Raw genomic sequence first — 141,688 nt, forward strand, 5'->3', positions numbered from 1 at the left:
TTATTTTACTCAGTCAGTACGTGCATTCTTAGTCTCATCAGATTGTAGAGAAAAGGAAGAGACGGGCGTGTTCAATAAAAAGGTGTTATTTATTGATCAGTCTCTTTTCTCATACAAGAGAAATGGATCGATATTATTGCAATACTTATAGTTAAGTAAAGTGCATACATTAAAAGCAATAGTATAAAATAATACTGTAAAAACATTGATATGGTTTCTAAGCCATAAGATGTTTAAAATGAATAAAATATATTACATACACATATACATTTGACTAAACGTACTCAACTGGTGTTTCTAAATACGCCTACCCCGTGTACCTGCCCTAAGTCTAATACGTGGGCGGGAATAGAAAGTTACAGTTTAAGTTAAGTTTGTTTTTGCCAAGTGAATAACTAAAGAATTCTCTGTGAGGGGTTATTCAGTTCTGTACCTGGAATCTAGGTTGAATGAGGGATGGTATCTCTCTCTCTGGTCTCGATATTCCAGGCTGCCTGCGAGGGCTACCCGGAAACGCCGGTGCTGGATTTCTCGGCAGGAGAAAGCAGCTTCTCTCAGCGCGTCAGGAAGGCGAGGCTGCGCCAGCGGGGTCTGCTCTGCTCTTCGCTTCGGCAAGTATGGCTGCTCCGTCTCGTCACCACCGCGTGTGTTTGCATAGGGCAATATCGGTAATATTTATACCTTTAAGGTGCCGAGATTGACGTAAGGATGGACATAGATACGTTAATAAGGATGTCATACGACTTGCTCGTTAGCACATTCTTTTACTGAAGTTCTCGGTGAAATCAAAACAATGGCCGCAGGGTTTTGCCCAGGTTGTCATAGGTTTGATTTGTTATGAGAACTCCGTATGCCTTATCAGGGGCTGGAGGAATATCGCTTGTCTAATTAGATCGCAAGCGTTATGACCTAATCAGATAACACGTTCCTGTGCCGTAGTGTGACTGCGTCAGATAACGGTATCTGCATCATGGGGGTTTTCTGCCTCATGGGCTGACTGTTAGTTAACTTGTTGGTTTGTTTAACCAGAATAGGGTCAGGAATAGGGGGATCGATTCAGAACCTATAGGAATACATCACAGTACATCTTTTCTAAATCTATTAGAGAATTTAAGATCCCTTGATGTCTCAGTCCCTCTCCCATATGTGATGGAATTACTCTTTCCCCCACTCCAGGGATTCGAGCAAAAGGAACGGAGTTTGCATCAATTATGTATGTATTACCGAGTGGATAATGTAGAGGTAACGCTGCATAGCTGCCTTCCATTAAGGCTTTTACTGCTAGTATTGTTTCACCGTCTATTACTCTTTTAGAGTGATTGATTGTAGCTACGGAAGCCGTTTGCACAGCTGCCTTCGCGGCTTCATCAGCCAATGAATTCCCTGCAACATGAACGCCATCACGCTGATGACTCAGTGTGTGAATCACTTGAGTCTTTTGTAGTTCTTTTTGCAAAAGAACTACTTGTTCCCAAGGCATTTTGTGCTTGATTGTGCCACCTTTTGAATTTTTTAAACCATTTCGAACCCAGTTCTGCAAGTTTTTGTTGTAAGATTCAACGCAGAAATACGAATCGCACACTATTAGTGCTGGGAATTTGCAATCAGTATTTTCAAGCGCCATCTTGAAAGCCTGTAGTTCAGCTCGCTCAGCTGTACAGTCTCCGAGTGTTTGAGTTTTAGTGATCATAGGTCTGAATTTACCATAGCACCAGCGACCTTTAACAATCACGCACAAAGCACTATAAGCTTCTTTACCCCCAATTGAGGGCTGTGCTGATCTGTCTGTATATATTATACATCCCTAATGTTCTAGAGGCAGAATCTCTGTCGGCAGAGGACATTCGTACTCGTATTGTAGGAATTCTTGTGTTTTTAAGTAGGGGTCAAACACGTATTCAACGTCTGTTGCTGCAAGAGAGTTAACCCATTGTATCCATCTCGGATGTAAAGCTTTTGCATTAGGAATGATTGCTTTTGTCACTGCCTCTAAGGTAGGCACAGGTGTGACGATCATTATGCGTTTACCCTGCACTAGAGCTCTCTCCTTTGCTACTGCAGTTTGAACCGCCGTCAGAATTTTCTCTGTAGAAGTGAATTTTATTTCCGCTTGTGTGTACAAGTGTGATTTGTATGCTATTGGTACCTTTTGGTACCTTTTCACCTTCATTAAAAGTCAGGTACGTGAATCCGCATCTCCGTGGGATGATTCGGATCACAAGGTCGCGTGTCTCTTACTTTGTTTTTGCTAACATGTCTGTTTGCACTGAACTCAAAATTTCTGTGTGTGTTTGAGTCCAATTAGTTGGTTTGAAATCAGGTTTGATTAGTTCGTAGAGAGGTTTAACCCTTTCTGCGTAATTCAGAACATATGTTCTTCCGAAATTTAGGAAACCTAGAATTGACTGTACGTTCTTCAGCGTTTTTGGAGGTTGGAGCAGCGCACATTTCTCTAGAAATTTTGCTGACAGGCTTTTGCCCTCACTTGATAACTCGTAGCCTAGAAATAGGACTTTGAGGTGGGCAATTTGTGCTTTCTTAAAATTGAATTTGTAGCCCTCAGAGGCAAACCCAAGTATTATGGTGTCCACCCTTTTCAAGTGCCTGTCCAAATCGTCATCTGTAAGATAGATGTCATCGACATATGATAATGCCTCATCATCGTACGTTTGTAGTAACTCTGTTACTCGGGCTGAAAATAACCCTGGACTATTCTTGAATCCCTGGGGGAGACGGCAAAATTGTCGCTGTGTCCCCATAATTTGAGAAATCGGTCAAATGCCTGCTTTCAGGTGCAATGTTTTGATAGAAAAACCCATTTGAAATGTCTAATGTGGTTTTATATTTTTCTGCACAATGTTATTCATCAGTGCTGCACTATGTGCATTTTGTACTGCAAATGTTTTGCAACAGGAGTTTAAATGTCTGTAATCCAAAACTAGACAATATGAATTGTCTGGTTTGGAAACAGGAAACAAAGGATTGTTCATTGACGAGGTGCATGTTTCAATCACCCCTTGGTTTTCAAGTTGATTTAAAATCTCCCTGACTTCTTTTTTAGCTTCTTGCTTGACTGGATACTGCCTCTGTGCAGTAGGTTGATTTTTTAACTGGATTTTATGGTGAGGAGAGTCCTCATCCCATCCTGCATGATTTTTATATAATGCTGGAGCTTGGGCCACAGCCCATTTTCTGGTATAGGTTTATTTTTTATGAATAGGAATGTGATTTGAGATGGTTGGCATAATTACTTCCTGCCCGTTTTTTGTTTCTACCACCCTGCTAATTTGCGCATGCACATAATATCTGGCGTCTTCCGGGTTCGCCCGATCATGGAGAAGCGGTACACCTTATACTCGTTTTTGAGTTTTTCCTGAACATATGGGTAAGCGCCAGTTTTTTTATGTAACTGCCTAAGTGTACTTACGACCTTGTGGCCGCATGCATGACATATCCTGAATTCGCACTGTTTGTTAATTTTCACGCACTGCCTAGTCCGCATGTATTTATAATATCGGTTACCTTCACTAGATCGGTTGAGCACGTTACTTTCTCACCCCGGAGTCTATAAGCGCCTCTCCGGCACAGTTATCAATACCCTTCATCGCTCACATCCCTTACCTGGAACGTATAGCCTACACTGGTTTACACCCTTCCGGACATTATGCTTGATAAGTAGCCAGTTACCGTTTTCTTTTGTCACAATTCCCACTTTATTACCACGTGGCCCATCATTTTTAATTTCCAGGGTGCAGTTCCCGGTTTTCAAGCAATCAGCACTGGGTGCAACATTCTATTTCTGCGCAATCCTGTGTCAGCCTGATAGACAGATCTCCTTACTTTCTGTTTACAGATTCCCCCTGAAGAAGTGCGGTTCGCACGAAATGCATAGGGGATAGTTGTACGCTTCTTATGCTTTGGAAATTTTAACCTTACTCACCATGTTGGATTGATTGGATATATGTGATCATTATTGGAACCAATTGTTAATCATATGATGAAATATGATGAACTTTGACTCATTAATTGAAGCAAAACACGAAGAATAAATACAAGCATCTTTTGAACTTGTCCTCTTATTTCTGTATTAATTTACATACACGTTAATTCGCACAAAGAGTGCTCGAAGTTAGTCCTTCCTCGCAGGAAGGCCTCCTGTTTCATTTGATAATTACTTCTTCGCCATGTGGGCACTCCCTGAAAAATTCAGGTGGCCAGTCTTGTTCAGCTAGAAGAATGTCATAGCCCTTAGAGAGCTTTACCCAAAAGAGTGCTCTTCTTTTTCTAGTTATGTCCCCCTCCATCCGGAGTGTTATTCATATAACTTGTGGGGTACACTAACCCTGGTATCGGCAGTTTCAACCTGAATGCATTCATTCAAGTCCACTGTCTCCAGATGATCCATTAGGATCCTGCGAACTATGGTGACTTCTGCTGCACTGTCTGGCATTGTCTGGGCCCACTCCCCGTTCTTGAATTGTGTCCTCAAGATCCTCGGCATGTCTGATCTTTATGCTTGCTACCTTCTTTTTGGTGAATTGAGTTATCTTATTTTTTGGAACATGCTGTTCTTCTTTGGACTTCACGCGTACCTCTTTTTGTTCTGATTGTCCTCTCCTCTCGGATTTTTGCGAGGAAGTCTGAAAGGTACGAGAGGAACGAGTATCAGTATCTTGATATCTATCAGGTTTTCTTAAAGTATCCCTATTTCTTTTCAGAGGGCTCCTGTTGGGGAGACCTACCTCCCCTTTGGGGAGATCTTCCTCTGTACTGAGAATGTTTCTCTTTAGGAAGTGTGTTTAGTATTTTCCCACTTCTTCTTAGGAGTAGTGAGATTATTTTTAATAAACACCTTTTCCGGATTTTCTGTTAATTCGGGTTTTACTGGTTTCCCACCCAAACTATCTCTTCCTAGCTCTTCATATGATTTTTCAATAATTCTTGCAAGCTCATATGGTTGGTCTGTTATATCTGTTTCTTTTAACTTCTGGCGGATTGTCACGGATGCTGCTTCACCTTTGATGTTGGCTAATAGTATAGCCGAGACCTGTTTGAAATCTTTCAGTAATTTCATACCTAGATTTAAGGCCGGTTCTGGACCGTAATTATTTTGAATCTGTCTCAGAACGTCTGGTATCACCGCCATAGACGGTACACCATGTGTTTTTGTGTAGATTAAAGCAAAGACTGTTCCCCAAGTGTCGCAGTCCTCCACATGTGGTGCTATCCCCATTGGTAAACAGATTGTCAGAATTCTGTGTTTCTCATGAGGTGTACTATCAGGAAACACTGCCTCAATTTGAGTAATTTTTTGTGCTAACCAAAACGGAATTTGTTCCCGTTTGGCAGGCAATTTACCAATGACTGATGTATAGTCTGTGGTGTAATTTTGTTTGTGTTCCCCTGGTGAGGGGTGTGCTGTGAAATCCTTACAGTAGGTAGTACTGTTAAGGTCCGCATAACATATTGAACCAATTGTCTATGTATTTTGATTAACTGTTTCAGCTGAGCTAACAGTTATCGACCTGTCATATTTTCTATGTCAGGATGTGGTGTATAGCTGGCTAGTACCGGCCATGTTGCTCCTGGTCTACCTAGTGGACCGAGCCTGGTAGTGTGATTTTGATATTGTACGGCGCCTTTAAACCAGAGCTGATGCTCTTGGTAAGTTAATGGAACTTCAATGTCCTCGTAAGGAACGTATTCCTCTGGAGGTTCCTCTACTTTGTAGTGGTGAAACTTGTGTGTTCCTCCATCTGCTGGAGGAAAGTGAATCCATGAATAGAATACCTCTGTCTGCCGATATTCATGTGCCTCTATAACAAAGATTACTTTACCACCTCTTGATGATACTCCATTATTTATGAGTTTGTAAATTATAGTTTTCCTTACGTTTACCGGGATGATTATAGCATCCGGGTCATTCTGTAGCCTATTTCTGTCATCTAGAACTGCTTGTGCTGCTGCTGCAGTTAATTCTTCGTCAGAAATCATTATTTTATTGATTGAAGAGTTTGCAGAACAAGTTTCAAGGAAACAAAGATTAGGTGCACTATATTTTGGAACACTGAATCTCTCAACGTTGAAAAAAATCAAAAACTAATACATCGGATTTTCGTCCTACTCAGTTTTAGCTGATATTATCCTTTCACCCACTCCAGACGTCTTTTGGAGTTTTTATGGGAAAAAGGGGTCTGCGTGAAAAGCACGACTGAGTTACTCTAGTGTCTAGCGTTAAATATCGCCTTACCAAACGTTGGGCGCCATGTAGTGTAGTTCCTATGTTCCCAATTGGCTCTACGCATTGGAATAACATATACTATAGTTTAGACGTAGGACTGAGGTCGACTAGGTCTCTACCGTATATATATTAGACTTAATTGTGAGTACCAGCTAGCTCAGAGGTCACTAGAAACTTTCTCGAATTCACAAGAAGGGATTAGTTTCTGACAACCGCATTAACATGACAACTTTGTTTCCCAAGAATAAGAAATCAATCTCTAGAGTCGCGGAAACAATAGATAGCTATTTTACTCAGTCAATCGTGCATGCTTCGTTTCACCAGAGGTGCTGAGAAAATAGAGAGACGGGTGTTTTCAATAAAAAGTATTTATTGAACAGTCTTCTTTCTCAAGCATAAGAAATGTACTGCTACAATCGTAATACTGGTAATAAAGTACAGGGTATATAATATGAACAGTATTATAAAGTAGTACTGTAAAGGCATGATATGGTTTCTAAGCCATAAATTTCTTAAAACGTATAAAATACATACAGTGATAAAATGATGGCTAAAAGTACTCAACTGGTGCTTCTAAAATACGCCTATCCCGGTGTACCTGACCTAAGCCTAGCACAAGGGAAGAAGTAAGTGAGGAGTAGTTTAAGTTTAGTATTTTCTGCCAAGAATCTAATCAAGAATTCTCTAAGGGTCTAATCAGCTCCGTACCTTGGTTTAGAATGAAGGAGGTCTTGTATCTCTATCTCAGTACTCGATTTCCCAGCAACCCGCAAGGGTTCCCTGGAAACACTGGAGCTGGATTTCTCGGCAGGAGAAAAGACAGCGTCTCTCAGTGCGTCAGCTGGAGGGTCGGCTTCCTTCCTTCCTGCTGCAGGGCATCGGGCAAGTAGTAAGTCGATATGCTCCAAACCACCGTGTGTTTGTCTGGGCAAATCTAGGCATATTTATACTTTGAAGGTGCCGAGTTTGACGTGTGATTGGACTTAATAACGTCATCAAAGACTCAGTTCTTCGAAAACTCCATGATTTCCTAGATAAATTAGTATTCAGGCAAGGGGATGTCCCTAGCTGCTAAAGGCGGGTTTTTGAAAGAAATCGTTGTTGATTCTTGGAACGTAGTGGAAGTAGCCATGCCGTATTTGGGCTGCATAGGCTCAGTCTAAATATGGAAATGATTTCTATGCATATATAAGGATTGGATAATGTATACCTATATAAGGGCATGAATCTGGAAAATTTACACTAGGGTCCTAGATTCATTTACAACATCTTATGTTTCTTAGTGTGGGGCTTGAACCCGCCCCTCTTCTCCATTGGCTGGCTTCCTAAACGGAGGCCAGCCATTGGAGAAGAGGGGCATCTGTCCATTTAAGCCCCATCTTTTTGGGATTCGGGTTTTTTTTTTTTAGTTTCTTTCTGTCCTCATCCCATTGGCTGGAGTTTTACATTCCGGCCAATGGGAAGAAGTGAGAAAGAAAAACACGCCCCCCAGTCGGAAAATGACTGGACTTTTCGGAGAGCCATTTCTGCTGGACCTCGCTACTACTGAGATGCGTTCTCTCACATGCCGGTCAAGTTCTGGGGTCCTGGGCTGCACTGGTGTTCCACTGCATAACGGCAAGCTGCTGGGGTAAGGAGGGGGGGTAGCAGCGAGCGTCTCTTTCAAGTTGCCCTGCGGCAGAGTTCAGATTTATTTATTTTGTGAGGGCTAGCAAGGTCGGGCTGGCAGGTCACCAGGCCATGTGCAGAGAGAGAGAGTACAGTGCCACGGACCCCCGCCGTTACAGCCAGCTCTGGCCTTGCAGAGCCACACGCTGCTCCGTTATAGGGCACCGACTTTTCAGTTGATCCATTGGTCAACCCAAAGCCAGCAGGACCATAACTCCCAGAATGCACAGGTGTTACTATGGCCCAGAGCGATGGTACTCAAGATACAAACCCCGGAAGGATGAGGGCTGGCAGTTGGCTCCGCTGGGATCCTGAAGTGTGACCTGCGGTGACCGCAGATGTCAGCAGTGAACGCCGAAACGCTGTGCCCTCACGGTTGGCAGGTACAAGCAGCTAGGGTGGCTCGGGACTGGCTCCTTGCCTGGCCTAGGGCGCAGGGCCACTCTCTCTACACAGGAGGCATAAGGGCCGGGCACACGGGGCTCCGGGGGGAAGAGGTGCGGGTGTCTAAGCGCTGCCATGTGGACTCCACTCGTGTGCCGTGCTGGGCTCCTGCTTCACGTGCCCGGGGTTGTTTTGCCCTATGCAGGGCAGCCGCCGGCTGTGAGGGTCTATCACATCTCGGCGGGCAGTCTATTGTTTATTTGCTAGTTTCACACACTGAGGGGTGAGAGATGGATAGCAGCTGGGATAGATACTCCCCTCCCCACACACGTGCACACACACACTACCCTCCTCCCCTAAGGGGCAAAGCAATAAAGTAACTCCATGTCAGCAAGGGCGGGATTCTCCAGATCCGGGCTTTTCTTTCAGAGGATCCATTGGTCAACCCGAAGCCAGCAGGACCATAACTCCCAGAATGCACAGTACTGATAAACAAACATCTATCACTTAGCACTGCATCCTGGTGACACGTGGTCATGTGATACTTAGCAGCAGCAGGTGGCTGTAATGTTTCAACCCCCGGGCTGTCAATACCACCTTTTGGGAAAAGCACAAGTCGTCTTTTGTAGCCATGTATTTATGGTAGTGAACTGTGTTTAAAACAGAGAGCGTCTCAAAACACTTCTGCTGTTGATAGGTGCTACGAACAGGAGTTACTATGGCCCAGAGTGATGGTGCTCAAGATACCAACCCCGGAAGGATGAGGGCTGGCAGTTGGCCCCGCCGGGATCCTGAAGTGTGACCTGCGGTGACCGCAGATGTCAGCAGTGAGCGCCGAACCGCCGCGCCCACACGGTGGGCAAGTACAAGCAGCTAGGGTGGCTCGGGGATGGCTCCTTCCCAGCACTGGCCTAGGGAGCAGAGCCACTCCACAGGGCTCCGGAGAGGAAGAGTGCGGGTGTCTAAGCGCTGCCATGTGGACTCTCACCGTTTGCTGTGCAGGGCTCCTGCTGCTCCAGGCCACCGCCGCCGCCGTCCAGGAGGCCTCGTCTAATATGTAAGTCTGCCTTTCTCCCTCCCGACTACCCCACCTCCCCACTGCTCTCTGTACTGAAGTGGCCTGTGTCTGTGTAGGGGAGCTCCGTCAGTGCACATCAGCCCTGTGCTCACCACTGCACACAGCTCCGTCGGTGCACCTCAGCCCTGACCAGTGCTCACCACTGCACACAGCTCCGTCAGTGCACATCAGTCATGTGCTCACCACTGCACACAGCTCTGTCAGTGCAGATCTACCCTGACCACCAGCATCATGTGCTCACCACTGCACACAACTCCGTCAGTGCACATCTACCCTGACCACCAGAATCATGTGCTCACCACTGCACACAGCTCCATCAGTTCACCTCAGCCCTGTCCTGTGCTCACAACTGCACACAGCAGTCAATACACCTCAGCCCTGATCACCAGCATCAAGCGCTCACCACTGCACACAGCTGCGTCAGTGCACATCTACCCTGACCACCAGCATCAAGTGCTCACCACTGCACACAGCTGCGTCAGTGCACTTCTACCCTGACCACCAGCATCATGTGCTCACCACTGCACACAGCTCCGTCAGTGCACCTCAGCCCTGACCAGAGCTCACCACTGCACATAGCTGCGTCAGTGCACTTCTACCCTGACCACCAGCATCAAGCGCTCACCACTGCACACAGCTCCGTCAGTGCACATCTACCCTGACCACCAGCATCATGTGCTCACCACTGCACACAGCTCTGTCAGTTCACTTCAACCCTGCCCTGTGCTCACAACTGCACACAGCTCTCACTGCACCTCAGCCCTGATCACCAGCATCAAGCACTCACCACTGCACACAGCTCCGTCAGTGCACCTCAGCCCTGACCAGTGCTCACCACTGCACACAGCTCCATCAGTGCACCTCAGCCCTGACCAGTGCTCACCACTGCACACAGCTCCGTAAATGCACCTCAGCCCTGACCAGTGCTCACCACTGCACACAGCTGCATCAGTGCACATCTACCATGACCACCAGCATCATGTGCTCACCACTGCACACAGCTCCGTCAGTGCACCTCAGCCCTGACCAGTGCTCACCACTGCACACAGCTGCGTCAGTGCACATCTACCTTGACCACTAGCATCAAGTGTTCACCACTGCACACAGCTCCGTTAGTGCACCTCAGCCCTGATCAGTGCCCACCTCACACAGCTCCGTCAGTGCACATCAGCCCTGTGCTCACCACTGCACACAGCTCTGTCAGTGCAGATCTACCTAGACCACCAGCATCATGTGCTCACCACTGCACACATCTCCACCAGTTCACCTCAGCCCTGTACTATGCTCACCACTGCACACAGCTCCGTCAATTCACCTCAGCCCTGACCAGTGCTCACCACTGCACACAGCTGTGTCAGTGCACATCTACCCTGACCACCAGCATCATGTGCTCACCACTGCACACAGCTCTGCCAGTTCACTTCAGCCCTACCCTGTGCTCACAACTGCACACAGCTCTCAGTGCACCTCATCCCTGACCACCAGCATCAAGCGCTCACCACTGCACACAGCTCCGTCAGTGCACCTCAGCCCTGACCAGTGTTCACCACTGCACACAGCTGCATCAGTGCACATCTACCCTGACCACCAGCATCCTATGGCCCAGAGCTATGGTACTCAAGATACAAACCCCAAAAGGATGAGGTCTGGCAGTTGGCCCCGCATGGATCCTGAAGTGTGACCGGCTGACTGCAGATGTCAGCAGTGACAGGGTCGGACTGGGAACTGGAAGCAGCCCTGGCAAATTTTGCCAGACCTGCCCCCGCCCGGCGCGTAGCGAGTGAGCACAGCGAGCGAGGCCGATGGCTACTAGGGGGGTTTGGGGTGGTCTCCCCCAAGAAAATTTTGGAAAACGATAGACCAAAATGGTGAATTTTACAGCACATTTTTCATTACATATTCAAATTGTATCAACTTTCAAAGCACAGTAAATAGTAGATGATGACCATAAAGAACATCAGGTTACCCACCCAGTCATATGTACCCATAGACATTCTTTCAGAGAGCAACAAAAATAGACACAGGTAGTGAATCAGAGAGAACAAAGTAAAAGTGAGACCAGCACCCACATGGTGTGTAGCAAGCAAGCGCAGTGAGCAACCACTACTAGGGGAAGTGACCAGTCCGGCCCTGTTCACCACCAACACCACTGCGCGAGGCACGCAACACCCACCCAATGACAAGTTACTGTGCCACCCACCACTGTACAGCCGAAGAAATGAGTCAATCTATATGCCTATATGAGCATCACTGCAGACCCTGGCCTGCCCTTAAAAAAACAGCGGCGCCGCGGGGGCGGTGGTGACAGAAGGTGAGGTCAGGTGGTGACGTAGTGTGTTGAAATAATTTATTTTAAATCGGTGCGGCACCGCAGCTCACACCAGGCCTCTCAGACAACAGCCAGGCGGCTTGGTTGTGATGTGCTTAATGTACTGCTGTAAGCACTATCTGTGTTCTGTTGTTGGGGCCGATTTGGACCGACCATGACTCACCGTCGGTCCAAATCGGCCCCAACAACAGAACCGGCCCCCTGTCGCGAAAGCGGCCCCCAACCCCATCCAGCCTACCGGGGGATTGCCCGGTGTCCAGACTGACCTGTCCGGCCCTGAGCAGTGACCGCCGAACCGCCGCGCCCTCACGGTGGGCAGGTACAAGCAGCTAGGGTGGCTCTGGACTGGCTCCTTCCCAGGCCTGGCCTAGGGCGCAGGGCCACTCCCTTCACACAGGAGGCATAAGGGCCGGGCACACGGGGCTCCGGGGGGCAAGAGTGCGGGTGTCTAAGCGCTGCCATGTGGACTATCGCCGTGTGCTGTTCGGGGCTCCTGCTTCACGTGTGTGTGTGGCTCTGTGTGTGTGTGTGTGTGGCTCAGTGTGTGTGTGTGGGTGCAAATGCAATAGGTCTCACATTTGCGAAAGATTAAGCTATTGGCATTGCAAATGACAATGCCATTTATTTATCTGTTTTCAAAACCAACACATAAATAAAAATGTTGACATTTACAATGCCAATAGCTCAAACTTTTGCAAAGGAGAGACCGTTGCATTGTAAATGCTTGCTCCTTGGACTGTTAGTTTTTCCTGAAAACTTCCAATTTTTATTACCATGAGTAAACCAGCATCTGTTGCATTTATGGATCTTGATTTTGAGGAAGAGAGGTTGGAAACCTACACTGTGAAACAGCTCAAGTATCTCTGCAGGAAATTGAAAGTTGCTACACCAGCCATTTCAAAACAGGAAGACTACTGAGGGCCTGGGTAGAAGCCAGAAATGTCCCTGATCTTCTGGTGGAGCCTGTTGGGGATGTAGATGGGCAAATTCATGGGCAAGAATTTCCAGCCAGGGGAGGGGTGCCGTCCCCACCTGGCAGCAGCATCTCTTCCAAGGACCTGTCCCCCAGACAACTGGAAGATAGGGAGAGAAATAAGGCACTGAAACTGGAGTTGGCTAAGCTTAAAATGGAGAGTCAGAAGGAAACAGAGAATAATAGGTTGTCCTTGGAAAGGGAGAGAATGAGAATGGAGCATGAGAGAATGTTGAGGGAGTTAGACATCAAGGCCACGGGCTTAGAAATCAATCCCCCTGATGGCTGCGCACCATCTGTGCCTTCGGAAGGCAGGGTACATATTCCAAAGGATGTCATCAAGGATTTTCACAAAGGTGAAGATATTTGGCAGTGGTTTGCAGCCTATGAGATAGCAATGTTGGCCCACCAGGTCCTTGAGAAGGATTGGGGAGCGGGGTTGTGGGGCCGCTTTTTAACTGAAGGTAGGGATACTTTGTTAGACGTGCCCAATACTCATAGGATGTCTTATGCCCACATAAAGGAAGCACTGATGACAAGGTATGGGTTAACTCCAGAACTCTATAGACAGAGGTTCAGGAATTGTAAGAAACTGGAGGGAACCATTTGGGTAGAATATGTGTCTTTCTTTTGCAGAGCTATGGATGGTTGGGTGAGGGGTAGCAATGTTGATAATTTTCAAGCGCTCTATGATTTGATTGCTAGGGAGCACTTGTCTGCTAATTGTTTTCCAGAGCTACGCCAGCGCCTTATTGATAGCAAGTTGACTAACCCTAGAAAGCTTGCTGAAGAGGTGGACCGCTGGGTCAGTACCAGGGTCCACAAGTGTCTTGTGCGAGACTCCGCCAAAGGTGGGAAGGTCCCCAGCACAAGAGTGGGGGGGGACAAGGGTAAACAGAGGGAGTTCCAAAAAGGTCCCCAAAGTAATTCCCAAGGGAACCAGGGTAAGGGTTCCCAGCCTCCCCTGAAAAGAAGTCAGGACCCCCGACAGGTAAACCTGTTCATACGGGCCTGTTACCTGCTTTCAGTGTAAGCAGGTGGGACACCGTTGGTGTTGGTTGTCCCTTGTTTCATTAGGAGACTTTGAGATGGTCCCTAAAACTCAGCTGCCTGCTAACACTAAGAAATACCGGCAGTGGGTGACCATCAATGGCCATAGAGTAGATGCTCTCAGAGACACAGGAGCAAGTGTCACAGCTGTCAAGTGTCACTTGGTCTCTGAAGAGCAAGTAGTCCCTCATGCATTCTTCCCAGTTGTTGCCGCTGAGAACACAGAGAGCCATTGCAAGGTGGCTCAAGTTCCCTTTGAGTGGGGGGGTCTCTGGTACTCTTCAAGTAGCTGTCAGGCCGGCCATGCCTGTTGATTGTCTGTTAGGCAATGATTTAGAAAGCTGCCCTTGGGTTAAGGTGGAGAGGAAGGTGCATTTAGAGATGTTGGGTCTGCCTGAGTGGGCATGTGTGACCACGCCGTCTATGGCAGCTAAGGGTGTTCAGGAGACCCTGGAGCCTGAAACTATGACCCAGGGACCTGCCTTAAAGAGAAGAGGTAGGGGCGCGGGAAACCAGCTCCCTTTGTTCCCACGGTCCAGGAGGAGGCGGACCTTGAGGGGGATGCCCTGGAACCTACAGGGGAGCAAGTTTCTGAACTGGGGAACCTTTCTGAGCTGACCCATTGGCAGCAAGAAGGGGGTCCCTCCAGGGAGGAATTTTGTGAAGTGCAGCAGAAGTGCCCTTCTCTTGTGGGTTTGAGGCAACAGGCCACAAACCAGGCCACAGGTGATCAGTCTGGATCACATTGGATCTACTGGTAGAAAGGTCTCCTGTATAGCGAGCCTAGGGTTGCTAAGCCTGGGTCAGCCCGTGTGCTGGTGGTACCCCAGCGCTTCAGAGCCTTCCTACTGGGTTTGGGTCAGGATGCTCCTTTAGCTGGTCATCTGGGCAGACCAAGACCTTTGAAAGGCTTGTCTCCCACTTTTATTTACCCCAGGTGTGGAAGAGTTTAGATACTCATTGTAGGACATGTCAAACTTGCCAGGCAAGTGGGAAAAGTGGAAGGAGGCACAAGGCCCCTCTCCAACCTTTCCCTGTAGTCAGTACCCCCTTTGAACGGGTGGGGATTTACATTGTGGGGTCACTGGCCCCAAGACAGCCATGGGCTACAGGGTTATCCTGGTCTTGGTGGACCATGCTACCCGGTACCCGGAATTCATTCCGCTCAGGACATTGACGGCCCCCGTGGTGGGAAATGCACTGATGGGGATCTTCTTCCGTGTGGGGTTCCCCAGAGAGGTTGTGTCTGACCGAGGTACAAACTTAATTTCTAATTATATGAAGTCTCTGTGGACGGAGTGTGGTGTTACCTACAAGTTCACCACTCCTTACAACCCCCAAGGAAATGGGAAGAGGGGTGAGCAGGGGTTATTAAGGAGTGTAATCCCCTTATCCTGACTTAGAAGTAAGGGTCCCTATTTGGACAAAGGTGAATACCATTGCCAACTAGAGACCCCCAGATCTAACACAGCTATATTAGCAAAAGCAATCAGAATGTTAGAATCAAAGGCCCCATCATCAAAACAGGTGCGAAAATCCTGATAGCAGGTGGAGGGTAAGGAAGGACAGACATCCGCTTGTACCACCTTGGCCCATTTCAGCCTTCGTCCCTGCACAACAGAAAGGACCGTTTTAAAAAAAATGGCATCGACCCGGCCTCAGTCGCAAACCATCTGAACAAGGTCAACAGGGAGCTATGATTGCGCAAAGGATGAAAAACTACCTTGAAATCAATTAAAGAAGCAAAAGATAAGAAGGAACAAAAATATCATTAATAAAAGAAGAGCCTGTTCTAACTCCCTTTAATACCTTGGCTGCTTGAGATGTTCCTCTGCTGTGCTGGGCCATAATAGAAATGGGTGTGGTCATGACGAGCTCTGCTCGTCATGAGCACACGAGAGCTGTACCTCATGACGAGCTGAGCTCGTCATGAGCACCGAAGGGGTTAAAGTGGGAATCTGCAATGCATTGCAGGAAACAAGCCGATTTAAAAGATTCACTAGTAGGTGGTCCACAAACAGTGAGTTACACCTATCACCCAGGGAAGTGTGTTTCAGATGTGCCTGGTCCCTAGTCACCGGGCCATCGTCTTGCGACGAGTCCCCATTCAAAAATAAATCTGCGCAGGGGTGTACGTTAAAATCACTCAACCGAAGGAGTACGGTAAAACCCGAAGAACTGGTGATGATATTAGTAAGGAGCTGACTGAGCTCTCTTACACCATCCTGCTCCCAGCGAGGTAAATGATAGACATTGATTGGGAAAAGTCAGAAGCGTGCTTAAAATGGAGTGAATGGGTAAGTTAGCTCTCTCCATTTTCCATTTGAGGCTACCTCCAATAAAGGTGACAAGCCCTCCTTTGGCTCTACCATGTGGGGAGGGCTTGAGAGGAGAAATAAACAATACAAAACCATCTAGAACGAGGGAATCTTCGATGTGCCACGTCTCTTGTAGACATATGATGTCCTTCAGGTGTAAACGGTCGGTACACTACTTATCCCCCAATTTCCCTCTAATGACAGCAATGTTCCAACTCAGATCCTTTAGTATGTTTGACTTGGTGGAGGTAAATTAAAATAAAATAGGGGGGAAATGTGGCAAAGTCTTGGCCGGTACGACACCCAGTCTGTCCTGGGAGTCCAGTTCGGTCAAGGGCTCATAGCGATTGCTCAAGCTAAGATTGCGGACCTAGGTGGCATGGGAGTACACAGAGCCCAAGGTCCCCATAACTTCAGACTATGCAACGCTGTCCTGCAGTGTGTCGTTCCAAAGTGAGGGAAGGTGGTTTGTAAAAATAGCCCAGGGGCAGCAAGAGAAAATCTTGCAAAGTCCCTCGCCGAAATTGATCTAAGATGATATCTGCCCGCCTGCACCTGCAAAAGATTTAGGGGAGTGTCCCAGCCAACCCAATCTCCACACCATGATGATATCTCTTGTGCAAAGATGGTCAACCTTGATCTTCAAAGAGAATCAGTGTAAAACTTTGTTTTTTAACTGTGGATTACTCTTTGTGCGCATTTCCTTTAAGGGGAACAGTGGCCATAACAACAACGTGAGGAGCTGCAGCTGGGGGAAGATGGAGAGAAACTTTACGAGGGATATAAACTTTGAGTGGAGCAAAAGAGCTCGACTTGCCCTTCCCTGTAGGAGAATATGGTCACCCCACTTTTTGCTTTTTGTTTTACTGGTTTTCGACTTTAATGTGGCTGTGGGCCTGCTAATCAGACCCACAGCCCAGCTGTTCTCTCTCTAAATTCATACCATGTACTTTAGGTACGTAGACAATTGGGAAATGGGTCACTCTTATGAGTCCCTGTACAGTGTACCATAGGTACCCAGGGCATAGGTGCACCCAAGGCCTACCAGGGGCTGCAGCATATCTTATGCCACCCCTGGCTGGCCATCCAAAATGACACAACTGGCTGATCACTCAGCTGGAGCAAGGTCGTGTAATCACCCCTTGCTTAGGTATAGTATTACTATACCTACCCTTATATATAGACACATATGCACCAATAAGTCACTCCTATGGCAGGCCTTAACAATCCTGAAGGCAGAGTGCTTGGTTTTATGTGAGATGAGGCTCTAGCATGAGCTGAGCCTGTCTGCAGCTTTCGGAACCATGTCCTTATAGCTGTTCTATGATATAGCCATACCATATACTCTTAATTGCATTATAATCCTCGCGTTTGAATGCTAACTTTGGTTTGGCTTTATCAAAACATGTTGTGTAAGGTGTCATACACTTTGGAATACTATCCCCTCGCCAGTTCTGGCGACGGGGGTAGCATTCCACCCTTCTAGAGGGAGAAGACATGTTGTTCCTACTAATCCCGGTTAAAGTTTACCAGAGCCTCAGCATCACAAAATGGATGCTGCTGCCACAGACACAAGTCTGACCTCCTGCTGCTGGGAGTCCTTCCAGCGAGGGAGGCTTGGACAATAGGTTTCCTGTCTTGGGAGGTGCTAGCACCACCCCAGACAGGCCATAGTGTATTGGGGCAGGGATGGCTGAATGAAATGAGACACTGCCTGGGGCACACAAGGTGTCCCATGCATAGTCTGGTTCAAACCGGTGCTGGGACACTCCAGCCCCAGCTCTGGCGCGAAACTGGACAAAGGGAAAGGGGTGTACCCACCCGCTTCCCTGGTCCCAACCATAGGAGGGACCTAGCAGGTAATCCAGCCCACCAGATTAGTATATAGGTAGGAGCTGAGCCTAGAGACTTTAGATTTATCCTGAACTGAAACTTGAAACGAAACTCTGGACCTTCGACGATCTCCTTACAGAAGACTACTGAAGAATCTCTCTTTTGGTCAAGGAGTGACCACCCTGTGCAAACAGGCAACATCCAGCGATCAGCGGTTTACTTTGTCGACGCTCCCGCCGGAGCCCGAGCCCAGAGTCCGGCAAGAGCCAGACTTCCAGACTTCTCTGGCCCCGATCCACAGTCCGTGCAAAGCTGAGACCCGTGGAGGCGACGAGAGACGGGGGACCGGCCATCTTGAAAAGCCTGCTCCTTGCTACTTGTGCAGCTTCAGAGGCACCCTCGAAGTTGTGCATTGGGGATTGAGAAGCCCCAGCCCTGAGCATCAATTGCACCGAAGATCAGCCCTCCACACTCCACGAGTTCTGCGTGGGGCCCTTCTGCATTTTCCTGCTCGATGCATCTGTCCGGTTACTACTGGAAAGGAGAAGCCCCATAGACCTTGCTGGTCTATCCCGAAGCGAATATTCGATTCCTGCGTGGGTTGAATTTGCCAAGGCCTGTTGACTCCAATCTTGAAGCCGACGCCACCAACAGCGAGATCCTTCATGGGACAGTCCGTATCCAGCTCCTGGTCGTCGTCGACGCCTCCTGGTCCACGTGGCTGCAGAGTCAAGCTTCACGACATCACCTGATTGCTTCGCGACATCGCCTGGTTCCTTCCTGGCTACTTCCTGGTCACTGGCTAGTGACCCAGACTCTGTCCCCTCTGCTTTCAGGTTCTCTTCATCCTCGATCCGCCCTTGGATCCACCCGGACACTTCTCTCCTGGTCGCCTGCAGCATCTTTCTTCACGGCTCCATAGGATTCAGCGTCGAAACCCGACACACTTTGACACCTATGCACCCGCTTCCTGTGGGTGAGGTAACACGAGTATTTTGGTGCTCCTGTGGGTATTGACTATCCTAGTGTCTAAGTTTCAAGTAGCTTTCTCCTAGTCCATCCGGAAGTGTCCTAAAAGAACTAGTTTCCATTTCTTTCATTCCCATTCTAACTCTATGGTAACACGCATGTGTGTAAAGACACTGCACGCGCTTCCCGTGGGCCTCCTGCTCCCTAACTCTCATTAGTACAGCGTAGCCCCAGCAATTCCCTAGGCCCTAGGCCTATCCTTTGTTCATGACGTGGTTCTTATACTACTATTTTAGTATGTGGTTTTACGTGCCCCTAGGGCTCTACTGTATTTTGTGCAGCTTAATGTATGATTATTGAGTATCTTGTTATGTGCTTATGCCTCTGACCTCATAAAGAGTTCAGAGGATTGTGTTAGTAATAAATACATATATATTTTTATATATATCCTGTGTGGTGTCCTTTCACTTGGTATTAAAGGGGTTACATATGGTAAAACAGCTGGCTTTACATGCCCTCTTGAGGTTAGCCTAAGACTGCTTTGTCCATGCTATCACTAGGATAGCTGGTCTATAAGGTTGACTTTACAACCATCACCATAAGGGTTGTTTGGACTGATACAGGGTGCCCACTAGAATAGTGGACATCACATATCAGGCCAACTTCTCACATTGGTGTGCAGCGGTTGGGATAAGAGCTTGCTGTTGTTTAACCAATTGTAATCTTGAGATATCATTTGAAAGATCACATTAGGTACCTATAGGTACATATAACAAGACTTATAATACTTAAGTTCTACTGAACTTAGTTGTTGTAGACCAAAGGGCCTAGCACACCCTGACTACAACTCCTAGAGAGGTTTAGTAGGAAACACTTAGTGTAGGTAGGTGCACACACCACACCTCACTAGATCATGTCTACCACAGCAGAGCCTCCTGTGTCTCTCCCTGTGGGAAGTGACCCTCCAAGGGCACCTTCTAGATATGATGCACTCAACTTCCATGAGCTGAGACACGTGTGTACCACAAGGAGGTTGAAACAGGGTTCTAACCCTACCCTTCAGCACCTGATAGAACTCCTAGAAGGTTATGATGTTCTTAAGGCCTCTAGCACAGGCCCTACAGGTTGTGCAGAGGAGGGTATACCCTCCACAGAAGATGGCCCTGACCCTACTGTCATAGAAGATGATGAAGTGGAGGTTGAGGAGGAATCTGAGGAAGAGGTAGAAGGTCAGGCCCAAGTTAGGAGACTTAGCCAGGCTAAACTAAGCCTATTTGGGGCTGAGAATGGGACAGCCCCATTCAGGCCTTCAAGTGGGTTTAACCAGAGGTATAGGAGGGAAAGATCCCACTCAGGGGAGTCTCTCCACTCCAATGCTTCAAGGGGTTCTCAGGGGGCAATGACAGCTCGCCAGAGAAGAGAACACCAGGCTAGGATGAGGGAAGTCCAGCTCAGAATTGAGAGGAAAGAACTGCCCTAGCCAAAGAGAAACTTGCTCTTGCAATAGAGCAAAAGTTAAGTGGATTAGATTCCACTGGTGGCAGCAATATCCATAAGCATAAAGACAGGTCCTATGACAATAGACACCTGAGTAAGATTGTGCCCCCCTACAAAGTTGGGGATGATATCCACAAATGGATAACTGCTTTGGAGAGGGCCTGCAAAGTACAGCAGGTACCCCAAAGTCAGTGGGCAGCAATCTTGTGGCTCTCCTTTTCAGAAAAAGGAAGAGACAAGCTCCTCACAGTTAGTGATGATGATGCTAACAATTACCTTGTCCTGAAGAGTGCTCTGATTGATGGGTTTGGCCTAACCACTGAACAGTACAGGTTGATGTTCAGAGGTACCCAGAAGACACAGACTCAGGACTGGACTGATTTTGTTGATTGTGCCACTAAGGCTCTGGAAGGCTGGTTTCTGGGAAGTAAAGTTAAGGACTATACAGGATTGTATAATTTGATCATGAGAGAGCAAATACTTAACAATTGTCAGAACCAGTTGTTGCACCAACACCTGATTGACTCAGATCTGACCACTCCCCAAGAATTGGGAAAGAAGACAGACACATAGGTCAGAACCAGGGTTAAGCAGAAAAACCAGATCCTAGGGGGTGATCAGAAAAAGGCAGACCAAAAAGGTGGGGATCAGAAACCAAATGACCAGAAGTCTTCATCAGGCCCCCAAAAATCTAATGAAGGGGGGTCCCAAAACTCTAAGACGAAGAAAGAAGGTCCAAAGAAACCTTGGTATAATTATTGTAAGTCTGCCTCTCACTGGTTCAGTGAGTGCACCAAGAAAGGTACAGCCCCTACCACTGTTGCCCCTAAGGCACCTGCACCCCCTAGTACAGTTAACAGTGGTAGTTCCCAACCCAAGGCTGTATTGGGGTTAACCATGGGTACTGAGGTGGATTCTGGCCTAGTCAGGATTCCAACTCAGGCTGTTCTTGTCTGTAATGTGGACATGGCTATGTCCTCTACTGTGAGTCCCAGTACACTGGGCAAATACAGGCAAACACCTTTAATTAATGACAAAGTGGCTCAGGCCTACAGGGACACATGTGCCAGTGTCACTATGGTGACACCTAAGTTTGTGGACCCTGGACAGATTGTACTGGGTGATAATTACCTGGTGACCAATGCAAGCAATGTTACTACTACACATAGTGTGGCTGTTGTTAACTTCTCCTGGGGAGGGGTAACTGGCCTCACAATAGTTGTGGTAAGTGCAGATCTCCCTGTGGAGTGTTTGTTGGGCAATGATCTTGAATCCTCAGTATGGTCAGAAGTGGAATATAGGACTCATGCAGAGATGTTAGGCATATCAGCTCATGTCCTTGCTGTGAACAGGTCACGGGCCAAAACGTGCGAAACTGAACAGGTCTTGGATCCTGTAACTATGGACCAAGTACCACCCAAGAGAAAGAGCAGTAGGGTTAAGGCAGTGCCCTCCCCACCGCCCTCAAGTGAAGATCAGCCTTCTCAGGAAGCTGAATGTGAGACCCCTGAAGGAACTGTCCTAGAAGAACTTGAACCTGACCAGGTTGAGTTTCTTGGGACAGGGGGACCTTCAAGGGCAGACTTGAGGCAGGCACAGTTAGACTGCCCCTCTGTTGAACCCCTCAGACAGCAAGCTGCTTCTGAGGCTGCTGGGAATGCTTTAGGTACCCACAGAGTTTACTGGGATGAAGGACTCCTTTATTCAGAGGCTAGAGACCCCAAGCCTGGTGCTTCCAGAAGGTTGGTCATACCTCTGGCATTTTGGGGTTTCCTTCTTACCTTAGCCCATGATATTCCCTTAGCAGGACATCTAGGCCAGAACAAGACTTGGAACAGGCTTGTCCCTCACTTTCACTGGCGCCATATGTCAGAAGATGCCAAGGAGTTTTGTCGCTCCTGTGTGACCTGCCAAGCCAGTGGCAAATCAGGTGGCACAATAAAGGCCCCCCTTATACCACTACCTGTGGTGGGGGTACCCTTTGAAAGAGTAGGGATTGACATTGTTGGACCAATGGATCCCCAAACAGCCTCTGGGCACAGATTTATACTGGTGGTAGTGGATCATGCCACCAGGTATCCAGAAGCTATTCCCCTAAGGACCACAACAGCACCGGTTGTGGCAAGAGCCCTCCTGGGAGTTTTCTCAAGAGTGGGCTAACCAAAGGAGGTTGTCTCAGATAGAGTTGCAAACTTCATGTCTGGGTATCTAACTGCAATGTGGAAGGAGCGTGGTGTAAATTACAAATTCACTACACCCTACCATCCACAGTGCAATGGCCTTGTTGAAGGGTATGATCAAGGGTTTACCTGAAACGCTTAGGCGAAGATGGGACATCCTTCTACCCTGCCTTCTGTTTGCTTACAGAGAGGTCCCACAAAAGGGGGTTGGCTACAGTCCTTTTGAACTTTTGTTTGGGCATCCTGTAAGGGGACCACTATGTCTGGTAAAGGAAGGATGGGAGTTACCTCTCAAAAAGCCTAAACAAGACATAGTGGACTATGTACTTGGTCTCCGCTCCAGGATGGCTGAGTATATGAAGAAGGCTTCTAAAAACCTTGATGCTAGCCAAGAACTTCAAAAAGCTTGGCATGACCAAAAGGCTGTGCTGACTGTGTACCAGCCAGGACAGAAGGTGTGGGTGTTGGAGCCAGTGGCCCCAGCAGCACTCCAAGACAAATGGTCTGGACCCCACACAATTGTTGAGCAAAAGGGAGAGGTCACCTACCTGGTGGACCTTGGAACTCCCAGGAGCCCCCACAGGGTGCTCCATGTCAACAGACTCAAAGCATATGTTGACCGGGCAGACATGGGCTTGCTCATGGCTACAGATGAGGGGCATGAGGAAGAGAGTGACCCTCTCCCAGACCTGTTGACTCAGAACCCTGATGATGGTTCAGTTGATGGTGTGGCCTTAGCTGGCAGCCTCACTGGCCAGCAGCAACAGGACTGCAGACAAGTTCTACAGTCCTTCAGACATGTTTTCCTTGACACCTAGTCAGACTAACTGGTGCATCCATGAGGTGGACACTGGTGACAGTCTGCCTGTGAAGAGTAAGATCTACAGGCAACCGGACCATATCAGGGACTGTATAAAGACTGAGGTACAGAAAATGTTGGAGCTCGGAGTAATTGAGCCCTCAGAGAGCCCCTGGGCCAGCCCAGTAGTGCTTGTGCCAAAACCTCACTCCCAAGATAGTAAGAGAGAGATGAGGTTCTGTGTGGACTACAGAGGTCTCAATGCTGTCACTAGGACAGATGCTCACCCAATTCCAAGAGCAGATGAGCTCATTGATAGATTGGCTTCTGCCAAATTTCTGAGCGCATTTGACCTGACAGCTGGCTATTGGCAAATCAGGTTAGCTGAGGATGCCAAGGCCAAAACTGCTTTCTCAACCCCAGGAGGTCATTACCAATTTGTGATGATGCCCTTTGGCTTGAAGAATGCACCTGCCACTTCCCAAAGGTTGGTGAACCAAGTCCCCACTGGGTTGGATGACGTTTGTGCAGCTTATCTAGATGATATTGCTGTCTTCAGCTCCACCTGGGAGGATCACCTGATCCACCTGAAGAAGGTTTTAGAGGCCCTGCAGAAGGCAGGCCTAACTATCAAGGCCACAAAGTGCCAGATAGGGCAGAGTAAGGTTGTGTACCTGGGCCACCTTGTAGGTGGGGGTCAGGTTCAACCACTGGAGAGTAAGATCCAGACCATCAAGGACTGGGCTCCTCCCACCACCCAGACACAAGTCAGAGCTTTCTTGGGCCTGTCTGGTTATTACAGAAAGTGTGTTAAGAATTATGGGTCCATTGTGACACCACTTAATGACTTGACTTCAAAGAAGATGCCAAAAAAGGTTCAGTGGACAGTAAGCTGTCAAAAGGCATTTGATGACCTGAAGAAGGCCATGTGCTCTGCACCTATCCTGAAGAGTCCTGACTACTCCAAAGAGTTCAATGTCCAAACAGATGCTTCTGAGTTGGAGGTGGGAGCTGTGCTTTCACAACTGAATGTAGATGGTCAAGACCAGCCATTGCTTTTATTAGCAGAAGGCTGACCCCTAGAGAGAAACGTTGGTCAGCCATTGAGAGGGAGGCCTTTGCTGTGGTTTGGGCCCTGAAGAAGCTGAGGCCATACTTGTTTGGCACTCAATTAAAAATTCAGACCGACCATAAGCCCCTCTTGTGGCTAAATCAGATGAAGGGTGAAAATCCTAAACTACTCAGGTGGTCCATTTCCCTACAGGGGATGGACTTTACAGTGGAGCACAGACCAGGGACTGACCATGGCAATGCAGATGGTCTCTCCAGGTACTTCCACTTAGAACATGAAGACACAACTGGTCAAGGTTAGTCTAATGTCCCTGCGTTTGGGGGGGTTATGTAGGGGAATAGGGTCTGCTTTCCTACAGTCACCCCACTTTTTGCTTTTTGTTTCACTAGTTTTCGACTTTAATGTGGCTGTGGGCCTGCTAATCAGACGCACAGCCCAGCTGTTCTCTCTCTACATTCATACCATGTACTTTAGGTACATCACCAATTGGGAAATGGGTCACTCTTATGAGTCCCTGTACAGTGTACCATAGGTACCCAGGGCATAGGTGCACCCAAGGCCTACCAGGGGCTGCAGCCTATCTTATGCCACCCCTGGCTGGCCATCCAAACTGACACAACTGGCTGTTCACTCAGCTGGGGCAAGGTTTTATAATCACCCCTTGCTTAGGTATAGTATTCCTATACCTACCCTTATATATAGACACATATGCACCTATAAGTCACTCCTATTGCAGGCCTTAACAATCCTGAAGGCAGAGGGCTTGGTTTTATGTGAGATGAGGCTCTAGGATGAGCTGAGCCTGTCTGCAGCTTTCTGAACCATGTCCTTATAGCTGTTCTATGATATAGCCATACCATATACTTTTAAGTGCATTATAATCCTCGCGGTTGAATGCTAACTTTGGTTTGGCTTTATCAAAACATGTTGTGTAAGGTGTCATACACTTTGGAATACTATCCCCTCGCCAGTTGTGGCGACGGGGGTAGCATTCCACCCTTCTAGAGGGAGAAGACATGTTGTTCCTACTAATCCCGGTTAAAGTTTACCAGAGCCTCAGTATCACAAAATGGATGCTGCTGCCACAGACACAAGTCTGACCTCCTGCTGCTGGGAGTCCTTCCAGCAAGGGAGGCTTGGACAAAAGGTTTCCTGTCTTGGGCGGTGCTAGCACCACCCCAGACAGGCCATAATGTATTGGGGCAGGGAGGGCTGAATGAAATGAGACACTGCCTGGGGCACACAAGGTGTCCCATGCATAGTCCAGTTCAAACCGGTGCTGGAGCACTCCAGCCCCAGCTCTGGTGCGAAACTGGACAAAGGGAAAGGGGTGTAACCACCCCCTTCCCTGGTTCCACCCATAGGAGGGACCTAGCAGGTAATCCAGCCCACCAGATTAGTATATAGGTAGGAGCTGAGTCTAGAGACTTTAGATTTATCCTGAACTGAAACTTGAAACGAAACTCTGGACCTTCGACGATCTCCTTACAGAAGACGACTGAAGAATCTCCCTTGTGGTCAATGAGTGACCACCCTGTGCAAACAGGCACCATCCAGCGATCAGCAGTTTACTTTGTCGACGCTCCCGCCGAAGCCCGAGCACAGAGTCCGACAAGAGCCAGACTTCCAGACTTCTCTGACCCTGATCCACAGTCCGTGCAAAGCTGAGACCCGTGGAGGCGACGAGAGACGTGGGACCGGCCATCTTGAAAAGCCTGCTCCTTGCTACTTGTGCAGCTTCGGAGGCACCCTCGAAGTTGTGCATTGGGGATTGAGAAGCCCCAGCCCCGAGCATCAATTGCACCAAAGATCATCCCTCCACACTCCACGAGTTCTGCGTGGGGCCCTTCTGCATTTTCCTGCTCGACGCATCTGTCCGGTTACTTGCCCATTGGCTAGTGGCCTCTGTGACGACCAACCTTTAAATCTACACCACCTGCCTGGTTGCTCCAGGTGGGCCCCTGCTTCCCTGCTAAGGAGAAGCCCCATAGACCTTGCTGGTCTATCCCGAAGCGAATATTCGATTCCTGCGTGGGTTGAATTTGCCAAGGCCTGTTGACTCCAATCAGGAAGCCGACTCCGCCAACTCGGGATCCTTCGTGGGACAGTCCGTATCCAGCTCCTGGTCATCGTCGACGCCTCCTGGTCCACGTGGCTGCAGAGACAAGCTTCACGACATCACCTGATTGCATCGTGACATCGCCTGGTTCCTTCCTGGTTACTTCCTGGTCACTGGCTAGTGACCCAGACTCTGTCCCCTCTGCTTTCAGGTACTCTTCATCCTCGATCCGCCCTTGGATCCACCCGGACACTTCTCTCCTGGTCGCCTGCAGCATCTTTCTTCACGGCTCCATAGGATTCAGCGACGAAACCCAACACACTTTGACACCCATGCACCCGCTTCGTGTGGGTGAGGTAAAGCGAGTATTTTGGTACTCCTGTGGGTATTGACTATCCTAGTGTCTAAGTTTCAAGTAGCTTTCTCCTAGTCCATCCGGAAGTGTCCTAAAAGAACTAGTTTCCATTTCTTTCGTTCCCATTCTAACTCTATGGTAACACGTGTGTGTATAAAGACACTGCACGCGCTTCCCGTGGGCCTCCTGCTCCCTAACTCTTGTTAGTACAGCGTAGCCCCAGCGATTCCCTAGGCCCTAGGCCTATCCTTTGTTCGTGACGTGGTTCTTATAGCACTATTTTAGTATATGGTTTTACGTGCCCCTAGGGCTCTACTGTATTTTGTGCAACTTAATGTATGATACTTGAGTAACTTGTTAGGTGCTTATGCCTCTGACCTCATAAAGAGTTCAGAGGATTGTGTTAGTAATAAATACATATATCGTTTTATATATAACCTGTGTGGTCTCCTTTCACTTGGTATTAAAGGGGTTACATATGGTAAAACAGCTGGCTTTACATGCCCTCTTGAGTTTAGCCTAAGACTGCTTTGTCCATGCTACCACTAGGATAGCGGGTCTATAAGGTTGACTTTACAACCATCACCATAAGGGTTGTTTGGACTGATACAGGGTGCCCACTAGAATAGTGGACATCACATATCAGGCCAACTTCTCACATCCCCTGCTGCGAATCGCAAATTATGGTGTCAGGAAGGAGAGTTGGGCGGGGGAGAGAGGAGAGTGGTGGTAAGAGGGAGGGAATGTTAGCAGTCACAATACAGGGCTGTCCAACACTGACCAGGCAGGGAGGATCCAGCTTAGCAAGGTTCGCACCGCAAGCGAGGTCAGTCGTGCCCACCCTCTCCCCCGGAACACTGCATGGGGCGGTCTGTGTTAGTCAGGTATGAGCAGATCTCTGACATACAGTCCTCCAACTGACAAGAGAGATTTTTCACCTTTCCCATACTGGTCATCAAATCATCAAATGCCCTTGTGAATAACCCTTTCAGCTGATCAAGAAGGGGGCCTAATTCTGGTGTGGATGGGAGTCCGGCAGGATCTGTCTGTACTCCCGCCTTTGCTACAGAGATATTCTTCTTAGCTGCTCCCACTCGCCTCTTATGCTTATTTCTCGGACTAACTACAGGGCTGAGCTGTAATACATCCCCTTCAAGACCCCTAGCCAAGTCTCCCCCCTCCGCATTGAGGAATCAGTAATGGGGAATCTGCCTGGTCAGACCCCTGAACACATGCTGGTGGGAGAATGTGGGACCCCAAGCGGTATTAGGGTCCAACTAAACACTATTGATAACTGTAGGGGGGGGAACAGGGCCATACCTAAATAGGGACAGTTCTTTTTACCAGCTCAATTTCTTTAGACACCACGCTGACTGCGCGAGTCCGGAACCCCTCCATAGTCAGCCCGCGCGGGTGTCCTGGGGAGTCCTTGGAGTAGGCCAGTTGTCTTCTTTTCCCCATGTCTGCAAAGAGCAGATGGATTTGACAAGACTAGCTCCCCTGCTGCAACAAAAGATAAGCCCCCAAGAGATGAGACAAATCTAAACAACAAAGAACCTATAAGGCGTGATAGAAAAAAAGAAATATGCGCACCCCTTTTGAGTCCAATGAGTCAATGTAAGCAAGAAATAAAGAACAAATAGCCTTATGACTATGAGGCGGGTAAATAGCAATCAACAATTTGAACTCAACAGCCCTCCAAGATCCGGCACGTCCCAGCAGAAACCAGTGGACAAAGACAAAGTCACAAGTCCAAAGGTGTTCAAAAAAAGAGAAGACAAACCTCAAGCTAGGCTCACTACAATGGAGAGTCTTGGTCGTCTCATGAGGGTATCCAGGTCACATGGTAGGACTCACAACTTTCACAGGCACAACCATCCACCAAGGCATCAATGTGGACAAACGATCAACATCAGGACCAAGGGTGGTGGCCCTGCCTCTTCCTGGCTCTGACCGGTGCAGGACGGCCCGCCCTTGGCCTGAGCTTCGGGGCTTGTCACCAAGCTATATGCACGTCTCACTGGCCACAAGTGAGAGAGCTGGGAGCCTGCCTCCTGGCCCCGTTACTGGTGGGACTTATAGTCCTGCAGATGCCGCCAACACTCTCCCGTGCTGCGGGGTTTGTCACTGCGCTATATGCGCGACTCAATGGTCAAAGGTTTGGTAGGTGCGAGCCCGCAAATTGCTGGGTCCATTGCTGTCTGGACTAATAGTCCTGCAGATGGCTCCAAATGTCTCCCCCACTGTAGTATTTTGTGAATGTATGAATGGATCACCAAGTAGCCACAATACATTTGTTGGTTATCTGAACATTGTCAAAAAAACGATTGCAGTTCCTTTCTTTGTTATGAAGCGTGCTCTAGAACTTGTCTCCAGTTACACATCTGCTTTTTTGTGGCATATCTGATTTGTTTGGAGTATCCAGCATGTATTGCTGCCTTTTGTTACAGCCGACCCATTGTTTGTATTTGTGAAGGATACAAAGGATTTGCTTCCTTTCCTGACCATTGTCCTTTCTAAGTAGTACGTCACTGCCCTATGTCTATCCAGGATATGCAGAACCTTTTCTGCTTCGTTTTTAGTTGCTGGAAGTACCATGACAGCCCAATTGCCTGATTGACGTGAAACTGTGACATGAACTTTGTTAAGAAGGGGGGATGGTTTTCCTGACCACCCTCCCTTTTATATCTGTAGGTAACGCTTGTTAGAGCTTGCAGTTCACTTACCCGGTGTAGAGATATGATGAAAATTAAAAAGATGGTCTTTATTGTTAAGAAGAGTTCTATTTTGTGGAGCGGTTTAAAGGGTTCGTCATTAGCTATGTTAACTTCCACGTGGGCGTCGGTACCCATTCGGATTAACCTATTCTCTTTGCTCCCACTAAGAATCTTTTGATTCGTGCTGCATGGTAGAAGCTTCTCCCTATGTGCTCCCTCTTGTAAGCAATTACTGCTGCCAAGTGGACATTTAATGAAATGTAGGTTAAGCTATTCTCTAGTGGAAGCGTAAGGTACCTGATCACTGTGGTGTTGTGTGGTCTGCTGCAGATCAGTTCCTTCTCGCTGCACCACAGGGCATATCTCTTCCATGTAGCGTGTCCTTGTGCTTGGTCTTCTAGCCTCTTTTAGAATGCCCATTGATCTCTTGGGAAGACCTAGATGTCCAGACTCTATGTTCACAGGAGCCACGCTGCTAGACTCAGGCTGTTCGGCTCCGTATGGTGAACCCTACCTCTCTGCATGGAGACCAGGCTGTGAGTCACAGGCAGACTTGTTATGTTCCCCTGCGCTGTTTCTCCACAGAAACCAAGCTCACCACAAGAGAGAAGTATCACTTCAAGCCATTACCCAACCACATACACGCTTAGCTAGACTTTGACCAGCAATATCCTAACCTGGAATCAGCATAGCACTCATAGCCTTGTGAACAGAATAAATACCACTATTCCACTCTTAATTAGTACTCACAACTAGGATTTCAAGTAATTCAGGGAATCATAAACTCCAAAAACCTTGATGCCAGCTTTAAACTTCCAAAGACACTATACCTAACTGCAGTTCTCCAAAAACATTCAATATCTTCACATAAAATACACAGCACAGAGTCAAGACAAACAAATCATCATCAAAATGTAATAACCATCAACTGACCATAATATGTCACATACTCGTGACACAATACCCAAAACAAAATACCATAATTCAATACAGGCGCTATCACAAAAACACACAAACACCTTGTCTTAAGATAGGTGCTAGACACACCTCAAAAACTATCAACTCACCTCACAAGACATAGCACCCTTTAAAATACTCACCAAACCAAAATTCTGAGCTGCAGCGCCAGATCACAGTTAACCCCTGCTTCACTAAGTAAGATTTTGCAACTTGAGGGTCTAATTATCAACTTATTACTTTAGGATAGTGACAAAAATCTGCCTCTTCCACAAAAGCATATATTTTTCAAATTGTTCTACAAAAAGAGAACACGAAATGTTCATAGCACCACGTGTCATAAAAGCAGCAGTAAAATGTGAACTAATCTGCTACTGTTTTTTTTTTAATCCACCTTGTACATTATTTTCATTGACTAACAGTGCCCATAATTTGTCCACAAAAAAAATTGTACATTTTATCAATGCAAAAACCCAGGAGAAACAATGAACTGCTTTTGAACTAATATAACATTAACTGTTAACGGAGTCTCAGCAGATCTGCCGTGCAATGTTGCAAAATCAGAACATCCTGATCCAGGGATGCTAGTGAAACATTATTAGATAAACCCATGGTTTGCAGCTGAATTTAAAATTCAGCTTTGTTTTTCTGAAAGCAAAATAAAACATGAACGTGCACAGCTCGTTCACAGAAAAATAAACATGCACTCTTTTATAATATGGCCTAGAGCTAACTGAAGCGAACCTAAATAGGACCCATAATACAACACCACTCATCTATGTCCTTGAGGGGTCGCCGGGCCTAGCAGCTGCTACCCCTGATTTCCAATTCTTGCCTCTAGCACTAGCCTGGCTCCTGCTGGCCTCATAGGTGAAGCTCCAAGAGGAACAGAAGTAAACGAGGCTTCACCGGACCAAGTGAAACGAAACAGACGGTGCGCAGCGGAGAAACGAAACTTATTGCTGGGCGCGGTAGATTAATGAGGGAATCCTGAGTATGCTTCTGCCGTCGGTGGGTGGGGCACTGGCGAGGAGGAACCTCACATAAAAAGACATCCACCCTCTCGCAACCTCCACTGCTTTGCCCGCTGTGGCCGGATCTACTCCAGCACTCTGCCTACGACTCCTCTCCTGACTGTCCTGTCTCGAGTCAGACACGTCACGCAGCGGGTTCATTTCTGAGGTGGGTGCGGGGCAGTGTGTGCAGGCTGGGAGTGGGCGCTTGTCTGCCGGGCGCCTACCTTTCAGCGGATATTTCCACTGAAGTCCACGGGGAGGCATTTTGTTTCTTTGGTGTGTGAACATGAGTGAAACGAGGCTAGCATCGTACAAATGAGAATTGTTTGCGAGGTAAGCAGTCTTTATTCAAAGGTACCTGTGATTAAAAGAACAAAACATTACATAACTATTTTGGTGACATTTCTCCTATAGGTAACTGTATTATAAATTATAATGCACATGCCATAAATGAAAAAAAGCAAGTTACATTAATGTGTGAGAAAAATTTACACCGAGGTCCTGGAGATCAGGACAAACCCTCAGATATGGAAGGAGGTAGTTGTTATCCCTCTAAGAATAAGCTGGATGGAGACCCCCACAGACTTGAAAAATCTGTGCCCGATTTCTCTGTTGCCTTCTCCGCTGAAAATCTCGAATAAACAAATAAACCAAGAACTTGCCAAATACCTCCATGAGCATGAGCTCCTGCAGCCTTCGCAGAACGGGGTCAGGAAGAATTATAGCTCCCAATCGGCAATTATTGGTACGGCATATTCTATCCCTAGGCAAGTTGGTCAAGCCATCCAGGTTGTACATGACCTGTCAGCAGCCTTTGACACCATGGGGCATATTTACTGGAAAATGTTGGAACGCACAGCTGAGCCGAATCTGTTAGTGTCGCTGTTAGATGTGGCTTTTTCAGGCGTTTTGCTTTTTGGCTTCCTGTTTTTTACCTTGTTTTTGTTGGTATTAGGACTCTGGGCACTTTACCACTGCTATTCAGTGCTAAAGTGCACATATTCTCCATGCAAATAGTGTTTATGGATTAGTGTGTCCATGTTTGGCTTATTTGATTTACTACTAAGTCCCTAGTATAGTGAGTGCCCTGTGTGTGCCCAGGGCCTGTACATCAAATGATGCTAGTGGGCCTGCAGCTCTTATTATGCCACCCACACAGGCAGCCTTTTGAAAGTGTCTCAGACCTTCCACTGCAGTGTCTATGCACAGTTTTTACTGCCATATTGACCTGGCAAGCGCACCTCCTATAAAGCCCCAAACCTTCCCTTTTTTACATGTAAGACACCCCCCGGGTAGGCCAAAGGTACCTCCATGAGCAGGGGGCAGTCAATGTGAAAGGTAGGACATGTACTGGTGTAATATACATGTCCTGATAGCAAAATACTGTGTATTTCGTTGCATAGGTTTACATGGGAGTTGCTTTGTAAGATCTTACAAGCATAACTTTCCATTGGGACAAGATAGAGAAACGGAGTTTAGGATTCCTGAACTCAGGATTTAAAAATACATAATTTAGTAAATATAATTTTGATATTGTGTGTTTGAAAATACCTCTGTTAGAAAGTGGATATTTTCTTGTCTAACCATCTATGTGCCTCTGCCTGTTGTGTATTCACTGTCTGGAATTTAGACTGAGAGGGGCTAGTTTGTGCATTCACACTTGACAGACACCGGGGAGGGGCAGAGGGGTTTGAGGTGTGTCCTGCCTTTCCTGGGTGACTCAGAGCTAGGCTGAATAGACCTGGCTGCATTTAGAGTAGTGGGAGGAGTTGTCACTTGCACCTGAGTGGACTGTGTCTGTCCTCCACAAGGCTGTCACCACCCCCTGGAGTGGGTCTGGCCTGAGCCTGGCGGAACTGGATTATGTATGCCAGTGAAAATTTGTTTGTGCCAACTTCAAAGGGAAATGTGGTATAAATATTGGGGCCCTGATCCCAGAACTTTAGATTACTGCTGGACTAAGGAACCTGCCAGGAAGAAGGGATGAACGAGCTAAGGAGAGACTACCACTTTGCTGTGTGCTCTGCTGGGCTGGCTTGCAGTTGCTGCCTGTGTCTTGGGCAGGGAATGGACTGGACTGTTCTTTCTGCATTCTGAGTATCTTCAAGGGCATGGTGTAGAGGTTTCCTCCTGTTGGAAGTCTCATGGAAATCAAAGACTTCAACATCTTCTGGATACCGGCTTCTGGAACTGGATGTTTCAGCTGCCACAGAGGAAAAAGGTAACCCAGTGCCATCAACAACGCCGTTGCCAGCTTTGTGACCTGAAGGCACCGCAGAGGGCACTGCCACATTTCGCACCACAACCCTGGTCTACCCAATGACACTGTTCGATGCCCGCACTGAGCCACTGCTTGTACTGTGACCTGTGGGCACTGCTCGTGGAGGACACGCAGCCCCGTCCCACTTCGCATCGTAGCCCTGGTCTCAACAACGCTGCTGCTCCAAGCTGACATCAAAGCCGCTGCCTGCTCCAAGCTGACATCAAAGCCGCTGCCTGCACCCTGGTTTTGGGGCATCGCCCGTAGGTTACTCAATGCACCACCCCATCCCACACTACAGCCTTGGCCCACCAATGCCAGAGCCAGCGCCATTGACTCCAGATCGTCAATCGACGCCGCTGCCTGCACCACGACCTGTGCGCCCTGGCACACTGCATAGCCCCGTCTCACACCACAGCCTTGGGTCTATCAACGACAACGCTTCAGCAACGACGCCGTCGCTGCTTGCACTGTGACCTGTCAGCACTGCAACGAGCACAGCCCGCTTCGCACCCGACTATCACTGAACCGCTGCCCGCACTGCAACCTGAGGGCAACGCATGTCGCACCGCTCCACTTCACACCGCAGCCCCGACACCAGTGCTTCTGATTTCAAACTCACAGAGTTCGACCTGCAACGCTTATGACTTCAAGGGCCTAACGACTCCTGCACTGACTTTCAGGAACCCACGCTGCTCTGCCCGAGCTCATTGCATGGTCCGACGCCCTGCATCTCCAAAGGTACTGTTTTACGGGTCTCCCGGACACTAACGCAGGCCCGCGACTCTGCGGTTGGCCAGAACTGTTATATTTGTTGTTCACAACACCGTGGTAGCCCCGGAAGGAGCTATCGACTTCAAGGAACTGTATATAACATCTATTTTTGCTTTATTGGTATTGTGAATTGCTGTATGGTGGATTTTATCGTTTTGGTCTTGTTTTACTCAGATAAATATTTGATATTTTTCTAAAACTAGTGTGGTGTCATTTTGTAGTGTTTTTACAGTTTTTACTGTATTACTGTTTGTTATATGCAAATGCTTTACACATTGCCTCTGAGATAAGCCTGACTGCTTGTGCCAAGCTACTAAAGGGGTGAGCAGGGGTTATTTTAGACATGTAATCCCCTTATCCTGACTAGAGTGGTGGATTTTGCCTGGCCTAAGTGCATACCCCAGCCAAACAGAAAACCCATTTCTAACAGTTGCTCTCCAACATTCTCAAAACGCAAGGATTAGCTGTATTTACTACAATACGGCACGCCCCTTTGTTTACGCTGGCACTAAATTTAGATGCCTAGTGCCAATTCATACACCCTTGCAACATAGTGCACGGGGGCCTGTGTTTCAGGGATTTATTGTTCATGTGCATGAAGGTGGCCCCTCCTGCACATAAAAAATAATTTATGTTTTTTGGCTCTTTCTATGTGCGCTGAAGAATGGAATTCACATAGAAAAAGCAAAAACGAGGAGAAATAAAAGCATTTCTCATCAAGCGCTATTCTAAGGACTGCTCTTGCATAGCATTCGTTTTTAGCACAGCCACAGATTTACACTTCCTTGTAAATCTGCTGCAGTATCGAAAAGCAAAGGGTGTTCCGGTGGAACGCCCACAGCAACACCCATTGCACTCCCCTTTCATGCAGATTCCTGCTTTAACCCCTTGCGTGCGTCGGACGGCCACCGGCCGTCCGACGTCACGGTGGGCGTGTGCGGAGGACGGCTGGGCGCCGTCCGAACCACGGCCATGCCATAAATCACCCGCAATTCCCCCATAAATCACCCGGAATTTCTGCCGCGGTTAAAGGGTAGCATATTTGCAAAGTGGTGTTAAGCTTCAAAAAGTGTTGTAACACCACTTGGTAAAGATGGAGCAGGGCATTGTGCCACATGAGTGTCATTAAAAGTGACGTTCCTGTGGTGCAATGCCCTTTCAAATATTCCCCCATATCTCAGTCTTAGTTGGTGCACAGTTTGCAACAGGTCAGGCTGAACAGGTGTGGCTGTTGTGCTGCTGGACTCTTTCCTGTGCAACTATTACTGTCAGTTGTCGCGATTTTAGAGCAGACCCTTTTCAGCTTCCATGTGGTTTTCCTAAAGGGTTGTTCCTAAGCCCTACCCTGTTTAACCTGTAGGTTGGCCTTCTGGCAAAATTGATACTGTCTTTTGAATTCCGGGTATCATCCTATGCAGATGACACACAGATAATTATTTTCATTAGGGATGACTGGGAAGAGGTAGCCTATAGGTTTAGGGTATTTATACAGGAAAACAGTAGATGGATGAGGGACAACTGGTTAAAACTGAACAGGAAAAAAAATGAGATTATGGTGTTTGGAGCAGAGAGCTTCATCTGAACATATTGTTGGTGGCCCGATAACTGTGCTACCCATCACATTCCAGTGACAATGGCCAAAAGCCTTGAGGTTTGGTCCAATAACAAGTTGACCTTTGATTTCCAGGTGAATAGAATGGTGAGCTCTTGGTTTTGAATGATTAGGATCTAGAAGATCCTATCTTTGCTTCAGATGGACCTTAAGGCATCAGTGGTCATCTCACTCATCCCCTCATGTTTAGGCTACTGCAATGCCCTGCACTTAAACATTAATCAATTTTCATTTAATATGCTCCAAGTCATCCAGAATGCAGAAGCTTGCATGGTCCTGGGAGTACCGAAACATGCCTCGGTCAGAGAAGGATTAAGATTTCTGCATTGGCTGGCAATAAAGAAACAAGTAGCATTATTTTTTTAACAATTTTTTTTATTGAAACAAAGCATCAGCAAAACACACATTTACAGAGGATTATGCCATAGCAAATATAACATCTATTGGGGGTACAGGGAACAGGAATAAATATATGTCAGATATTTACGGGGATGAGGGTACATCAAAAACAGCAGTCCTGGGTGGTACACAAATCTCACCTCTGTATTTATTCCAGGGACCCCATATCGAAGCCCACTTTCGGGGGCGGCCCCTAGCAACAAAAACAGTCTTCTCATGAAACATACACCAGTCTAGGTTATTTTTCCAGATCTCAAGGGTGGGAGGCTGCGCAGATCCCCATTGTTGGGCAATATTCCTTTTCGCTATCATAAAGGTCAATGTAGCCCACTGTGTTTGTGCAGAGTTGAGGTCAGTGGGTTCCCATATGTTAAGTGCCCCGCACTCTGCCTTTTCTCTATGTAGGCTGCAGCCTACATGGAGAAAATGGCCTTCTCATAGGTGCCAGGCTGGGCGCTGTCCCCACCAATCACAACGCTTCCATTGCACAGTTGTGATTGGCTTAGGGCAGAGAGGCTGCCTGTGGCTGCTTCCTGTTGGGAAAACGCGGGACCCAGCCTGGAGCTGAGTCGGAGCGGGACCAAGTAAGGTAAGTTTCTTAAAATTTCAGGGCCCACAGCATTGGGCAAGCCACTCCGACCCACCCGCCCCCAACCAGGCATACCCTTCTGCTCACTCCTCCCTGACCTGCCCACCCGCCCCTAACCAGGCATACCTTTCTGCTTTCTCGCAGTGCGAGAGTCAGAAACATAAAATGGTATTTTATGTTTCTGCTTCACGCACTGCGAAAAGGAGTGGGGCGACGCTCCTTCGCCTTAATGGAGGAGCTGCCTCTGCATAGATTGCTTTAACCCCTCCCCAGCTGTGCTGCCTCGCCACATTGAGGCAGCACAGCAGAATTTGAAGAGGGGAGATCCGAGTCTGACGAGACCCTTAGCCAAGGCCCACAATCATCAACATGTGTTCTGGCCTCAACATAGTATGGAGAATAGGAAATGGATAATTTGCTTAAATATTGATTAATAGTAAGTTAGTCTCAGGGTTGAGGTTTGTACGATTCTAATAAGCATATTAAGTATAAAGAGGGGTCCTGGAATATTATCTTTTTGGTTTGAAATGCAGAGATTGCAGATATTTCTCATTACAGATCAATTCGCAACTCTACCACCTTCTCCTTTGCCATAAAGAAACACCTCAAAACCCATCCAGTTCTTGTCTTATCCTTCGCTTTCGGGTGTTTGTAGTTGTGGTTTTACCATTTTAAAGGCAGGACCACAAGTCCCAGAATGCAAAGAAAGCCAGAGTGAATCAGCTACTGATGTGCAGCACGAGCAGCTTGAGAGATCTGTCTTCTCTTTATTGGGCTAGTCAAAGCTTTCTGAAATATAACAAAGTGTACAACTTCTCAAGCACTGTCTTTTTTGTCTTTCTTAGATTTCATCTGTTTCATAGGTCTGGCGAATGCACCCTTGCAGTCCTCTTTCTATGATTATGGATGTTTTCATTTAAGTTCCCCAGTTCTGCATTTAGCCGTATATAGGTTGGATTTGAAAATCTCGTCATCTGTGTATGTAAAACCCCAGATCCCAAGAGGAGGGTCAGGGCAAATGTTCTAACCTGCGGAGTCACTATAAAACGCTAGAATCAGAGTGAGATTATACTGTGGGACATTTATTTAACTTTTTGGGGGAATCTAAAACTGCATAACATCTTTTAGCACCCAGATCTCTTAACACACAGCTCTCACAAAGCTGACAAGTGTGGGGGTTTGGAACAGCTGCATGAAACATATGATTATTCTACCACCTTGAGGAAGTACTGTAAATGAGGCTAGTGTTCGGAGCTTGGTGATCTGGTGGGAGGATTCGTTTGCCTGAAAGCTACTCTGTACTTTTTTGTAACCTAGAGTAAAAGGCTAAAGTTGGCTGTTCCTTAAGGATGGGGCTAAAAGCGGCAGCTTTCTGTTGCAGACGGAAGCAACTCACGAGTTACCGTTTCATTGTACAGGGGATAAATGGGGTGATAGTCTGTACTTTTGCTGTTGAAGAGAGATGGGAATAAGCAGTTCTATGACACTATTTAAAAGTTGATGTCGTTGACTAAAAAGGTATTACATCCACTACATCAACTACCGTTCTATAGTCATGGTAAGTGTGTATTTATTCTCCTTAACTCTGCATCTATTTACACTACACTTGCCTTGCTCTATGGTAGTTAGTAAATATCATGGCTTTGTCACGTGACATATTGTATGTGATACAGTGGGAGATTGCAGAATGATCAGTTCTCCTTTGAGTGCCTGGTTTCCTCTTCAAGGGCCCTAGTTACACTCGCTGCTCCTCCATCGCTTGCCTAGAGAGGAGCTACCCCCAGGGTGCGAGAGAGTGATGGACCACAGGCTTTGTGCTTCCAGGGTGCTGGAAGTCGTCCCAAGTCTATTGTTCCTTCAAGTAAAACGCTGCCTTGTTCCTTCGTAGGCCTATGTAAAGGGCACTGTGGTCAGACGGCAGATTGGAAGGCTCTGTTGGATTCATCTGGAGATAGATCCTGAGGGCTCTTTCTTTTTCTGAACAGGTTGTAGAGCACAGTCAACACTCGCCATGTGGAACCAGTGGAAGACCATTGTGATGCTGTTTCTCGTCTGTTCCAGCTCCCTCGTGGTCGGTAGGTGCCGCTCACACACTTGTAGAATTTGTCCAATGGTTAGTGGCCAAGATCAGTTATATTGAAGTTAACACTGAACATACCCTTTTCCCTAAGCATATTTTCTGGTGCATTACATGTATCTCATTTGTCATTCTGGTCTAAAGTCGAGTGGATATTTTGAAAATGGTTTGATAGATGTTTTAAAAACTATTTGACAAAGAGAAATAACAAAACAATGTCAGATAACTACACATTAACTTGTAAATATTTTGCCCTAAAATGTTCGTGAATAGATTGCAATTTTAACAGCAGGCCCTGATCATTTGGAGGAAAAATCTTGTTGCTGTGTCTATGCCACTTCTAAAGACCTTTTATATCTCTGGGATCCCCTTTCCGCTGTGTGCTGATGGTACGCTGGCCTGCCTGTAGGTCTCATCCGTTGGCAACATTACGCCTTGTCCAGCACCTTGCCAAGAATTCAAATGTGGATGCCAACTCAAAACCTTAAACTTAACCCTAAGAAAACAGAATTCATTCTTATTTCTCCCAAGGAATCCAACCTATGTGCACACGAATGGATAGAATCTCTATGGTCTCTGGAAGGCCAACCCACCATTGTGCAGAACACCAAGGGCCTCGTTTATGAACAGTAACGAATCGCTGTGAGAAAACAGTGATGCATCACTTTACATTGCGCCCCCCTGGAGACACCAACACATCATGTTGCAAGGAGTTACAGATATGTCCGTATTTCTGACAAATCTGTAGGCGAAAAATGATGCATTGCTGGAGTGTGTCACAAAAGTGACGCAACTCCAGCAATGGGTCATTACACACGGGCACGTCCCTTGTTAACCACTTGGATGCTAAGGCATGTTCATGGGGTCAATGTAATTTCCATTGAAACCAATGGAAACTCCATGACGAGCTGGGCTCGTCATGAGCGTCGAAGGGGTTAAATGGGCTTGCGTCAGTCTTATGGCACCGGTGGCGTAAAAGTGATGCAAGGCCTTATAAATAAGGTCCCAAGTGTCTTGGCTTCATCCTCAACAATCAGCTCAATCTACAGTCAAGTCACGGCCATGGCCAAGAGCACCGGGTTCCACCTAAGGCTTCTCTGAGGGATCAGGCAGTTTGTTCCGGAACATAACTTAAAATATGCTGTTCAGACATTGGTTCTCTACAGACTAGATAGTTGGAAATCACTCCTTTCATGATCACCAAAGCACACACTACTCCGCTCTGAAAAGATATACATTGTGTGGCTTGCTTTTTTCTGGTCACAAGAAAATGTAGCACATCACACCTATCCTGCTGTCCTTCCAATGGCTTCCTATTGAGGGAGAGAGCTCAAATTAAAGCTGCCCGCACCACACACAAAGACCTGAATTTCTCTTCACCATCTACTTAGCGGGAAATGTTTTAATTTCAGGCGCAAAACGCGGTGGAAGAAATGCACAATACCTGCCCTACGACCTTCCCACTTTGACCTTCCTACTTTAAAATGCAAACAATACATGAAGCAGTCATTCTTGGGAAGCACCACACGATTGTAGAACCCTTCCTCCAACCCTCTGTAGGACCACATGCTGTCCTACCTTTAAAAAGGAATTAAGACTCTTCTCTTTGAAAGACACTTGGGATAAATCAGTGACGTCCCACACTCTTGAATACCTGTTCTTTCACTTTTCCTGTGCTGTGTCTCAAAATATATTCTTGCGAAGATTGTTGATAACTGTACTCTTGAATTAGTGCTATGATGCCACTGGGCCATATCCGCACTATATAAAATTACAAACAATAATAAATAAACATGCAGCATGCGGTCTAGCTCTGGAATGTAAATTTGCATGTGCTCAGCAATGTGGGCCACGCAGAACAGCAGGCGAACATGCGCAGTGCCGTGTAGTTTTGAGGTATTGGGCCCTGTGCTGTAGAGTCAGCCAAGGCCCCCAGCTGAGATGAGACAATAGACACTACTTCCGGTCTGAGGAGACTGTACAGGAAGTGGGAGGAGCAGAAGGGCATTCTACTGAACAGTGGTGTAGAAGCATCATGGTGGGAGATTACTATACCCAGAAATAGAGGAGCAAATTACCAAAGAGAATTCTGCTTCTAATTATAAATAGTAGACTAGTGCTATACCTGTGTCCATGTCATTTGTTCGCATGTCTTTCGAACTCAGCAAAAAACTATCCATGGCGTGTGGTCGATAAGAGAAGATTATGCATTCCAATCTAGATACAAACTCAGCATAAACAAACTAGAGATTTTATTATCATTATTAATATTCAGGCATCCTAGTGCTAGTAGCATCAGGCAACGCAACAGGTCAATAGTTATCAGGCCGTATTCTGAAACAGCCAGGTCTTCAATAGCCTTCGGAAGGAGAGGTTATAAGTCGCCGAGCCCCCTCAGGAGACAAGACCGAAGACCAGATCCCCCCTAGTGGCTTTAGGTAGCAGAATCCAAGTGCATATCATCTGGGACTCAACTTGGCTTTGCCATAAAACCATTAAAAGTGTTATGTTGAAGTTAATAGGGAAGATTCAAAGTCAATAATCCTTAAGGCCCTGAACACAACAGATCTCATATTACTGTTTTGGGAACAAATGTCCATTTGCTTCCAAAAGGAGATTAAAGTGGGGGACCGCAAACTGGAGGTATTCGGCTGAGTGCTTTGCATCAGGTGAAAACTGGCGTTAACAGCAAAGGCACATTGTGCACATGCGCTGTTTTACCCACAGTGGTATGTGAAGTAGCATACAATGTTAGCATGTTATTTTCCATTACAAGTTGGGCAATGTGAAATTAGACACAAAAAGTCTGCTCTCACCTATTTGCAAACCTGGACTGTTCTCAAATTAGGAGGGGCGTGCAATTATCCACTGATTTTAGTGGGATTTTAGCAGGTCAATTGTGCTCAGGTCCTGAGTCGACTGTGATGATAAAAGTGTAGTTTTCCTTCATTATCAACTCTTTTCTGTGTTTCGTTTTTAGCGTCGGAGGAGAAAGAGGAAAGCAGTTGTTTTTACTCTACGCTTTCTTACATCGCTGTGGGTGCAGGTAGGGTATTACACCTTTCCTCTTTCTGCAAGTATCCTTACATGGCGTTCTTGTCCATTAAGGCGTGATAGAAGCACCAAAGAACAATACGTTGGTGATTTTGCAGAATTTTAAGATTAATATGGTTATACAAATTTTGAGAGGCACAGGTTCTCCTTTTACTCATAGGACCCTGGTCATGTTTCTGGGTGCAAGGCCAAGAAGGAGTAAGGTTACCGCAAAGTAAGACCAGTGGGGGTAGGGGTAAGTGCCTAAAGAGGTTTCATTTGTAAGGAAGACTCGGCTACTGAAGGACTAGATGGTAAAGCCTTCTGCAGTGGTTGGAAAAAGACAACAAGACATAGGAGCAGCGAAGGACCAGGGAGCTCCAAAGTCCACAAAGCACCATGGGCCTCATTTACAAACATTTGACGCATTGCAACGCAGCAGGCCTTCCTGCAGCACTGCTGTGCATCAAAAGAAAAGGGAAGGAATGCGCTGCATCTACAAGATACTGCGCTTTCCTATCCTTCTCATCACCACAGGCCCACAAACAGCAGCCGTGCGCCAATGCAGATAGACTTGTGTCATGTTGCAAGAGCGCGTGCATTCCAGGGATGATTGTTTTTGTGTAGGAAGGGACACCTTCCTGCACAAAAACAATAATTGATGGCATTTTCCTCTTTGATTTGTGCTTCAGAGTGCCGCACACATAGAAAGAGGATACAACAAAGAGAAATAAAAGTATTTCTCCCCGTTGTAAAACTCCTATGCCTTCCCTGGGCGGTGTAGGATTCTGACGCATTCCCAGGGTTTCGATTCTTTGTAAATCTGGGGATGCTTCAGAGTCCATAAGTGTTGCACTGGAACACCCCCAGCAACACCCATGGAATGTCCCTTTCACTCAGTGTTCTGTGTGAAAGGTGCACCTATTTGCAAGGCTATGAAAAGCCACGTAAAGTGGCTTTGAGTGGGCTGGTAAATATTCTGCGGCACATTGTGCCACTGGAGCATCAAAAAAGTGACGCTGCAACGGCACAAAAAGTGCCATTAGGGCCTCATAAATGAGGCCACATGTTTTCACTTTGCAAATAGTGATTCGAGCACCAGGGAATCACAGATGACAAGAAAAAACATTCAAATGGTGGCACTTTGAGACAAATATGACAGTGTGGGGCAACTTCTGTATAATCTGCTGAAGATTTATACTGAAAACAAAGCTAATGAAGACTTAAAACAATGGGAAAAAAGGTAATGCATAATTATTCCCTCTATATTAAAACACAAATTCCCTCTAACGTCCACCTTTCTAATGCCGGTTCTGTAGAGGAAGACTTCAGTGCATTGGCAGCTCTAAGGGCCAGATGTAGGTAGGCTTTTCCCGGTCGGTAACGGCTGAAATCGTCCGTTACCGACCGGTAAAAGCCTTTTCCTATGTAGGAGGCTATTTTACCGATTCGGTAAATAACGAATCGGTATTTACCGAATCATCATTTACCGATTCGGTATTTACCGAATCATCATTTACCGATTCTGTATTTACCGAATCGGTAAATGAGATGTGGGAAGCACTGTAAACAGTGCTTCTGGGCTTTAAGAATTCGCTATTTACCACCAACTATTAGTTGGTGGTAAATAAGGAATTCCTATGTAAATGCATAAATGTGCATTTGCATCTGTGCCATGTGACAGACATACATGCCCTTAGGGCATGTATGTATGCCACATGTGCACACCAGCACTAATCAGGGGTGCAACAGGGTGTCAAAGTGACGCCCTGCCACCCTTGAATTTTTCGGTATTTACCAAATTGGTAATTACCGATTCGGTAATTGACATTCATTCCTATGGGCCTCCAGGCCCATAGGAATGAATGTCAAATACCGAATCGGTAATTACCGATTCGGTAAATACCGAATCTTAACGATTCGGTATTTTTTACCGATTAATTACCTACATAGGATTTACCGATTCTAAAATACCGAATCAGTAAAATTCGGTATTTTAGAATCGGTAAAACCTATTTACCTACATCTAGCCCTTAGTTTGTTGGTATCATGGAATTAATGTGCAGAGGTTCTGTAGGTCAGAGGTGAGCTAGAGTGACAGCTAGTTATGTGTTTATACTGGAATAATGGGGAATTTAGGCACTTTGGCATAGTTCACTGTAAAGGGGAGTGACGTTGATTGCTTGTGTAACATTGGCCTCTGTCTCTTCTGCACAGGGCTTGCTGCTGTTGCTGCCCCTGCTGCATTGGCTGCAGCTGGTTTCACGGGAGCTGGTATTACAGCTGGGTCCTTAGCTGCTACAATGATGAAGGTGACAGCCGTGGCCAATAGTGGTGCAGTGCCGGCTGGATCGGTAGTTGCCTTCCTGCAGAGCGTGGGTAAGAGAAGAACGGTGTGAACTGGTGGAATCTCCAAGTTTATAAGGCACCCTCAGTCAGATTTGATGATTTTTAAGGCAGCCAGATTCAAGATGAAATTACTCACTCCATTGAGCCATTTGTCATTGAAGCAGGTATAGCACAGCATTTATGTTTTTAGGTCTCGGCTAGATAGCCCCTGTGCTGTCTCAAAGAGACATGTAGTTTTCAATCTGTTGGCTTCAGCTGCCCATAGGCCTACCATTTGTTTGCTCTATCGTCACTCTCATATCCTTTGTCCTCATTTGTCCATGGTATGCAAACGCCATGCCATTTCTTGTGTTTAGCCCTCCCCCAAAGCATGGACCAAGTACTTGTGTCCATCCACTCCTCTAGTTTTAGGAGCTACTTTTTTCTTTGTGTTTGAGCACTCTACACCAGTGCTCGTGTTTTCACTCGCTCTGACCTCCGTCTCTTGATGCCTCTTTCCCCCTCCTACCCAGCCATCTCAACCCCAGCCATATCACCCTAATATCCAAACACTGCTTTATCTGTGCCGGAGGACCGTGCTGGAAAACTTTAGCCGACATAATGTACATTCTCTTCTCACTTGTTTTACAACACTGAATTTATTGAATGCATCGTCAGGTGTTATCATTATATAAATTAATTTACATTATATTCATTTATAGTGCTCTTTTCCAACAATGACATATAAAATTGCAGTTCTGTGTTTCACATAATCAGAAGATATTTTCTTTGTGCTTATTCTAAAGGGAGTTGAGTCCAAAGTGCCATCTTGTGGCCAAATACCAGAAAGTGTGATACCTCAGCATAAAGAATATCATTGCTGCCTCCTCCTCGTAGGCTTCAGTTTACATGATTTTAAAAATTGCTTTATTCCTTTCCACTTGCTCAAAGTAGTGGTAAATACAAAAGCTAGCAGTTCAGCACATTCTCTAAGTAACTTAAATAAATATACGTTTTTCAGCAGCACGCTTCTCCTTAGGCAAAGACTATATTGTTTGGCGCGCTTTAGCGAAAGATCGCCTCACAAATGTTTATTCACGTTTGCCTTAACTCATTACTATCTGTAGCATTTAAGATCATAGCCCTCTGACAAAATGAGAGGGAAGCCTTTTTTCAAAGATGTTATTGAGGGCTACTTCTTGATGACCCACACGGTTGCATAATTTGATATTTATTTATCACGTTTCATAATACTCATAATGCAGAAAATATTGAAATACCCTAATATGCATGGCTTAAAAACATTAACATTGACAAAGCCCTTAGCTCTTGCATCCAGTGGCAGCTAGTGACATTTGAAAGTGGTGAGGCGAATCATCAGCATGAGGTCTCGAGACTCACGGTTAACTCACAAATGCCAATAGGCTCGATTCCGGAGGGATATTCACGAATTTTCAACCCATAAAACGGCTTTATGTTAGGAACCGAGACAATATCAGCTGCTGGGCAGTGGCATAACGAACGTTTAGGCCCCCCCCCCTGCAAAGTACATTGAGGGCCCCCTCTGAACTCACTCAGGAGCTCTCAGGCCAGGGGAGTGTGGTAAGGGGCCCCCTGGAACCCGAGGGCCCCCCGCACTGCGGGGGCCTTTGTTACGCCACTGCTGCTGGTTTACAGTAGGCCAGACAATTGTCATTGGATGGGCCCTGGTAGTAACACCTACATGCATATGCGCACTGCACTCTCTGGATGTTGTCAGTAGTCCAGAGTGGCCTTGTCTATGAAGCTGTAGGTGTGCAGAAGTTTTGCACTTTGTAGACATGCCTCTCTAACTACAAAAACAAGCATTTGCAATGCAATAGGTCTCGCAGCATTAAAGTTTGAGTTACTGGCATTGTAAATGACAATGCTTTGCATTAAAAAAATGTTATTTGCAATTGGTATATAAACATTTTGTCAAGTGTTACACTGCATTAAGGTCCCGAAAGAGGGTTTCTGCCATACGCTCTCGTTCTTCATTCAGAGTGTCCAGCTAAAGGTTATGTCAAGTACTTAAACAACAATCAGTAACTTAAGTCCTTATAAGCATGCCCTCCGTTCCTACATACAAAATATCCATGGGTAGCCAGGAAAGCCAAATGGGTGCACACTTCAGGTACAATCCTTCCTCCTGCCCTCACACAATAAAATCACAATTTACATTATTACAATTGCATTCTGTTCAGCCGATACCGACTGTACCTTGATGTTTAAAATTGTTCATATTTTGGTCGTAGGCACTGGCTATATTCAGCTCCAGAAAGCACAGTTAGTCTCTCCTTTAAATTTCCCCCACAATACTGACTGTTTATTAGTACGGGTTGATTTTGTTTATTATGCATTAGAGACGGGCTCATGTTTTCATGTTTCAATCGTTTTGCCAACACATCAACGCTCACATATTCCTATTTATTTCAATTAAAACATAAATGTTGCTTACAAAAGAAACGGGGCCTGTGGTTCACTGAGTAGCAGAGGCAAACACCATCTTTATGAATAAATACCGATGGAAAAAATATGAAGAAGACAAACATCTCCCAAGTCACATAAGATCAACAGATCACTAAAACCAATAGCGCTAGCAACAAGGGTCTTTCAACTCATCATGTGCATTCGCAATGACCGATCAACCCCTATCCATCCCATTTCAACCTGCATCATTTTTACAAACACCCACACACCTGTCTTCATTGCACATTGGAATCTGCAAACTTCCACACACCTACTGGGACCTAGTGCATACTACACATCTAGAAGTACCACTCTCCTGGAAGTCTAGCGGGATTCTATGCACATTGCACCATACTGTCAGTGCACATACTTCCTTGTTCAACATATGGACGAGCACGTGCATACACAACACTGTGGAACATCTATACTGACTCTCTCTTATTGTCATCTTACATGCTATAGAAATGAAAAATACGTGTATTTTTTAAAGGCTACATTTTGTCAAATTACACGAACACATGAATTCCTATAAACTTACAGGTTGATACTACTCCGTTGTGTAGTAGCCTTTGGTGCTTCAAATACTTTCTGTGTGAGAATGCAACACACCTCTCATATAAGCGTAGGAGTAGCTTTCTGTGCCATGTTGCTAGGCAACGCAAATACCTCTAGCTGATTTCAGTTTTCCAGTTACGAAACTCCTTTTCCAGTTAACACTGTGATGCTCCGTTCTGAACTTAAAAATTACGTTTTTTAGCAGGAACGAAAAACAACACCAAGCAACAAATAATGATTTCTGTTAGACATGCCCCTAAATCTTGCTGACGAGGAGCACAACCTATCCTTCGTTTCCTATGACCCACGTGCCTCATGATGTAACGAAACATGACCGGCCCCTTTGTAGCATGTGGTGAGAGTCCCTGAGATTCTCATATCTGACAGACACTCATGCCTTGAGCTTGACCTCGTTTTACACCAACATTCTCCAAATACATTAACTGCAGTGTGATCCAACCACTCCCATAAGACATAGTAGCCGTGGAAACCAGCGTAGTAATCTTTTATAATTTACAATTGATTCATTAAAAAGAAATGCTTGCATGTTTTCTCTCTACACTGTGCAGTCTGTCTTCATTCAAAAATGCCTGGTAGTGGTTCCGCAGATCAGCGCCCCCTGTGGTCCTAATCATTGCTGCCAGGATGTCAAATTACGAATGTATGACATTTGAATGTTTTTAGCGTGCATATGAGTGTCAGACCCTTTACAGATGCGTGACACTTTGAGTAACACTAACACGAGTAAAGCCGAGCAATGAAGTCCATTCAAAGACATCAATTAACAGAAATGACCCACTTGTAAGCAAATGAAAGCTTTTGAAACAAGCATTGGAAAGGGCATTAGATCTGCTCTCCACAAAAAACAAGTCAGGCGTCACACTATGCTAACTGCAGCCAGCCTGTTTATCAGCGCCGCGCGCCTCATGAACAGCGCCGCGCGCCCCTCAGCAGACTCCCCCTGCATTCCAAAGGAACTGTTCACGAGGCGCGCGACGCGATCCGATTCTTTCGCCCATGCATTCCAATGCAGAAGCTCACGCGCGCTACATAATCCTATGGGAAAATTCTGCGCGTGGCCAGCTCCTGTCGCCCCTCGTTTTTCCCCTGAGCCGACAGCTATAGTGCTCTCAGCGAGAGCGCGCTTTCGCGCGCTTTTCGCTGAGAGCCCTACAAAGGAGGCCCCAGCATGTGCTGTGAGTGCATAGGAGTGCCCCAGGTAGCCTTTGTTTTATGTGTAAGCAGTTGGTGTGTACGAGGTTGGCATGGCATGTTGGTATGCATGCCGGGAAACGAATTCCCCGGCCTGTGCATGATCCAAATAAGGCCTGATTATCGGCATTGGTGGATTGTGTGTCTTTGTTTCTCTCAGGAGTAGAAAACCCTGGCAGACGGGCAGTCTTCCTTGACAGAGTCTGATGCAGCCGACGTGTGACCAGGGGCGGTGGGTGACATTTGAAAGTGGTGGGGCGCAAAGTGATTTGCATACAGCACCATAGCGAGCGAGCGCAACGAGCAAGCCTGAACCCCAAAAGGGGGGTTTGGGGTGGTTACCCCCCCAAGAAAATTTTGAAAAAAAAGAAGAAAAATCGTGCATCTTCAAGCAAATTTGAGAAAGCAGGAAGGTTAATAAAGCAATTGTGAAAGTGCAGTTATTACATTAATAGATGGCATAACATAGGTAGCTGCTTATAATAGATGGCAAAACATAGGTAGCTGCTTATTCAGTATAACCACAGAGCTTCATACATTCCGTCCTATTACGCTCAGGTGCTGAATTCAGTACAGTGCAATAATATCAAATTTCAGTATAAATACAGTATACATACATATAAATACATATAAATATAAATACATATATCTTGTGCAGTATCGTAATACATCTCCAACATTCTCATTTACCAGACCTCACATCATTACCAAACCTCACATCATTCTCTTTTTCTCCCTCTCATTTTTAAAAGTTTACAACGCATCAACTCAAATCACAAGCCACATATTCACATAATATTCACTTATTCACTTATTAGGTTTAAGGATCATCTTGTATTTCTGTAGAAACTACTCTTAACTCTCCAAATTATTTAGTTGCTGTAATAAAGCTATAAACGGTAATAGGAACTGCGCCTCACTTCCGTGGACTGAAGATAAATGCATCGCCACAAGTCCAGACAATAACAGCTTACTGGCCCTATAAAGCCAGGCCCGGATTCTCAAAGTAAATCTTACACTTTTGTGTAAGTTTACTACTTTTAGGTGTTCACAAGCTACATCAGAAGTTTTACGTCTCTGCTACTAAGTATGTGGACAGAAAGATCTGCCTAAAGAGCTCATCCCGACAGAGATATAATTTCTCTTGCTCACCTGCAAAATCAAACAACCACAGACCCCAACATGGGTATTGGACATCAACTTTGAGAGCTTTCCTACCAAGCTAACACTCAATGTAAAATCACTTAGATTGATACACTCTCCAGAAAGAACTCCTTTAAAAAGCACATCACCTAGAAAATGCATGGCATCAGTTTTCACTACTGAAAAAAACATGAAACTCTACCTCGCCAGAACAGGCTTTAGGGCATCAGTGCAAGTCTTAATACTCACCTGGATGCAGGCTATGATCTACTCAACGGTTCCCCTGAATCAGGGGAACCCTTGAGTAGATCATAGCCTGCAGGGTCATTTTGCAGAACTAATAACTACTAAAATTTGCCAAGCCAGGCAAATTAAACCGCAGAAATAATTCTGGTGCTCATTTACAAGCTCCTTGTACCTCACGCGACTCCCCAGTGGCTCAAGGGACTTGTAAATAAGCCCCTCTGTGTCGCTCAAAAATTGTGCTATTTGTTGTGACATGTTAGTGTATTTTACAACTAAAGATACACAATATGAGAGTATTGCTAAAAATATTAGTTGAAAAACGTAGGATTTTGGATTACTCAAACACAATTTAAGATTTGTGCTGTGAATTGCTGCACTGAAAGAGTCAAACATTTGGGTTCAAACTAGATAAATACATTCATAAGCTCAATTAAGAAGGAAAGTCCAATGGATCAAAGCAGGGTAGACAATGTAATATAATTAATTATTGATAACAAAAACTGTGCCTTTAATTTGCCAGAGTCTCTTGTACAAACGTCTTCCATTGTTTAAACCTTGTAAAAACAACCAGCTGTCAAACCAAAGGCAGCGTGACAGGCTCATGGTTGGGTTTTCTATCGTAAATAGCTTCTTAAATGATGCAAATGCTAATATTCAAAGGACGACTCCATAATGAAAAACAATTAACTGAGCACGGCGTCACACAGCCTAGGCCTGATCCAGCCCCTAGGCTTGTCCGATCACTCCCGCCCAAATTAGGGGCCCAACACAGATTGTGGCAAGAGGGTCGCCGCCACCCCCCGGCCTGCGCGTCACATGGGCTAGGCCCAAGCCGACCTCTGGGCCCTCACAACTGCGGACGCACAGGGAAAGCTCTCCAGTCAGCGCTTTGGTTCAGGAGGTATGCGGGCGGCACTCACCCTAGAGTACTTGTCCACTCTCCAACCGCAGTGCAGCTCACCTCACACACCAGGTCCATGAGGCGACTAGAACCGGATCCTGCAGCCTGCCTGCCATCCGACGTCAGCAGCCTGAGCAGTGCCGTGCACCGCGAAATGGCCAATCACTGCATGACTACATTCAAGTCAAACACAGTGATTGGCCATTATGTAGTGCGGCTGAGCAGCAGTGCACAACCCACGCGGGGCATCCAATTATGGATTGCCCTGCCCTGCTGCCCGGTGACCGGCCAATCCTGGCGCTGCAGCACCGCCAGGATTGGCTAGGGGGGCACACTCACTGCTCACCCTCTCGCCCTTCCTAACGCTGGGGGCTGCTGCCCGGCTAAACAGCAACCCCCTGGTCACTCTCTATGGGGAGGGGGACCTAACTGCGCATGCTCGGGCTAGTTTCAGCCCCAAGCTTCACTTGCGCGCTAGGGGTACCTGTCTCTGCTGCTGCAGCCCAGCCTGTCACTCAAGCTGTGCAGGACAGCCCCCCTGCACACAACGCACTCCCGGAAAACTCGGAAGCTGCCCGGATTCCAGGTGGGGCTCGGCGGCGGCGCTTAATAAAATACTCAGGTGGCGATTATTTTTTTTAAAGAAAAGTACAACATTTCCTTTGCAGCCGCGGGTCCATGTGGGCTAGTGGGGCTACGCCCCTACGCCCCAATGGACGCACCGCGGCTGCGTGTGACACCAGCAAGTCCGTCGCTGAGCATCACAAAATCAAAGCAACTTGCATAAATACAGATAAATGTCAGCAGGGGGTGCCCTAAAATCATGACAATATGAGACAATTCAAACCCAAGAGAAATGTAGAGGCAACTGGGAAAGCAATTTTAAATAAAAAAAACTGGAGTGTGTTTAAGTCGGAGATTTCAAGATGCCAGGTGTTAGACTTTCCGTATCCTTTCCAGTCCTGCTTGTTTATATTAATTTTTGGCTATGCAGTGTTGAGTGCGAAAATGAAGATTAAAGGTCCCAGAATGCAAAGAACAAAGCCAGAAGTGGAACTTGAGAACCCTTCTGATCAGCAGCGGACCCTCCATTAGGGTCGAGGAGTGCCCCCCACCTGTCATCACTCTGAAAATAAAACAAAAATAAAACAGGTTTTATGGGTTTATTTTAACCCCTTGGATCTGCCCCCAGGACTATGACGAGTCTTGGGGGTGGGTCCAGGGGATGACACTTCTAGTGGGGGAGTGGTAATGCACTCTCTTCACTGCGCATGAGGGTTTGGCCGGCAGTCTCAGACTGGCCAAACCTTCATGCGCAGTGAAGCTCTCTCCAGTCCCAGCTGCGTTGCTGGGATGGAGAGAGCAGGCACAGGCTCCCAGTCTGCCAGGGAGCGCAATTTGCCAGTGCTCAGGCCAATCCTGACACTGCTTTCATGCAGTGTCAGGACTGAACGCAGTGCAATCTGGGAGCCTGTTCCCAGAAGCGCAAAGAACCCAATGTGGAGGAGATGGCAGCATTGTTGGCGGTGTTGAGGTAAGTTTTAAAAATTGTATTTTCTTATCCCCGAAACCCCCTCCATTCCCCACCTCCCTTACTCCTCCTGCCCGCCCTGCCACTTTGGCAGGGTACGGGCCACTACTGCTTCTGATCCTAGCTTTCCCACTTTACCACCTTGTGTCGTTGTGCATAAGGCACTTTTGTGTGTCCCCTTTCCCACAGTTTGAGAGTGTTGGCACTTAAAAACTTGCCGACACAGTAGAAAGAAAACTTTTGTATAGCGCAACATTGACATTAACCGAAACCTTATACCACGCCCCTTGCTCTAACTAGGGGTGGAGAGAGCCGGGCTGGTAGTGCACAGGTACTGATGATATCCAGTGACGATGGTGTGGAATCACTATACACAGGTGCAGATAATACTACAACTAGGCCCAACATGGGATGGGGCACCCCCGAGGAGTGAGGCGTTTTCAGGTTCAGGGAGTTTGCTATTGATCGGTTATAAAAACTGTGGAGCGAGCGAGATCTACTTTTTTTAAATGCAGCTCTGATGGAGCGCTGTATCCACATCATCTTTGACAGAATACAAGCTTCAAAACCCTTGCTCTATCTGAAGTTCTTTTTAAATATTATATGTGATAAATAGGTGCCCATTGGGCTGCAGCTTCGAGGGTGTGTATAACTGTGGACCATGCTGGTGCTTGCATCTTCAAGGCTCCCATGGCAGAGGCTCAAAACGTCCAGGACACAAACCTGCAGCGCCGGCCTTCATAGCGCTGGGCAATGGGAGCTTTAGCATTCCCTGTTTAAAATGATTCAGTTGAACTGGTTATCACTGGGATGACAGCATTTGCACTGGAAATTAATTATCTGCCCTCTACCATTGACTACGCTTTGAGAACCCTTAAGAAAAGACAAAAAAATCAGCCCTGCCAAGTACCACATATTAGGAATTAGACTAACGCATTTCAGTGTGGTGATCCGCATCACTGCACTGAAAAGTCAAAGTCACGCATTTACGGTCCTCCAATTTGGCAGATAACCCAAAAAAGGAACCAGAATGTAGTCCTTCTTTTATGCCTCTGTCCGGGGTCTTTCCCTCTCCCCTGAGAGTTTCCTGCAGTCAGCCATTCACTACAGGCCAATCGATGCACTTGTTAATTCGTGCACTGTGGGGGTCCAATGGCTGCATGTGTTGCTGAGCAGAAGTCCCTTGGTAGCCACACCCTGCAGTCTGGGTGGGTCGGTGTCCCCACACACGCGGGGGAATGTGCAGTATCAGTGGTAGTGAGCGATGCAGTATTCAAGGCTGGGATCCCCCGAAAACAGCAGGTGTTACCGAATAGGATAGCTACAGCCTGGGCCTCCACCCATGGTGAGTGCGGGTCTCACACTTACGCTGCCCTTGCTCGCTGAGCTGGGCAGTGCATGCCCAGGAACGCACGCTCCTGGTGCCATTGTTTTTGGTGTGGATGCGGAGGCAGCACCCGCTGCAGGCACTGTATGCGCCTTGTGCATGTTTACTGGATGCCCCACTGTGGAAGAGGCTTTCAGTGCAGTGTCAAACATTGGAGTGCTTTAGTCAAACTTTTTCCTTCTTGGATTTACAACGTGGGAGTGCGTTTGTCAAACCGTTTCCCCCCTTGGATTTGTTAGCACTGCCTTTTAAACTTATCTTTGTGTGCTAACCTGTCAAATGTGCCTGTCGAAAATGCACTTAATGTATGTGTGTTGGAATATCACTGCTGTCACCAAGTGAAATATGCCTTAGTTAGGCTTTCAAAGTTACCGTCTACATCTTACAGGCCTGCGTATCTAAAGTGGTTCTCTGAGACAACATCGGTGTCATAAATATTGACGTAAAAAATATCAATGAAAAAATATTGATGTATAAAATATAGATGTATAAAATATCAACTTTTATATGAATTTAAAATAAAATAATATATATTAAATATTAAATTTCATTTTAACAAAATAAAATGAATGTAATATACAGTTAAATATAATATAACAATTAAACTTAATAAAAAAGATAAACACTCAAACATAATTATGTATACATATATATTTACTTTGAAACAATTAATAAAATATTATTTTTAATTTATGTTAAAAGCTTAAAATTATATAAAAATATATATTAATGATTAAAAATATAAAAACACAAAATTCTATAATAAATTAAAACATTAAACTATTAAAACATATTTAACCATTCATTATACAATACAGTCAGTGCAACAGTAGTTAAAGAGTTTGATAGCGGAGGGGTTAAAATAACTATTCCCACTCCAGTGAGCGCAACAGTAGGGTAACTGGTGGATAGCGGAGTAATTAAATTTAGTTTTAAATCTCCAGTGAGTGCAACAATAGGGAAAGTGTTGGATAGCAGAGGGGCAAAAATTACTATTCCCACTCCAAAGAGTGCAACAGTAGGGAAAGTGTTGGATAGCGGAGGGGTAAAAATGAATATTCCCACTCTACTGAGTGCAACAGTAGGGAAAATGTTGGATAATGGTGGGGTAAAATGTACTATTCCCCCTCCAGTGAATGCAACAGTTGGGAAAGTGGTGAATAGCAGAGGGGTAAAATTACTACTCCAGTGAGTGCAACAGTAGGGAAAGTGTTGGATTACGGAGGGCTCATATTTACTATTCCCACTCCAGTGAGTGCAACAGTAGGTAATGTGTTGAATAGAGGAGAGGCAGACATTACTATTCACACTCAAAAAATACATTAAAGATATAAAAAATAATAATAAGAAAAAAAGAAAATATATAAAAAGAAAACATATAATAATATTAATTACATATAACAAATGCCTACAAATATTATATACAATAAAAGAATAAATACATTCAAAAGAAATCTTTTCAACCAGAAAATATTTACAAACTAAAACATTAATTAATACATAAATGTATTTATTTTATTTACTACCCTATAAAACCACACCAATAACAACACACTTCAATATTTTAAAATAAATGTACTTCCATAATTAACAATCAATTAAAAAATAGTATTAATAAAAAACTAATAAATATTACCTACACACACTCTAACACTATGTCAACAACACACCTAAATTAAACTATAAAATAATAAAACAATACTTTTTTTGTAAATTAAAAACTATTACTATAAGGAATTAATTATAAAGTAATAACCATGTAATTAATACCCACCCTTTACCCCTTTAAAAGTTAAAACAATTACCCAAAATTAAACACCAATTACTTCCCACCCTTTACCCCTATAAACAACCAACACAGGCCTACAATTAATTACACAATTGCCATAATAACTTTTTAATTAATATCAATGAACAAATAATTATTAATTAAAAAAATAAACTACTTAAAACCCTTTCCCCTATAAACCCCAAAACACACACCTAAAATTAATTACACAATTACCATAATTAATTACCAATTAATTAATTATAATTAACAACAAACTATTAATTTATCAATTAAAAATAAATTACGTCCCACCCTTTACACATATAAACACCAAAACACACACCTAAACTTAATTACACAAACACCTCCTATGGCTAAAGATAAGCAGCAACCTCGCCCTGAACCGAAAAAGTCGGCGCCGACAAAGGTTCCACAAGGAGAAGAACTTTTCCAACCAGATCCTCTGCAAAAGAAGATCTGCATTGACCCAAAAACAGGTGCTGTATCCACTATACCACACAAGAAGAGGAAGGCAGATACAACACCCACACCTGTAGTACCTGCCAAGAAGAAGGACCCTGCCACATCTCCTATGCACCCTTCTTCTCCTATACTTCCTTCTCCTTCATCCCCTGTTCCTCCTAACATTTCACCACAGATTTCTCCTCCACATTCTACTACTTTGTCTTCACACTCACCTCAAAACGATGATGAGTATAGCATAGGGAGAGGGATAGACCCAGATGAGCCTTTCCCATACCCTTTAGATGATCCAGACTGGGAGTACCCAAACCCACGGGATGTACCAGATATTCCTGACCCACAGTCATACCCATCAAAACCTTCTCCCCCAGAAGATAACATTGGTTTTGGGCACCTATTGAACAGAGCTGTCATTTACCATGGGGTCACTATGCATTCTGATGAGGCAGAGGAGGATTTTATATTAGACACATTTGAACAATCGCAAAGGTCTGTTCAAATTCTTCCTATGATCACAAGGGTCATCAAACATGCCCCAGAGGTATTTACAGACCCTGTACGTACTAGGATCCTAAACCCTAGAATTGAGAAAAAATATAGGCCTGCACCGGTGGATCCAGCCTACATTAAAGGACAACTACCATTAGATTCACTAGTTGTATCAAATGCTAGGAAAAGGGCAAACTCACAAACGTCAGGTGAGGCACCCCCACCTGACAAAGATTCTAAAGTTATTAAGGCTTCAGGCAAAAGAATAGCTGCGCAAGCTACTAGCATATGGCGTATAGCTAACACACAAGCCCTCCTTTCAAGATATGACAGGGCTCATTATGATCAGTTGGAGAAACTATTAGAACATCTACCTGACCAATATAAAATGCAGGCAAACAACCTTATACAAGAAAGCAAGCTAATTTCCAATGCCTCACTCAAGTGTGCACTTGATGTGGCAGACACTGCGTCTAGAGCTGTGAACACTAGTGTCCTAATTAGAAGAAATGCGTGGCTACGCATTTCAGGATTTAAACAGGAAGTGCAAACTACCATTTTAAATCAACCATTTAATCAAAATCAATTGTTTGGACCAGAGGTAGACACAGCACTTGAAGAGATGAAGGATACAGAGACTGCCAAATCTATGGGAGCTTTATAGTCCACACAAGCTAAAAGTTCCTTTCGTCGCTCCTTCTACAGAGGAGGCTCTAAACAGACTGGAGCAGACAATACAACATCCTTCAAATCTAACATACAAACATCCTCTAACAAAGGTTATTTTAGAGGAGGATATAGAGGAAACAACAACAAAGGAAGAGGTCGGGGTAACAACAATAATCGAACCTCTTCCACCACAAAAGAGTGACTTTCCTCTGCTCCCCCAACAGCATTCCACTCCTGTGGGGGGCAGATTAACACAATTCCTACCTGTGTGGAATTCCATTACAACAGACAAGTGGGTAAGTCAAATTATCCAGTATGGCAACTGCCTGGAACTAACAGCAACCCCTCCTCACATACCACCCAGGCAGCGTCCAATGTCTGCAGAACATCTTACTCTGCTCAAACAGGAAGTCCTGTCACTTCTTCAAAAGGACGCAATAGAAATAGTTCCTTTACAACACCAAGGAACAGGGGTTTACTCGCTGTATTTTCTAAAACCCAAGAAGGACGGGACACTAAGACCAATTCTCGACCTCAGGCCCCTCAATCATTACATACAATCAGATCATTTTCATATGATCACTTTACAACAAGTGCTTCCACTGCTGCAACAAGGCGATTTCCTTACAACACTAGATCTAAAAGACGCCTACTTCCACATTCCTATACATCCTGCTCACAGGAAGTATCTAAGGTTTGTACTGGAGGGACAACATTATCAATTCAAAGTCCTACTATTCGGAGTTACAACAGCACCAAGAGTATTCACAAAGTGCCTAGCAGTAGTAGCAGCACATATTCGGAGACAACAAATACATGTATTTCCTTATCGAGACAATTGGCTCATAAAAGCCAAGTCATTCAATTAGTGTGTTAAACACACACATCAAACAATTCAAACATTGCACAACTTAGGGTTCATAATAAACTACACCAAGTCGCACCTGCCACCCTCTCATACACATCAGTATCTAGGGGCTACAATAACCACGTCTACAGCTCTAGCGTATCCCAGTCCAACAAGGATACAGAGCATTCAGGCCTTAGTCACAAGCTTCTAACATCAACACTCTCTCCAAGAGTGTTCATGAGACTAATAGGCATGATGGCATCTTGCATCTTCATAGTACCATATGCAAGACTGCAGATGCGTCCGTTATAGGAGTGTCTAGCACAAACAGTGGAACCAGGATGAAGGGCAACTAACAGACCTGGTGTTGGTAGATAGCCGCACACATCGCTCTCTGCAGTGGTGGAACACCAAAAACTTGACAATGGGGCGGTCGTTCCTCGAACCTGTTCCACAAATAGTGCTCACAGCAGACACATCTCTCACAGGATGGGAAGCCCATCTCCTACATCATACAACTCAAGGACAATGGAACATTCAACAAAAAGTGTTCCATATCAACCATCTAGAGCTGCTAGCAATATTCTTAGCACTCAAAACAATCCAAGTACAAGTACAAAACAAAGCTGTATTAATCCGGACGGACAACATGACAGCTATGTATTATATACAAAAACAGGGGAGGACACACTCTCTACAACTGTCCCAGCTTGCACAGAACATTTGGAGATGGGCCATTCCACAAAATATATATCTGCTGGCAGAGCACCTTCCAGTAGTTCACAATCAGATAGCAGATCTGTTGAGTCGGCAGACACATCAAATTCATGAATGGGAACTACATCCGCAAGTTCTTCAACCATGTTTCCACAAGTGGGGTCATCCAGACATAGATCTGTTCACCACACATGAAAAGGCAAAATTCCCAACCTTCGCCGCCAGGTTTCCACACCCGATGTTCAAGGGCAATGCGATATGGATGAACTGGTCAGGCAGATTTGTGTACGCTTTTCCGCCACTACCACTAATACCATTAGTAGTACGCAAGCTCAGACAACAGTCTCTCAAATTAGTCCTGGTAGCTCCCATATGGCACGCCAACCATGGTTCACAACACTGCTAGAACTGTCTCTAGTTCCACACCAAAAGTTACGACTAACACCTTCCCTGCTAACGCAGAACCATGGAGACATCAGACATCCAGACCCAAATCAACTGAATCTGGCGATCTGGCTCCTGAAGTCTTAGAGTTTGGTTATCTTAACCTACCACCAGACTGTATGAACATCATTAAAGAAGTCAGGAGACCTACTACCAGAGCTTGTTATGCTGCTAAATGGAAGAGATTTCCCATTTATTGCAACAATAACCAAATTGATCCCCTGGATGCTTCTATCCAGAATATCATTTGCTACCTTTTACATTTACAAAGATGTAACTTGGCATATTCATCCATAAGCCTGCACCTTGCAGCAATTGCAGCATATTTACAAAACAGACAACATCTGTCTCTTTTTAGAGTACTTGCTATTAAAGCATTTACGGAAGGATTAAAAAGAATCATTCCACCCAGGTTACCACCTTCTCCAGTATGGAACCTAAACATTGTTCTTACAAGACTCATGGGTCCCCCTTTTGAACCTTTACACAAATGTGAACTGCAACTCCTCACATGGAAAACAGCTTTCCTTATTGCTATTACCTCTCTTAGAAGAGTAAGTGAGATACAAGCTTTCACAATACAAGAACCATTTTTACAACTACATCGTAACAAGTTGGTTCTAAGAACTAATCCTAAATTCCTTCCAAAAGTCATTAGTCCTTTTCATTTAAACCAATCTGTAGAGTTACCTGTGTTTTTCCAAAACCCTGACTCTGTAGCAGAAATAGCTCTACACACACTAGATGTTAAAAAAGCTCTTCTCTACTATATAGATAGGACTAAATCTTATGGAAAAACAAAACAATTGTTTGTATCTTTCTCTCCACCACATAAAGGCAACCCCATCTCTAAGGGTGGAATTGTAAGGTGGATTGTAAAATATATATAAATATGCTATCAGAAAGCAAAACGTCCATTAACAGTTCCTCCTAGAGCACATTCCACACGCAAACTAGGAGCCTCTATGGCTTTCTTAGGGAACATCCCCCTAGAAGACATATGCAATGCAGCAACATGGTCTACAACACACACCTTCACTAAACACTACTGTGTTGATGTGCAAGCCAAGCAGCAAGCTGCAGTAGGCCAAGCTGTACTTAAAACTCTCTTTCAAACTACTGCAACAGATACAGGTGACCACCGCTAAGGGAGACACTGCTGCACAATCGATGCAAAGTGTAGTATCTGCAGCTCATATGCCTCGAACGGAAAATGCTACTTACCAGTATGCATCTGTTCTTGGCATGTAGAGCTGCAGATCACTACACGCCCTCCCGCCTCCCCGGGACTTGTATCTGTTCCAGTTTTATCTTACTTAGATGCACACGCATGGACATCCTTTCTTTACTTCTACTACTAACTCCATCATTTCCCATCATGGCTAAAAACAATCTAAGGATGGAGTCGATGCCTATGCACACTATCGTCCAAGTGAGGAGTCACCTATCTCGTGACTACAAAAGACTTCTTCCAAGACGACAACAACATGCAGTCATCCGAGCCCAACACCAGGTGGCGATCTAATGCAAAGTGTAGTGATCTGCAGCTCTACAAGCCAAGAACAGATGCATATTGGTAAGTAGCATTTTCCTTACACCCTTTACACATAAGAACACCAAAACACACACCTAAAATTAAATACACAATTGCCATAATACATTTTTAATTAATTTAATTATTATCAATTAACAGGTAATTATTAATAAAAAATAAATAAACTACTTAACACCACTTACCCCCCAAAAAAACACACACCTAAAATAATTACAAAATTACCACAATTAATTGCCAATTAATTCATTATAATTAATTAACAAATGGTTAATTCATTGAAATCAAAAATAAATTACTTCCCACCCTTTACACATATAAACACCAAAACACACACCTAAAATAATTACACAAATACCATAATTAATTACATAATAAATTATTATTATTATTATTATTAAACAACCAATTAATATTTATAAATTGCTTTACACGTTTAACTCTATAACATCTCAATTAAACAATATTAAAAAATATAAAATAATCAATTCATTTAATATAATAAAATTGCTTACCACCCTATTGCCCTATAAACCCACAACCCACTACGGACCTAGAAACACAAAATAAAAAAAATAAAAATAATAATAACTACTAAAAATACAAACTATTCTTGTAGTAAAAACATACATCATATACATCTAAAATATACTAAAATACGTAACATTAATTAAAAATGTGATATTTAACCAACTATATTTTTGCAAACAATATTAAAAACGTTGAAATTTTGAGAACCTATGGTGAAAAAAAATACCACCAGTGGATCATCTTGTAGACTTAGCACTTCCCCCGTGCATTTGGGAATATTTGATTGCAGCCTACCTCTAAATCAAGCCCCTAAGCTGCTGGCCAGAAGAGTACTAAGACAGTAATAATCCTTCTGTTGTAGATACAGACCAGGAAACTCTTGGTACCTTCTCTCTCTCCATCCTTTCCTTCCTCTATCACGTTATCTCCTACCTCTACAGTTTCACTTCCCACCCTCCTCTTCTCATTATATATCAATCCTCCTCCCTTCACTCTCACTTTCTATCCATTTCCCTCTTCTTCCATCTCCTTATCTTAATCCTTCCTACCTTCGATTTTCTTCCTCTTGTCTCTTCTGCCTTTCTTCTTTCCTCCCAGTCACTTTCATTGCTTTGCATCAGTACCTCGGATTTCCCCCTTCCTTTCCCATATTTCTTACCTTCCTATTGTCTGTCTTCCTCTCGCTACCCTATTCCATCTCTTTTCTACTTTCTTTTCTGTCTCAGTTCTTTTGTCTTTCTCAAAGCCTCTTCATCCTCCTTTTCTTCCTCCCTATCACAAATCCTCCTTTTGCCTCTGTTCCTACTTACCCGTCATACCCTCACGTTGTTACTCCCTCTCTTTTCCCCTTCCATTTCTGCTTCTTTCCCTCTCTTTCCACTGATCTCACCTATGCCTCTTCTTTTTTCTTTCTCTTTCCCTCTCACCTCTCTCCTTTTGTCTACCTCCTTTCCTCACACCCCTCTCTCTACTCTCATTGTCTCCCTCTCTCCTCCAGTTTCCCTTCTTCCTTCTCATCCCTCTCCCCCATCCTTTAACAAATGCATACATGCATAGTCTGCAGTGAATGGCATGTGATGTCCTTATGAAGAGCCCGTAATCTACAGCATGTTTAAAGTAGGACAGTATGCTAGGCAATGTCACTATCCCTGTGACTTTGGTGCTTAAAAAATGAGAATAGCTAACAGGCACCTGGCTGCCGGCCGCTACCTGGGCTGTGACCAAGTGTGTGTTTCTGTCCCATCCTTTACGTTTGCGGTTAATTTCTCAAAACCGTCGCTGGGGTAATACAGGTATCTGACAGTCATAAACTGTTGGCTATGTTGTATGGGGGGGATTACTGCACTGGCCTCAGCCTTTGATGATAATACAACATGGTGCTTGACATCCTGTGCGTGATGCAGTCAGCTGAGACTGTGGACACTTAGGCAGCTGAGGGCAAGGTCCCATATGTGCAGAGAGACCATTTCTGGCGTTTTTTAGAATTGTAAGATCTTATGAGAGTTTCTTGTTGCTCAAATGGGTGTCATTTCTGATATTTATAAGTTTCCTTCATTTTCATTGCTTGATTTTGCTTGCGGGAAAATGTTACTCATAGTAGTTGAAATGCCACTCATAACTACACTGAATTTATGAAAATGTCACACATGGTAATCGGAAACCTTGGCAGCTATGAAAAATCATTTATAAAACTATGGAGTGACTTCATATTAATCCACCTATCTGTGCTTTTATGAACCAAAACACAAAATGTGTTCGGTGGCCTGTAGCTCTCCTTTTAGCAGTGCAACTATATTCTCAGGTACAGAATGCAAATGAATGTTGGGGCACTAGGCAGTGTCCCACAAGTCAGAAAATAGATTTCAGTTATAGCTTAAAGCTTTCCAAAGTCTAATATATGAATAATTCACGTGCAGGATAAACTACGTATTCTGGGGGGCACGCGCTTTCTTTTAGATCCTCTATTAAACAAGCAATGGATGGTATAGCTATTTTTTTATAGTACTTTTGCCCCCTGTGGAGCCAACAGCACTTTCTGGTTGGCACCATGCATTGGTCACCACTTTCGCTAGGACAAAATTGTTTCATTAGGGTAATCTTTGCTGCCTAAGCATTTTGGGGTTGCGTTGCGACTTATTCTTTGTCAAAAGTAAAGTTATTAATCTTTAAATGGACGACTAGTGAGTGGGGGCATGGTTTTATAGTACAAAATCGACACGAAGATATCAGAGCACTTTACATGAGCACCAGTTGCATTGCAGATGGACACATTAATTTTTTTTAAAACATCTTTTAAACATCTTTAGGCATGGAGAGATTAAAGGCCATATGTATGAACACATTTTCCCATTGACACAGAATGGGTGAAACCCTTTGATACATCTGGCCCTAAGTGATTTCCACAGAAACAGAGTGTTGAGCGTCCTGCCAACCCAGTTCCACAGCTTCAAAGTCAGTCACCCCAGCCGTTACACCACATCCTCTCCCATTTTATGTGAAAAGGTAGTACCTACTCTTCTCAGCCAGAGTTCAGTACTTTAAAACGTGTACCAGTGCTTCGGATTAGCAGTAACCCTGCCATCGCGTATACCAACACTTGCATATATGTCAATCTCAACCCCTTGCCCATTTAAGATATTTCAGATTTCCTTTGGTGAACTTTTGGACTTGCGTAGGATAGTTAGTCTTCTGAAGGTAGAGATGTAAAGTTCACACAGTAGTACGTGGATCATAACTGGCCTCAATTAATTTATTTAGTTTTTAACATAACTCTCGGATATTGATAACTTTCAGCATCTTCATCTTCATCTGTGGCCTTGAAAAACCCTCCTAAGGGCCAGACTGGGGAACAAAGTCTTGACTGCTCCCAGAAACCACAGAGTGAGTTGACTCAGAACTTAGGGAAGAGCCACAAACCTAACCAATCCTGGAGCTGCTCTCATGTCATTTTCAGCCTGAGAGTAGCTCCATGATTGGTCGAACCAGACTAAGGGGTTTATTATAATGTCGGGCGGATCGCCACCGCCCGCATGGCGGTGACGATCCACCGCTTCCCATTCCCCCCGCAATATTATGATGGCGGGGGTACCGCAGCGGACAGGAAGACCATCCGCCGCTTTTCCGCCCAGTCAATGAGTCGACCAGGCAGGAAAGGGTTAAAAATGGTAGCGGTGTCTGCAAGACACCGCCATCCATATTGCTATGCCGGCGGGAAGCAGCCTTTCCGTGGCAGCATTGACGCCACTGAAAGGCATGCGGTGTGCGCAGTTGGGGCCCGTTGCGGGCCCCCAGGATGTTAGGTGGGTGGGGGGTGCTCATAGGGGGTACCTGTGGTACCCGCCCGCATTTGCATGCACAACGTGGCAGGCACCAGGCGGTGCCTGCCACGTTGTGCATGCAAATGCACAATGTGCAGCCACAGCATTGTGGCGGGTGGTGCTGTGTGCACCGCCCGCCACAATGATGTGGATGGGGATGCCACCGTGGCGTTGGCATCCTATTTGCCGGTGCGGGACCGCCGCACCACTCACGGCCGGTCCCAGCATCGCTAGGGTTACGTCTGCCCGCCATCCTAATTGGCCCTCCTAAAGGACTAAGAGCCTGTGTCTGCAGTCCTCCCGGCTATTATACAGTTTACACATTTCTCCCTCTGAAGTGCACATATATAAAACTTTTTAAATAATTTTTTTTTTTAAATGTCGGCTAATCCAACATGCAAACTTTGCAGTTAAGGCACCTGTATGGTGATAAAAATCATTACAATTTTTTTAATATTTAAGTTTTTGGCTGCACTCGCAGCAGGAGGGGTGCAACTTCTCCTCCATAAGAAGGAACTGCAGCTGCTTGTATCACCGAGACAAAGGCACAAGTCGGGGGTACATGGACACCCACTATTTTCTCAGAGTGGCTGATGCAGTTGGCGATGCAGCGAGCGCAAGGTAAATAATTTTATTTATTTATTTACTTTCCTTACTCCTGCCTGTCGTATGGCTGACTCCACTACCCACCCTGCCCCTCTCCCGCTTGCCTCACCGCCCCGCAGCTCTCCCTCTGCGAGTCGCCACTGATTATAACCCAATAACACAGAAGCTTTGACATGATGTCTAATGCCGGGCAGAATGATGTAATTCAGATTAATGCTATATATGAATATATGTAATTAAAAATCATGTGTGCTTACTTAGAGCTGGCTCCTTTAGGTTGAGATTACAATGAATAGGCGTGCCACAGGTCAGTGTTATTGTAAACAAGTATGTCAAGAAGGCTGTCTCCAGTGCACCATGTTGGCAGTGTAACATATCTAGGATATGCAAAGGTCTTATTAGCGAGTATAGTCTAGTGTGGATTCTGATTACTGGTCATAGTTTGTGGTGTCTCTCAATGTTCTTACACTTCCCCACTTGGGTTATTTTTCTAATCTAAATGTAACTGCTTCTCATGTAAAGCACTCTGATACCTCCGGGTCTAGTTAGCGCTATATAACACAAAAAAATAAAATTCATACTAGTGATATTTCCTTCTGAAGGCCAATATTTTCTTGAAAGTGCTAATTGAGACTGGAATTTTTCTTGTGAGTTAACTTTGTCACCATTTCCTTCTCATCATTGGATACTATGTGGCTTACACTTATTTTGCTGTTGAGCTGATACCGCTTACTTTGAAATTCAAGGTCCATTCTTTGTGTGATCTTTCTGATAGTGCTGATACCAGGATGACCTGTCAGGTTGCGCTGTTGAATTTGAGGGTGATTTAGATATAGTTATGCCAGCAATAAGAACATGAGAGGTGTCTGCTTCTAAATGTAGAGGTGACATTTTGGGAGGCAGTGTGTAATTTGTAAAAACATAAACGCAGAGCCCAAAGCTTTTTCCCAGGGTCCTATTGCTGAATGCCAAGGTTGCCATAACTTTTTCTTTCTCTACCCTAGAATTGCAGATTCTAGCAGGTTCTTTTTTTATCGCCTTTTCTGCCTTCATCATTGTTTTCTTATCTCTTTCACCTTTCTTCCCTTTCTGTCTTTCTATGTTGCTTTGACTCATGGTCTGTGGGGTAAAATGGGCCCCAATCTTCTAAAATGAGTACAGGTTGGTAAGGCTGGGTAAGAATACTTTGCATCGTCGAGCGGGCTCACCTCTGGTAAACACAGGTAGCTAAAGCAAGTACATCTACATGGAAATGAGTATGGAATATTATGCCTGGTTGAGTAGACTGGTGGTGGAGTTAGTTTGTTCAATCCTTGGGTAAAGGAAGCATTACGCTGACAAAAGACAACATTGTTTTATGTGTAGCTTACAAAAGTGTGAGTTTTTTGCCTAAATCAGAAGGGTTTGCAAGTCTACTCAGAATGCAGTCAAACATACTCATGATAGACCTGCTTAACGTATATGTTTGAGCTTAAGATCTGATGTCACTTCTTGTCTTGCCACTTCCTGTAAAGTCATGGTTTGTGATGCCACTTCCTGTGATGTCAATTCCTGTGAAGCCATGTGCGATGTCACAAGCCATTATGTCACATTCATACTACCTAGCTAGATTAGTCCCATCACTACTTTTATAAGACTTGTGCCCTGACTGAAACATATTGGCTTCGTCAGTGCTTGTTTAATGATAATCGCTGGCTGAACCACCATGTACTTAGATCAAAAAGAAAAAAGAATAATCCATTCTCAAAAATTTGTGATAAACTTAGTAAAAGTGCAGTGGTCTGAAATTCCTAAAAGAAGCGGAATTTCTGAGTTCTATGACAGACTGCTTGTGGCGATTGGCTGATGGATCAGAACATGCTGACATTGGCTGGTAATCCTGGAGCAGGCGAGAAAGGGCATTCTCAAGACCTGAGACAGTTCCAAGCCTAACACTGAAATCCTTGTTTGTTGTCCTGCAGTGGTAGAACATGTAGCTTCTTCTCTGAGAGGCTGTTGCCCAATGGTTTCATCTTTGTGTTTTTTCATTGTCCAAAAAGGAGTCATTTTCTGGAATTATTTAGTTGTATCCTTTTTTAAGTGCAGTGTTAATATCCGCTCCTCAATAGTTCCTTTAGGCCCTTCTAAGAATGTTTCTACAGAACGGTTGTTATTAGTGGAACCACTCTCCGTTCAACCTATTGTCACTGCCCCTGCAAATTTTTGGTGCCTCTTCTTGGCCTTTAATGATGGGAAATGTGCAGAATCTGACTTTACTAGTTGGAGACACACATCACTTGAAATAAATTCTATGTGTGGCTCAGCTCACCCTGATGCCCTCGAGTGACCGATAAGAGAGAGCAATGCTGCTACAAACTGCTAACAGAGTGGAGGTTAGTTTAAGAAGCTGTGGTTCTGTTTTGCGACCACGTGCTCCTGCACCACCCATCAACATTTTGTTGCCTTTGGGGGCTCCCCTTTCCTATTCCCAACACTTTTGGCTATTTCAGCACCATGGAAACTCCAACGCTATGCATGGTGCTCATCTTTCATGGGATAACATTGACCAGTCTCTTGAATGGAGACTACTACCATGCAGTCTCATATGTGCTGCATTTTAATTCTAATATGTTTAGTATTATTTCTTTTCAAATTAAAAGCTGCCCCTGAGAGGCAAAGTAGCCTTGGAAGCCCAGCATTCTCTGGGCACAGCACCTTCACAGGGAGAAGGTGCAGCTGCATCTTTTGATTGGGCTAATAGATGCCTACACTTTAAAGGATAGGGAAAAATACCTCACACAGTTACTAGCATTGTAGCACCAGACTGCAAAGGCAGACCTGAGAGATGTTTAAAGGGCTACTTAAGTGGGTGGTGTAGTGTCTTGTGATTTAGCGTTGACTGGACCTTTTTGGTTCCTGATGGACTCCGTAGAACTATGACTTAAGTGTTCAGGTGTAGTGAATAGAGTTCATGTTTAGAATGTTGGGTTCACAGTTACACGCAGAGGAATAAAGACGTGGAATACCAAGCTCCTTCTGTGGTGTATTCATTTACGTGTACCCAGGCTGGGGAGGATGCTACAACTAGCGAGGAGTAGGGAATACCGTAAACCCTGCAACCCAAAGAACAAGAGCCCTCTCCTAGAGAGTTTGCTGACGTCCAGCAAACTGCTTTGCTTGTGTGTGCCACTCGTACCTCAGTCGGAGAGAAGAGCGACGATCGGTGTATGTGGAATAAAAGCGCTACTCCAGTCAGAGTGAAGCTAGTGAAGGAGACGAAGGCTTCTCAAAGAACTTTACTTATGCTTGGCCAGAAATCTGCTGTGAAGGTCGTGAAAGAGGTACTGTGCCACTATGCAACACTGAGATATCAATCATACAACATATTAACGCTAAAGGTAGAAAGAACCAAGTACAGAGAAGCACCTAAAGCAGCAAATCAAGTGTGAGAAAGCACTAGCAACAAAAATAGCCAAATACAGAAAAGCACTAAAGGCAGTTAAAACCTGGGGCCTTATTTGCAAAGAATTAATGCAGCGCTATGCTGCAAGACATTTGGCTGTGCCGCGCTGCGTTAATTCTAAAGCACAGGAATGCGTCATATCTACAACGATATGACGGATCCCTTTTCTCTCCCCTGCGCTGACACACAACTAGCTGCCATGAGCACGACGCAGGCACCCTTGCTCCTTGGTGCAAGGGTGCCTGTGTCACTGGGATGATTGTTTATGTGCCGGAAGGTATCCCTTCCTGCACATGAACAATCAGAAATGGCATTTTGAAACTTATACGTGAGCTGCATTAGCACACATAGAAGTTGCAAAACAGCTTTTTTTTCCAATTAATGTATATGTGCCGGAATGGACAACTGCCTGCACATAAATAATCACAACAGGTGATTCCCTCATTCTATGTTTGATGCAAATGCAGCACGCATAGAAAGAGGAAAAAAAACGAGGAGAAATGAATACCTTTCTCCTCGTTTCGCCGCTCTACACCTCCCTTGGGGAGGGACAGCATTGTGACGCATTTCTAGGTTTGCGATTTCTTGTAAATCTGGAAATGCAGCAGGAGCCATGGGATGTTTGTGGGAACCTATTGCACGCCCCTTTCAGGCAAAGTGTTGTGTGTAAAGGGGCTATGTTTACAAGGACACGAAAAGCCATGCAGGGTGGCTTTATGTGTCCTTGTAAATATGGGGCAGCAGGTTGCACGGCCGCTGCGTCACAAAAATTGACGCATCAGTGGCGCAAGGGGCTTGTTATTAAGCCCTCTGGTTAAGAGATTATTGTGGTACTTATCAAAGGCTGGGTAAAGAGAGTCATCATACCACTGCAGCAGGTGAAGTGACCCGAATAGAATACTCCGGGTTTGTGAATACGGAGCTGTAGTTCCCTGAACTGACACCACAGAAGGTGCAGGGTGAGTTCTGCACAACTGGAAAGTCCTTCAAGAGTTGAAAAACTCAGATTGCCGGCGCGAAAAAAAAGCTTTACCCATTCTGTTGGCTCATAATGACCCTCAAGCAATCACATCGCAAGGACTTACAGAAGTTATGAATGGTGCTAGTTATGATGAACAGCATATACTCTCATCATCATTAAGAGCCACAACTGGTTATGATGGTGCTGCATTCCTAAAACCACCTCTTCCTTTGAATACAGCGAAGTAAAAAATATTGGCGCAAGATGGACTGCCAGGATTCAAATGTTTGAAGATTTCATTCATGCAATGGAAGAAGTTGATAACAAGAAGATAATCAAATACCTGAACAATATTGCAGGTAAAGGAGTAAAGGAAATATTGACGAAAATGCCACAAGTAGAAGTTTCTTGCCCTCAAATCAAAGAGGCACTCAATTTCAAGTTCAATCTATTGCTAAATGTTGACTACGAAAGATATATTTTCAAACAAGAAAAACAAAAAGTTGATGAAGCGATGGACACATTTGTAGAAAGACTTGAAATGCTTATCACACATTGCTGATTCAATGAGTTTAATGACTACCAGAGCTGCGGAAAGTGCCAAAAAACAAGCATGGCATGTTGATACTAAAAAACGTTATTGCACATCAATCCTGGAAACAGCACAATCGACCTCTCACACGTGACAACGAATATCAAATGTTCAAAAATATGAAAGATGAACTGCCCACTACTCAAGAAGGTATTGTCTTATGAGGTTTGAGAATTGGCATACCGCTTTATGAGCACACTTAAAAAGACCAGCCAGCGAGCTACACAGGAGAAGCTTGATCTGAAGCCCAATCTCCATGTTGCTCTTCCAGCTTACTAGTCGACTCCTCATTCCACATCGGTGAATGTCCTGCCACCCTGATGTGTGGAAGAGCCATGACAACCAAGTTACCACAATGAACCAACAGAAGATCTACAACAGATGGCACACTTCATCAAACAGATTTGTGCCATAAGCAAAAGAGGAAAGTATATGCCAACAAGCATCGATGTGCCATGAACACTACTTTAAATTATTTCTTTTTTATGAGTTTTCTATAGCTCAAACTAGACCTGAAGATATCATGTATTAGAGTGCTGTACATGACCACCAGTTTTGTTACAGATGGACACATTCATTTTTTAGGTCTCGACTATTTCTATCCCGCAGGGATAGATAGGCGAGAATATAGTAGGCAGTTCAAAAACTCTACCAAACTTGAGGATCGCGTACAGTACAGGTGAGCTATGCACGTGCACGCCATCGTGAGCCACGTCACACCACCATTTGTTTGTGCCTCGCATCAGACTTCAAAGGCTGCCGCTCCCCCGCCCCCGCATCAGACTTCAAAGGAATGCGCTCCCGCTCCGCTCCCCTGCCCCCGCCACAGCAATGCGAGAGCTTGTTTATTTCGTCACCTCTTTTGCCCTCTTGTTACCTCCCCCCACCCCTCTCTCTCGTTACTCCGTATTTATTTTTAAAGTAGCCTCTGCACCTGCAGCATGAATAAACTCTCATCTCCAACATGTAAATTGTGCGGCGTTGCAAAGTGGCCTCACAAAGTCACTTCTGTCTGACCGGGCTTTTTGGGATCTGTGTTCTAGTAGTTCTCCTTTCCCTTGTCGCGCCTCCACATCCCAGTAGAGTGACGCTGGATTAAAAAACAACACCTAATAAAAACCGAGTAGGAAGCCACAACTAACGGGGCCAATCCTTGCCATTAATGTTACCTATCAAAGGACGAGACTTCAACACCTTCAATAGCCAAAGAGAACGCCGATGATGCTGCCACATTTAGCTCTACCAACATATAACAGCCATCAGTCCTTCCTCTGTCTCTTTGACACCCACAAAGGGAATTTTTCTCCGGAAATTCTCCACATGCGCTACCTTCTATTTCCTTACCATGTAATAATTGTTCCCGCCTCACTATATATTTCCATGCTTGCAGAAAGCTACTAGTTACATCGAGTTACTCTAGTGCATAATATTGTATGAAGTTTCAGAGTTACTAAAGTGGGTGCATAGTTACACATTTGGCCATATAGGATTTCTTCGGTCAGAAACATTTTGCGTTGAGAGCTGATCCGTGCCAAAGAAGAACCACAGTTCCTGCCGCATTTGCAATGGACTAAATTACTTCGATGGGCGTGTATGGTATGAAACCAGAAGCAAGAGGCTTATGAATGACAAGCGCGATCAAGTGTTTGCTTCGCATACTCGGTGTTTCTTGTACATTCTTTGAAATAAATATGCGCGCGCTCCTGAGCTGGCAGGGACCCAGTAATGCTCTCCATGTTTTCGGCTGACATTGGTATCTTCCAGCACATTACTGGCCAGAGTCCTAACCAGTGTGGTGACAGCTTTAACGATAAGGCCTCACTGTTTACGTGCAGTGGGCCAACTCCTTTTGGGACATTTATCAGCTGACTGGTATTTTTTAACGCAGTCCTGGGACACGTTTCAACTGTCTGTCAGCCCGGTGAGAGTCCCCCTTAACACAAGATGGCGCTGGTCTTATTTTCAGTTCCACGGAATTACAGAAGGGACTAAACAAATCTGCCCAGTTTTTTGGGACATAAAAGGCACATAGAGTGTTAGGGATGTACATTAAGTGTGCGATCTGTTGTTTTATAAAAGTGCTCTTGCTTTCTGTCCTTCCTTTCCAGCGAGGACCACATTCTTGGTACTGCATTCTTGCTGAGGCCTGCCAGGACTCTTCTATTATCATTGTGCAATAAAATACTACTGAGAATTGGTGGCAAAGTCTCAGGATGACAAAGCAGTCCTGCACTAGTGCTACCCGATTCTAGTGAATGTTTATGTCCATACATTTCGTTCCGCAATTCGTCTCAGCTTAAAATATCAAATTAATAAATACAGCAAAGGGACGGATCTTGTGTTTGGTCCAGACCTCTTCTATAAGGGCCTCAAATCACCAGTGGATTTCTTCAGTCTTGCAGTTGCATTTGATTGTACGACTGCCCAGAGCCATTGTGCAGCCCGAGGAGCGATCGCAAATGATTGAATAATTCCCAGAAATCATTGTTAGGTGTGGTACTAGCCATCGCCGTTTGATTTCACTAAATAATCCATATAATATACTTACAGCAAGCCATCTTCAATTATTGGCCTGCTGTTCTGTCAGTCACCTTTATCATAACAAAACAATCACTGATATAGCCAAAAGGAAAGCAGCCAATAACAGACCAAGTTGCTTTGCCAATGCTTGTTTGCTGTCTATCTGGGTCCTCGTAAATGATTCGTGCAGGCTTTGATGTTTGCCTTGAGCTCCCCTTGTTAAGGGGATTCAAGCTAAACTCTCACTGATGAAGTCCAGTGAAACAGAAATGCATCTTGGGCTTCCTGTGTTCTGATTCAGGAGGAACATGTAGTAGCTGTTCTGCTAGACTGCTCCCCTTGGTGTGGGGCCAGAGTGGTTTGCAAATGATTGCTCCTCTTCTCTAATGCTACAGACCAACAAAAAATGACTGCATAGAATACCACCTAGGGGAATCTCTAGTGGTTTAAAATCGATTCCATTATTGTTAGGCTTTATGTTTTGGTTACATCTGTCAAGTGACCTAAGTGTCATGGGTACATACAAACATGGGTCAGATCCAATCATTACAAAATGTGTTGCTATTGCACCGGTTCAATGAGGATGTTGCTTAGCAGTTTGGGCACAGGATACCCTGGTTGTTATTGTTCCCTAGTGGTATAGATGAGCTAAAACCATGGAATGGAATGCATACCTGAGGAATTCTCTTTGGATAAGGTTGTTGATTCAGTTATTTCCATCCTTCGCTTGCATGAGTTGTCAGTCGGCTCAGTTTGTTGTATGGATTCAAGTTGCACTTCACTGATAAATACAAAGTTGACATATGTTGCCAACAAGGGCTTCAAATATCCCTTTCCGTACCATATTGTTAATTTATTTAGCCCTCCAAACACAGCCCCATTTAGTACTTAATGCATATAATACACTGTTGAGGCACACCCTTTCTGCAATCTCACTGACCAGAAACCTAAGCCGTCTCATTTTTTGTAGGCATCAATAATACAGATACTGCCAGAGACAGCTGCTCCGCTATGGTGAAGGAGTGTTGCCTCACAGCCTGCAGAGGCAAACGAAAAATAAAATTATCTTAATGCAGTTCATTTTATGTTTCATCCTGCTGCTGAGGCTTGGGGGGGCAGGGCTACAGCATTGCAGCACGGCAGGAGGCATGGTGGGCCCTGCTGTCAGCGCACAGGAGGGTTTGGCCAGCGGTCTCAGGCTGGTCAAACCATCATGCTCACTGACTTCTCTCCAACCCAGCTGTATTGCTAGGTGGAGCGATCAGCAGGCACGGGCCCAAGCTCCCCAGGGGAGGCGTAAGGGAGGCACAATGAGGAGAAATATCTTTATTTCTCCTCTTTTTTAGTTCTCGCCTGGCCTCAACGCATGCGCTGCTCTGGCGAGACATTTAGTGAGGGCTCAAAACATGCTACCATGGCCAGCCTGGCCAGCCTAGAGCTACAGTGCATGTGCACGGGCGCGCGCTTAGGAGCCGAGGCGCCAAATGGGAAAACCTTGTCATACTCATTAAGCGTCCAAGATCACTTTCGCCCGCGATCACTTTAGCAGCGCCCCTTTGATGTTCGCCTGCGATCAATTTTGCGGCGCCCCTTTGATGTTCTCGTTCAAAGAACATCAAACATCAAAGAACATGTTGTGTTAATGCTTTGCTGCTACCGGTTTGACTTACAACGTGCTTTCTCTTTCCACAAACTCGATGTTTGTGTTCCTTTATTTTGAGATGCTTTTAGTATTACTGTCACACACACAAACACAACCACACACACAAACACACACCACAACCACGCACACAACCAAAACCACATGCACAACCACACACACAACCACACACAACCACACATACAACCACAAACGCAACACACACAACCACAACGACACACAACCACACACACACAACCACACACACAACCACACACACAACCACACACACAACCACAACCACACACACACACAACCACAACCACACACACAACCACAACCACACATACAGCCACACATATATCCACACACACAACCACACACCACCAGCCATTAGTGCACAATTTCTACAGGCACACACACCACCAGCCATCAGTGCACACATCAATTGTTAACACATCCACAATTAACTATTGTAGCAATCGCAGTATGGCGCACTTTACTTTTACACACAAGGTGATGGACGGAATGTTGCACAATGGCAAAATATTCACCTCCAGTCACAGATCTGGGTTTAATCCATCGTTATTTTGCTCACCAAGCCACCCCAGTTCAGACATGGCCATATGCAAATCAGTCTTGACCCTGTGCCTCATGAGAATAGTCCAGCCCGAACTGCCAAGCCATGTCTTCCCTAGACCAGAATCAAACATCCTAGGACCGGTTTCTGGCTATCAGCCATCTTCAGCCAGGATAGCTTGACTCCAGTGGCTTAGTGAGCACGGGACCCACGTCTGGGCATACCCTTCCCACATAGGGTGAACAGCAAAACACACAACGCACTTTACTTTTAAACATATTCTTCTAAAGCGCAGCATGCCACCATTGCTACAAAAATAAATACAAATATTTTTGGCCTACAATTTATAGACTTTTGTTGCAATTGGTGTTGCAATATTTAACAATTCCAATAGCTCAAACTTAATTAATACGAGACCTATTGCATTGCAAATGCTTGTTTTGTTAGGCACGGGGAGATTAAATGATTTGATCAGAATCACAGGATGTTGGGCGTTGTTGCCGAGACTCGAACCTGGTTCCCCAGCTTCGAGGTCGACCACTTTAGCCGTAAGGGAGGTTATCGAGTACTGATGCGACAACAGAGAAAACACAAATCTGATGCTCCCTTTGACACTGAACAGTTGTGACTAGAAAAGGACACATGGTGGCTGCTCACTGTTCTGGAAAGTCCATTCCGAGAGATTCTTCACACTTCAGGCAGAAGCCTCATCATTCACCAGGACCTAATGTTAGAGATGAGACTGGTTCGATTGAGACTGTAGACAGCCCCCTGGCTGCATCAGTCCTTACATCACCAGTGCCGGTCATGGATGCTTCTCTTCTCTCTGTATGCTACAGGGTGCACAATGACTGCTGCAGGCCCACTAGTGGCTTTTAATTTAGAGGCCCTGGGCACAGGTAGTGCCACTTTACTAGGGACATACAAATAAATAAATATGCCAATTGGGTATAAAGCCAGTTCTAACATGTTTAAAGGAACCTTACCACTGGTAACAGTGGTGAGTGCTCAGAGTCCTCGAAGCCAACAAAAACAATTTCATAAAACAGGAGAGTGAAAGCTAAATGTTTGGGAATGACCAAATAGAAAGGTCATGTCCAATATGGCTTTGTTGTCAATCATATTTGCTTGCTTCTTATTCAATGTCTTGTCCACCCTCTTCTTCTTGTGTTTGTTCCGTTCATGGAACATAGCTTGTTATAATCCTTTTGATTGGCTGACTTGCAACCTTTCACTTCTCATAATTAGGGAACTTTACGTTTTTCTTGTCCATTCATTACTCCATGAGATTTCTCTTGTGTACTGCTTTCTCCCTGCAAATACCTGCTTTTCGCACTGCGTTACTCTCCACCCCTCTGAACTTGTCTGTAAAAGCACAGCAACAGGGAGAATTTTGCAGGGCTATAACTGAACAGTAGACTATGTTTTATCTCCTGTATTCCACATATTGAATGAAAGTACAAGCTTTGGCACACAAAGGCTTTTATGACGCTCTGGGAACACATTTAGCCGGCGTCTCAGGCCAAATGTGTGCTTAACATGATACTTCTGAAGACCTATATATCCGCTCCCTGGACTACTGCAGATAACAAAATGTCTGAACCCTCTGGAAAGTAAATTAGGCTATGACAAACATTTCCATATACATTCTACCATTCCTTAAACTTTTTTAATTGTGTTTAGTTTTCCCTGAGCGAAACGTTTTTGAAAAATAAACGTGTCATTTATAAACACTGTGAAGAAAATGGCGAAATGGCGGTGAGAACACTGACGGCTGCTCCCTCTCGAGTCGTTGGAAATGAGACCAGGCGTTGCGATGAGATCAACGACCAGGTGTGACACTAGATAGATGGTTGAGTTGACACTCACAAATTGCACTTAGAGCCCCCGGACTGATCATTTTGTTCAACTTAAATTTTTGACAGTTAAGAAATAGAGGCCTAAGTATCACTTTTTATTTACACACTTGTCACAGCACAGTGATTGTTATTTGATCCTGAAAAATGCCCCGAACTTCTTGTCGTTATGGCAGAAACATGTTGATCTATAGATAGGGTATACATCCATTACCCTTACATTCACTCGCACTTTTAACCACTGCCATTTAGGATGGAAGAATAAAGTTGGAACCCCTAAATAGGTTTTTAAACACACACTTTACATTTACTTTTGCACTCTGCCCCTCCTTACCATAACGAGTTGGTAGAACCAACAAGTGCTTTGCACTCCAGCTCCTTCCCTCTTTGGTGAAGCCGTAGCCCACACGGGGTACCTTGCGGTCCCCGTGTGTTGGAGAAACCCAATGATAAAGCATGTCACCCTCGGGTGAGTGAGGGTTTTCGTCCACAACTAGGTTGTGCCCCCATTTTCTTCACTCTTTTTTCTGCTTCTATGAATACAATTTGATGCTACCCTATATTTAGTGTGAGATTTATAAATTTGGAAGAGATATAGGATAGAGTAAGTCTATATTGTAGCGTTATTCTTCCTGTAGCCCTCTTGTGTGAGATATATTTATAAACACTGAACATATTGAACTCATTGACCAGTTTGAGAAACCATAAGGTATTGTTTGCTTTTTCTTCAGTATTTTGTAATTTACAAACATTGGTAAAGCCAATAACATTGACGCTCACATTATAAAGGAGAAACCTATTGGCTTTGTCAATGCTTGCTCTAGAAGGACACCTGGTTTGGATGAATTCTAGAACAAATTTGTATGTACTGTGACAAACAGCTGTTTTTACAACAGTGCAGTTCACCCCCCACCATTTGTGGTAGTGCCTGTTACTTCGGTTCCCTATGACGCCACCTCTTCTGCCAACATGAGTCACTTGACTTCTTTCTATCCAGTTCCACTTTGTGCTTCTTACTTTGATGGGAGAATCCTTTCCTTTTCAGGAGCAACGACTGGAGTGTCCTACGTCAGTGGTGCTGTTGGCGGGGTTGTTGGATATGTGTACGGAAAGTTCACATGCGAGTCAGTCAAGAAGGAGGAAAACTGTTGTCAATCTTAATCTTCGAAAGGTAATTGTGCTGTGGGGCCATTGCAAAGACTTCACTAGGCAGGTTGCAGGTAATTTCTTCCTTTATTGAGAGCAAACAGGTAACTTCTCCTGTAACTACCACCAACTGCCTCCCACTCACCCCGCATATTAAAACTTGTGGCATCCTGTTACCTAGGAGTCGGTAACCAGGATACCACCTCTTCCTTCTTTACACAACAATTACAACACTTTACTTAATACTAAGCACAATAGGACTATTGCACTACAAGATCCAACAATAAGAGGTAAAACATCCAACTTGTAGATTTGCATTTAACCATGGCTAAATAGAAATACAATGCTCTATGTGTACCCAAAAGGGTTCAATAAAAGAAACAACTTAGAAACAGATAAAAGGTCTTCCAAAGTGGTGTTCTATACATAACAATCACAATACACTTGTTTAAATCTCTGAGGTCAATGCATAGGTACAGATGGCCATCCTATTGCCATACGACAACCAAGGGAGCCAACCCTTCTGCACACTCTACCAGTTCTATTATGCCTTTACTCTCCAATGCATCCAACTCCGCCATTACTACTTCAAGCACACCAAAGGGGATGTTCCTAGCCTTGTGACACACCGGTACCACCCCTTCCTTTAATACTATTTTGTGGACAAACCTACACATCTTCCCTACCTTGCCCAAAAAAACATTGGGAAACTGCTCCTTAACCTCTTTCATCATAGATTCCTCATGCTCACCAAGTAACATTACCTGGTCTCTCCTATTTGGATCTAGAGTAATTCCTAAGGCTACTTGACCAATCCACCCTAACACAGATGGTCCTTTTTCTGCCTCATATAATTTCCCTGAAGCGGATCTGTCTTTGAACCAAATTTTTCTTTCACAAACCCAACCATGGAAATCTCCCTGGTAAATGTGACTGGGTGTACATCTGCTGGTCTCAGGCACTTGTCTAGCACCCTCACAAACTTATCCTCCAACACAGAATGTTGTATTATTGTATAAGAAGAACCAGGGTCTGGATAAATCTGTATCTCTACTCCCCCAATGGTTATGTCACATAGAGGTTTCCTCTTTGATTTGGGGCACACATCCATAACTACCTCATCATGGCAAACCGCATCATCAATGCACAAAACCCCTTCAGTCAGCGATTCAATATCACCCTTCTCTTCATCCTCATTATCTACCACGCACTTCACATATTTCTTGTTCCCTTTGTTCAACTTCCTCCTGCAAACCTTGGCAAAATGGACCATGATCTCACAGAAGGCGCATTTAGATGTAATTGCAGGGCAACACCTATCTCCGGCTACATGGCCCTTATTCTCATACCTAAAACATGGAGGATGCTTGATCTCCATCTCTGATTTTTTATTCATCCCTTTCCATGCAGGGTCTTTGTAATTGCGTTCTCACTTTTCTCCCGTTCTTCCTTAGAACAAGACTCTTTAATCACTACTTCTCCCTCCCCTCAATATTGTTCTTTAAAATCTTTAGCGCATCTTTTGAACATTTCTGCCTTCTTTAAAATCGCTCCAATTTAATTCAGTAGAGACTCCCCACACACCCACAATTTGTCTTATATCCCTACATTATTAGAATGCATTATGAGTTGATCCCTTATAAGATTATCATACAGAGACCCACATTTGCAAGTTATAGAGTTTCTTTAACACGGCCACATAATCTTTCACCAATCCAGCTTTCAATTGCTTCCTTTGTCAGTGGCAATGCAAACTGTTGGATGATAATTAATATCTAAATCCTTTAATGCTTCCAAAAACATGTACATTCTACGTGGGCCTAGTCTTTTTTTCCATCTTATAATAAACATGCAACCCTTCTGGCCCCAGACTGTGTAGAATAATCTTTTTCTTCCTGGAAGGTGTGAACTCCTCCTCATTTTCCACCTCGAGTGCAGATACATAATTCAAAAAGCGATCCTTCCAGTCAGGCCATTTTAAAAAGGGATCACCTGGACGAGGAAGAAATGGCAGGGGAGCTGTGAGCCCAAAGCTTTGTGAACTCGTTGAGAAAGGAAAGAAAAACAAATTACGTTTCGCCCAAAGTGATGACCAAATGTGATTTTCTCGATAACCTTGGGTATCAGCAGTGTGTGTACCTCCAAATGTTCCACATATGTAAAGTTATGCAGAAGAAAACACAGGGAGTGCAGTTACAGCCAGGGTGTGCGCATCGCTGAAGTTCACACTTGTACCACAACAGTGCGCACGCACCTGAATTTTCAAGCAGCTGTGGTGTGTGCGTCACCGAACTGCACGTGACGCTACCTGCAAATAGCAAAACGTTGCATCGGAAAATGCGGCTAGTGTTACACACTGCTTAAGAGAGGCGGGATAACAGGAGGTTTCCCTAGTGACCGGTGATTGGATGCTGGTGTTCAGTGGGGCATTTGGAAGCGAAGTGTCTGCTGGAAAGAACGCTGACAAGGTGGTTGGTGCCTTAGCTTTGTCGCAGGAGTATTCATGGGGAGGCAATGCCTGCAAAGTGTCATGGTAAGGAAGGGACAGGACAGTGACTACAAGTTAGCCAACAAGCTGGGCTTAAGCACCCCAGCTCCATCCTGAGTCACTGGCTAGTGTTCCCCTTGGGGGTCTTAACCCTTCACCCCTCAGTAGATGCTACCTGGGTTGGGTTGATAAAGCCGAGTTAATGGAAAACCATGTTGAGTCACCACATTAAGGCCCCAAACCCAGCAGATAGGTCTAGACACCAGTCTGGGTGTATCCTGGTGTGAAGACGACATTAGTAGTAATAGAATGATAGCATCCATCACCATTCATTTTTTGACAGATGGGAACGCCCCCCGGAAGTGACGTAGGAGCCGGAAGTCCCGCCCCGGAAGTCCGGGGCTGGAAGTCCCTCCCCGGAAGTCCAGGGCCAGAAGTCCATGGCCGGAAGTCCATGGCCGGAAGTCCAGGGACGGAAGTCCAGGGACGGAAGTCCAGCCACTGAGGGTCGGCCCCTGAAGGGCAGCCCCTAAGGGGTCCAGGTATAGTGTGAGTACCCTGCACACTGGAATTAATGGCTGTGCAGGTGTGCCATAGTTGTAGAGTGATGGTGTGGGGATGCCTAGGGCTAGCTGCAAGGCAGGCAGTAGGTCCTGCTAGGTGTGTTTAGGGTTGTGGGATGGATGAGCAGAGACTTACGTGTGGGTGCCATGTTGGTTGGGCAAGGCGGGACATGTCTGGGCATGCAGGGACATGTCTGGGCATTTTCAGCCGGTAGCTGCGACTGCAGGCTGGTGTCAGCGAGGTCCATCTGTGAAATGGGAGCCCTAGAGTGTTGCTGGGTCTTTTTGGAGGTAGGCCAGCCCCCTAGGAGGCGTGGCTGATGCCTAGGGAGCTCCTGAATGGTGGTCTCTGATGTAGGGGCGTAGCCATAGCAGGCCAAGGGCAGGAATTCCATTGGCCCCAGAAGCGGCGGGAAGCTAGACTGTTGGTTTGCTGGGGCAGTAATTTTGCCGCCTAATTTTTAAAAGTCTGGACTGTGAAATGCCAGTAGTTATGAAAATAAAAAATCAATGAAGACAAGTGTTGTGCAATTATGGCTTCTTTCTACGTGGGACTAATGTGTTAGGGATGATAATCATGGACAGTATGTAAACCAGCAGCTGGGGGCAGTGTAACATGCCTGGGCACTGCTTTGTAACATGGGGAATTGTGCTGCAGCAAGCCTAGACATGTAGTTTTCCAATGCAATATTTTGCACAGCCTATCTGTACATTCTCTGGTGTAAAATGATGCCAGTTATGAAAAGAAAAATAAAGAAAATAAAAAATCAATGAAGACAAGTGTTATGCAAATGTGGCTTCTTTCTCAGAGGGAGTAATGTGTTAGGGGTGATAAACAGGGGCCAGTATGTAAGACAGCTGGGGGCTGTGTAACAGCCCCGTGCATGATTCTTTAACAGGTTAATGTGTTGTCACAAACGTAGACGGTAAGGTTGGTGGTGCAAAATCATACACAGCCAAAGTTGAAAGTCTCTGATGTAAAGGACACTAATTATGAAAAGAAAAAATAAATAAAGTCCTGTGTTATGCAACTGAGGCTTTAGCTCGACGTGTGAGTGTGGAGACATGGCTGAGAAACATGACATTCTTATGCAGCAGGCGTTAGAGTTCAGCAACATGCACAGGCATATTTTTGTTACGGTAAAATATGCTGCCACAGCCCAGAAAGGGTTGGCTGGTGCAAGTTCCACAAAAGGCGGCAAACCAACCAGTCATGGAGATGTAACAGGGCGAAAAAAAATGCTGCTGCAGTCCAGAAAGAGCGGGATGAACCAGAGTTTAATAAGAGCTGCAAAACTAAAATGTAAGTTTGCTGGTGTAACATTTTCAGCGCCTAATTTTAAACCGCCTAAAAGACTGCTAAGACACGAAGAGGCTTCTACGTGGGAGTCAGCTGTCAGGGACTGATAAGAACGACCGTCTTGTGAAAGAGTGGCGCGAAATGTGCACATGGGGCTCTTAGGCGGGGACAGTGCATACGAGGGGCAGTGAAAGTATGACATTTTAAAGGCGCTCTTAAACATCTAGGAGTGTGCAGAGGAAAAATTGAAATAGGGACGTAACTACACTTGCACTCTGAAATTTGTTGGAGCACCTAATTATATCTTTGCGAGTAAACAGGCTTTGGCAGAAGACTACAGAGTTAACATGGCGCAGAGGGGAAACAGCCACGCTGATGAAGCACACGTTATACTTAATGTAAGTAGCTATGGATTTTGTTTTTATTCTATAAGGCAGTTCTGGTATTTGTTAAAAACTTTAGACAAGGAATAACTGTAAAATAAGCATGCATATAGGTATTATTGTAGTACTATGTCATAGAGACCTAACAGCTTTAAGAGGGTAAAAATTACAAAATAAAACAATGCCTTTTATACACATACTTTTATATGTTGGTGGTCTCCGGCGTCTGCTGTATTACAAGGGGCCAGTTGTGGTAGGTGCACTGGTTGCTGCTCTGCGCACTTGTTCTACCCCAGACACTACATTTTATTGACTGATTGTTTCTCCTGCTTTATCTTCTGGGAGCACACTCCTCAGCATACTGATACCCAATCTTTACTTAACACAGCTAGCATTCCAGTACTTGTAGTGCTGGCTATTCTCAGTCTCATACTGCTTAAGGGCAGTACAGTAATATTATTGGGAAATCGACAATGACAATACTTCCTATCAACATTCTATGCATGTTTGCATTCATTTGAGAAGACTACTGATGTTTTCAGGGTGAGTGGGCCATGATGCTGTTAGTCTAGTACATTTGTATTTACAGAAGCCAGGATACAAAGTGCACATCCGAGGGCTCAGACAACACCATTGCATTTAACAATTACAGACATGGCATTACATTCCTCATCACCCTGCCATTGCATCCCCTTATTTGGCACCTCTGATAGCCTCCTCGTGATTTTCTTCTGTTCAATCCATTGCAGTATTGACAACACTTGTTTATTGTAGTTTTACTGCTTTGAGTCCATGTCTCATGGATACACAGGTTATGCTCTCTTGATCTCAGTTGCAAAAATTGTACTCTGTCGACCATTCTTTGCAGTGGTTAATTTGTAAAAAATAAGTGCAGGGGCGCTTGTCAGGAGGCAGCTTGCACCAGCCCATTTCTACTTTTAGCACCGCCTAAAACAGAACCAACTACTAACCACGAAAGTGGGGAGAGGATGTGGCGTAATGGCCAGAGTTGCTGACTTCGGCACAGGGGAACCAGGTTTGAGCCACGGCATCGGCTCAACATCCTGCGATTCCGGACAAATCACTTAATATCCCTAGGCATAAGTGAATCTGTCCTTAACTGGTGCTAATGAAAAGCACTGGTGTTGATGATTAAGCGCCGACTGAGCACTGGAAAACAACGGCTCAAATTAAGCACTGATTCTTCTGCTTCTTTGTGCTAGAGCTAAAACATATATGAACCTGTCTATCTGTGGAAGCTATTCCTAAATGAAAGTGCCTTGAAGTACAGGTACTGAGGCAGGAGGACAGATCCATACTCCCATACACAGAGTATACTCCTTGTGTTGTACATTCCCAAAGGTGCCATCCAGTGTAGATAGAAAAACACGAAACTCTTTTTGTGCACACCTATATCACTCACAATTACCAACAACTGGCGCACCCCGGGTGTTGGAACTAGGGGTGCAGCAGGTGCTACAGCACCCCCAGACCTGGAAGGAGTTAAGAAAGGTGATGGAAAACAGTGAAGCCTTTCAATCTGTGAAATTTTCAAACAGCATTAGCTGTGTGCTCAAAAGCAGTGAAAGATCAACGGAAATTAAGGAGAGCCCAGAGAACAAAGGTATGCCACTCTTTTGAGAGGGTGATATCAGATTACAAGAACGAGGCACATGAAAGGTACTAGTGCAACCAATAGCTCCTTTTTAAAGTTTTGCCAACATCGCAAATAAGAATCATTTGAGTCTTTTAATTGGGAAATGTGGAGACAGACATGTGTTAAAGTATGGTGCGAAAACAAACCAATCCACAAATTATTTTACCCTTGCGTGCATGCATGGCTAAAACCACTCTGATTTATTAATGGTCTCTTCTAACTAACTCAATTCTTTAATATTTTTTTTTTTTAAATAAATTGACACAATGTATTCACATGTTTCATAATATCGCACCATAATGCAAACTGAACCACATTTTCACTAAAAAGGTCTCCGACTATCATTCACCCTCTTTCATCCCTTCAGCTCCCCACTTAATACTTTTTGTTATGCTCATTTGATACACTTGCTTGTTCAGTAACAGCAGGATGCTCTTAGAACACCTACAGTTTTAGCGTGCTGAAGCCCCTGGCCAGCAATCTGAATCAGAAAAGTGTTCTAGCATCACTGATGGCTTTTCAGAGCTCATGTGACATTGTTCACCAGATGACCCCTTTCAAGTTCCCTGGGAAGCAGATCCTACGTTGGTTTATGGCGTAGAGCACTACTGCGGATGAGTCTAGACCTTCCATATTCTAGATGACAGAAGATTTTTGTTTTCCAAATCCTCGTGCAATTAAAAGTGTCTCAGACCAAGGTAGACATCCCTCCATCACCATAACGACCTTTAAAATCTACATACTTAGTGTGTCAAAATAGGACTTTCTATGGTGTATTGAGCCGAAGAAGAAAATGGACTTTGATATCCAGAAAGCGAGGAAGTAAACCTGATACTGTGTTAGTAGCAACCGTGTAAATAGGAAATAACTCTTTGTTATGTTATGGTAGGTGTTTTTATTTAGCCACCCTACACTGTTTACATGGTCTGTTAACACCCTTAAGTGTTATGGCAGTTTGCTCTCCAACAGAAGGTTCATTTATTGGGGAAATCAGACTTGTGTATTCCTGATTTGTTGTCAGTGTGTTTGTGGGGGCTTTGCTCAATTTGCACTGTGGTGGTGCGTCTGTATCCCTGAGCCTCGAGTTTATTGTTTGTCTATTTGTGGATGTAAACAAGCAGATGCCTCTGGGTGAGGGCTGTGTGGTTTGCATTATATTTTTATATAATACTACAGCTCTGTTTGGCCCAGCAGTGTGAGGTTTTGCTGGAAGAGTTTTGCCATAATAGACAGATGGTTTATACTAGATGTTGAACACCCTCATTTTCTGTGTAAGACTTGTGTCTTGCTGTAACTTGTGTAAAGAAGCAGGTTGGTATGGTTTAGACTGATGTGTTGTTGCAGTGGGGGGTGTAGGTTGGTGTGGGGAGTCATGTGTGGTTTTGGCTATTGTACTACAATGAATTGTATAGTAATTACATTGCAATTTAGTGTGCTAAGGTAAGGTATGGTGTTATGAAGCATTTGGTGATGTGGTACACAGACCTTTAAGGTGAGATGTAATGATATGGTATGCCAAAGTCTGAGTAAGTGTGGCATGGTGTGGTATTGAGTGTGTTGAGAGTGGTGTGGTACTGAGAGATGTGGTGTTGAAAATTGGTGACGTGACATGATGGCATATGTTAGTGTATGAGCTGTAGTGAGGTAGACTGAAGTGGAGTGGTGCAATATGAGATTGTCTTGTGTGGTATGTTGGTGTACGCAGGTGCGGTGTGGTGATATGTACTGAGTGTACTTTGTTGTTGTATAGTTCTGCTGTGCTGTGATGTACAATGTAATTGCTCTTATATGGATAGTTGTGGTATTGAAGGGCACGTTTACTGCATGGTGTGGTGTAGTCTGATGTGGAACCATAGGGAACTATGGGAGGGGTTGATAGAGGGGTGGGGTGCAATATGATAGCCTGTGATGTGGCGTGGTATAAAGTGTAGGATGTTGTAATCTGGTATAAGTATACTTGTATCCGGTGGTGCAATGTGTAGGATGTTGCATTTTGGTGTGGTGCATTTTGGTGTGGTGTACAATAGTGTGGTGTTAGATTTTGTGGTGCTATGTGGCTTATATGGTATGGTGAACAGAGAGGTGTGTTGCGGTACAGTAGGGTGGGTTGTATACCATAGAATGTATGGTCCTGTGTGGAGGTATTAAGTCAAGGAGGATGCTGTGAGGGGCGGTAGCGTGACGGGAAGAATTTTGCCATAATAGATAGATGGTTTATACTAGATGTTGAACAACCTCATTTTCTGTGTCTGACTTGTGTCTTGCTGTAACTTGTGTAAAGAAGCCGGTTGGTATGGTTTAGACTGAGGTGGTGTTGCAGTGGGCGGTGTAGGGTTTTGTGGGGAGTCAAGTGTGGTTTTGGCTATTGTACTATATTGGGTTGTATAGTAATTACATTGCAATTTAGTGTAGTAAGGTGAGGTATGGTGTTATGTGGCATTTGGTGATGTGGTACACAGACCTTTAGGGTGAGACGTAATGATATGGTGTGCCAAAGTCTGAGAAAGTGTGGTATGGTGTGGTATTGTGTGTGCTGAGAGTGGTGTGGTACTGAGAGATGTGGCGTTGAAAATTGATGATGTGACATGATGGAATATGTTGGTGTATGATATAATGTGCTGTAGTGAGGTAGACTCAAGTGGAGTGGTGCAATATGAGATTGTCTTGTGTGGTATGATGGTGTGTTCTGTGGTGCGGTGTGGTGATATGTACTAAGTGAACTTTGTTGTTGTATAGTTCTGCTGTGCTGTGATGTGCAATGTAATTGCTCTTATATGGGTAGTTGTGGTATTGAATGGCTTGTATACTGCATGATGTGGTGTAGTCTGATGTGGAACCATAGGGAACTATGGGAGGGGTTGATGGGTGCAGAGCAATATGATAGCATGTGATGTGGCTTGGTATAAAGTGTGGGATGTTGTAATCTGGTATAACTATACTTGTATCCGGTGGTGCAATGTGTTGGATGTTGCATTTTGGTGTGGTGTAGATTGGTGTGATGTACATTAGTGTGGTGTTAGATTTTGTGTTGCTATGTGGCATATGTGGTATGGTGAACAAGGAGGGGTGTTGTGGTCCAGTAGGGTGTGTTGTGTTGTACACTATAGAATGTATGGTGCTGTATGGAGTTATGAACTCAACAAGGGTGCTGTGAGGTGTGGCAAAGTGATGGGAAGAGTGTTGCCATAATAGATAGATGGTTCATACTAGATGTTGAACACCCTCATTTTCTGTGTCAGATTTGTGTCTTGTTGTAACTTATGTAAAGAAGCAGGTTGGTATGGTTTAGACTGATGTGGTGTTGCAGTGGGTGGTATAGGGTGGTGTGTGGAGTCAAGTGTGATCTTGGCTATTGTACTACATAGGGTTGTATAGTTATTATATTGTAATTTAGTGTGGTGCGGTGAGGTATGGTGTTATGTGGCATTTGGTGATGTGGTACACAGACCTTTACGGTGAGACGTAATGATATGGTGTGCAAAAGTCTGAGAAAGTGTGGCATGGTGTGGTATTATGTGTGTTGAGAGCGGTATGGTACTGAGAGGTGTGGTCTTGAAAAGTGATGATGTGACATGATGGAATATGTTGGTACATGATATAATGTGCTGTAGTGAGATAGACTGAAGTGGAATAGTGCAATATGAGATTGTCTTGTGTGGCATGTTGGTGTGTTCGGTGGTGCGGTGTGGTGATATGTAATAAGTGAACTTTGTTGTTGTATAGTCCTGCTGTGCTGTAATGTTTCATATAATTGCTCTTATATGGATAGTTGTGGTATTAAATGGCATGTATGCTTCATGGTGTGGTGTAGACTGATGTGGAACCATAGGGAACTATGGGTGGGGTTGATGGGTGCGTGGTGTGCAATATGATAGCATGTAATGTGGCTTGGTATAAAGTGTGGGATGTTATAATCTTTTATAAGTATACTTGTATCCAATGGTGCAATGTGTAGGATGTTGCGATTTGGTGTTGTGTAGATTGGTGTGGTGTACATTAGTATGGTGTTAGGTTTTGTGTTGCTATGTGGCATATGTGGTATGGTGAACAGGGAGGTGTGTAGTGGCACAGTAGGGTGTGTTGTGTTGTATACCATAGAATGTATGGTCCTGTGTGAAGGTATGAAGTCAACGAGGGTTATGTGAGGTACGGCAACATGACGGGGTATATGGTTGTAGTGAGGGGTTGCAGTGTAGAGTTGTTGTGTGAGATGACGGATGGTGGCCTCAGTTAGGATTTCACCCTTGTTCCCCAGCATCTGGGTGCTATCCGGTAAGGTGAGAATTGATCTGGACTAACGTTTTGTGATGCGAGTTGCATTGTGCGGAACACATTATAGTGTGGTGTTAAGCTTACTGATTATATTGTGTGCCAGGTGTCATGATGATGTAGTATGGTATGGAATTGGCTGCGCTGGTGATGTTTTGTGGGAGGCAGTGATGCAGGTTGATATTGTATAGTCTGGAGGTGTTTTTGAGAGGGCTGTGGTGAATGCTGTTATCATGTAGCAGAACAACAAAAACCCCTTAACTTATTTTAGGATCCCGGAAAACATAGCAGTCTGAGTACAAGACCACGTTATACTTGAAACAGAGTTAATTAATTATATAATTACATTTACAATTAGTGTGTCACCCCTTCTACTCATGTTCAGGTAGTGGTAGAAGTGGGATTGAAGATGCTTCCGTTGTGGATCCACCAGTGTACCAAGTGGCAGTAGGTCAAAGACATTTTCAATAGCTCTTAAATAGTATTTTCAAAAGGCCCTACAAGAAAGCAAGCTTTTCAAATGGACTTCACGGCCAGACTGCTAGATATGCACAAAATGGCAGTGCAAAAAATATTGCCTTAGTTAGACTATCAGCTGCTAAACCCAAAGTACACCCTAAAGTACCATCTTCCATCTTACAAAAAAAGGTAAGAATGCAGACTTTGTATCCCTGAGCCTAAATTGCAATGTAATTACTATACAATTCATTGTAGTACAATAGCCAAAACCACACTTGACTCCCCACACCAACCTACACCCCCCACTGCAACAACACATCAGTCTAAACCATACCAACCTGCTTCTTTACACAAGTTACAGCAAGACACAAGTCTTACACAGAAAATGAGGGTGTTCAACATCTAGTATAAACCATCTGTCTATTATGGCAAAACTCTTCCAGCAAAACCTCACACTGCTGGGCCAAACAGAGCTGTAGTATTATATAAAAATATAATGCAAACCACACAGCCCTCACCCAGAGGCATCTGCTTGTTTACATCCACAAATAGACAAACAATAAACTCGAGGCTCAGGGATACAGACGCACCACCACAGTGCAAATTGAGCAAAGCCCCCACAAACACACTGACAACAAATCAGGAATACACAAGTCTGATTTCCCCAATAAATGAACCTTCTGTTGGAGAGCAAACTGCCATAACACTTAAGGGTGTTAACAGACCATGTAAACAGTGTAGGGTGGCTAAATAAAAACACCTACCATAACATAACAAAGAGTTATTTCCTATTTACACGGTTGCTACTAACACAGTATCAAGTTTACTTCCTCGCTTTCTGGATATCAAAGTCCATTTTCTTCTTCGGCTCAATACACCATAGAAAGTCCTATTTTGACACACTAAGTATGTAGATTTTAAAGGTCGTTATGGTGATGGAGGGATGTCTACCTTGGTCTGAGACACTTTTAATTGCACGAGGATTTGGAAAACAAAAATCTTCTGTCATCTAGAATATGGAAGGTCTAGACTCATCCGCAGTAGTGCTCTACGCCATAAACCAACGTAGGATCTGCTTCCCAGGGAACTTGAAAGGGGTCATCTGGTGAACAATGTCACATGAGCTCTGAAAAGCCATCAGTGATGCTAGAACACTTTTCTGATTCAGAATGCTGGCCAGGGGCTTCAGCACGCTAAAACTGTAGGTGTTCTAAGAGCATCCTGCTGATACTGAACAAGCAAGTGTATCAAATGAGCATAACAAAAAGTATTAAGTGGGGAGCTGAAGGGATGAAAGAGGGTGAATGATAGTCGGAGACCTTTTTTAGTGAAAATGTGGTTCAGTTTGCATTATGGTGCGATATTATGAAACATGTGAATACATTGTGTAAATTTATTTTAAAAAAAAATATTAAAGAAATGAGTTAGTTAGAAGAGACCATTAATAAATCAGAGTGGTTTAAGCCATGCATGCACGCAAAGGTAAAATAATTTGTGGATTGGTTTGTTTTCGCACCATACTTTAACACATGTCTGTCTCCACATTTCCCAATTAAAAGACTCAAATGATTCTTATTTGCGATGTTGGCAAAACTTTAAAAAGGGGCTATTGGTTACACTAGTACCTTTCATGTGCCTCGTTCTTGTAATCTGATATCACCCTCTCAAAAGAGTTGCATACCTTTGTTCTCTGGGCTCTCCTTAATTTCCGTTGATCTTTCACTGCTTTTGAGCACACAGCTAATGCTGTTTGAAAATTTCACAGATTGAAAGGCTTCACTGTTTTCCATCACCTTTCTTAACTCCTTCCAGGTCTGGGGGTGCTGTAGCACCTGCTGCACCCCTAGTTCCAACACCCGGGGGGCGCCAGTTGTTGGTAATTGTGAGTGATATAGGTGTGCACAAAAAGAGGTTCGTGTTTTTCTATCTACACTGGATGGCACCTTTGGGAATGTACAACACAAGGAGTATACTCTGTGTATGGGAGTATGGATCTGTCCTCCTGCCTCAGTACCTGTACTTCAAGGCACTTTCATTTAAGAATAGCTTCCACAGATAGACAGGTTCATATATGTTTTAGCTCTAGCACAAAGAAGCAGAAGAATCAGTGCTTAATTTGAGCCGTTGTTTTCCAGTGCTCAGCCGGCGCTTAATCATCAACACCAGTGCTTTTCATTAGCACCAGTTAAGGACAGATTCACTTATGCCTAGGGATATTAAGTGATTTGTCCGGAATCGCAGGATGTTGAGCCGATGCCGTGGCTCAAACCTGGTTCCCCTGTGCCGAAGTCAGCAACTCTGGCCATTACGCCACATCCTCTCCCCACTTTCGTGGTTAGTAGTTGGTTCTGTTTTAGGCGGTGCTAAAAGTAGAAATGGGCTGGTGCAAGCTGCCTCCTGACAAGCGCCCCAGCACTTATTTTTTACAAATTAGCCACTGCAAAGAATGGTCGACAGAGTACAATTTTTGCAACTGAGATCAAGAGAGCAAAACCTGTGTATCCATGAGACATGGACTCAAAGCAGTAAAACTACAATAAACAAGTGTTGTCAATACTGCAATGGATTGAACAGAAGAAAATCACGAGGAGGCTATCAGAGGTGCCAAATAAGGGGATGCAATGGCAGGGTGATGAGGAATGTAATGCCATGTCTGTAATTGTTAAATGCAATGGTGTTGTCTGAGCCCTCGGATGTGCACTTTGTATCCTGGCTTCTGTAAATACAAATGTACTAGACTAACAGCATCATGGCCCACTCACCCTGAAAACATCAGTAGTCTTCTCAAATGAATGCAAACATGCATAGAATGTTGATAGGAAGTATTGTCATTGTCGATTTCCCAATAACATTACTGTACTGCCCCTAAGCAGTATGAGACTGAGAATAGCCAGCACTACAAGTACTGGAATGCTAGCTGTGTTAAGTAAATATTGGGTATCAGTATGCTGAGGAGTGTGCTCCCAGAAGATAAAGCAGGAGAAACAATCAGTCAATAAAATGTAGTGTCTGGGGTAGAACAAGTGCGCAGAGCAGCTACCAGTGCACCTACCACAACTGGCCCCTTGTAATACAGCAGACGCCGGAGACCACCAACATATAAAAGTATGTGTATAAAAGGCATTGTTTTATTTTGTAATTTTTACCCTCTTAAAGCTGTTAGGTCTCTATGACATAGTACTACAATAATACCTATATGCATGCTTATTTTACAGGTATTCCTTGTCTAAAGTTTTTAACAAATACCAGAACTGCCTTATAGAATAAAAACAAAATCCATAGCTACTTACATTAAGTATAACGTGTGCTTCATCAGCGTGGCTGTTTCCCCTCTGCGCCATGTTAACTCTGTAGTCTTCTGCCAAAGCCTGTTTACTCGCAAAGATATAATTAGGTGCTCCAACAAATTTCAGAGTGCAAGTGTAGTTACGTCCCTATTTCAATTTTTCCTCTGCACACTCCTAGATGTAAAAGAGCGCCTTTAAAATGTCATACTTTCACTGCCCCTCGTATGCACTGTCCCCGCCTAAGAGCCCCATGTGCACATTTCGCGCCACTCTTTCACAAGACGGTCGTTCTTATCAGTCCCTGACAGCTGACTCCCACGTAGCAGCCTCTTCATGTCTTAGCAGTCTTTTAGGCGGTTTAAAATTAGGCGCTGAAAATGTTACACCAGCAAACTTACATTTTAGTTTTGCAGCTCTTATGAAACTCTGGTTCATCCCGCTCTTTCTGGACTGCAGCAGCATTTTTTTCGCCCTGTTACATCTCCATGACTGGTGGTTTGCCGCCTTTTGTGGACCTTGCACCAGCCAACCCTTTCTGGGCTGTGGCATATGCCTGTACATGTTGCTGAACTCTAACGCCTGCTGCATAAGAATGTCATATTTCTCAGCCATGTCTCCACACTCACACGTCGAGCTAAAGCCTCAGTTGCATAACACAGGACTTTATTTATTTTTTCTTTTCATAATTAGTGTCCTTTACATCAGAGACTTTCAACTTTGGCTGTGTATGATGTTGCACCACCAACCTTACCGTCTACGTTTGTGACAACACATTAACCTGTTAAAGAATCATGCACGGGGCTGTTACACAGCCCCCAGCTGTCTTACATACTGGCCCCTGTTTATCACCCCTAACACATTACTCCCTCTGAGAAAGAAGCCACATTTGCATAACACTTGTCTTCATTGATTTTTTATTTTCTTTATTTTCCTTTTCATAACTGGCATCATTTTACACCAGAGAATGTACAGATAGGCTGTGCAAAATATTGCATTGGAAAACTACATGTCTAGGCTTGCTGCAGCACAATTCCCCATATTACAAAGCAGTGCCCAGGCATGTTACACTGCCCACAGCTGCTGGTTTACATACTGTCCATGATTATCATCCCTAACACATTACTCCCACGTAGAAAGAAGCCATAATTGCACAACACTTGTCTTCATTGATTTTTTATTTTCATAACTACTGGCATTTCACAGTCCAGACTTTTAAAAATTAGGCGGCAAAATTACTGCCCCAGCAAACCAACAGTCTAGCTTCCCGCCGCTTCTGGGGCCAATGGAATTCCTGCCCTTGGCCTGCTATGGCTACGCCCCTACATCAGAGACCACCATTCAGGAACTCCCTAGGCATCAGCCACGCCTCCTAGGGGGCTGGCCTACCTCAAAAAAGACCCAGCAACACTCTAGGGCTCCCATTCCACAGATGGACCTCGCTGCTGCTCAAGCAACACCAGCCTGCAGTCGCAGCTACCGGCTGAAAATGCCCAGACATGTCCCTGCATGCCCAGACATGTCCCGCCTTGCCCAACCAACATGGCACCCACACGTAAGTCTCTGCTCATCCATCCCACAACCCTAAACACACCTAGCAGGACCTACTGCCTGCCTTGCAGCTAGCCCTAGGCATCCCCACACCATCACTCTACACCTATGGCACACCTGCACAGCCATTAATTCCAGTGTGCAGGGTACTCACACTACACCTGGACCCCTTAGGGGCTGCCCTTCAGGGGCCGACCCTCAGTGCCTGGACTTCGGTCCCTGGACTCCCGGCCATGGACTTCCGGCCATGGACTTCTGGCACTGGACTTCCGGGGAGGGACTTCCGGCCCCGGACTTCCGGGGCGGGACTTCCGGGGCGGGACTTCCGGCTCCTACGTCACTTCCGGGGGGCGTTCCCACCTGTCAAAAAATGAATGGTGATGGATGCTATCATTCTATTACTACTGACATTAATTCTGGGACTTATCTTAGCAAAGGAGTCGTGGCTGTCTATTTCAGCTCTGTACAAAACTACACAATGCATACATTCCTTAGTACGTGCCCTAATGAAGTGGTGAAAGAGGGGAAGTTGTCTTCAAAGACATGGTATCATCCAGCCGGCGGTGTTGCTGTTACTCTGATAGGATAAGGGCCACGAAGAAAGCCTCTAAGACTAGGACAGCTTGTGTCACCGTCACCGACTGTGAGTAGATCTCATGGAACAGGGAATTAGGACCTAATCCCACTCTCCGTAACGTCGCAGGTGAAGAAGCTGGTAGAGCCTCGTTTGCCTGCGAATCACCAAATAAGGGCTTATGCGTGTCTTAAAAAGGTTGGTTCTAGAAGGTCTAGGTGATCTCCATATCTGAAAACTATTTCTTGATTTGCCTTCTTTGGAGTGGTAAAGCAGCTTGCACACAGCATGTTGGTATGTGCTCGTTTGTAAACAACTGAAGCCTACTCCACACTGATCAAAAACTCTAGGTGGAAACAAAGGTCTACATAGATTGGAGCTCATGGGGCACTGCATGCAGCACACATCACCCTTTCATCCATTGCTCATATTTTGCTTTAGGCTTACCAGTCCTCATGTCCCCCAGATTGTCAGGGAACAACTCCCTATCCTGGGGATATCATTGGTCCCAGGAGGAACATGTGGCTGTAGAGATCCACCACACACCACATAATGTTACATTACGTTTTGTTGAAGAAATGAGATATGCGTACATCTGACGCTGTGCGATTAATATTAGTCCCCTGGGATACCACTTTAGATCGCTGTTGCACTATATAAATCTTAATTTTACACATTCAAAGAGCTAATTGAATATAGAATGTTTATATTTGATCTATCTCTGTTTTTGTGTGTAGGAAGGAAGGGCTATTTGACCCTACAACATGCATATACTCAGTCCTATTCACATAAAATATATTCAAATTGTTTTATTTAAACTGAATGACTATTTTTGGTAGCATTGCCAAATATTTGAGTTGTGTTGTCCAAGAAAGAAGGTAGGCACAGGTAGTTATTGACAGGCTCTGAGTCAGAGAGTCTGTGGCAAAAATGCGCAAGGACATATTGCATCTTGCAGGTGGGTTTTGAACCTGCTAAGGTTAATATCGTTGTAATGTCCAACGCCTTGAGACCCTCCCGGGTGAGTAGTGCGCTTTATAAACCCCCGATTGATTGATTGATATCATTATACATGAGGATTATACATTAGCTCACTTTGCTCTTAAAATACTATGTACTGGACGATTGTCCTCATTGACTCCGATCTTTTCTAGGTTGGCTGAGTAATCACAAGACAAACACTGGAGTCCTAATGCAAAACTCTCACTGAACAGACGTCACAGCAGGAAACAGCTGGACAATCGGTCACTGAAGCAAGGAACTCAGTTAATTCACAGCCTTGGAATTTCTTAACACAGGGCCTGCTTTGGAAGCATAGTGATATAAAAACATTTGTCTTCATCATAAGAACAATATTGTTAAGGAAATTCTGCTTGTACTTTCTCATCTGAATTTTACCCGTCCCCTAGAGATAGAAGGACTTCTCTTTACCACTGACTTTAATCAGGTCTATAGTCTTTAAGCTTAAGTCTGTCTTTAATTAATGTAAACCTTTTTTGGAATTTTGCAATAAATCATTACGAACAACAATTGACTCCATGTTTTCTGTTGCGAAGGAAACACACGTATAAAACCAATCAACAGAGAACCATTTATTGATACAAAACATGAAATGTCAGGTCAGCTTCCAATGGAGACCCCCATCATTGCAAATACTTTTCTGTATAGTACATCTTAAAACAGGCCTCAATTACGAGCCCCCTGCTGCTTTATGATCTCCACGCATACTCCTGTTTGCGCAGGTGCAATAAAGTCTACATCTCCCACAGAAATGTTGGCAGGTCAAACCTGCTGGAATTTAACAGGTGGAAAAGGCCTGATAAATACCACAACGTGTGGATTTGGTGCTATAAGTACCAAAATCTGCATGGTATGCCCCATTTGAGGGCACATTACAGGATAGGTGCTATTTATCGCACCCGCTAAATTCTGAACCCTCAGGGTGTCAGATTTTGTGGGGTGCTAGAAATTCAGCATACTCTTGCGAGGCACTTGTTATCGAGGCTCAATCTAATGCTAACTCCTTCTCTCATCATTCTCACATTATCATCAGTTGTGACAATTCTCTCCTGCTATGGAAAACATACAGTCAATGCATGAACGACATTTCTTTCATCACTATCTTTTCAATTCGTATGGATACTCTTAACCAGAGATTCCTCACCTTTAAAATATCCACAAAATGGATCCGGAGAATTCTTCAGCAGTACTGGAGTGCGCTGGTAGATGGCGCTATGTGGCTCCTTGGTGACTCCGTACTGCCCCGGAAGTGACACGATCAGTGCCATATATAAGCATGTGTCACCCCTTAGCACTAACATCAATTCTTTCCTTTTATGCGGATTCAGAGAGCTGCTCCCAACTTCTTCAGTTTTTACAACCCCAAAATGTTTTACAGCTAGCGAACATTGTCCCCACCAAAAGCGACAGGGTTCAAATCATGTTGAGACTGAAGAAAGTATAAGTTGGTCATGACCTGTATGAGCAGTTTCTATGGTGCTTTGGCTCCAGGCACGACTGTAAGTCATCTGACAAGTTTGCCCTCAAGCATCCTAAAGTGATTTAGGGCCGAGAGGCAAAACTCTATGTTGCCGAGCATAGTAAGAGGTCACAGTCGAAGCATTAGCGTTGCTCATGTTCCAAGTCGTGGTCCTGGTTTAGAGTCTGCTCATGCAAACACTCTACTTCTAGATCAAAGCCTTCAAGTAATTCCAAATCGAAATCTTGACACAAGCATAAGAATGCCAAGGGGGGCTCAACGCCATCATCCACACTCAAAGCCTACCAAGAAGGCACAAGAGCGCTATTATAAAAATCGCTGTCTCTCGATGTCCCCTGAGTGTGATCTGATCCCACAGTTGGTCCTGGCATGCGCTGAATTTTCCAGGTTGTCCTCAAACTCACAGCAAACAGTTGTTTTGAGATCCTTCTGGAGTGCCTTTGGACCCAGGGAACCAGAGAGGTCTTCAGTTAGACACAGTTAAATATCTGCTCCAAGTTCATCTAGACACTACAGACTGCAGTAGCAAAGCTATTGGCACAAATATTGTGTTCAATACACACACCTGGCAATCAAGTGGAATTTTGAGAGCCATATAACTGTCCTTAATGGATATGCCCTGTAAAGGCTCCAGGCTGTTCGGAGAAAGGCTGGTTTGCCGCTAGAATGATTCAAGGATAGACGTGCCACAACACAATGCTTGGGGCTCTTGATGCCAGTCAAGCATTTTCCCCACCAATACAGGAAATTCAGAAGTTGTTCTAGGGGACTTTCTTACAGACCACACCAGCTCTCTAAACATGTATTACAGCACCCAGCCGAATCCTTTCAAGACCATTGGCGTGACTCCAACTAAAATCATACCATGCAGCAAGGACAACAGTCTTTCAGTTCTTGCTCCCTTGCTGTAATGTCTACCAAGCTCATGTAGGTCGCCCTCGCAGGCGCATTATTGGAGGAAGAATACAACATTTCCTCCCTGGCTAGAGATGCATCACATCGGACTGACGGGTTCTGCAGATTGTCCATAGGGGCTTTGCCCTGACCCTCACTTCCTCCACACCCCACCGACTTTTGGAGGAGCACTCAATAATAATGCAGTAAGTCAGCTTTTAAATTTCCAAAGGTGCCATGGAAGAGGTGCAGACTTGGAGAGAGGTGGACAATGCTACTCTCAGTGCTTCACATTCCTAAGAACTTTAGTCTGTTTTGGACGTCTGCCCGCTAAACAACTTTCTGAGTAAGAACATGTTCAAAATGCTCACCCTGACTCAGATCCTGTCAGTTCCATACCAAGAAGACTAGATGACTTCCTTGCATTTCATTTTACCCATCCTGCAATCCTACAGGCATTATCTTGGGGGTACAGGGTGGGCCAGGAACGCTTTCAATTCATCCTGTTTTCCTTTGGCTGTACCCTGGCCCCACCGGTGTTCACAAAAGTGATGGCGGTAGTTGCAGCCCATCTCCAGAGGTCGGGAGTCAAATCTGGAGACAGTCACACTTCTGACATTTTTGGGTTTCACCATCAAGGAGTTGAAAGGCCACCTAACCCCACACAAAGCCTTCCATTTACTGGGGCACATCTGAATGCAGTGACATTCAGAGCCTTCCTCCAGCGCTGGGAGTCCAGGACATTCAAGATATGATCCTGACATTTCTGGATTGTTCTAGGTCTCAGTGAGGATGGGTCTGTGGCTTCTTGGTCTCCTGCCCTTGTGCATCCTTCTCATTCTGAATGCCAGATGGCACATATGGGCTCTGCAGTGGAGCAGCAGATCCCATTTGACCAAGTGTCAGAGATGCCCCTCAGATTCCATCTAGATATCGCAGGAGACAGCACAGAGTCTTCAGCGGTGGCAGAAAAACACCAACCTTATCTGCAGCAGGCCTCTCTCTCTTCCCCATCCAGAATACATGGTGATGACAGATCACTGCTGGTTGATGGGAGGTGACATTTGGGAGAGGGTGCGATCAGAAGCCCAGGTCTCTGGCAGGAAGCTGGAGCCATATACATTTTCTGAGGCATCAGGATATTCATCTGGCCCAGAAAGCCTTTCTACTGTCTGTCAAAGGGAGACTGGCACAGGATATAATGGACAACACAGCCGCCATGTAGTAGCGTAACAAGCAGAGCAAGGCGGGGTCCTGGATGCTGTGACGGGAGGCCCTAGTCATTCTTATAACCTACAAGACCATGCAGTGGGCTCAGTGAAAGGTTGTTTGTCTGCCCTTTTGGCCTTCTGTGTTGATCTGACCAACCGTATTTAAGTCGCCAGTTATGCTGTATTTTATAAAATGTTTGACTCTCAAACAATGAATTATGCCCCAATGGCATCTGAACTTGTTCTTGATGTTTCTCACATGCACGCCCTTCAAGCAGGAGTGCCACGTCTGCACCCACCTCCACAATTTTAGTTTTCAAAGCCTGCCATGAGGATTGAACGGCCTGCAATATAACGTCAGTCCTCTAATTAAGGGCAATCCGTTCTAGCTCAGGATATATATTTCCGAGCTCAAGCCACCTTGTTTCCAGCAGATAATGATTCAGTAATCCGAATCAGGTTTCTGCATGCAAGAATCAGAAAGCCGAATGTTAACCTTGAAATCAGTAGTCTCTCACCTGAATCGAAAGGGTTGGCATGTATATCCCAGTGCATCTGTGAGAGCCTTCTGCACTTAGTTAATTAGTATTACATGTTGTGGGTGCTATAGAAGCTTTATGAGAATCTTTTGAGATAATCTGAGGGTCCAATGCATCTGATCCATTATGGAAAAGTGTTGACAGAGGCATTAGACACTGCCCCTTTACTCAAGAGACAGAGTGAGAGTCAGAGAGAGAGTGATTATATGAATTGAATAGATGTGCAAAAGATCTTCCCATATTATACACAAGTGCCCTAAAGTGTGATAAATTGTCATTCTGCACAGCAGGAGGGACAATCGGCCTACAATCCAAAGACCTTATCAAATTGCAAAAGGGGAGGAGGCTCCTGGGCTCCACCCTATGACCAACCGGTTCTTAAAACAGCGCGGCAGTGCCGGACTCGCTGAGTGGTTAGTTTCTTGCTAATGTGCATTGATGGCAACTGAAGGTGACTGAATTTTACTGAAGACGAGCTAGGGTCAGATGCTCCTGTAAAAGGCTGGAAGGATGTGGATGATGAACGTCAGTCTGATACCAGAATCTCTAAAGGGCCACTAGCGTCGTTGCAGAATCAGATGCATGTTACAAACTATAAATGTCCTCTAGACCACGGACAAAGTCAGTCACGTGTTGGGGAACCCCTGAGAGGGATGGGCTGTGTTGAGCTAGGCCAGAGTCAGCCCTCACTTGCATAGCAGCTGTAAAATTCATGTAGAGGATCTTTAATATACCCTTATAGCCCGCCGTAGAGGGTTATACCAGCTATTAAAGGCCCTCTCCAGCTTTAATGGCCCGAGCCGAAGGCAAGGGCCCTTAACAAGGGAGAGGGACTTTAATAGCGGGTAAAGCCCAGCTATGAAGGGCTATAAGGCTATTAGAACATTCTACCACTAGAGGGCAGAATGTTCTAACAAAAAAAAAACAAAGCCTTAAGGGAGTGCGAGGGGATTGGAATCCCCTCAGGCTCCCTGAAGCCTTTGTTCACAGCCAGAGCTGTGAACAAAGAAACATTGGAATGTTGGAGCTCCAGGTTTATACCAGCTAATATAAGCCCAGAGCACTCCATTGTTTTCAATGGAGCTTACAACATTCCAATGTTCTAATAAGTGGTATTGCCTGAGGCAACTGGTTAGTCATTATTATGCTCAATATGCAAATTATGTGTAGTTCTGCCTGATTGTTAATATTTCAGACCTTTACTGAATTTGTCACTGTTCCTAGTTTTTTTTCATGATTTCAAAATGTGCCAAATGTTTTGACTGATTAAAAAATGTATCTGCTGTGGATATTATAGGCACTGGTATCGAATTTGTTTATTTTTACTAAGCCTGCTTGATATGGTCATTATTTCAAATTAAGTCAGTTATGTTATTTCTAAAGATGTTTGATAATGCAAATATTCCTTGCCCTTCCTTCCCTGTAATATTTCTTTCACGTCCTAGTATGAGAATGATTTCCTAAGAAAGTCATGGGACTGCTTAAACGATACCATGTCACAAAATCAGAGTTGAAGATGCAAGCGTCTTAAATTTCATTCCTCTGCCATAGGAGGTAACGCTGTGTGAAGAATGTGGTGCGAGGGTGAATTGGCTTTGCAATAGTTTACAAAATGCTCACAGATAAGAGTGTACACGTCCACAGTCATTAGTTGTAGCACACCACCACAACGATCCAACGTATCATCCGAGATTGTTTGTGGTGGGATGTCTTTCGGGAATTCTTTATTTTTTATTTTTTAAAGTTTCTTTTTATGGAGTCTAAACACAAAAAACAACAATGCAGATTCACACTATAGCAATGTTCACTTTCATTTTTAGGTCTCGGCCGAGACCTATTGCAGCCGAGTTCGCTCTGAAGGGAGGACAGAGCGGTGCACGAGCCTACCAGGGTCTGTGGACGCGCACACACAGAGGCAGGCACGCGCCAGACACACATAGACAGACAGACAAGACACACACACGCACGCACGCACACACACACACACGCACACACACACACCCTCCCTCTCTGCCCACTCCCTCTCTGCCGCCCCCCCCTCTACCCCCACTCACCGGGCTCTTTCCCTCCGCAGCGGGTCAGTCAGGGCAGCAGGCAGACTCGGTGTCTTCTCGTCTTCTCCGGCGATCTTCAGCTGATGTGCACGCCCACGCTGCGTCTCGTGCGCGCCCACCACGCTGTTTCGCGCCCGTTGATCCTCAGCTTGTGATTACTACTCCTTCTAACCCGGATTTTAAATTACTATTTCTTGGTTCTCTAACTCCACTCTATTGATTCGTAACAAACTGATATTCAGCTCATTTCACAGTCTCGCTTTTGCTTCTCATAAATACAATAAGATTATTTTAAGCAAATGTCTACCCTTCATTTGGTCCTGTGCCTATTATGCTTCGGACTATAGAGTTTTAGAAAGTGTGGTGGAAGATTCCATGATATCGGCGGTGCGCACAGTGCGGAACCTGGGTGTCATAGACATAGAAAAAGACAGCCCATGTGCCAACCTGTGTGCTGACTCCAGAGTGTGAGTGCAGAGTGTGAGTGCAGAGTAGTGAGTGCAGATTAGTGAGTGCAGAGTAGAGAGTGCAGAGTAGAGAGTGCAGAGTAGTGAGTGCAGAGTAGTGAGTGCAGAGTGCAGAGTAGTGAGTGCAGAGTAGTGAGTGCAGAGTAGTGAGTGCAGAGTGCAGAGTAGTGAGTGCAGAGTGCAGAGTAGTGAGTAGTGAGTGCAGAGTCGTGAGTAGTGAGTGCAGAGTAGTGAGTAGTGAGTGCAGAGTAGTGAGTGCAGAGTAGTGAGTAGTGAGTGCAGAGTAGTGAGTAGTGAGTGCAGAGTAGTGAGTAGTGAGTGCAGAGTGCAGAGTAGTGAGTCCAGAGTAGTGAGTGCAGAGTAGTGAGTGCAGAGTAGTGAGTGCAGAGTAGTGAGTAGTGAGTACAGAGTAGTGAGTGCAGAGTGCAGAGTAGTGAGTGAGTACAGGGGTTGGTTGCCCTCCTAAGATGGGTAGCCTGTTTGGCCAGAGGTAAACCGGGTACCTTAAGAGAAATTATTAAAAAGGAACTCCTGGGCAACTTTAACGAGTACTCGCAGTTGGTAAAAAACTTTAGAAAAGCGGTATCTCTGCTTGAACTGGATGAAAGTACGTTATTCTTACTTTCACCATCTGAGCTAAAGCTTAAACTAAAAAGTACATCTTGGGAACTCTGTTATAAGTCAGATATACTAGCCCAACCTAGACAAAAAGAAAGGGAAGCCCTGGTAAAAACATATATCCCAAAATTAGCCCAACAATATCTCATTTGGAATATTCCCCATAGTGTCCGTAGACTATGGTACCTTTTAAGGCATAATTTGCTTCCACTCAATATACTTTTAGCAAAATGGTATGGGGTATCTCCTCTATGCAATTTCTGTAATAATGCTGTACAGGATCGTAATCACGTCTTGTTTATTTGTCCTGCATTGCGCCCATTGCGCCATAAATGGTTAAAACCAATTTGTTTACAATTGGGAATTGTAAATGTAAAAATGTTCTTCCATGCACTTTATTGCCCCCCAAATGAAATGTTTTGTTCCAGAATTTTTAAATTTTTTAAAGGGATTTTAGATATTTATTAATGAAGTACAGGGAGATGTTGATGATTGCTTTACTCACAGATAAGTAGTGTTTTCTTCTTGCTTTATGTCGTCATTTATTCATTATTTGTATGTATAATTGTGTGTATAATTTTATGTGGCCCTCAATGAGAGCCAAAACATAATAAACTTTGAACTTTGTGCTTTGAGTGCAGAGTGCAGAGTAGTGAGTGCAGAGTGCAGAGTAGTGAGTGCAGAGTAGTGAGTGCAGAGTAGTGAGTGCAGAGTAGTGAGTGCAGAGTGCAGAGTAGTGAGTGCAGAGTGCAGAGTAGTGAGTGCGGAGTGCAGAGTACTGAGTGGAGAGTAGTGAGTGCAGAGTAGTGAGTGCAGAGTAGTGAGTAGTGAGTGCAGAGTAGTGAGTGCAGAGTAGTGAGTGGAGAGTGCAGAGTAGTGAGTGGAGAGTGCAGAGTAGTGAGTAGTGAGTGCAGAGTAGTGAGTGGTGAGTGCAGAGTAGTGAGTAGTGAGTGCAGAGTAGTGAGTAGTGAGTGCAGAGTGCAGAGTAGTGAGTGCAGAGTGCAGAGTAGTGAGTGCAGAGTAGTGAGTGCAGAGTACTGAGTGCAGAGTAGTGAGTGCAGAGTAGTGAGTGCAGAGTAGTGAGTGCAGAGTAGTGAGTGCAGAGTAGTGAGTGCAGAGTGCAGAGTAGTGAGTGCAGAGTAGTGAGTAGTGAGTGCAGAGTAGTGAGTAGTGAGTACAGAGTAGTGAGTGCAGAGTGCAGAGTAGTGAGTGCAGAGTAGTGAGTGCAGAGTGCAGAGTAGTGAGTGCAGAGTAGTGAGTGCAGAGTAGTGAGTGCAGAGTAGTGAGTGCAGAGTAGTGAGTGCAGAGTGCAGAGTAGTGAATGCAGAGTAGTGAGTGCAGAGTAGTGAGTGCAGAGTAGTAAGTGTAGAGTGCAGAGTAGTGAGTGCAGAGTGCATAGTAGTGAGTGCAGAGTGCAGAGTAGTGAGTGCAGAGTGCAGAGTAGTGAGTGGAGAGTAGTGAGTGCAGAGTGCAGAGTAGTGAGTGCAGAGTAGTGAGTAGTGAGTGCAGAGTAGTGAGTGCAGAGTAGTGAGTGGAGAGTGCAGAGTAGTGAGTGGAGAGTGCAGAGTAGTGAGTGGTGAGTGCAGAGTAGTGAGTAGTGAGTGCAGAGTAGTGAGTAGTGAGTGCGGAGTAGTGAGTAGTGAGTGCAGAGTAGTGAGTGGTGAGTGCAGAGTAGTGAGTAGTGAGTGCAGAGTAGTGAGTAGTGAGTGCGGAGTAGTGAGTAGTGAGTGCAGAGTGCAGAGTAGTGAGTGCAGAGTGCAGAGTAGTGAGTGCAGAGTAGTGAGTGCAGAGTAGTGAGTGCAGAGTAGTGAGTGCAGAGTAGTGAGTGCAAAGTGCAGAGTAGTGAGTGCAGAGTAGTGAGTAGTGAGTGCAGAGTAGTGAGTAGTGAGTGCAGAGTAGTGAGTAGTGAGTGCAGAGTAGTGAGTGCAGAGTAGTGAGTAGTGAGTGCAGAGTAGTGAGTGTGGAGTACTGAGTAGTGAGTGCAGAGTAGTGAGTGCAGAGTGCAGAGTAGTGAGTGCAGAGTGCAGAGTAGTGAGTGCAGAGTAGTGAGTGCAGAGTAGTGAGTGCAGAGTAGTGAGTGCAGAGTAGTGAGTGGAGAGTAGTGAGTGCAGAGTAGTGAGTAGTGAGTGCAGAGTAGTGAGTAGTGAGTGCAGAGTAGTGAGTAGTGAGTGCAGAGTAGTGAGTGCAGAGTAGTGAGTGCAGAGTGCAGAGTAGTGAGTGCAGAGTGCAGAGTAGTGAGTGCAGAGTAGTGAGTGCAGAGTAGTGCGTGCAGAGTAGTGAGTGCAGAGTAGTGAGTGCAGAGTAGTGAGTGCAGAGTAGTGAGTAGTGAGTGCAGAGTAGTGAGTAGTGAGTGCAGAGTAGTGAGTAGTGAGTGCAGAGTAGTGAGTGCAGAGTAGTGAGTAGTGCGTAGTGAGTGCAGAGTAGTGAGTGCAGAGTAGTGAGTAGTGAGTGCAGAGTAGTGAGTAGTGAGTAGTGAGTGCAGAGTAGTGAGTGCAGAGTAGTGAGTAGTGAGTAGTGAGTGCAGAGTAGTGAGTAGTGAGTGCAGAGTAGTGAGTAGTGAGTGCAGATTAGTGAGTAGTGAGTGCAGAGTAGTGAGTAGTGAGTAGTGAGTGCAGAGTAGTGAGTGCAGAGTAGTGAGTGTGGAGTGCAGAGTAGTGAGTGCAGAGTAGTGAGTGCAGAGTGCAGAGTAGTGAGTGCGGAGTGCAGAGTAGTGAGTGGAGAGTAGTGAGTGCAGAGTGCAGAGTAGTGAGTGCAGAGTAGTGAGTGCAGAGTAGTGAGTGGAGAGTGCAGAGTAGTGAGTGGAGAGTGCAGAGTAGTGAGTAGTGAGTGCAGAGTAGTGAGTGGTGAGTGCAGAGTAGTGAGTAGTGAGTGCAGAGTAGTGAGTAGTGAGTGCAGAGTAGTGAGTAGTGAATGCAGAGTAGTGAGTGCAGAGTGCAGAGTAGTGAGTGCAGAGTAGTGAGTGCAGAGTAGTGAGTGCAGAGTAGTGAGTGCAGAGTAGTGAGTGCAGAGTAGTGAGTGCAGAGTAGTGAGTAGTGAGTGCAGAGTAGTGAGTAGTGAGTGCAGAGTAGTGAGTAGTGAGTGCAGAGTAGTGAGTGCAGAGTAGTGAGTGCAGAGTGCAGAGTAGTGAGTGCAGAGTAGTGAGTAGTGAGTGCAGAGTAGTGAATAGTGAGTACAGAGTAGTGAGTGCAGAGTGCAGAGTAGTGAGTACAGAGTAGTGAGTGCAGAGTGCAGAGTAGTGAGTGCAGAGTAGTGAGTGCAGAGTAGCGAGTGCAGAGTAGTGAGTGCAGAGTAGTGAGTGCAGAGTGCAGAGTAGTGAGTGCAGAGTGCAGAGTAGTGAGTGCAGAGTAGTGAGTGCTGAGTAGTGAGTGCAGAGTAGTGAGTGTAGAGGACAGAGTAGTGCATGCAGAGTAGTGAGTGCAGAGTAGTGAGTGCAGAGTAGTGAGTGCAGAGTAGTAAGTGTAGAGTACAGAGTAGTGAGTGCAGAGTAGTGAGTGCAGAGTGCAGAGTAGTGAGTGCAGAGTGCAGAGTAGTGAGTGCAGAGTGCAGAGTAGTGAGTGGAGAGTAGTGAGTGCAGAGTGCAGAGTAGTGAGTGCAGAGTAGTGAGTAGTGAGTGCAGAGTAGTGAGTGGAGAGTGCAGAGTAGTGAGTGGAGAGTGCAGAGTAGTGAGTAGTGAGTGCAGAGTAGTGAGTAGTGAGTGCAGAGTAGTGAGTGGTGAGTGCAGAGTAGTGAGTAGTGAGTGCAGAGTAGTGAGTAGTGAGTGCAGAGTAGTGAGTAGTGAGTGCAGAGTGCAGAGTAGTGAGTGCAGAGTAGTGAGTGCAGAGTAGTGAGTGCAGAGTGCAGAGTAGTGAGTGCAGAGTAGTGAGTAGTGAGTGCAGAGTAGTGAGTGCAGAGTAGTGAGTAGTGAGTGCAGAGTAGTGAGTAGTGAGTGCAGAGTAGTGAGTGCAGAGTAGTGAGTAGTAAGTGCAGAGTAGTGAGTGCAGAGCAGTGAGTGCAGAGTGCAGAGTAGTGAGTGCAGAGTGCAGAGTAGTGAGTGCAGAGTAGTGAGTGCAGAGTAGTGAGTGCAGAGTAGTGAGTGCAGAGTAGTGAGTGGAGAGTAGTGAGTGCAGAGTAGTGAGTAGTTAGTGCAGAGTAGTGAGTAGTGAGTGCAGAGTAGTGAGTAGTGAGTGCAGAGTAGTGAGTAGTGAGTGCAGAGTAGTGAGTGCAGAGTAGTGAGTAGTGAGTGCAGAGTAGTGAGTGCAGAGTAGTGAGTGCAGAGTAGTGAGTAGTGAGTGCAGAGTAGTGAGTAGTGAGTGCAGAGTGCTGAGTAGTGAGTGCAGAGTAGTGAGTGCAGAGTGCAGAGTAGTGAGTGCAGAGTAGTGAGTGCAGAGTAGTGAGTGGAGAGTAGTGAGTGCAGAGTAGTGAGTAGTGAGTGCAGAGTAGTGAGTAGTGAGTGCAGAGTAGTGAGTGCAGAGTAGTGAGTAGTGAGTGCAGAGTAGTGAGTGCAGAGTAGTGAGTAGTGAGTAGTGAGTGCAGAGTAGTGAGTGCAGAGTAGTGAGTAGTGAGTAGTGAGTGCAGAGTAGTGAGTAGTGAGTGCAGAGTAGTGAGTAGTGAGTGCAGAGTAGTGAGTAGTGAGTGCAGAGTAGTGAGTAGTGAGTAGTGAGTGCAGAGTAGTGAGTAGTGAGTGCAGAGTAGTGAGTAGTGAGTGCAGAGTAGTGAGCAGTGAGTAGTGAGTGCAGAGTAGTGAGTGCAGAGTAGTGAGTAGTGAGTGCAGAGTAGTGAGTAGTGAGTGCAGAGTAGTGAGTATTGAGTGCAGAGTAGTGAGCAGTGCGTAGTGAGTGCAGAGTAGTGAGTAGTGAGTGCAGAGTAGTGAGTAGTGAGTGCAGAGTAGTGAGCAGTGAGTAGTGAGTGCAGAGTAGTGAGTAGTGAGTGCAGAGTAGTGAGTGCAGAGTAGTGAGTGCAGAGTAGTGAGTAGTGAGTGAAGAGTAGTGAGTGCAGAGTAGTGAGTAGTGAGTGCAGAGTAGTGAGTGCAGAGTAGTGAGCAGTGAGTGCAGAGTAGTGAGTGCAGAGTAGTGAGTAGTGAGTGCAGAGTAGTGAGTGCTGAGTAGTGAGTAGTGAGTGCAGAGTAGTGAGTAGTGAGTGCAGAGTAGTGAGTAGTGAGTGCAGAGTAGTGAGTAGTGAGTGCAGAGTAGTGAGTAGTGAGTGCAGAGTAGTGAGTAGTGAGTGCAGAGTAGTGAGTAGTGAGTGCAGTGTAGTGAGCAGTGAGTAGTGAGTGCAGAGTAGTGAGTGCAGAGTAGTGAGTAGTGAGTGCAGAGTAGTGAGTGCAGAGTAGTGAGTAGTGAGTGCAGAGTAGTGAGTAGTGAGTGCAGAGTAGTGAGCAGTGAGTAGTGAGTGCAGAGTAGTGAGTAGTGAGTGCAGAGTAGTGAGTGCAGAGTAGTGAGCAGTGAGTAGTGAGTGCAGAGTAGTGAGTGCAGAGTAGTGAGTAGTGAGTGCAGAGTAGTGAGTGCAGAGTAGTGAGTAGTGAGTGCAGAATAGTGAGTAGTAAGTAGTGAGTGCAGAGTAGTGAGTAGTGAGTGCAGAGTAGTGAGTAGTGAGTGCAGAGTAGTGAGTGCAGAGTAGTGAGTAGTGAGTGCAGAGTAGTGAGTAGTGAGTGCTGAGTAGTGAGTAGTGAGTAGTGAGTGCAGAGTAGTGAGTGCAGAGTAGTGAGTAGTGAGTAGTGAGTGCAGAGTAGTGAGTAGTGAGTGCAGAGTAGTGAGTAGTGAGTGCAGAGTAGTGAGCAGTGAGTAGTGAGTGCAGAGTAGTGAGTGCAGAGTAGTGAGTAGTGAGTGCAGAGTAGTGAGTAGTGAGTGCAGAGTAGTGAGCAGTGAGTAGTGAGTGCAGAGTAGTGAGTAGTGAGTGCAGAGTAGTGAGTGCAGAGTAGTGAGTAGTGAGTGAAGAGTAGTGAGTAGTGATTGCAGAGTAGTGAGTGCAGAGTAGTGGGTGCAGAGTAGTGAGCAGTGAGTGCAGAGTAGTGAGTAGTGAGTGCAGAGTAGTGAGTGGTGAGTGCAGAGTAGTGAGTAGTGAGTGCAGAGTAGTGAGTGTAGAGTAGTGAGTGCAGAGTAGTGAGTAGTGAGTGCAGAGTAGTGAGTAGTGAGTGCAGAGTAGTGAGTAGTGAGTGCAGAGTAGTGAGTAGTGAGTAGTGAGTGTAGAGTAGTGAGTAGTGAGTGCAAAGTAGTGAGTAGTGAGTGCAGTGTAGTGAGCAGTGAGTAGTAAGTGCAGAGTAGTGAGTGCAGAGTAGTGAGTAGTGAGTGCAGAGTAGTGTGTAGTGAGTGCAGAGTAGTGAGCAGTGAGTAGTGAGTGCAGAGGTGAGTAGTGAGTGCAGAGTAGTGAGTAGTGAGTAGTGAGTGCAGAGTAGTGAGTAGTGAGTGCAGAGTAGTGAGGAGTGAGTAGTGAGTGCAGAGTAGAGAGTGCAGAGTAGTGAGTAGTGAGTGCAGAGTAGTGAGTAGTGAGTGCAGAGTAGTGAGTAGTGAGTAGTGAGTGCAGAGTAGTGAGTAGTGAGTGCAGAGTAGTGAGTGCAGAGTAGTGAGTAGTGAGTAGTGAGTGCAGAGTAGTGAGTGCAGAGTAGTAAGTAGTGAGTGCAGAGTAGTGAGTAGTGAGTGCAGAGTAGTGAGTAGTGAGTGCAGAGTAGTGAGTAGTGAGTAGTAAGTGTAGAGTAGTGAGTAGTGAGTGCAAAGTAGTGAGTAGTGAGTGCAGTGTAGTGAGCAGTGAGTAGTAAGTGCAGAGTAGTGAGTGCAGAGTAGTGAGTAGTGAGTGCAGAGTAGTGAGTAGTGAGTGCAGAGTAGTGAGTAGTGAGTGCAGAGTAGTGAGCAGTGAGTAGTGAGTGCAGAGTAGTGAGTAGTGAGTAGTGAGTGCAGAGTAGTGAGTAGTGAGTGCAGAGGAGTGAGTAGTGAGTGCAGAGTAGTGAGTGCAGAGTAGTGAGTAGTGAGTGCAGAGTAGTGAGTAGTGAGTGCAGAGTAGTGAGTAGTGAGTGCAGAGTAGTGAGTAGTGAGTGCAGAGTAGTGAGTAGTGAGTGCAGAGTAGTGAGTGCAGAGTAGTGAGTAGTGAGTGCAGAGTAGTGAGTAGTGAGTGCAGAGTAGTGAGTAGTGAGTGTAGAGTGCTGAGTAGTGAGTGCAGAGTAGTGAGTGCAGAGTGCAGAGTAGTGAGTGCAGAGTAGTGAGTGCAGAGTAGTGAGTGGAGAGTAGTGAGTGCAGAGTAGTGAGTAGTGAGTGCAGAGTAGTGAGTGCAGAGTAGTGAGTGCAGAGTAGTGAGTAGTGAGTGCAGAGTAGTGAGTGCAGAGTAGTGAGTAGTGAGTGCAGAGTAGTGAGTAGTGAGTAGTGAGTGCAGAGTAGTGAGTGCAGAGTAGTGAGTAGTGAGTAGTGAGTGCAGAGTAGTGAGTAGTGAGTAGTGAGTGCAGAGTAGTGAGTAGTGAGTGCAGAGTAGTGAGTAGTGAGTGCAGAGTAGTGAGTAGTGAGTAGTGAGTGCAGAGTAGTGAGTAGTGAGTGCAGAGTAGTGAGTAGTGAGTGCAGAGTAGTGAGCAGTGAGTAGTGAGTGCAGAGTAGTGAGTGCAGAGTAGTGAGTAGTGAGTGCAGAGTAGTGAGTAGTGAGTGCAGAGTAGTGAGTATTGAGTTCAGAGTAGTGAGCAGTGCGTAGTGAGTGCAGAGTAGTGAGTAGTGAGTAGTGAGTGCAGAGTAGTGAGTAGTGAGTGCAGAGTAGTGAGCAGTGAGTAGTGAGTGCAGAGTAGTGAGTAGTGAGTGCAGAGTAGTGAGTGCAGAGTAGTGAGTGCAGAGTAGTGAGTAGTGAGTGAAGAGTAGTGAGTGCAGAGTAGTGAGTAGTGAGTGCAGAGTAGTGAGTGCAGAGTAGTGAGCAGTGAGTAGTGAGTGCAGAGTAGTGAGTGCAGAGTAGTGAGTAGTGAGTGCAGAGTAGTGAGTAGTGAGTGCAGAGTAGTGAGTATTGAGTGCAGAGTAGTGAGCAGTGCGTAGTGAGTGCAGAGTAGTGAGTAGTGAGTGCAGAGTAGTGAGTGCAGAGTAGTGAGCAGTGAGTAGTGAGTGCAGAGTAGTGAGTAGTGAGTGCAGAGTAGTGAGTAGTGAGTGCAGAGTAGTGAGTGCAGAGTAGTGAGTAGTGAGTGAAGAGTAGTGAGTGCAGAGTAGTGAGTAGTGAGTGCAGAGTAGTGAGTGTAGAGTAGTGAGCAGTGAGTGCAGAGTAGTGAGTGCAGAGTAGTGAGTAGTGAGTGCAGAGTAGTGAGTGCTGAGTAGTGAGTAGTGAGTGCAGAGTAGTGAGTAGTGAGTGCAGAGTAGTGAGTAGTGAGTGCAGAGTAGTGAGTAGTGAGTGCAGAGTAGTGAGTAGTGAGTGCAGTGTAGTGAGCAGTGAGTAGTGAGTGCAGAGTAGTGAGTGCAGAGTAGTGAGTAGTGAGTGCAGAGTAGTGAGTGCAGAGTAGTGAGTAGTGAGTGCAGAGTAGTGAGTAGTGAGTGCAGAGTAGTGAGCAGTGAGTAGTGAGTGCAGAGTAGTGAGTAGTGAGTAGTGAGTGAAGAGTAGTGAGTGCAGAGTAGTGAGCAGTGAGTAGTGAGTGCAGAGTAGTGAGTAGTGAGTGCAGAGTAGTGAGTGCAGAGTAGTGAGTAGTGAGTGCAGAATAGTGAGTAGTAAGTAGTGAGTGCAGAGTAGTGAGTAGTTAGTGCAGAGTAGTGAGTAGTGAGTGCAGAGTAGTGAGTAGTGAGTGCAGAGTAGTGAGTGCAGAGTAGTGAGTAGTGAGTGCAGAGTAGTGAGTGCAGAGTAGTGAGTAGTGAGTGCAGAATAGTGAGTAGTAAGTAGTGAGTGCAGAGTAGTGAGTAGTGAGTGCAGAGTAGTAAGTAGTGAGTGCAGAGTAGTGAGTAGTGAGTGCAGAGTAGTGAGTAGTGAGTGCAGAGTAGTGAGTAGTGAGTGCAGAGTAGTGAGTAGTGAGTGCAGAGTAGTGAGTGCAGAGTAGTGAGTAGTAAGTGCAGAGTAGTGAGTGCAGAGCAGTGAGTGCAGAGTGCAGAGTAGTGAGTGCAGAGTGCAGAGTAGTGAGTGCAGAGTAGTGAGTGCAGAGTAGTGAGTGCAGAGTAGTGAGTGCAGAGTAGTGAGTGGAGAGTAGTGAGTGCAGAGTAGTGAGTAGTGAGAGCAGAGTAGTGAGTAGTGAGTGCAGAGTAGTGAGTAGTGAGTGCAGAGTAGTGAGTAGTGAGTGCAGAGTAGTGAGTGCAGAGTAGTGAGTAGTGAGTGCAGAGTAGTGAGTGCAGAGTAGTGAGTGCAGAGTAGTGAGTAGTGAGTGCAGAGTAGTGAGTAGTGAGTGCAGAGTGCAGAGTAGTGAGTGCAGAGTAGTGAGTGCAGAGTGCAGAGTAGTGAGTGCAGAGTAGTGAGTGCAGAGTAGTGAGTGGAGAGTAGTGAGTGCAGAGTAGTGAGTAGTGAGTGCAGAGTAGTGAGTAGTGAGTGCAGAGTAGTGAATGCAGAGTAGTGAGTAGTGAGTGCAGAGTAGTGAGTGCAGAGTAGTGAGTAGTGAGTGCAGAGTAGTGAGTAGTGAGTAGTGAGTGCAGAGTAGTGAGTGCAGAGTAGTGAGTAGTGAGTAGTGAGTGCAGAGTAGTGAGTAGTGAGTGCAGAGTAGTGAGTAGTGAGTGCAGAGTAGTGAGTAGTGAGTGCAGAGTAGTGAGTAGTGAGTAGTGAGTGCAGAGTAGTGAGTAGTGAGTAGTGAGTGCAGAGTAGTGAGTAGTGAGTGCAGAGTAGTGAGTAGTGAGTGCAGAGTAGTGAGCAGTGAGTAGTGAGTGCAGAGTAGTGAGTGCAGAGTAGTGAGTAGTGAGTGCAGAGTAGTGAGTAGTGAGTGCAGAGTAGTGAGTATTGAGTGCAGAGTAGTGAGCAGTGCGTAGTGAGTGCAGAGTAGTGAGTAGTGAGTAGTGAGTGCAGAGTAGTGAGTAGTGAGTGCAGAGTAGTGAGCAGTGAGTAGTGAGTGCAGAGTAGTGAGTAGTGAGTGCAGAGTAGTGAGTAGTGAGTGCAGAGTAGTGAGTGCAGAGTAGTGAGTAGTGAGTGAAGAGTAGTGAGTGCAGAGTAGTGAGTAGTGAGTGCAGAGTAGTGAGTGCAGAGTAGTGAGCAGTGAGTGCAGAGTAGTGAGGGCAGAGTAGTGAGTAGTGAGTGCAGAGTAGTGAGTGCTGAGTAGTGAGTAGTGAGTGCAGAGTAGTGAGTAGTGAGTGCAGAGTAGTGAGTGCAGAGTAGTGAGTAGTGAGTGCAGAGTAGTGAGTAGTGAGTGCAGAGTAGTGAGTAGTGAGTGCAGAGTAGTGAGTAGTGAGTGCAGTGTAGTGAGCAGTGAGTAGTGAGTGCAGAGTAGTGAGTGCAGAGTAGTGAGTAGTGAGTGCAGAGTAGTGAGTGCAGAGTAGTGAGTAGTGAGTGCAGAGTAGTGAGTAGTGAGTGCAGAGTAGTGAGTAGTGAGTGCAGTGTAGTGAGCAGTGAGTAGTGAGTGCAGAGTAGTGAGTGCAGAGTAGTGAGTAGTGAGTGCAGAGTAGTGAGTGCAGAGTAGTGAGTAGTGAGTGCAGAGTAGTGAGTAGTGAGTGCAGAGTAGTGAGCAGTGAGTAGTGAGTGCAGAGTAGTGAGTAGTGAGTGCAGAGTAGTGAGTGCAGAGTAGTGAGCAGTGAGTAGTGAGTGCAGAGTAGTGAGTGCAGAGTAGTGAGTAGTGAGTGCAGAGTAGTGAGTGCAGAGTAGTGAGTAGTGAGTGCAGAATAGTGAGTAGTAAGTAGTGAGTGCAGAGTAGTGAGTAGTGAGTGCAGAGTAGTGAGTAGTGAGTGCAGAGTAGTGAGTAGTGAGTGCAGAGTAGTGAGTGCAGAGTAGTGAGTAGTGAGTGCAGAGTAGTGAGTAGTGAGTGCAGAGTAGTGAGTAGTGAGTAGTGAGTGCAGAGTAGTGAGTGCAGAGTAGTGAGTAGTGAGTAGTGAGTGCAGAGTAGTGAGTAGTGAGTGCAGAGTAGTGAGTAGTGAGTGCAGAGTAGTGAGTAGTGAGTGCAGAGTAGTGAGCAGTGAGTAGTGAGTGCAGAGTAGTGAGTGCAGAGTAGTGAGTAGTGAGTGCAGAGTAGTGAGTAGTGAGTGCAGAGTAGTGAGCAGTGAGTAGTGAGTGCAGAGTAGTGAGTAGTGAGTGCAGAGTAGTGAGTAGTGAGTGCAGAGTAGTGAGCAGTGAGTAGTGAGTGCAGAGTAGTGAGTAGTGAGTGCAGAGTAGTGAGTAGTGAGTGCAGAGTAGTGAGTGCAGAGTAGTGAGTGCAGAGTAGTGAGTAGTGAGTGCAGAGTAGTGAGTAGTGAGTGCAGAGTAGTGAGTAGTGAGTGCAGAGTAGTGAGTAGTGAGTGCAGAGTAGTGAGTGCAGAGTAGTGAGTAGTGAGTGCAGAGTAGTGAGTAGTGAGTGCAGAGTAGTGAGTAGTGAGTGCAGAGTGCTGAGTAGTGAGTGCAGAGTAGTGAGTGCAGAGTGCAGAGTAGTGAGTGCAGAGTAGTGAGTGCAGAGTAGTGAGTGGAGAGTAGTGAGTGCAGAGTAGTGAGTAGTGAGTGCAGAGTAGTGAGTGCAGAGTAGTGAGTGCAGAGTAGTGAGTAGTGAGTGCAGAGTAGTGAGTGCAGAGTAGTGAGTAGTGAGTGCAGAGTAGTGAGTAGTGAGTAGTGAGTGCAGAGTAGTGAGTGCAGAGTAGTGAGTAGTGAGTAGTGAGTGCAGAGTAGTGAGTAGTGAGTAGTGAGTGCAGAGTAGTGAGTAGTGAGTGCAGAGTAGTGAGTAGTGAGTGCAGAGTAGTGAGTAGTGAGTAGTGAGTGCAGAGTAGTGAGTAGTGAGTGCAGAGTAGTGAGTAGTGAGTGCAGAGTAGTGAGCAGTGAGTAGTGAGTGCAGAGTAGTGAGTGCAGAGTAGTGAGTAGTGAGTGCAGAGTAGTGAGTAGTGAGTGCAGAGTAGTGAGTATTGAGTTCAGAGTAGTGAGCAGTGCGTAGTGAGTGCAGAGTAGAGAGTAGTGAGTAGTGAGTGCAGAGTAGTGAGTAGTGAGTGCAGAGTAGTGAGCAGTGAGTAGTGAGTGCAGAGTAGTGAGTAGTGAGTGCAGAGTAGTGAGTAGTGAGTGCAGAGTAGTGAGTGCAGAGTAGTGAGTAGTGAGTGAAGAGTAGTGAGTGCAGAGTAGTGAGTAGTGAGTGCAGAGTAGTGAGTGCAGAGTAGTGAGCAGTGAGTAGTGAGTGCAGAGTAGTGAGTGCAGAGTAGTGAGTAGTGAGTGCAGAGTAGTGAGTAGTGAGTGCAGAGTAGTGAGTATTGAGTGCAGAGTAGTGAGCAGTGCGTAGTGAGTGCAGAGTAGTGAGTAGTGAGTGCAGAGTAGTGAGTGCAGAGTAGTGAGTAGTGAGTGCAGAGTAGTGAGTGCAGAGTAGTGAGTAGTGAGTGCAGAATAGTGAGTAGTAAGTAGTGAGTGCAGAGTAGTGAGTAGTGAGTGCAGAGTAGTAAGTAGTGAGTGCAGAGTAGTGAGTAGTGAGTGCAGAGTAGTGAGTAGTGAGTGCAGAGTAGTGAGTAGTGAGTGCAGAGTAGTGAGTAGTGAGTGCAGAGTAGTGAGTGCAGAGTAGTGAGTAGTAAGTGCAGAGTAGTGAGTGCAGAGCAGTGAGTGCAGAGTGCAGAGTAGTGAGTGCAGAGTGCAGAGTAGTGAGTGCAGAGTAGTGAGTGCAGAGTAGTGAGTGCAGAGTAGTGAGTGCAGAGTAGTGAGTGGAGAGTAGTGAGTGCAGAGTAGTGAGTAGTGAGAGCAGAGTAGTGAGTAGTGAGTGCAGAGTAGTGAGTAGTGAGTGCAGAGTAGTGAGTAGTGAGTGCAGAGTAGTGAGTGCAGAGTAGTGAGTAGTGAGTGCAGAGTAGTGAGTGCAGAGTAGTGAGTGCAGAGTAGTGAGTAGTGAGTGCAGAGTAGTGAGTAGTGAGTGCAGAGTGCAGAGTAGTGAGTGCAGAGTAGTGAGTGCAGAGTGCAGAGTAGTGAGTGCAGAGTAGTGAGTGCAGAGTAGTGAGTGGAGAGTAGTGAGTGCAGAGTAGTGAGTAGTGAGTGCAGAGTAGTGAGTAGTGAGTGCAGAGTAGTGAATGCAGAGTAGTGAGTAGTGAGTGCAGAGTAGTGAGTGCAGAGTAGTGAGTAGTGAGTGCAGAGTAGTGAGTAGTGAGTAGTGAGTGCAGAGTAGTGAGTGCAGAGTAGTGAGTAGTGAGTAGTGAGTGCAGAGTAGTGAGTAGTGAGTGCAGAGTAGTGAGTAGTGAGTGCAGAGTAGTGAGTAGTGAGTGCAGAGTAGTGAGTAGTGAGTAGTGAGTGCAGAGTAGTGAGTAGTGAGTAGTGAGTGCAGAGTAGTGAGTAGTGAGTGCAGAGTAGTGAGTAGTGAGTGCAGAGTAGTGAGCAGTGAGTAGTGAGTGCAGAGTAGTGAGTGCAGAGTAGTGAGTAGTGAGTGCAGAGTAGTGAGTAGTGAGTGCAGAGTAGTGAGTATTGAGTGCAGAGTAGTGAGCAGTGCGTAGTGAGTGCAGAGTAGTGAGTAGTGAGTAGTGAGTGCAGAGTAGTGAGTAGTGAGTGCAGAGTAGTGAGCAGTGAGTAGTGAGTGCAGAGTAGTGAGTAGTGAGTGCAGAGTAGTGAGTAGTGAGTGCAGAGTAGTGAGTGCAGAGTAGTGAGTAGTGAGTGAAGAGTAGTGAGTGCAGAGTAGTGAGTAGTGAGTGCAGAGTAGTGAGTGCAGAGTAGTGAGCAGTGAGTGCAGAGTAGTGAGGGCAGAGTAGTGAGTAGTGAGTGCAGAGTAGTGAGTGCTGAGTAGTGAGTAGTGAGTGCAGAGTAGTGAGTAGTGAGTGCAGAGTAGTGAGTGCAGAGTAGTGAGTAGTGAGTGCAGAGTAGTGAGTAGTGAGTGCAGAGTAGTGAGTAGTGAGTGCAGAGTAGTGAGTAGTGAGTGCAGTGTAGTGAGCAGTGAGTAGTGAGTGCAGAGTAGTGAGTGCAGAGTAGTGAGTAGTGAGTGCAGAGTAGTGAGTGCAGAGTAGTGAGTAGTGAGTGCAGAGTAGTGAGTAGTGAGTGCAGAGTAGTGAGTAGTGAGTGCAGTGTAGTGAGCAGTGAGTAGTGAGTGCAGAGTAGTGAGTGCAGAGTAGTGAGTAGTGAGTGCAGAGTAGTGAGTGCAGAGTAGTGAGTAGTGAGTGCAGAGTAGTGAGTAGTGAGTGCAGAGTAGTGAGCAGTGAGTAGTGAGTGCAGAGTAGTGAGTAGTGAGTGCAGAGTAGTGAGTGCAGAGTAGTGAGCAGTGAGTAGTGAGTGCAGAGTAGTGAGTGCAGAGTAGTGAGTAGTGAGTGCAGAGTAGTGAGTGCAGAGTAGTGAGTAGTGAGTGCAGAATAGTGAGTAGTAAGTAGTGAGTGCAGAGTAGTGAGTAGTGAGTGCAGAGTAGTGAGTAGTGAGTGCAGAGTAGTGAGTAGTGAGTGCAGAGTAGTGAGTGCAGAGTAGTGAGTAGTGAGTGCAGAGTAGTGAGTAGTGAGTGCAGAGTAGTGAGTAGTGAGTAGTGAGTGCAGAGTAGTGAGTGCAGAGTAGTGAGTAGTGAGTAGTGAGTGCAGAGTAGTGAGTAGTGAGTGCAGAGTAGTGAGTAGTGAGTGCAGAGTAGTGAGTAGTGAGTGCAGAGTAGTGAGCAGTGAGTAGTGAGTGCAGAGTAGTGAGTGCAGAGTAGTGAGTAGTGAGTGCAGAGTAGTGAGTAGTGAGTGCAGAGTAGTGAGCAGTGAGTAGTGAGTGCAGAGTAGTGAGTAGTGAGTGCAGAGTAGTGAGTAGTGAGTGCAGAGTAGTGAGCAGTGAGTAGTGAGTGCAGAGTAGTGAGTAGTGAGTGCAGAGTAGTGAGTAGTGAGTGCAGAGTAGTGAGTGCAGAGTAGTGAGTGCAGAGTAGTGAGTAGTGAGTGCAGAGTAGTGAGTAGTGAGTGCAGAGTAGTGAGTAGTGAGTGCAGAGTAGTGAGTAGTGAGTGCAGAGTAGTGAGTGCAGAGTAGTGAGTAGTGAGTGCAGAGTAGTGAGTAGTGAGTGCAGAGTAGTGAGTAGTGAGTGCAGAGTGCTGAGTAGTGAGTGCAGAGTAGTGAGTGCAGAGTGCAGAGTAGTGAGTGCAGAGTAGTGAGTGCAGAGTAGTGAGTGGAGAGTAGTGAGTGCAGAGTAGTGAGTAGTGAGTGCAGAGTAGTGAGTGCAGAGTAGTGAGTGCAGAGTAGTGAGTAGTGAGTGCAGAGTAGTGAGTGCAGAGTAGTGAGTAGTGAGTGCAGAGTAGTGAGTAGTGAGTAGTGAGTGCAGAGTAGTGAGTGCAGAGTAGTGAGTAGTGAGTAGTGAGTGCAGAGTAGTGAGTAGTGAGTAGTGAGTGCAGAGTAGTGAGTAGTGAGTGCAGAGTAGTGAGTAGTGAGTGCAGAGTAGTGAGTAGTGAGTAGTGAGTGCAGAGTAGTGAGTAGTGAGTGCAGAGTAGTGAGTAGTGAGTGCAGAGTAGTGAGCAGTGAGTAGTGAGTGCAGAGTAGTGAGTGCAGAGTAGTGAGTAGTGAGTGCAGAGTAGTGAGTAGTGAGTGCAGAGTAGTGAGTATTGAGTTCAGAGTAGTGAGCAGTGCGTAGTGAGTGCAGAGTAGAGAGTAGTGAGTAGTGAGTGCAGAGTAGTGAGTAGTGAGTGCAGAGTAGTGAGCAGTGAGTAGTGAGTGCAGAGTAGTGAGTAGTGAGTGCAGAGTAGTGAGTAGTGAGTGCAGAGTAGTGAGTGCAGAGTAGTGAGTAGTGAGTGAAGAGTAGTGAGTGCAGAGTAGTGAGTAGTGAGTGCAGAGTAGTGAGTGCAGAGTAGTGAGCAGTGAGTGCAGAGTAGTGAGTGCAGAGTAGTGAGTAGTGAGTGCAGAGTAGTGAGTGCTGAGTAGTGAGTAGTGAGTGCAGAATAGTGAGTAGTAAGTAGTGAGTGCAGAGTAGTGAGTAGTGAGTGCAGAGTAGTAAGTAGTGAGTGCAGAGTAGTGAGTAGTGAGTGCAGAGTAGTGAGTAGTGAGTGCAGAGTAGTGAGTAGTGAGTGCAGAGTAGTGAGTAGTGAGTAGTAAGTGTAGAGTAGTGAGTAGTGAGTGCAAAGTAGTGAGTAGTGAGTGCAGTGTAGTGAGCAGTGAGTAGTAAGTGCAGAGTAGTGAGTGCAGAGTAGTGAGTAGTGAGTGCAGAGTAGTGAGTAGTGAGTGCAGAGTAGTGAGTAGTGAGTGCAGAGTAGTGAGCAGTGAGTAGTGAGTGCAGAGTAGTGAGTAGTGAGTAGTGAGTGCAGAGTAGTGAGTAGTGAGTGCAGAGGAGTGAGTAGTGAGTGCAGAGTAGTGAGTAGTGAGTGCAGAGTAGTGAGTAGTGAGTGCAGAGTAGTGAGTAGTGAGTGCAGAGTAGTGAGTGCAGAGTAGTGAGTAGTGAGTGCAGAGTAGTGAGTAGTGAGTGCAGAGTAGTGAGTGCAGAGTAGTGAGTAGTGAGTAGTGAGTGCAGAGTAGTGAGTAGTGAGTAGTGAGTGCAGAGTAGTGAGTAGTGAGTGCAGAGTAGTGAGTAGTGAGTGCAGAGTAGTGAGTAGTGAGTAGTGAGTGCAGAGTAGTGAGTAGTGAGTGCAGAGTAGTGAGTAGTGAGTGCAGAGTAGTGAGCAGTGAGTAGTGAGTGCAGAGTAGTGAGTGCAGAGTAGTGAGTAGTGAGTGCAGAGTAGTGAGTAGTGAGTGCAGAGTAGTGAGTATTGAGTTCAGAGTAGTGAGCAGTGCGTAGTGAGTGCAGAGTAGTGAGTAGTGAGTAGTGAGTGCAGAGTAGTGAGTAGTGAGTGCAGAGTAGTGAGTAGTGAGTAGTGAGTGCAGAGTAGTGAGTAGTGAGTGCAGAGTAGTGAGTAGTGAGTGCAGAGTAGTGAGCAGTGAGTAGTGAGTGCAGAGTAGTGAGTGCAGAGTAGTGAGTAGTGAGTGCAGAGTAGTGAGTAGTGAGTGCAGAGTAGTGAGTATTGAGTTCAGAGTAGTGAGCAGTGCGTAGTGAGTGCAGAGTAGTGAGTAGTGAGTAGTGAGTGCAGAGTAGTGAGTAGTGAGTGCAGAGTAGTGAGCAGTGAGTAGTGAGTGCAGAGTAGTGAGTAGTGAGTGCAGAGTAGTGAGTAGTGAGTGCAGAGTAGTGAGTGCAGAGTAGTGAGTAGTGAGTGAAGAGTAGTGAGTGCAGAGTAGTGAGTAGTGAGTGCAGAGTAGTGAGTGCAGAGTAGTGAGCAGTGAGTAGTGAGTGCAGAGTAGTGAGTGCAGAGTAGTGAGTAGTGAGTGCAGAGTAGTGAGTAGTGAGTGCAGAGTAGTGAGTATTGAGTGCAGAGTAGTGAGCAGTGCGTAGTGAGTGCAGAGTAGTGAGTAGTGAGTGCAGAGTAGTGAGTGCAGAGTAGTGAGCAGTGAGTAGTGAGTGCAGAGTAGTGAGTAGTGAGTGCAGAGTAGTGAGTGCAGAGTAGTGAGTAGTGAGTGAAGAGTAGTGAGTGCAGAGTAGTGAGTAGTGAGTGCAGAGTAGTGAGTGCAGAGTAGTGAGCAGTGAGTGCAGAGTAGTGAGTGCAGAGTAGTGAGTAGTGAGTGCAGAGTAGTGAGTGCTTAGTAGTGAGTAGTGAGTGCAGAGTAGTGAGTAGTGAGTGCAGAGTAGTGAGTAGTGAGTGCAGAGTAGTGAGTAGTGAGTGCAGTGTAGTGAGCAGTGAGTAGTGAGTGCAGAGTAGTGAGTGCAGAGTAGTGAGTAGTGAGTGCAGAGTAGTGAGTGCAGAGTAGTGAGTAGTGAGTGCAGAGTAGTGAGTAGTGAGTGCAGAGTAGTGAGCAGTGAGTAGTGAGTGCAGAGTAGTGAGTAGTGAGTAGTGAGTGCAGAGTAGTGAGTGCAGAGTAGTGAGTAGTGAGTGCAGAATAGTGAGTAGTAAGTAGTGAGTGCAGAGTAGTGAGTAGTGAGTGCAGAGTAGTGAGTAGTGAGTGCAGAGTAGTGAGTAGTGAGTGCAGAGTAGTGAGTGCAGAGTAGTGAGTAGTGAGTGCAGAGTAGTGAGTAGTGAGTGCAGAATAGTGAGTAGTGAGTAGTGAGTGCAGAGTAGTGAGTAGTGAGTGCAGAGTAGTGAGTAGTGAGTAGTGAGTGCAGAGTAGTGAGTAGTGAGTGCACAGTAGTGAGTAGTGAGTGCAGAGTAGTGAGCAGTGAGTAGTGAGTGCAGATTAGTGAGTGCAGAGTAGTGAGTAGTGAGTGCAGAGTAGTGAGTAGTGAGTGCAGAGTAGTGAGCAGTGAGTAGTGAGTGCAGAGTAGTGAGTAGTGAGTAGTGAGTGCAGAGTAGTGAGTAGTGAGTAGTGAGTGCAGAGTAGTGAGTAGTGAGTGCAGAGTAGTGAGTGCAGAGTAGTGAGTAGTGAGTGCAAAGTAGTGAGTAGTGAGTGCAGAGTAGTGAGTAGTGAGTGCAGAGTAGTAAGTAGTGAGTGCAGAGTAGTGAGTAGTGAGTGCAGAGTAGTGAGTAGTGAGTGCAGAGTAGTGAGTAGTGAGTAGTAAGTGTAGAGTAGTGAGTAGTGAGTGCAAAGTAGTGAGTAGTGAGTGCAGTGTAGTGAGCAGTGAGCAGTAAGTGCAGAGTAGTGAGTGCAGAGTAGTGAGTAGTGAGTGCAGAGTAGTGAGTAGTGAGTGCAGAGTAGTGAGTAGTGAGTGCAGAGTAGTGAGCAGTGAGTAGTGAGTGCAGAGTAGTGAGTAGTGAGTAGTGAGTGCAGAGTAGTGAGTAGTGAGTGCAGAGTAGTGAGGAGTGAGTAGTGAGTGCAGAGTAGTGAGTAGTGAGTGCAGAGTAGTGAGTTATGAGTGCAGAGTAGTGAGTAGTGAGTGCAGAGTAGTGAGTAGTGAGTGCAGAGTAGTGAGTAGTGAGTAGTGAGTGCAGAGTAGTGAGTGCAGAGTAGTGAGTAGTGAGTGCAGAGTAGTGAGTAGTGAGTGCAGAGTAGTGAGTAGTGAGTGCAGAGTAGTGAGTAGTGAGTGCAGAGTAGTAAGTAGTGAGTGCAGAGTAGTGAGTAGTGAGTGCAGAGTAGTGAGTAGTGAGTGCAGAGTAGTGAGTAGTGAGTGCAGAGTAATGAGTAGTGAGTGCAGAGTAGTGAGTAGTGAGTGCAGAGTAGTGAGTAGTGAGTGCAGAGTAATGAGTAGTGAGTGCAGAGTAGTGAGTGCAGAGTAGTGAGTAGTGAGTGCAGAGTAGTGAGTGCAGAGTAGTGAGTAGTGAGTGCAGAGTAGTGAGTGCAGAGTAGTGAGTAGTGAGTGCAGAGTAGTGAGTAGTGAGTAGTGAGTGCAGAGTAGTGAGTAGTGAGTGCAGGGTAGTGAGTAGTGAGTGCAGAGTAGTGAGTAGTGAGTGCAGAGTAGTGAGTAGTGAGTGCAGAGTAGTGAGTAGTGAGTGCAGAGTAGTGAGCAGTGAGTAGTGAGTGCAGAGTGGTGAGTGCAGAGTAGTGAGTAGTGAGTGCAGAGTAGTGAGTAGTGAGTGCAGAGTAGTGAGTAGTGAGTGCAGAGTAGTGGGTAGTGAGTGCAGAGTAGTGAGTGCAGAGTAGTGAGTAGTGAGTGCAGAGTAGTGAGTGCAGAGTAGTGAGTAGTGAGTGCCGATTAGTGAGTAGTGAGTAGTGAGTGCAGAGTAGTGAGTAGTGAGTGCAGAGTAGTGAGTAGTGAGTGCAGAGTAGTGAGTAGTGAGTGCAGAGTAGTGAGTGCAGAGTAGTGAGCCGTGAGTAGTGAGTGCAGAGTAGTGAGTGCAGAGTAGTGAGTAGTGAGTGCAGAGTAGTGAGTAGTGAGTAGTGAGTGCAGAGTAGTGAGTAGTGAGTGCAGAGTAGTGAGTGCAGAGTGGTGAGTAGTGAGTGCAGAGTAGTGAGTGCAGAGTAGTGAGTAGTGAGTGCAGAGTAGTGAGTAGTGAGTGCAGAGTAGTGAGTAGTGAGTGCAGAGTAGTGAGTGCAGAGTAGTGAGCAGTGAGTGCAGAGTAGTGAGCAGTGAGTGCAGAGTAGTGAGTAGTGAGTGCAGAGTAGTGAGTAGTGAGTGCAGAGTAGTGAGTGCAGAGTAGTGAGTAGTGAGTGCAGAGTAGTGAGTTGTGAGTGCAGAGTAGTGAGTAGTGAGTGCAAAGTAGTGAGTAGTGAGTGCAGTGTAGTGAGCAGTGAGTAGTGAGTGCAGAGTAGTGAGTAGTGAGTGCAGAGTAGTGAGTAGTGAGTGCAGAGTAGTGAGTAGTGAGTGCAGAGTAGTGAGCAGTGAGTAGTGAGTGCAGAGTAGTGAGTAGTGAGTAGTGAGTAGTGAGTGCAGAGTAGTGAGTAGTGAGTGCAGAGTAGTGAGCAGTGAGTAGTGAGTGCAGAGTAGTGAGTAGTGAGTGCAGAGTAGTGAGTGCAGAGTAGTGAGTAGTGAGTGAAGAGTAGTGAGTAGTGAGTGCAGAGTAGTGAGTGCAGAGTAGTGAGTGCAGAGTAGTGAGCAGTGAGTGCAGAGTAGTGAGTAGTGAGTGCAGAGTAGTGAGTGGTGAGTGCAGAGTAGTGAGTAGTGAGTGCAGAGTAGTGAGTGTAGAGTAGTGAGTGCAGAGTAGTGAGTAGTGAGTGCAGAGTAGTGAGTAGTGAGTGCAGAGTAGTGAGTAGTGAGTGCAGAGTAGTGAGTAGTGAGTAGTGAGTGTAGAGTAGTGAGTAGTGAGTGCAAAGTAGTGAGTAGTGAGTGCAGTGTAGTGAGCAGTGAGTAGTAAGTGCAGAGTAGTGAGTGCAGAGTAGTGAGTAGTGAGTGCAGAGTAGTGAGTAGTGAGTGCAGAGTAGTGAGCAGTGAGTAGTGAGTGCAGAGGTGAGTAGTGAGTGCAGAGTAGTGAGTAGTGAGTAGTGAGTGCAGAGTAGTGAGTAGTGAGTGCAGAGTAGTGAGGAGTGAGTAGTGAGTGCAGAGTAGTGAGTAGTGAGTGCAGAGTAGTGAGTAGTGAGTGCAGAGTAGTGAGTAGTGAGTGCAGAGTAGTGAGTAGTGAGTAGTGAGTGCAGAGTAGTGAGTAGTGAGTGCAGAGTAGTGAGTGCAGAGTAGTGAGTAGTGAGTGCAGAGTAGTGAGTAGTGAGTGCAGAGTAGTGAGTAGTGAGTGCAGAATAGTAAGTAGTGAGTGCAGAGTAGTGAGTAGTGAGTGCAGAGTAGTGAGTAGTGAGTGCAGAGTAGTGAGTAGTGAGTAGTAAGTGTAGAGTAGTGAGTAGTGAGTGCAAAGTAGTGAGTAGTGAGTGCAGTGTAGTGAGCAGTGAGTAGTAAGTGCAGAGTAGTGAGAACAGAGTAGTGAGTAGTGAGTGCAGAGTAGTGAGTAGTGAGTGCAGAGTAATGAGTAGTGAGTGCAGAGTAGTGAGCAGTGAGTAGTGAGTGCAGAGTAGTGAGTAGTGAGTAGTGAGTGCAGAGTAGTGAGTAGTGAGTGCAGAGTAGTGAGGAGTGAGTAGTGAGTGCAGAGTAGTGAGTGCAGAGTAGTGAGTAGTGAGTGCAGAGTAGTGAGTAGTGAGTGCAGAGTAGTGAGTGCAGAGTAGTGAGTGCAGAGTAGTGAGTAGTGAGTGCAGAGTAGTGAGTAGTGAGTGCAGAGTAGTGAGTAGTGAGTGCAGAGTAGTGAGTAGTGAGTGCAGAGTAGTAAGTAGTGAGTGCAGAGTAGTGAGTGCAGAGTAGTGAGTAGTGAGTGCAGAGTAGTGAGTGCAGAGTAGTGAGTAGTGAGTGCAGAGTAGTGAGTAGTGAGTGCAGAGTAGTGAGTAGTGAGTAGTGAGTGCAGAGTAGTGAGTGCAGAGTAGTGAGTAGTGAGTGCAGAGTAGTGAGTAGTGAGTGCAGAGTAGTGAGTAGTGAGTGCAGAGTAGTGAGTAGTGAGTGCAGAGTAGTAAGTAGTGAGTGCAGAGTAGTGAGTAGTGAGTGCAGAGTAGTGAGTAGTGAGTGCAGAGTAGTGAGTAGTGAGTGCAGAGTAATGAGTAGTGAGTGCAGAGTAGTGAGTAGTGAGTGCAGAGTAGTGAGTAGTGAGTGCAGAGTAATGAGTAGTGAGTGCAGAGTAGTGAGTGCAGAGTAGTGAGTAGTGAGTGCAGAGTAGTGAGTGCAGAGTAGTGAGTAGTGAGTGCAGAGTAGTGAGTAGTGAGTGCAGAGTAGTGAGTAGTGAGTGCAGAGTAGTGAGCAGTGAGTAGTGAGTGCAGAGTGGTGAGTGCAGAGTAGTGAGTAGTGAGTGCAGAGTAGTGAGTAGTGAGTGCAGAGTAGTGAGTAGTGAGTGCAGAGTAGTGGGTAGTGAGTGCAGAGTAGTGAGTGCAGAGTAGTGAGTAGTGAGTGCAGAGTAGTGAGTGCAGAGTAGTGAGTAGTGAGTGCCGATTAGTGAGTAGTGAGTAGTGAGTGCAGAGTAGTGAGTAGTGAGTGCAGAGTAGTGAGTAGTGAGTGCAGAGTAGTGAGTAGTGAGTGCAGAGTAGTGAGTAGTGAGTGCAGAGTAGTGAGCCGTGAGTAGTGAGTGCAGAGTAGTGAGTGCAGAGTAGTGAGTAGTGAGTGCAGAGTAGTGAGTAGTGAGTAGTGAGTGCAGAGTAGTGAGTAGTGAGTGCAGAGTAGTGAGTGCAGAGTGGTGAGTAGTGAGTGCAGAGTAGTGAGTGCAGAGTAGTGAGTAGTGAGTGCAGAGTAGTGAGTAGTGAGTGCAGAGTAGTGAGTAGTGAGTGCAGAGTAGTGAGTGCAGAGTAGTGAGCAGTGAGTGCAGAGTAGTGAGCAGTGAGTGCAGAGTAGTGAGTAGTGAGTGCAGAGTAGTGAGTAGTGAGTGCAGAGTAGTGAGTGCAGAGTAGTGAGTAGTGAGTGCAGAGTAGTGAGTTGTGAGTGCAGAGTAGTGAGTAGTGAGTGCAAAGTAGTGAGTAGTGAGTGCAGTGTAGTGAGCAGTGAGTAGTGAGTGCAGAGTAGTGAGTAGTGAGTGCAGAGTAGTGAGTAGTGAGTGCAGAGTAGTGAGTAGTGAGTGCAGAGTAGTGAGCAGTGAGTAGTGAGTGCAGAGTAGTGAGTAGTGAGTAGTGAGTAGTGAGTGCAGAGTAGTGAGTAGTGAGTGCAGAGTAGTGAGCAGTGAGTAGTGAGTGCAGAGTAGTGAGTAGTGAGTGCAGAGTAGTGAGTGCAGAGTAGTGAGTAGTGAGTGAAGAGTAGTGAGTAGTGAGTGCAGAGTAGTGAGTGCAGAGTAGTGAGTGCAGAGTAGTGAGCAGTGAGTGCAGAGTAGTGAGTAGTGAGTGCAGAGTAGTGAGTGGTGAGTGCAGAGTAGTGAGTAGTGAGTGCAGAGTAGTGAGTGTAGAGTAGTGAGTGCAGAGTAGTGAGTAGTGAGTGGAGAGTAGTGAGTAGTGAGTGCAGAGTAGTGAGTAGTGAGTGCAGAGTAGTGAGTAGTGAGTAGTGAGTGTAGAGTAGTGAGTAGTGAGTGCAAAGTAGTGAGTAGTGAGTGCAGTGTAGTGAGCAGTGAGTAGTAAGTGCAGAGTAGTTAGTGCAGAGTAGTGAGTAGTGAGTGCAGAGTAGTGAGTAGTGAGTGCAGAGTAGTGAGCAGTGAGTAGTGAGTGCAGAGGTGAGTAGTGAGTGCAGAGTAGTGAGTAGTGAGTAGTGAGTGCAGAGTAGTGAGTAGTGAGTGCAGAGTAGTGAGGAGTGAGTAGTGAGTGCAGAGTAGTGAGTAGTGAGTGCAGAGTAGTGAGTAGTGAGTGCAGAGTAGTGAGTAGTGAGTGCAGAGTAGTGAGTAGTGAGTAGTGAGTGCAGAGTAGTGAGTAGTGAGTGCAGAGTAGTGAGTGCAGAGTAGTGAGTAGTGAGTGCAGAGTAGTGAGTAGTGAGTGCAGAGTAGTGAGTAGTGAGTGCAGAATAGTAAGTAGTGAGTGCAGAGTAGTGAGTAGTGAGTGCAGAGTAGTGAGTAGTGAGTAGTAAGTGTAGAGTAGTGAGTAGTGAGTGCAAAGTAGTGAGTAGTGAGTGCAGTGTAGTGAGCAGTGAGTAGTAAGTGCAGAGTAGTGAGTGCAGAGTAGTGAGTAGTGAGTGCAGAGTAGTGAGTAGTGAGTGCAGAGTAGTGAGCAGTGAGTAGTGAGTAGTGAGTAGTGAGTGCAGAGTAGTGAGTGCAGAGTAGTGAGGAGTGAGGAGTGAGTGCAGAGTAGTGAGTGCAGAGTAGTGAGTAGTGAGTGCAGAGTAGTGAGTAGTGAGTGCAGAGTAGTGAGTAGTGAGTGCAGAGTAGTGAGTAGTGAGTGCAGAGTAGTGAGTGCAGAGTAGTGAGTAGTGAGTGCAGAGTAGTGAGTAGTGAGTAGTGAGTGCAGAGTAGTGAGTAGTGAGTGCAGAGTAGTGAGTGCAGAGTAGTGAGTAGTGAGTGCAGAGTAATGAGTAGTGAGTGCAGAGTAGTGAGTAGTGAGTGCAGAGTAGTGAGTAGTGAGTGCAGAGTAATGAGTAGTGAGTGCAGAGTAGTGAGTGCAGAGTAGTGAGTAGTGAGTGCAGAGTAGTGAGTGCAGAGTAGTGAGTAGTGAGTGCAGAGTAGTGAGTAGTGAGTGCAGAGTAGTGAGTGCAGAGTAGTGAGTAGTGAGTGCAGAGTAGTGAGTAGTGAGTGCAGAGTAGTGAGCAGTGAGTGCAGGGTAGTGAGTAGTGAGTGCAGAGTAGTGAGTAGTGAGTGCAGAGTAGTGAGTAGTGAGTGCAGAGTAGTGAGTAGTGAGTGCAGAGTAGTGAGCAGTGAGTAGTGAGTGCAGAGTAGTGAGTGCAGAGTAGTGAGTAGTGAGTGCAGAGTAGTGAGTAGTGAGTGCAGAGTAGTGAGTAGTGAGTGCAGAGTAGTGAGTAGTGAGTGCAGAGTAGTGAGTAGTGAGTGCAGAGTAGTGGGTAGTGAGTGCAGAGTAGTGAGTGCAGAGTAGTGAGTAGTGAGTGCAGAGTAGTGAGTGCAGAGTAGTGAGTAGTGAGTGCAGAGTAGTGAGTAGTGAGTGCCGAGTAGTGAGTGCAGAGTAGTGAGTAGTGAGTGCAGAGTAGTGAGTAGTGAGTGCAGAGTAATGAGTAGTGATTGCAGAGTAGTGAGTAGTGAGTGCAGAGTAGTGAGTAGTGAGTGCAGAGTAGTGAGTAGTGAGTAGTGAGTGCAGAGTAGTGAGTGCAGAGTAGTGAGTAGTGAGTGCAGAGTAGTGAGTGCAGAGTAGTGAGTAGTGAGTGCAGAGTAGTGAGTGCAGAGTAGTGAGTAGTGAGTGCAGAGTAGTGGGTAGTGAGTAGTGAGTGCAGACTAGTGAGTAGTGAGTGCAGGGTAGTGAGTAGTGAGTGCAGAGTAGTGAGTAGTGAGTGCAGAGTAGTGAGTAGTGAGTGCAGAGTAGTGAGCAGTGAGTAGTGAGTGCAGAGTAGTGAGTAGTGAGTGCAGAGTAGTGAGTAGTGAGTGCAGAGTAGTGAGTAGTGAGTGCAGAGTAGTGGGTAGTGAGTGCAGAGTAGTGAGTGCAGAGTAGTGAGTAGTGAGTGCAGAGTAGTGAGTAGTGAGTGCAGAGTAGTGAGTAGTGAGTGCAGAGTAGTGAGTAGTGAGTGCAGAGTAGCGAGTAGTGAGTGCAGAGTAGTGAGTAGTGAGTAGTGAGTGCAGAGTAGTGAGTAGTGAGTGCAGAGTAGTGAGTAGTGAGTGCAGAGTAGTAAGTAGTGAGTGCAGAGTAGTGAGTAGTGAGTGCAGAGTAGTGAGTGCAGAGTAGTGAGTAGTGAGTGCAGAGTAGTGAGTGCAGAGTAGTGAGTAGTGAGTGCAGAGTAGTGAGTAGTGAGTGCAGAGTAGTGAGTAGTGAGTGCAGAGTAGTGAGTAGTGAGTAGTGAGTGCAGAGTAGTGAGTGCAGAGTAGTGAGTAGTGAGTGCAGAGTAGTGAGTGCAGAGTGGTGAGTAGTGAGTGCAGAGTAGTGAGTGCAGAGTAGTGAGTAGTGAGTGCAGAGTAGTGAGTAGTGAGTGCAGAGTAGTGAGTAGTGAGTGCAGAGTAGTGAGTAGTGAGTGCAGAGTAGTGAGTGCAGAGTAGTGAGCAGTGAGTGCAGAGTAGTGAGCAGTGAGTGCAGAGTAGTGAGTAGTGAGTGCAGAGTAGTGAGTAGTGAGTGCAGAGTAGTGAGTGCAGAGTAGTGAGTAGTGAGTGCAAAGTAGTGAGTAGTGAGTGCAGTGTAGTGAGCAGTGAGTAGTGAGTGCAGAGTAGTGAGTAGTGAGTGCAGAGTAGTGAGTGCAGAGTAGTGAGTAGTGAGTGCAGAGTAGTGAGTAGTGAGTGCAGAGTAGTGAGTAGTGAGTGCAGAGTAGTGAGTGCAGAGTAGTGAGTAGTGAGTGCAGAGTAGTGAGTGCAGAGTAGTGAGTAGTGAGTGCAGAGTAGTGAGTAGTGAGTGCAGAGTAGTGAGTAGTGAGTGCAGAGTAGTGAGTAGTGAGTGCAGAGTAGTGAGTGCAGAGTAGTGAGTAGTGAGTGCAGAGTAGTAAGTAGTGAGTGCAGAGTAGTGAGTAGTGAGTGCAGAGTAGTAAGTAGTGAGTGCAGAGTAGTGAGTGCAGAGTAGTGAGTAGTGAGTGCAGAGTAGTGAGTAGTGAGTGCAGAGTAATGAGTAGTGATTGCAGAGTAGTGAGTAGTGAGTGCAGAGTAGTGAGTAGTGAGTGCAGAGTAGTGAGTAGTGAGTAGTGAGTGCAGAGTAGTGAGTGCAGAGTAGTGAGTAGTGAGTGCAGAGTAGTGAGTGCAGAGTAGTGAGTAGTGAGTAGTGAGTGCAGAGTAGTGAGTGCAGAGTAGTGAGTCGTGAGTGCAGAGTAGTGGGTAGTGAGTAGTGAGTGCAGACTAGTGAGTAGTGAGTGCAGGGTAGTGAGTAGTGAGTGCAGAGTAGTGAGTAGTGAGTGCAGAGTAGTGAGTAGTGAGTGCAGAGTAGTGAGCAGTGAGTAGTGAGTGCAGAGTAGTGAGTAGTGAGTGCAGAGTAGTGAGTGCAGAGTAGTGAGTAGTGAGTGCAGAGTAGTGAGTAGTGAGTGCAGAGTAGTGGGTAGTGAGTGCAGAGTAGTGAGTGCAGAGTAGTGAGTAGTGAGTGCAGAGTAGTGAGTGCAGAGTAGTGAGTAGTGAGTGCCGATTAGTGAGTAGTGAGTAGTGAGTGCAGAGTAGTGAGTAGTGAGTGCAGAGTAGTGAGTAGTGAGTGCAGAGTAGTGAGCCGTGAGTAGTGAGTGCAGAGTAGTGAGTGCAGAGTAGTGAGTAGTGAGTGCAGAGTAGTGAGTAGTGAGTAGTGAGTGCAGAGTAGTGAGTGCAGAGTAGTGAGTAGTGAGTGCAGAGTAGTGAGTGCAGAGTGGTGAGTAGTGAGTGCAGAGTAGTGAGTGCAGAGTAGTGAGTAGTGAGTGCAGAGTAGTGAGTAGTGAGTGCAGAGTAGTGAGTAGTGAGTGCAGAGTAGTGAGTAGTGAGTGCAGAGTAGTGAGTGCAGAGTAGTGAGCAGTGAGTGCAGAGTAGTGAGTAGTGAGTGCAGAGTAGTGAGTAGTGAGTGCAGAGTAGTGAGTAGTGAGTGCAGAGTAGTGAGTGCAGAGTAGTGAGTAGTGAGTGCAAAGTAGTGAGTAGTGAGTGCAGTGTAGTGAGCAGTGAGTAGTGAGTGCAGAGTAGTGAGTAGTGAGTGCAGAGTAGTGAGTGCAGAGTAGTGAGTAGTGAGTGCAGAGTAGTGAGTAGTGAGTGCAGAGTAGTGAGCAGTGAGTGCAGGGTAGTGAGTAGTGAGTAGTGAGTGCAGAGTAGTGAGTAGTGAGTGCAGAGTAGTGAGGAGTGAGTAGTGAGTGCAGAGTAGTGAGTGCAGAGTAGTGAGTAGTGAGTGCAGAGTAGTGAGTAGTGAGTGCAGAGTAGTGAGTAGTGAGTGCAGAGTAGTGAGTAGTGAGTGCAGAGTAGTGAGTAGTGAGTGCAGAGTAGCGAGTAGTGAGTGCAGAGTAGTGAGTAGTGAGTAGTGAGTGCAGAGTAGTGAGTAGTGAGTGCAGAGTAGTGAGTGCAGAGTAGTAAGTAGTGAGTGCAGAGTAGTGAGTAGTGAGTGCAGAGTAGTGAGTAGCGAGTGCAGAGTAGTGAGTGCAGAGTAGTGAGTGCAGAGTAGTGAGTAGTGAGTGCAGAGTAGTGAGTAGTGAGTGCAGAGTAGTGAGTAGTGAGTGCAGAGTAGTGAGTAGTGAGTGCAGAGTAGTGAGTGCAGAGTAGTGAATAGTGGGTGCAGAGTAGTGAGTAGTGAGTGCAGAGTAGTGAGTAGTGGGTAGTGAGTGCAGAGTAGTGAGTAGTGAGTGCAGAGTAGTGAGTAGTGAGTGCAGAGTAGTGAGTAGTGAGTAGTGAGTGCAGTGTAGTGAGCAGTGAGTAGTGAGTGCAGAGTAGTGAGTAGTGAGTGCAGAGTAGTGAGTAGTGAGTGCAGAGTAGTGAGTAGTGAGTGCAGAGTAGTGAGCAGTGAGTAGTGAGTGCAGAGTAGTGAGTAGTGAGTAGTGAGTAGTGAGTGCAGAGTAGTGAGTAGTGAGTGCAGAGTAGTGAGCAGTGAGTAGTGAGTGCAGAGTAGTGAGTAGTGAGTGCAGAGTAGTGAGTGCAGAGTAGTGAGTAGTGAGTGAAGAGTAGTGAGTAGTGAGTGCAGAGTAGTGAGTGCAGAGTAGTGAGTGCAGAGTAGTGAGCAGTGAGTGCAGAGTAGTGAGTAGTGAGTGCAGAGTAGTGAGTGGTGAGTGCAGAGTAGTGAGTAGTGAGTGCAGAGTAGTGAGTGTAGAGTAGTGAGTGCAGAGTAGTGAGTAGTGAGTGCAGAGTAGTGAGTAGTGAGCAGTGAGTGCAGAGTAGTGAGTAGTGAGTAGTGAGTGTAGAGTAGTGAGTAGTGAGTGCAAAGTAGTGAGTAGTGAGTGCAGTGTAGTGAGCAGTGAGTAGTAAGTGCAGAGTAGTGAGTGCAGAGTAGTGAGTAGTGAGTGCAGAGTAGTGAGTAGTGAGTGCAGAGTAGTGAGCAGTGAGTAGTGAGTGCAGAGGTGAGTAGTGAGTGCAGAGTAGTGAGGAGTGAGTAGTGAGTGCAGAGTAGTGAGTAGTGAGTGCAGAGTAGTGAGTAGTGAGTGCAGAGTAGTGAGTAGTGAGTGCAGAGTAGTGAGTAGTGAGTAGTGAGTGCAGAGTAGTGAGTAGTGAGTGCAGAGTAGTGAGTGCAGAGTAGTGAGTAGTGAGTGCAGAGTAGTGAGTAGTGAGTGCAGAGTAGTGAGTAGTGAGTGCAGAGTAGTAAGTAGTGAGTGCAGAGTAGTGAGTAGTGAGTGCAGAGTAGTGAGTAGTGAGTGCAGAGTAGTGAGTAGTGAGTGCAGAGTAGTGAGTAGTGAGTAGTAAGTGTAGAGTAGTGAGTAGTGAGTGCAAAGTAGTGAGTAGTGAGTGCAGTGTAGTGAGCAGTGAGTAGTAAGTGCAGAGTAGTGAGTGCAGAGTAGTGAGTAGTGAGTGCAGAGTAGTGAGTAGTGAGTGCAGAGTAGTGAGTAGTGAGTGCAGAGTAGTGAGCAGTGAGTAGTGAGTGCAGAGTAGTGAGTAGTGAGTAGTGAGTGCAGAGTAGTGAGTAGTGAGTGCAGAGTAGTGAGGAGTGAGTAGTGAGTGCAGAGTAGTGAGTGCAGAGTAGTGAGTAGTGAGTGCAGAGTAGTGAGTAGTGAGTGCAGAGTAGTGAGTAGTGAGTGCAGAGTAGTGAGTGCAGAGTAGTGAGTAGTGAGTGCAGAGTAGTGAGTAGTGAGTGCAGAGTAGTGAGTAGTGAGTGCAGAGTAGTGAGTAGTGAGTGCAGAGTAGTAAGTAGTGAGTGCAGAGTAGTGAGTAGTGAGTGCAGAGTAGTGAGTAGTGAGTGCAGAGTAGTGAGTGCAGAGTAGTGAGTAGTGAGTGCAGAGTAATGAGTAGTGAGTGCAGAGTAGTGAGTAGTGAGTGCAGAGTAGTGAGTAGTGAGTGCAGAGTAATGAGTAGTGAGTGCAGAGTAGTGAGTGCAGAGTAGTGAGTAGTGAGTGCAGAGTAGTGAGTGCAGAGTAGTGAGTAGTGAGTGCAGAGTAGTGAGTGCAGAGTAGTGAGTAGTGAGTGCAGAGTAGTGAGTAGTGAGTGCAGAGTAGTGAGTAGTGAGTGCAGGGTAGTGAGTAGTGAGTGCAGAGTAGTGAGTAGTGAGTGCAGAGTAGTGAGTAGTGAGTGCAGAGTAGTGAGTAGTGAGTGCAGAGTAGTGAGCAGTGAGTAGTGAGTGCAGAGTAGTGAGTGCAGAGTAGTGAGTAGTGAGTGCAGAGTAGTGAGTAGTGAGTGCAGAGTAGTGAGTAGTGAGTGCAGAGTAGTGAGTAGTGAGTGCAGAGTAGTGGGTAGTGAGTGCAGAGTAGTGAGTGCAGAGTAGTGAGTAGTGAGTGCAGAGTAGTGAGTGCAGAGTAGTGAGTAGTGAGTGCCGATTAGTGAGTAGTGAGTAGTGAGTGCAGAGTAGTGAGTAGTGAGTGCAGAGTAGTGAGTAGTGAGTGCAGAGTAGTGAGTAGTGAGTGCAGAGTAGTGAGCCGTGAGTAGTGAGTGCAGAGTAGTGAGTGCAGAGTAGTGAGTAGTGAGTGCAGAGTAGTGAGTAGTGAGTAGTGAGTGCAGAGTAGTGAGTAGTGAGTGCAGAGTAGTGAGTGCAGAGTGGTGAGTAGTGAGTGCAGAGTAGTGAGTGCAGAGTAGTGAGTAGTGAGTGCAGAGTAGTGAGTAGTGAGTGCAGAGTAGTGAGTAGTGAGTGCAGAGTAGTGAGTGCAGAGTAGTGAGCAGTGAGTGCAGAGTAGTGAGTAGTGAGTGCAGAGTAGTGAGTGCAGAGTAGTGAGTAGTGAGTGCAGAGTAGTGAGTGCAGAGTAGTGAGTAGTGAGTGCAGAGTAGTGAGTAGTGAGTGCAGAGTAGTGAGTAGTGAGTGCAAAGTAGTGAGTAGTGAGTGCAGTGTAGTGAGCAGTGAGTAGTGAGTGCAGAGTAGTGAGTAGTGAGTGCAGAGTAGTGAGTGCAGAGTAGTGAGTAGTGAGTGCAGAGTAGTGAGTAGTGAGTGCAGAGTAGTGAGCAGTGAGTGCAGGGTAGTGAGTAGTGAGTAGTGAGTGCAGAGTAGTGAGTAGTGAGTGCAGAGTAGTGAGGAGTGAGTAGTGAGTGCAGAGTAGTGAGTGCAGAGTAGTGAGTAGTGAGTGCAGAGTAGTGAGTAGTGAGTGCAGAGTAGTGAGTAGTGAGTGCAGAGTAGTGAGTAGTGAGTGCAGAGTAGTGAGTAGTGAGTGCAGAGTAGCGAGTAGTGAGTAGTGAGTGCAGAGTAGTGAGTAGTGAGTGCAGAGTAGTGAGTAGTGAGTGCAGAGTAGTAAGTAGTGAGTGCAGAGTAGTGAGTAGTGAGTGCAGAGTAGTGAGTGCAGAGTAGTGAGTGCAGAGTAGTGAGTGCAGATTAGTGAGTAGTGAGTGCAGAGTAGTGAGTAGTGAGTGCAGAGTAGTGAGTAGTGAGTGCAGAGTAGTGAGTATTGAGTAGTGAGTGCAGAGTAGTGAGTGCAGAGTAGTGAGTAGTGAGTGCAGAGTAGTGAGTGCAGAGTGGTGAGTAGTGAGTGCGGAGTAGTGAGTGCAGAGTAGTGAGTAGTGAGTGCAGAGTAGTGAGTAGTGAGTGCAGAGTAGTGAGTAGTGAGTGCAGAGTAGTGAGTAGTGAGTGCAGAGTAGTGAGTGCAGAGTAGTGAGCAGTGAGTGCAGAGTAGTGAGTAGTGAGTGCAGAGTAGTGAGTAGTGAGTGCAGAGTAGTGAGTAGTGAGTGCAGAGTAGTGAGCAGTGAGTGCAGAGTAGTGAGTGCAGAGTAGTGAGTAGTGAGTGCAAAGTAGTGAGTAGTGAGTGCAGTGTAGTGAGCAGTGAGTAGTGAGTGCAGAGTAGTGAGTAGTGAGTGCAGAGTAGTGAGTGCAGAGTAGTGAGTAGTGAGTGCAGAGTAGTGAGTAGTGAGTGCAGAGTAGTGAGTGCAGAGTAGTGAGTAGTGAGTGCAGAGTAGTGAGTAGTGAGTGCAGAGTAGTGAGTAGTGAGTGCAGAGTAGTGAGTAGTGAGTAGTGAGTGCAGAGTAGTGAGTAGTGAGTGCAGAGTAGTAAGTAGTGAGTGCAGAGTAGTGAGTAGTGAGTGCAGAGTAGTAAGTAGTGAGTGCAGAGTAGTGAGTGCAGAGTAGTGAGTAGTGAGTGCAGAGTAGTGAGTGCAGAGTAGTGAGTAGTGAGTGCAGAGTAGTGAGTAGTGAGTGCAGAGTAATGAGTAGTGATTGCAGAGTAGTGAGTAGTGAGTGCAGAGTAGTGAGTAGTGAGTGCAGAGTAGTGAGTAGTGAGTAGTGAGTGCAGAGTAGTGAGTGCAGAGTAGTGAGTAGTGAGTGCAGAGTAGTGAGTGCAGAGTAGTGAGTAGTGAGTAGTGAGTGCAGAGTAGTGAGTGCAGAGTAGTGAGTAGTGAGTGCAGAGTAGTGGGTAGTGAGTAGTGAGTGCAGACTAGTGAGTAGTGAGTGCAGGGTAGTGAGTAGTGAGTGCAGAGTAGTGAGTAGTGAGTGCAGAGTAGTGAGTAGTGAGTGCAGAGTAGTGAGTAGTGAGTGCAGAGTAGTGAGCAGTGAGTAGTGAGTGCAGAGTAGTGAGTAGTGAGTGCAGAGTAGTGAGTGCAGAGTAGTGAGTAGTGAGTGCAGAGTAGTGAGTAGTGAGTGCAGAGTAGTGGGTAGTGAGTGCAGAGTAGTGAGTGCAGAGTAGTGAGTAGTGAGTGCAGAGTAGTGAGTGCAGAGTAGTGAGTAGTGAGTGCCGATTAGTGAGTAGTGAGTCGTGAGTGCAGAGTAGTGAGTAGTGAGTGCAGAGTAGTGAGTAGTGAGTGCAGAGTAGTGAGTAGTGAGTGCAGAGTAGTGAGCCGTGAGTAGTGAGTGCAGAGTAGTGAGTGCAGAGTAGTGAGTAGTGAGTGCAGAGTAGTGAGTAGTGAGTAGTGAGTGCAGAGTAGTGAGTGCAGAGTAGTGAGTAGTGAGTGCAGAGTAGTGAGTGCAGAGTGGTGAGTAGTGAGTGCAGAGTAGTGAGTGCAGAGTAGTGAGTAGTGAGTGCAGAGTAGTGAGTAGTGAGTGCAGAGTAGTGAGTAGTGAGTGCAGAGTAGTGAGTAGTGAGTGCAGAGTAGTGAGTGCAGAGTAGTGAGCAGTGAGTGCAGAGTAGTGAGTAGTGAGTGCAGAGTAGTGAGTAGTGAGTGCAGAGTAGTGAGTAGTGAGTAGTGAGTGCAGAGTAGTGAGTAGTGAGTGCAGAGTAGTGAGTGCAGAGTAGTGAGTAGTGAGTGAAGAGTAGTGAGTAGTGAGTGCAGAGTAGTGAGTGCAGAGTAGTGAGTGCAGAGTAGTGAGCAGTGAGTGCAGAGTAGTGAGTAGTGAGTGCAGAGTAGTGAGTGGTGAGTGCAGAGTAGTGAGTAGTGAGTGCAGAGTAGTGAGTGTAGAGTAGTGAGTGCAGAGTAGTGAGTAGTGAGTGCAGAGTAGTGAGTAGTGAGTGCAGAGTAGTGAGTAGTGAGTGCAGAGTAGTGAGTAGTGAGTAGTGAGTGTAGAGTAGTGAGTAATGAGTGCAAAGTAGTGAGTAGTGAGTGCAGTGTAGTGAGCAGTGAGTAGTAAATGCAGAGTAGTGAGTGCAGAGTAGTGAGTAGTGAGTGCAGAGTAGTGTGTAGTGAGTGCAGAGTAGTGAGCAGTGAGTAGTGAGTGCAGAGGTGAGTAGTGAGTGCAGAGTAGTGAGTAGTGAGTAGTGAGTGCAGAGTAGTGAGTAGTGAGTGCAGAGTAGTGAGGAGTGAGTAGTGAGTGCAGAGTAGAGAGTGCAGAGTAGTGAGTAGTGAGTGCAGAGTAGTGAGTAGTGAGTGCAGAGTAGTGAGTAGTGAGTGCAGAGTAGTGAGTAGTGAGTAGTGAGTGCAGAGTAGTGAGTAGTGAGTGCAGAGTAGTGAGTGCAGAGTAGTGAGTAGTGAGTAGTGAGTGCAGAGTAGTGAGTAGTGAGTGCAGAGTAGTAAGTAGTGAGTGCAGAGTAGTGAGTAGTGAGTGCAGAGTAGTGAGTAGTGAGTGCAGAGTAGTGAGTAGTGAGTGCAGAGTAGTGAGTAGTGAGTAGTAAGTGTAGAGTAGTGAGTAGTGAGTGCAAAGTAGTGAGTAGTGAGTGCAGTGTAGTGAGCAGTGAGTAGTAAGTGCAGAGTAGTGAGTGCAGAGTAGTGAGTAGTGAGTGCAGAGTAGTGAGTAGTGAGTGCAGAGTAGTGAGTAGTGAGTGCAGAGTAGTGAGCAGTGAGTAGTGAGTGCAGAGTAGTGAGTGCAGAGTAGTGAGTAGTGAGTGCAGAGTAGTGAGTAGTGAGTGCAGAGTAGTGAGTAGTGAGTGCAGAGTAGTGAGTAGTGAGTGCAGAGTAGTGAGTGCAGAGTAGTGAGTAGTGAGTGCAGAGTAGTGAGTAGTGAGTGCAGAGTAGTGAGTAGTGAGTGCAGAGGAGTGAGTAGTGAGTGCAGAGTAGTGAGTGCAGAGTAGTGAGTAGTGAGTGCAGAGTAGTGAGTAGTGAGTGCAGAGTAGTGAGTAGTGAGTGCAGAGTAGTGAGTAGTGAGTAGTGAGTGCAGAGTAGTGAGTAGTGAGTGCAGAGTAGTGAGTGCAGAGTGGTGAGTAGTGAGTGCAGAGTAGTGAGTGCAGAGTAGTGAGTAGTGAGTGCAGAGTAGTGAGTAGTGAGTGCAGAGTAGTGAGTAGTGAGTGCAGAGTAGTGAGTGCAGAGTAGTGAGCAGTGAGTGCAGAGTAGTGAGTAGTGAGTGCAGAGTAGTGAGTAGTGAGTGCAGAGTAGTGAGTAGTGAGTGCAGAGTAGTGAGTGCAGAGTAGTGAGTAGTGAGTGCAGAGTAGTGAGTAGTGAGTGCAGAGTAGTGAGTAGTGAGTGCAAAGTAGTGAGTAGTGAGTGCAGTGTAGTGAGCAGTGAGTAGTGAGTGCAGAGTAGTGAGTAGTGAGTGCAGAGTAGTGAGTGCAGAGTAGTGAGTAGTGAGTGCAGAGTAGTGAGCAGTGAGTGCAGGGTAGTGAGTAGTGAGTAGTGAGTGCAGAGTAGTGAGTAGTGAGTGCAGAGTAGTGAGGAGTGAGTAGTGAGTGCAGAATAGTGAGTGCAGAGTAGTGAGTAGTGAGTGCAGAGTAGTGAGTAGTGAGTGCAGAGTAGTGAGTAGTGAGTGCAGAGTAGTGAGTAGTGAGTGCAGAGTAGTGAGCAGTGAGTGCAGGGTAGTGAGTAGTGAGTAGTGAGTGCAGAGTAGTGAGTAGTGAGTGCAGAGTAGTGAGGAGTGAGTAGTGAGTGCAGAATAGTGAGTGCAGAGTAGTGAGTAGTGAGTGCAGAGTAGTGAGTAGTGAGTGCAGAGTAGTGAGTAGTGAGTGCAGAGTAGTGAGTAGTGAGTGCAGAGTAGTGAGTAGTGAGTGCAGAGTAGCGATTAGTGAGTGCAGAGTAGTGAGTAGTGAGTAGTGAGTGCAGAGTAGTAAGTAGTGAGTGCAGAGTAGTGAGTAGTGAGTGCAGAGTAGTGAGTGCAGAGTAGTGAGTAGTGAGTGCAGAGTAGTGAGTGCAGAGTAGTGAGTAGTGAGTGCAGAGTAGTGAGTAGTGAGTGCAGAGTAGTGAGTAGTGAGTGCAGAGTAGTGAGTGCAGAGTAGTGAGTAGTGAGTGCAGAGTAGTGAGTGCAGAGTGGTGAGTAGTGAGTGCAGAGTAGTGAGTGCAGAGTAGTGAGTAGTGAGTGCAGAGTAGTGAGTAGTGAGTGCAGAGTAGTGAGTAGTGAGTGCAGAGTAGTGAGTAGTGAGTGCAGAGTAGTGAGTGCAGAGTAGTGAGCAGTGAGTGCAGAGTAGTGAGTAGTGAGTGCAGAGTAGTGAGTAGTGAGTGCAGAGTAGTGAGTAGTGAGTGCAGAGTAGTGAGCAGTGAGTGCAGAGTAGTGAGTGCAGAGTAGTGAGTAGTGAGTGCAAAGTAGTGAGTAGTGAGTGCAGTGTAGTGAGCAGTGAGTAGTGAGTGCAGAGTAGTGAGTAGTGAGTGCAGAGTAGTGAGTGCAGAGTAGTGAGTAGTGAGTGCAGAGTAGTGAGTAGTGAGTGCAGAGTAGTGAGTAGTGAGTGCAGAGTAGTGAGTAGTGAGTGCAGAGTAGTGAGTGCAGAGTAGTGAGTAGTGAGTGCAGAGTAGTGAGTGCAGAGTAGTGAGTAGTGAGTGCAGAGTAGTGAGTAGTGAGTGCAGAGTAGTGAGTAGTGAGTGCAGAGTAGTGAGTAGTGAGTAGTGAGTGCAGAGTAGTGAGTAGTGAGTGCAGAGTAGTAAGTAGTGAGTGCAGAGTAGTGAGTAGTGAGTGCAGAGTAGTGAGTAGTGAGTGCAGAGTAGTGAGTAGTGAGTGCAGAGTAGTGAGTAGTGAGTGCAGAGTAGTAAGTAGTGAGTGCAGAGTAGTGAGTAGTGAGTGCAGAGTAGTGAGTAGTGAGTGCAGAGTAGTGAGTGCAGAGTAGTGAGTAGTGAGTGCAGAGTAATGAGTAGTGAGTGCAGAGTAGTGAGTAGTGAGTGCAGAGTAGTGAGTAGTGAGTGCAGAGTAATGAGTAGTGAGTGCAGAGTAGTGAGTGCAGAGTAGTGAGTAGTGAGTGCAGAGTAGTGAGTGCAGAGTAGTGAGTAGTGAGTGCAGAGTAGTGAGTGCAGAGTAGTGAGTAGTGAGTGCAGAGTAGTGAGTAGTGAGTAGTGAGTGCAGAGTAGTGAGTAGTGAGTGCAGGGTAGTGAGTAGTGAGTGCAGAGTAGTGAGTAGTGAGTGCAGAGTAGTGAGTAGTGAGTGCAGAGTAGTGAGTAGTGAGTGCAGAGTAGTGAGCAGTGAGTAGTGAGTGCAGAGTAGTGAGTGCAGAGTAGTGAGTAGTGAGTGCAGAGTAGTGAGTAGTGAGTGCAGAGTAGTGAGTAGTGAGTGCAGAGTAGTGAGTAGTGAGTGCAGAGTAGTGGGTAGTGAGTGCAGAGTAGTGAGTGCAGAGTAGTGAGTAGTGAGTGCAGAGTAGTGAGTGCAGAGTAGTGAGTGCCAATTAGTGAGTAGTGAGTAGTGAGTGCAGAGTAGTGAGTAGTGAGTGCAGAGTAGTGAGTAGTGAGTGCAGAGTAGTGAGTAGTGAGTGCAGAGTAGTGAGTAGTGAGTGCAGAGTAGTGAGCCGTGAGTAGTGAGTGCAGAGTAGTGAGTGCAGAGTAGTGAGTAGTGAGTGCAGAGTAGTGAGTAGTGAGTAGTGAGTGCAGAGTAGTGAGTAGTGAGTGTAGAGTAGTGAGTGCAGAGTGGTGAGTAGTGAGTGCAGAGTAGTGAGTGCAGAGTAGTGAGTAGTGAGTGCAGAGTAGTGAGTAGTGAGTGCAGAGTAGTGAGTAGTGAGTGCAGAGTAGTGAGTGCAGAGTAGTGAGCAGTGAGTGCAGAGTAGTGAGTAGTGAGTGCAGAGTAGTGAGTGCAGAGTAGTGAGTAGTGAGTGCAGAGTAGTGAGTGCAGAGTAGTGAGTAGTGAGTGCAGAGTAGTGAGTAGTGAGTGCAGAGTAGTGAGTAGTGAGTGCAAAGTAGTGAGTAGTGAGTGCAGTGTAGTGAGCAGTGAGTAGTGAGTGCAGAGTAGTGAGTAGTGAGTGCAGAGTAGTGAGTGCAGAGTAGTGAGTAGTGAGTGCAGAGTAGTGAGTAGTGAGTGCAGAGTAGTGAGCAGTGAGTGCAGGGTAGTGAGTAGTGAGTAGTGAGTGCAGAGTAGTGAGTAGTGAGTGCAGAGTAGTGAGGAGTGAGTAGTGAGTGCAGAGTAGTGAGTGCAGAGTAGTGAGTAGTGAGTGCAGAGTAGTGAGTAGTGAGTGCAGAGTAGTGAGTAGTGAGTGCAGAGTAGTGAGTAGTGAGTGCAGAGTAGTGAGTAGTGAGTGCAGAGTAGTGAGTAGTGAGTAGTGAGTGCAGAGTAGTGAGTAGTGAGTGCAGAGTAGTGAGTAGTGAGTGCAGAGTAGTAAGTAGTGAGTGCAGAGTAGTGAGTAGTGAGTGCAGAGTAGTGAGTGCAGAGTAGTGAGTAGTGAGTGCAGAGTAGTGAGTGCAGAGTAGTGAGTAGTGAGTGCAGAGTAGTGAGTAGTGAGTGCAGAGTAGTGAGTAGTGAGTGCAGAGTAGTGAGTATTGAGTAGTGAGTGCAGAGTAGTGAGTGCAGAGTAGTGAGTAGTGAGTGCAGAGTAGTGAGTGCAGAGTGGTGAGTAGTGAGTGCAGAGTAGTGAGTGCAGAGTAGTGAGTAGTGAGTGCAGAGTAGTGAGTAGTGAGTGCAGAGTAGTGAGTAGTGAGTGCAGAGTAGTGAGTAGTGAGTGCAGAGTAGTGAGTGCAGAGTAGTGAGCAGTGAGTGCAGAGTAGTGAGTAGTGAGTGCAGAGTAGTGAGTAGTGAGTGCAGAGTAGTGAGTAGTGAGTGCAGAGTAGTGAGCAGTGAGTGCAGAGTAGTGAGTAGTGAGTGCAAAGTAGTGAGTAGTGAGTGCAGTGTAGTGAGCAGTGAGTAGTGAGTGCAGAGTAGTGAGTAGTGAGTGCAGAGTAGTGAGTGCAGAGTAGTGAGTAGTGAGTGCAGAGTAGTGAGTAGTGAGTGCAGAGTAGTGAGTGCAGAGTAGTGAGTAGTGAGTGCAGAGTAGTGAGTAGTGAGTGCAGAGTAGTGAGTAGTGAGTGCAGAGTAGTGAGTAGTGAGTAGTGAGTGCAGAGTAGTGAGTAGTGAGTGCAGAGTAGTAAGTAGTGAGTGCAGAGTAGTGAGTAGTGAGTGCAGAGTAGTAAGTAGTGAGTGCAGAGTAGTGAGTGCAGAGTAGTGAGTAGTGAGTGCAGAGTAGTGAGTGCAGAGTAGTGAGTAGTGAGTGCAGAGTAGTGAGTAGTGAGTGCAGAGTAATGAGTAGTGATTGCAGAGTAGTGAGTAGTGAGTGCAGAGTAGTGAGTAGTGAGTGCAGAGTAGTGAGTAGTGAGTAGTGAGTGCAGAGTAGTGAGTGCAGAGTAGTGAGTAGTGAGTGCAGAGTAGTGAGTGCAGAGTAGTGAGTAGTGAGTAGTGAGTGCAGAGTAGTGAGTGCAGAGTAGTGAGTAGTGAGTGCAGAGTAGTGGGTA

General features: G+C 45.7%; 1 protein-coding gene across 1 annotated transcript; it reads left to right on the plus strand.

Annotated features, from left to right (window-relative positions):
- The first annotated feature begins 31,442 nt into the window (after positions 1-31,442).
- LOC144823781 (interferon alpha-inducible protein 27, mitochondrial-like) lies at positions 31,443-96,252 on the plus strand. The gene is made up of 6 exons (XM_078682608.1): positions 31,443-31,661; positions 39,115-39,204; positions 42,187-42,252; positions 44,457-44,618; positions 78,097-78,222; positions 95,880-96,252. Exons 2-5 carry the CDS (start codon positions 39,141-39,143, stop codon positions 78,210-78,212), a joined length of 408 nt encoding a protein of 135 aa, XP_078538734.1. The 5' UTR covers positions 31,443-31,661; positions 39,115-39,140; the 3' UTR covers positions 78,213-78,222; positions 95,880-96,252.
- Positions 96,253-141,688: the final 45,436 nt, after the last annotated feature.

This window comes from Lissotriton helveticus, chromosome 3_1 (assembly GCF_964261635.1).
Source record: "Lissotriton helveticus chromosome 3_1, aLisHel1.1, whole genome shotgun sequence".
NCBI lineage: Eukaryota > Metazoa > Chordata > Amphibia > Caudata > Salamandridae > Lissotriton > Lissotriton helveticus.

Coding starts and splice junctions, on each gene's coding strand:
- LOC144823781 (XM_078682608.1), top strand. CDS start 39,141: ATGTGGAACCAGTGGAAGACCATTGTGATGCTGTTTCTCGTCTGTTCC. Junction 39,205..42,186: donor TTCCAGCTCCCTCGTGGTCG/GTAGGTGCCGCT, acceptor TTTCGTTTTTAG/CGTCGGAGGAGAAAGAGGAA. Junction 42,253..44,456: donor TTACATCGCTGTGGGTGCAG/GTAGGGTATTAC, acceptor TCTTCTGCACAG/GGCTTGCTGCTGTTGCTGCC.